The sequence below is a fragment of the Scleropages formosus genome, chromosome 17 (genome assembly GCF_900964775.1).
Source record: "Scleropages formosus chromosome 17, fSclFor1.1, whole genome shotgun sequence".
NCBI classification, from domain to species: Eukaryota; Metazoa; Chordata; class Actinopteri; order Osteoglossiformes; family Osteoglossidae; genus Scleropages; species Scleropages formosus.
This window is the reverse complement of record NC_041822.1, coordinates 10,855,194-10,999,372: the sequence shown is the minus strand read 5'-3', so window position 1 is coordinate 10,999,372 and position 144,179 is coordinate 10,855,194. Positions and strand designations below refer to the sequence as shown.

Below are 144,179 nucleotides of genomic sequence, written 5' to 3'. Positions count from 1 at the left end.
CATAGTTGCAAACATAATTTAGCAAAAATTATGTATAGTGCACATTTTGAAACTGCATATAATACACATAACACATGATGAACAGTATCTTTAGCACAACAAATGAAAGAAAAGAAAAGGAAAAAAAAAACACTCATCTCAACAAGACATGAAGTGCATCAAGCATATCGCCCGACAGAGGTGTATGATGTCAAAGGTGTTGCAATAACTATGTGAAGGATGTTTTAAAGTTTTAGGTACATGAAGGGAAGTGAGCACAGGTCTGGTAAATATGAGATGTGTGAAAGGCAGAGATGTGTGGTGTTGCCATATTGGCTGCAGGCAGACCATTGAACGTGAAATTTGCACATGTGAAACACGTGAGCATCAGGTGTGTGGTGGGCAGAAAGGCAGGTAGTTGGCCAGCATGTGGGCGTGGCACTAACTTTGACCCCACCCCTCTCCTCCGGGGTGGGGGTGTTCTTGTGTTCTCTGAGCCTACCTAATTTTTGCATGCATGCTCGGAGCCTCTCCTCAAGATTTGACACTCTGTTCTGTAGCTCCTCGTAGTCATAGGCTCCCATCTCCTCCTGAAGTTCGTTTAGAACTGACGTCAGATTCTGGACTTCCTCTTTAAACTGTAATACCAATTTGGCATCGGCCTTGTACTCCTCCAACACTGGTATCAATGGCCTAAGTTCCTCCATTTTCGCTTTTATTGCCTGAAAGGTTAAAATAAGCTCGGTTCAGTGTCATGCGTGCAAATTCCTGCCCCAACACCTGTCTTGCCCTGCTCTGACTGTCTCCCTACGGTGAGTGCAGGATGTGCCTGACACCATTCACAAAGTCAAGAGTACACATTACGTTACCCAACCTACAAGCAGTATGAAACAAGTCCTCGGTACACCAAAAACAATTGGGAAAGCTCTTTATTTTTCACCTTTTAAAATGCAACATCTGAGGGTTACATGCTTCATGTCACATACAACAAAGTTTTTTTAGTTTGTTTTTCTTTAGTAACCAAATATGCATTAACAAAACTAAATGAGAAATTATAATTAAAAAAAAAACAGAAAGAAAAGGACAAAAAACTATTCATGAAATGCGTCTACAGTAACATGCAGGAAGAGCACAGTGGTGAGCTGAGGGGGAGGGGGGGGGGAGGGCGTCCTTAGTGTTAAAGATGCCAATTTCAAATAAAGTGAATGATGCCAAAAATTCTGTGGCCCAGTTCAGGGTAACATTGGATAGAGCTGCCTCTTCAGTCTCAGCAGCATTGATAAAATTTCTTAAAGTTAGCCCTGCAAGCAAGAAAATGAGATACTGTTGAAGGATCTAGCTCACTAGCCTGTCTAAATACATACACAACAACAAGGGTCTCCACATTCTCAGAGATGCACACTGGGGCACACCATGACATAAACAGAAGCAGGATGGTTGGCCAAGGTTATTGGCATGCACAGGGGAAACAACACATCGAGCACAGGCTCAGCATCGCCGTCTGCATGTGCAAAACACTCGGCCGGTTCGACAAATCCAAACCCTCGGCTAGAAGGATTCAGGTTGGTGGCGGAAGCAAGAGCTCGGCTTCTAGTTGGGCTAAGGCCAAGAAGTGGTTCACACATGCCCACGAATGATATATAATGAAGCTTTGCCATGCCACTTTAACAACGAAGAGAAACATCCTACATCTTCAGCAGACAAGTAAAACCAAGAGCGTAGGCTATAATATATGCATATAATATATGCAAGAAATTACCTAAACTGAGTCGATTGCAAAGTTTAAGCCTGAAGGTAAAAGAAGGAAATGGCCAAGATGCAGAGAGCGTGGAAAAAGCACGACTTGCCCCGCTGCCCGAAAGGAACTGTTTGGCTTAACAAGGCCATTTATTCTAACGTGCGACTGATTAGTATTTGTACAATTGCACGTTGAGGGGAAGCGCTCTCGCAAACTCACTGTAAGATTTTCAGAATTCCAGATTCTTTTAAAGGGAGAAACAGTGACAGGGCTAAGCGCAAATTACGTGCAAGCGAAACTCTGAAAACGCCCCAGATTCCAGGCCGAGTTTCCCTCAATTTTCGCAATGCCCGGATTTAATGCAAGTCATAGGATGGTGCATCTTGCCCTTCCATGCCCTTGTGAAGGGGCGGCAGGGGTGGGTGGAACCCCAGCGCTAACAAAACCATCCCAGATTGCTTAAGGCATGGCAGAAACACAGTGAATCCTCTCATCTCAGGACACGTTTTCGCCATCCTTCTCTCCATTTTCCAAGTCTCTGTTGCACCGGGACTCTCGTAATTAAACAGCAGGTAGGAAAGAAGAACATTTATCAGAAGGCGCATTGCAAATATCCTTCTTTCTACTGTAAGTTCAAGCCATGCAGTAGCTGTGGGGGAACAGGGGGCTTTCTCTGCAGTTAACAGGTTGAAAGCCTGAGCAGTGGGCAGGTGCGGGGGGCTATGCAGGGGATAAGCCATCTTAAGCCAGGCTAGCTCATGCTCTCCAGCTGTCTGGGCCGGTGTTTGCACATGTATCTATCAGGACAGTGCTGGCACTGGGTGGAAGCGTACCTTATATTGCTTGGCAATGTTCTGCTTGTGGCTTTCCTCCACCTGTCGGAATTTGGACTCCAGACCTCGTAGCTGGTTTTCCATCTTCTCCACGTACTGCAGGTCCCTCTGGGTTCGCTGGTCCAGGACCTGGATGGACTGTGTCATGTTCTGGACCTGGCGTTTGGAGCGGGACACAGAGAATGGGTTTTAGAAAGGACCTGTTCTTTTGCCACTTCAGGAGTCTGAACAGTGATGGACTCAGTGTTGGACTTGAAGGATTCATTATTCCCGCTGATTTGCGGGTTATAAACGCATCGAGACTGAAAGTACCGCAAAGCGAAACAAACCCAGAAGTTTACACGCATTATTCATCAAATATTCTTTGTCCTCTTTCTATTTGCTTTTACGGACAAGCAGTATCAATACCTATATTTATTCGACCTTTGAATTTTTTAATCCAGAAAATCTAACATTTCTAACAAATCTAAAACACACCTAAAAGAATAATCTTTCTAAGTGTGTATCGCCCCGCGAACTCATAGATGACATAACTACCAGCAGCATTCCTGTATCTCGGTATTATTTCGTATCTACTTTGAAGTGCCCGCTCCGCATCATTTATGAATGTGGCGCACTGACCGGCGACACAGCAGAAAAACTCCCGCAGGGGCACAGGATTTAAAGCGACAGAAGTGAACTGGGGCTAAATATTGCACTTCCTGAAAGCGCTTGAGCTCAGCGCCTTGGATGGATCAGGTAACTCATAGGTAAGCCATAGGTAATACAGTCCCCCTTGCAGCTGCGAGTGTACGAATATAACCTGATATGAGTAATTTGTTACCTCTTTTTTTCCTGCGTTCACAGAGGAGAGCGAGAGATGCGAGGAGCACACTTGTCCTCCGATGCCCTATAATGGTGTCCTGTTGCAGCTGCAGCAGCAGAGGTTGACAACGCATTAACCTTGGCTGCCGTCTGCTGACGGAGAACGTGCCGCATGGGCCACCGGGGCACCGAGGTCGTCCGAGGCCTCAGTTTTAATCAAATAAGGAAATAAAAGAACCAGGGCTGCTACTGACACCGGCTCTGCGCCAGTGCTTATTTTCAGAAAAACCGAAAATTGCGTAAGCATCAGTAGCTATTTTTAGGATTTTTTTTCTTTTTTTTTTACTTCTGTACATACACGCCTTTTCACTTGCATAGCCAACAGTTTTGCAGATACAAAACCTTGATATTTTCTTGAGAAAACGTTGAACCTCAGGGGTTCCAATTCCACGATCTAAATGTGACGCTTTTGATTCACAAGTCCATTTTCCTCATCACTACGTTACCTGTTCTTCAGACCACTCTGAGGTCAACCCCAAGCCAGCCTGTGGCACAACGGTTAAGAAAATGTACTTGTGACTCAGAAGTTCTCGAAAAAATGCAAACTTTGTCCATAATTTTGTCCGCAACAGTGTGATTAGATAGCCCTTGATCTCATGTCCTAAGGCATTATTTCCCATCAGGGAAGGAGTGAAATAGCTGAGATTGGGTGTACCGAACAATTCTGGGCTGAGCTCATTTTACAAATATGTATGTAACAGACTAAGGGTCAGTATTACAGGGCGTTGCTCAGGACTGGATGTGCGGGCTATTTTGTGTTGCCGTGGTTACTTTCTCCAGCAGCTGCCTCAGCTGTTTGGTCCTTGCATCTCGTGAGCACATGGTCTGCTGGGGGGCCACCACGGTGCAGATACACCTCCCCTCGCTGTCCTGGGCTGAGCTGTACACTTGCCACGACTCCTCGGGGTTCGCTGGCAGCACCTGGGCAAACGGAGGAAGGGAGAGAGGGCCGAAGACAGAGACCATTGACGCGTCGAAGAAAAAGAAGCAAGAAAGAGAATGAAGGTCAAATATAGCTTGCAGAACACTCATCATCACAAATAAATACAGCTCAATTTCGGGAGCATTGTGGAAAGACTCTGTGTCCCCTGGCACTGTCTCTGCTATGTGTTCTAGCGCTTTCCGAACTGCAGCCCATTTTGCCCGTAATGAGGAACAGCACTTTAAAAGGTTTACATCACTTCTGCGAGATGATCACTTGCGATTACGTAAAAGGACATCTGGTCTGTTGAAACTTGACGTATCTTTGCGAAAAATCTCCCAGCAACCGAACAAACTGTCCCCTTTCGGGAAGCGACTGGTGCCAAATCTAATCAAAATTCAGACACGTCTTAGCAAATCTGCTGAAGCATCTACGCTGAATTATGACAATAAAAAACTCAGCTTCTATCCACATGTCACTTGAGCCTTCATGAAATGTAAAACGAATGATTTTAGAGTATTCAAGTTTCTTCTGTGTCTCAGAATTCTGAACGCACAGATGGATGTCCTGGCTCAATAAAACGTCCACGCACCGCTCCCATGGCCCCGTTAAGCCATTAACTATAGAACTACTTAGATCTATTAGGCAGAAACACAAGGGTCTGGATACAGTCAAATGCATAAAGTGCTTTTAAATGTCCTCAAGCAATGTTGTGTTAATTATTTATTCCACTGTGTGTTTCTGAGTGGCTCTGGAGTGTTTGTAATTGACGAAGCCAAAAGGATGGCCTCCTGTCCGTACTCCATCGGGAAAGCACATGGAGGGGTCGCATGTCCAGGCTGTCACTTTCACATCACAGCAAACAGCCCCCATGTGCTGCAGCTGTAAATTTGACTTTGCACACAAAACACAAATCGATGCTTTCTGCTTTCAGTGCATCACAAATGTGAACAGTCATCCAGCATGTTTGTTTTCTGTTAAACACAAAATACAATTTTTGACTAAATACCATTCAGCACCCCCTTCAATTTCTATTTACCTTCTTAAAATAAAAGCAGGCGTTCCAGCGGACATATCGGGTCATTAATGTGCATCATGATCATTTCGATGCTGCGCTTGTACGAAATTGACTTGATTTGTACATGTCGACTCAGAGAGGTGTATATAAATGTTCATGTTCTACCGAAGTACATCGAAGCTCTTCAAGAACTCAGAGTGAGACTGGAACACAAAAGTCCACAAATTTTACAGGGGATGAACTCTGGCTTCATCAACCCCCCCCCCCCCACAAAATATTTATTTAACTTAGCAATCAATAGGCAACATTGCACATAATACATCAACTTTACTAAAATTCAGACAAACAAGTGAAACATTTATTGGTGTCTTTTAATGTTAAAAAAAAAAAAAAAAAAAAAAAAAAAAAAAAAAATCAGACATCAGACAACTACTGGCTTTTTTAATTCTGAGATGGGTCTTCTTCATTCTTTATCTGCTTCTGTGGTGTCAGATTTGAAAACGTTCCCCGTATTTAAATTAAACTATTACGCAGCCACTGCAGGGAAGTAAAGACACGTGTATTTTTTCAGAGCCTATTTTTCCCCAAAATTTACATTTTTCATTGCTTTGTAGATGGGTGGAATTATAAATTGAACCGCTATAATGTTCACCTGTTCTAATAAATGGCCCTGAGAGTAGTACATTTATCATCTATTCACCATTATCCCAAGATGAACTACCATTATTTATTTAGTTACTTCTGACCACATTGGAGACATTGATCTTCAATTGTTCCCTTTTTAACACAGCCTGTGCTCCCCACAAACACACCTTTGTTATTGAAAGCACAGAATAAGTCTGTCATGGTATGCGGGACATCACTTTAACGTTATTGACACCGGGGTCCTAATTTCATGACACTTTCAAAGACTGCTTATCAAATCCCGGAGCACAGCTCTCCACCTCCTGAAGGATAGGGACGGACCGCCCTTGATCTGCTTTTCTACACACATCAGCAGTGTGGAGCATTTGCCCTCTCCGTACCCTTCTTACAACCCGGTGCACGTAACACGAGTGGCTTCGTCCAAATCACAGCCTGACCACTCACTCTCTGCTCTAACTGTCCTTGTGCATAAAGACAAATTAAACTAGCAAAGTGCATTTTCACTATCATCCTCGACTCACCTGATGTCTTTGTCCAAGGTGACTTGCAATGTTAGATAATGGCATTTACAATCATTTACCCATTTGTACAGTACGGAACTCTTACAGTATGAATTCAGATTAAATAGCTCGATCAGGCTACAGCTGTAGCAGGAGTGGGATTCAGACCAACAACCTTCAGATGACTGGATGATAACTCCAACAGGGACACTACCTGCTGCAACTTAAAAAATGCAACTACTATAGCCAGCAGGCTACAACTCCTGATAGGATACTACCACTAATAATAATAATAATAATAATAATGCGGTGTTTCTTATTATAATAAGAGGGACGCGTCACTCGACTCTCTCTCCCTCTCTCTCTCTCCTCCTTGCAACTGTGCCGCGCTACTCACTCCGGTGCTCCGGTCCGGGATGCCCCCGGGCGCCGCCGCCAATTTCGTGGTGTTGAGTCCCACCAAGGAGGGCAGCGTCTGCGACATCCAGTTGGTGATCATGGCCATGGTGCTGAGCACGACCCCGATCTTCAGCAAAGGCACCGACATGTCTGCGCGCTCCGCGTCTCGCGCCAGCCGTCCGTCATTCTACACGCTTCGGCGGGGAAGGCGCGCGGCGAGCCGCGTCGCCGGGGGAAGCGCGTGGCGGCGGCCGCGTGCGCCGAGCTCACGCGACCTCGCGGCGTACATGGCCGGTGAACGGACGCCGGAGGCTTCGAGACTTTTGGCTCTCTGTGCGTGACAGCGAGCTGGAACGGCCGCGGCGCGGTGTGAAGGACACGGAGACTGGAGCGCCGAGTGAGGAAGGCAGTTGCCCCCCACAACCACCACCCCCCCCCCCTCCGTCCACCGCCCTCCTCCTTCCCCGGTGGGATTCCGAGTCTTTTCTATTAGCGCGCGCCGAAGCCCTCGCCCCGCCCCTCCGCCTCGCGCACTCAGTGAGAGAGTGCGGGGAACGAGCGAGCGAGTGAATGACAGGTCGAGCAAGCGAGCGACGTCGGAGTGGATGCGAACCGCGTGTCTGTGTGTGTGTGTGTGTGTGAGTGAGAGAGAGATAGAGAGAGAGAGAGAGAGAGGAGTCGTGTGAGGGCAGAATCTCCTTTCGTGTCACACCCCAGAGCCTCTCTCGCGCCTCATCTGTTAAAAATGACACTTTATTGCCCCGAACCCCTCGCTCGTACCCTGGCTGGGCAGGAGGAGCGAGAGCACCGGTGCAGATGAGATGTGCCTTCCTTTCACGTTGAGCACATCGAGTGAGAGGCCGGCCGACAGCGTCCCGCAGCCCGGTACCGGTACCAAACCGGCTCCTTTTTGCTCCAGCGTTTGTTATCGCCCCTCCCGTTACTTTTAATAGTCAAATTATCATTCGTTTAAAATTTCTCATAGCAGAGAAGAGACTAATAACAATGTTCTTATTGTGTTACTTTGCGTAAATTTCGCTTTCAACTACATAACGAGACAGCAAAATATTATAACAGGATAATTATGTCTGTAGTGTATAGGGTTAGGGTTCTTCACTCCAATTTGCGCTGTCCTCGTGTAATTTCAATTTATGGGCCCGAAGAAACACTTTAACTTTCACCTGCGTTTGTACACACACGCACACACACACACACACACACGCACACACACACACACACACACACACACACACACACACACACACACACACACAGAACGACCGCCTGGCCTTCTATCACGGTGCACAAGCGAAGTACTCTACCGCCACCCTGCACCTGCATGAGGTATTACTACTATTTGGTGTAAGTTTACCTTACTATAAACACAGTAACACTGACATCACTTGTGGGGCACATTGCTGAGAGAAGTGTGTTTATGTTTTGTAGACAGGTAAATAAATAAGAGGGAAAAAAAAAGCAATAAAAGCCACATTGCTATGCAGAGATTTATAAAAAAAAAGTGACGTGTCCCATAAAATGCAACAGATACAGTGAAAGGAGCCGTTGAGTCCTCCCTCAGTAATACACACACATCTACTATACAAAGCAGAAACCAGCAGAAAACTGTGAAACAAATTCTTAAAAAATAACCAAATTCACTGCCCACCTTCTTTTACCAACACACCTCATGAGTTCATTTAATACATGCTTTTCAATACGTGTACATGAAAACTTAAGAGTGTCTCTTGGGAACAACGCAGCGGCTTGTATTTGTGTGTGTGTGAGAGTGAGAGAGAGAGAGAGAGAGAGCGAGAGAGAGAGAGAGAGAGAGAGAGAGAGAGAGAGAGAGAGCTCCACACAAAGCTCCTCCACCAGAAAGCCTAAATTAGGTCGCATCACATTACATATTCATCTGGAAGTTTGCTATCTCCCTTCCCCTGTCACCAAGCAGCTTGCTGTTTGATCACGGCACGGCGCAAGGGGAGAATCATTATTTGGATTTTTAAAGTTGCATATTGAAGATTTAATTTACTTGTTTGACATCGCTGAGATCTGGGGAAATTAAGGCCTTACTTCAACAACTTTTGGCGGCTGTGGGATTACATGACTTGAAGGCGTACTAAAGCAGCCGAAGTTTGAAAAAAATCTAAATCGGAAATTTCCAGATTACTTTTTTAAAAAAAAAAAAACACAGTTATGTCAGATGTTTATTATAACAAATAAAAGCTTTCTCGTGCTTACATTTACTCATTTAGCAGACGCTTCTTTTTCCCAAAAGTGACTTACAGCGTTAAGATATTTACAATTATTTACCCACTTATACAGCTGGGTATTTTACTGGAGCATTTTTTTCTTTTTTGGGTCAGTACTTTAATCCAAGACAGTACAACAGATGGTGATACTTGAACCTGCAACCTTGGGGTCCAAAGGCACCATTTATCTCCATTAGTCTAAGAAATGTAGACTGCTACCCCAAAAAGTGTTAGCTTTCACTGTCTATATCTTTCAGTCCATTGAACACTTCACACTACTTCCAGAATGGGGGAATTTTGCACTTTCCTCACATTTTAGACTATAAAAGGAAGGCCAGCTGCTGGAAAATGCTGTTTTTTTCTGTGAAAAGCCCCGTTTTTATTAGTGTCTTGTAGAGAGCAGGGTGAGACGGAAACTACTGCATTACCATGCTGTACAAAGTCTCAAACCTTGGTGTTACATAATTTATAATTTCCGCGCGGACATTTAACATGAGTGCTTGAGCTAATCAAAAAAGATATTAAGCATGACACTACTGGAGACAATGTGAGGCGTGAGGGACGAAAAATTAGCACCAAAAAAGCCTCTGTGCCCCTTCCCTCTAAAAGTCAGTTACTGTGGGAAATCATGTTAGAGTGCATCAGCTCAGAATGATTCATATCTGTTATATATGCAGATGCTTCCACTTTGTTTAATAAATGAAATCTGGAAATGTCAGTTTTTCAGAACTGTAAGCGCTCAGTATCGTTCTGTGTGATTATGGGATAAGGCTGCAAATACAATCACACCCTCACACTCATCCACCCTCACAGGGAGAACAAAAAGTGTGTGTGTGTGTGTGTGTGTGTGTGTGTGTGTGTGTGTGGGTGTCGCTGCTTGCCGTTCCGCCCTCTCTCGGAAGACGCAAGACACAAGGTACTCCTCCCAATTCGGACACTGTACGTAGCAGTCACGATAAATGCTTTTCACCGATTGTACACTCGCAAATTGGAACACTATAGGAATACAAATATCCGTTCTGCGCTGGGAGAGTGTTGGCACTAACGGCAGTGGATGAATAATGAGTTATGCTCCTGAGTGCTTTGTAGCCGGTCGAAAAAAGCAAAGTCCACAGTACATTTTAATGTTCCCCGCTTATGCCATTCTCTTGATATATTCATTAACGGCCAAAACAGATAATCTCAATGAATTCCCCTGGTGGGCCCTGCATTGTAATGAGGGAGATAATTGCTCGGCAGCCCACGGCAATGGCAGGAGTCTTGGCTCTTGTAATTGAGATAGTGATAGAGAGGTAGGTTCTTTTTTCTCTTTTTTGCTTTATTTGCTCTGACGATTTAGCTTGGGGGTCTCCATCTCTTATCATGTGCATCACCGGGGTTGCAAGTTATATTTGTTGTTTTTTTTTTTTTAAATTCTTTAAAAGTTAAATCTTGGTAAAGAAAGACTGAACTGGTAGATATCAGTAGGCTAGTAAATTCATTTGTAAGACATAATAATAATAATAATAATAATAATAATAATGTGCCCAAGCACTAAGCATGAGAGAGTTGTTTAACACCAAAGTATTTTGCACTTTGTTAAGCAATATGATGCTGCAGCAGAGTTTAGAGGCCATGTTTATGTTTTATACCATATGCCTCGTCCCGATTTTCATGTGAGACAATGTTGTTTCGCAGCCAATGAGACACAATCGGACAGGTGTTCACACACACTGGCAAGTCTGCATTTAATCATCTGAAAACATCCCCAAGTCCAGGAAACATGAGAAAAAAAAGTATGCAGAACTCTAGCAAAGAAACACAAATAACAAAAGCAGCTCACTTCTCCAACAACAGAGATGCTTTGTGTGGGGCTGCGAGACTAAGGCACGCAGGTAGCGGGAGCTCTCGTACATCTGAGACGCACTGTTGGATTATTAACCACACCTTACCCGTCTCCTCAAATCTGGGCGACTGCAGTCAGGCTTCAGCTGTCAGATGCAGTCGCTTTTGTAAGGTTTTCCCACACAAACTGAGTTAAATATCAAAACATATTCCATCATCATGAGCCACACCGAAAAAAAGCAAAATATATTAAATAAGCAAATAAATATCTGCCCTGAAGAACAATTGCAGAAAAGTAAAAAAAAAAAAAAAAACTAACCGAAAAAGCAAACTTCCACTAACTCCAGCTGCCATCTATTTTTGAAAGATCACATCCTCTGCCAGCAAATTCCCCATTAGCCACTTGATAACGACACATTCCGGTATTCCGCCTTCTCAAACACCCCTTACCCCAACACAAATTCACAATTAATCATCTAACCATTTTAACTGTATGACGAAGAGGTTCCTGCACACCAGGGAAATCACAGTATGGCTGCTGTTTTGCACATTTCCATTCCTTAAACGTGCAAAAACATTAACCTGCCAAACTTTTTATATACATAAAATGATGCAAAATAATGCAGCATGTAGTGCTGGTGTTTCATGGTGTCCTGGGCTGTGGGCGTGGAAAGGGGCTTGAATCCGACTTTGGGTGTGGATTTTGCATATTTTCCACGTATTCACGTGGGTTTCCTTCCTTCCTTCCTAAACGGACCGTAGTGTGTGTGTGTTGCTCTGCTATGTGGATGAGTGGACACTTGTAAGTAGCTTTGTATAGCATATCCAGCACTTTGAGTCACCTGGGAGAAAGGCATTAATTAAATACTAATTAACAGCAATATTTCTTCACTGTAACACCAAATCATGTTTATTGATTAGCCTAAATATAATTTACACCTCGCTCTTAACTTAATTAGGTACTCATGAGGTACACGATTTTCGAGATTTCTCTCCTTACCATCGGTTCCCCGAAGTCCATGGGGAAACACGTACCGATTTAGCCTGAAACAATCTTGAGCAGATCCATAGATCACCAAAACGACCTCAACAAACAGTTTACACTGCACCACAGCACTTGTTCACTCCTATGTCACGCCTATACGTTTTCAAAATCTGTAATTCAAAACAAGATACGGTCAGCAATGCTGGCAAAGAGCCCAGACTGCCTGCAGGCAAAACACTGGCGGTGGCACCGACAGCAAGGACCACCATTTACCGCGTGTCACTTCAATCCCGGGGAAGAGCCGGTAAGAAAAAGGTGGATCATTGCTCAGACTCTGCAAGCCAGCTTGTCCAAACATGCTGGTCTTTCAGAGTGATTCCCTTGTAAAACCTTCTTTTAACTTTACGAATGTGCGAAGATTTCACCGACAAAACACTCCTAACAGTCATGTCTTGTTTGAGCTACATCTCCTCTACAACAGTTTTGAATATTATTTACTTATTTATTTATTTATTATCGTTAATTCTCTCACCCTAGCTTCTTCGGTTTGCACGATATCTTCTGAAACATGCTATTCTACCGAGCGCTGATTTATTAGTTGTTGCCATTAACTTCTATCATGGACTGTCTTACAAGGCAACAATGTACATTAAAAATAATGGATAGCTGCAGTGTGTGGGGTGTGTGTGTGTGTGTGGTGTGCAGGCACCTTGAATGCCAAAGGATATGGCGTTAAATATTTCAAAAGCTCTCCAAAGACCCGCGCGCAACAGATAAAGCAGGGGTCTTTGGGGGGAGGCCTGAGAAGATCACAAATTAAAGCACTCACTGGCAGGGACACTATCTGACCACGTTTATGAAGGCCTCCTCCATCTGCAATACAGAGCAATTGGTGTTTAATTACTTCGGGAAACAAATCAATAGATCCCTGTTTAAGGGAATTAGTTGATAGATTTCTGACTTTGTTTCTTTTGTCCTCACTCTGCCCCTTCACAGCTCTCAGTAGATCATTCTTGTTTGTTTCAAAATGTATTACAGGCATTTTTTCACAGCCCACATGGTTTTATTGTACAAATGCTGCCTAGATACACGATGATTAGTATTATTAGTGAGGATACTTGGGTGAAAGATGTACAGGCTCTTTAAGAAAACACGGGTATGTTTGATCAATGAATTGTTTTTGACGTTCAAGGCTTCACTAGATCATTTATCTAACTTATCGTGCTTTTCAACTTTGTTTCCTCAAGGTATGTCTCTGTATGTTTGTGTGTATGGTATGTTACATTTTGTGTGCTGCTGCAACCAAACAAGATTTCCATCCGGGATTAATAAAATTCTATTAATTCATCCAACTATTCATCTGTAATCCATCCATCCATCCACCCTCCCATGATTTTTCATTCATTACTGATGTGGATTTTTTTTCTTATTCTGAACTTTGTTTTGTACCAAGTATAAAAGAAAATAAAATGAAAATTATAAAAACAATAAATGGCTAGTTTGGGTGTGTGGTAGCGCAGCGAGTTTGGCGAGGGCCTGCTCTCCAGTGGGTCTGGGGTTCAAGTCCTGGTTGGGGTGCCTTGCAATGGACTGGCGTCCTGTCCTGCGTGTGTCCCCTCCCCCTCCGGCCTCACGCCCTGTGTTGCCGGGTTAGGCTCCAGCTCGCCACAAGCCTGTGTGTGTGTGTGCGTGTGTAAATGGCTAGTTACTGGCTTTTCATCCATATGAAATATCATATTATGTGCAATACATCTGATACATGAACAGCCAAAGGATGCTGAAAACACAAAGTTATATTTTTTTTTGTACATAATCTGCAAATATAAAACGTATCCTGCCCTGCTGCTTTGATTATACTAAGATTCCAGTGTCCCCCCCATAGAATGGTTTTGTTTTCACTGGCTCTGATTTCCTTGTCCCACAAAGGCTATTGCACCAGATGTCCTTTCCTCTGTTCACTCTCAAAAATGTCTGGAAACTAAAATGTTTAGTTTTGCTCTCTCTTATCAGCCTCTGGGAGGGTATGGATGGTCTCAAGTTCACAGGCCACCAGCTGTACCAAATATCTATCTGCCTTGGGACAGTATCCAAAGATAGGATCTCATCCTTAAACCTGATCTAATCTTCAGATCCAGCTAAGTGTATCTAGCACAGTTCCAATATCCTGTTACCAACGCGTTGATCATCTGACCATTATTCCTGGCAAAATGTAATATGTACTCTCAACATATTATCGTTAATTTCTTTCATGGGCATTATTTGGAAGTCTATCCTGACCACCTTCCTTACAAAGATCAGTTTATTTCTCTAAATTGGAGGACTTGTCTCTGCTTTGAGAAAACTAAACTAAAATTCTTTGTGACTTCTTTGTGTAAAATATGTTGTATTAAATACATTCTAATCGTTTATTAATAGGTAATATGTAACATGAGATATTATATTTTATGCTTTCCAATACATGTGTAAATCAGGTACCCTTACATCTGTTTTCAGACTGAGTGGGAAAATATGCCCAAAACTCAAAAAACCTCCTTTTAAAGAAAGATGAACATTAACTTTTTGATAAGACTTTTTTTGTAAATGAATAATGGCATAGCCCACTAATGAACTGCAAATGAACAACACAAAAATCCAGTTAAAGCTTTTCGGAATGAAAAAAGTTAGGGCTATCCTTAATTTAAGCTGCAAGTTGGTATTATGAGCATAGTGGCCATTCGTTGTCGGAATGAAAATACTGAATCACATGGACTTTATTGGCAATATAGGAGTGAAGGGGAGTTTTGTGCAAGAACAAATGTAATACTAGGTCACAAGGCGTCTGCATTTCATGGTTATATTAGTTCCCATGTTGGACTGGAACATCCAATATATCTGTTATTTTATTAGTTGAGAAGATCAATGTTGATAAAGGTATACAGAAGTACAGCCCATTCTCTCAGACTCAGGTACTGCTGGAAGTGTAATTTAGAGCGCAAACGCTGACTGCTGCTACGCCTTGAATTAACTTGACTGACAATAACCGGGGAAATTATGACGCTCATACTGTACTCGCGCCATTAAGACATGATCAAACTTCTGTCCACCTGGAGGTGAAAAAGCTGTAAACTTTTAACTGTTTCAAACCGTTTTGTACACAAATGGAGCAGTTCATGCGTACGGGTCCCATCCATTGTTCTGCGTAGTCTTTTTGGTTCAAGAGCTGAAGCGCGAATCGATGTGTTTGTCCGTCAGCGGGCGAATAAACTCCACCTGTATTGTACTGTACTGCATTGTACTGTACTGTATTGCACTGTACTGTACTGTCCTTGGCTCCACCGGTCGCTACAAATGTCGCCGAACCCCCCCGCGCTCGTCTGCTTCATCCCCGCCGTGTCCTTGCGACTAAGTATCATTTACAGCCGCAGTTTCACAGAGCGCGAACCTTCTCTGTCTGTATCGTATGTTCAATGAATACACGAGTGGACCGAGTGACACTTGTACGTGTTTATCCCACCTGTCCCATGTGGCGACACCGGTATTGTGGCCACATCGCGCCTCTCTCTCTCTCTCTGTCTCTCCCTCTCACAGTCACTCACAGTCACACGCGCGCGCGCGCGCGCACACTGTGAGAAGCACACACACATGCACACAAAAGACGGTAACCGCTACAGTACCCAAATGGTTACCCATTCAAGCAGACGCATCAGTGAAAATGGGTTTAATTCACGGGAGAAAGGGACTTTTAATGAAGCCCCGCTGTAAGTGATCAGTTGCAGCATCTCATCTGATCTGCCGTCGTTCGGACGCCTGATTTCGGTGTTCATCGGTGTTAATTAACTTACAACTAATTGGTACAGGCTGTCACACTTTGGGTCACTTGCCTTCAAGTCGGTTACAGTGTATCCTGCGTCGAACTTACGGGCAGCAATGAGCACATGATCATCATCTCAGATAACATCAGAATTCTTATCGAACGGTTATGCGAACCGAAGACCTCCTTACACACAGACACACACACACGCAAAGCCAGACACGGTTCTTTCGGGAACAAGTTGTCGCTCTGTGGCCACACACACACACGGCGGCGGGGCGCGAGCTCGAGCGACAGGCAGCGGACTCAGTCACTGCGGAGCGCGAGCCGCCCGCTACGCAAAAGCCAAGGCGCCGGAGCGCCCGTTCACCGGGACTTAACCCCAACCCTCCGTCCCGTCCGCCGAGCGGCGATCCAGCAAATTACCGGGTGCGGTTTAACGGTTATTAACCCCTGCGTGGCCGGCGCGAGGCGAGGCGCCGAGGGTCACTACACTACTAGCAGCAGCGAGCGCCGCCGAGCGCGGCTCCGTCTGTCTCTCTCTCTGTGTCGGGGGGAGAAAATGGCGTTGGGAAACCTACTTGGGTGAGTTCTGTGCCCATCAACACGAGGAGGGTGAGACTCAGGAGCTTGCTTGCGGGCTGCATCTCTTGCCTCCGATGCGTGGACCAGCGCAGTCACATGCAGATCGTCTTGCCTGCCCTCTCTCTCGGCGGTCTCCGACTCCGAGTCTGGTCCGGCGCAGACCCCAGGTCTCGAGTCGTAGCAGTCCTCGAACCGCAGCCTTTCAGCGCCCAAAGAAAAGCGAGCAGGCAGTGTGGCTTGCGGAGCTGTCACTTTGCATATTTATCGCATCCCTCCCAGTTTCTCGGCGCCGGAGACCCTTTTCTCCCGCTCTGCTCTAATAAGTGCCGCTTCGTCTGCCGGACATCTGCATGAGAGAGGACGACCGCAGTGAGACCACTGGGGGGGGGAGCGAGACGAATACGCCGCTTTTGTCAGAAGTTTGCTTCTCACTGAGGGAGGAAGACGCGCCAACGAGAGCGAAAGGTTCGGCAGCGCAGCGGCTAGCCACGGTGCTGAAACCGGATGTGACGTCAGCGGCGCGTGGGAAATTCAAGCTGAAAAGAGAGAGAGGCGGGCAGATGAAACTGGGGGTGGGGGCAAAGGAGGAGGTTCGAAAATTAGTTTTGCATTTTCAGTGGCAAGTGCCATGTTTTGTAATTGATCGAAGCGTTCTACATCTATAAAGATAATGTAAAAAACGTAAAATAAAAATCACGTGTGTCTTTGCATTGCGGCCGCTTCGAAAGTACCAGTGCGCACTGCTACCGCCAGGGTTGCTATGGCGACGAACCGCATTTATGATTAGTCTCTCGCGCTGCTGCTTTGTTAAAACATGATGAAACACTTAAACTTGTAATACCGGCGTATTTTTTGCAAACTGCAGTTTAACATCAACGGGTTAAAATGTACAAAGACATAAAATCAAATGATAGTTTTATACTTCACTTTGCAACAGCACTGACTATAATCAATATGTTTAATTATAACTCTGTATCCATTCGGGCTTAAGTTTTACTATTACTTGGTTTTCAGTTTGAGGCCACGTGTGCCATACCTCCTGCCTAGTATTACAGGTGAGGAAATGAATTTTTCCATGCACTGTAGTGTAGAAGACCTTACACTCATAAGTCTAAAATGGAGGTTTAAATGAAAATATAAGATTATAATAGATTTTATAATACTGAAAACGAGGTGTTGAAATCAATATCATACAATCAAATGACTGACTATGGAGTTTATCTATGGCATTAAATGGCACTAAAATTTTACCCCATTAAAGTTGACACAGAGCAGAGATGGTGAGTCTGTTCTAGTTTTTTCAGTCGTCAAAATTTGTTTCACGCTCCTTGCTTTTGACCTGCAAATTATTTGTTATTTTGCATTAGACCATCCTCCGAGACTCTGTCTCTGCGCAGAGTCCCACAGAGCCCCTGTAATTAGGCCACCATTCTCTTGTAGAGCACAGACAGCGGGGGGGTCCTGCTCATGAGGATTTGAGGCTGGAAGAGCTTCTTCTCCCAGCTTCAGGGCTGTCAGGACTCTTCAAAACTTTCCTAGTCAATTGGCATGGAAGGAAACGGGGGTTCGGTTAGGCATTTGGACGGCTGATTGATGGACAGGTTTCTGTGCCTTGGCTGCGAAAAGGGTGTTTTACTGTGTGCTGAAATGGCACTATGATGATGTGGCTGTCAGGCCGCATTGCATGGAGAGAATACCTGTCTCTCTGTTTTCATTGTAGAGAGAAGGTTGAGAATGAGAAGGTTAGACCTGTCTAATATTGCTGGCAGTTGCATAATTCTGTTTTTGACAGTAACATATTGGGGAAAGAATAAAAATTATATTTATATATACACACACACATTTATTTATTATTTTTCCTCACTCTGTTTACAGCTGCTACAGTCTCTGGTGTTTCTCTAAAAATATTTCAGTTGATGGTTTGAATGTCGTACATTATTTGTAAAAAAAATATTTTGGGAATCAGATTTTGCTTCAGATTAATTGCATATTAATTTGCAGAAATAAAAAGCAAAGTTTTCAGTTGGGGGTCTAACCTGGCCACTCTATGGTTGTGTGTTTATTTTTTAGCTTTTACCCTTGTATTTTAAACACGCTGCTTCCGATACGTCTTACAGCATTAACCACACTGAATCCTATTACTACCAAAAATCTACCAAACATTTCTCCCGGTGGCCATAAACTGCTACTGTGAAGTGTCTTATTAGAAACCTCAGATAAAATTAAATCTGGTGATTTATATTATAAAGCAGCATCAAATCAGCTAATTAACTTGACACACTTTGGGATAATAAATATCACTACAGGCTATTTAAATGTAGATTTGTATATGTACATATCTTAACTAATTTCAGAGCTGACATGTTAACGTCTATGTGTCTGTGTATCATTAGTACAGGACAACATTACTTAGAGTAATACCTGCCACAAAATTGACGTGACTACAATATGTGACAGGTTCTCCAGACTGCTTATCAACGTGAAGTGGCTTCATGCTCATTCATCACAAACACAATGAACGTTCTTGGTCGATGAAATTGCACGGATATGCATTCCAAAATCCGCATTTACCAAACTATTCTGATCCAGCTGTAGAGGCTTTTGGTTTGTTGCTATGGTAACTTTTCAACAGAGGTTAGAGGCCAGACACCTAAAGTCTTTTTAAACATTCATACGCGCCATCTGAGGTTTTTTTGCAGTCGGGACCTGACTGTCAGATCCTCTGGAGACTCTGTTAATTGAAGAAGTTGACAATTCACTTAATCACTGGCATTTTAAGATATATGAATATGTATTTATGAAGCAATGAGATATACACACTCGCATGCAGGCACAAATATTTCTGTTTTAATTACTCACACTGGGACTAGGAGACAATTTTTAAGATGATATTAAACATAAGAAAAAAACAAAATTTTTTTGGTTGTGGTCTCTTTCAAGTTGCAGATATATTAATGTATGGTATTATATATGCTTATCAGACAGTGTTGCCTGATGCATTTTATCATGATCATAAAAAGACAAAATACACTTATTATGTGAAAAGTGCGGGTACCATCTTGGAGAGTCGATAGGACTTTGATGCAGGGAATGTGTTTGTAAGCGGTGCTGATTTTCATTCTTTTGTTGAGTTTTTTATACTGAAACACTGTAAAGATGACTACTTAGCAAAGATACCTGGTCTATACTTATGTACCTTCACATTATAGACACCCACTGAATAGCAGCAGCACATATTTAGTACACCGGCTTCAAATAAAATATATGTTCAAATATGCTGGCTCATAAGCATAGCCAGAGTGGTCAGAGTGTGCTATGCCCGTGTGAAGAACCTTAATGTGAACACATTAGGTCACAGAGGTATGTGAAATGCATTGCCATGTGCATGAATTGATCACTTAATAGGATGTATATTGAGAAATTTCTTCTCAACGCTTCATTTTGAGACACCCCAGCATTACCCATCCATGCACTTAGGATAGCTGTAAAACCTGAGCGAGAAGAATGATGAGCAAACACTAAAATGAAGTAATGGCCTGAACTCATTATTTAAATGGAGCTTGATATGTTTACTGTCTCTTTGTCATTGTGATTGAATGGGGATTTTAAATTCCAAGCTCTGCAAAAACCTGCAATAATCAAGTTCTTGCTTTGTAATTTGCTCTGCACATCAATGATGTTTCCTAATCACAGTGGAGCACAAAGTCGATGGACTCTATTTAATCTGAAACCCATGAACCCCACACCCTGATCTGGCCAAGTTTAATTCATGCGCTGTTTTACAGCTGTAATTACAATGCTCGCTGTAGGGTAAAGTGTGGTAGAGCACTGCTGTCTGACTTTTCTTGGACGTTCTTTCTGGGCAGGAAAAGCAGTTAAGAACCACTAGTGCATTCATGTACAAAAAAAAGGAAATAATGTCATATTTATATATCTACTAGTGCTTTGAAATATATATTTTGTTCTGGATACCTGACGGCTAAGGGTAAACTTAAATTTTTAAAACACAAAGAATATGTACTGGCCAAAATGGCAGATCATTCAATGTCTTTTTCAAGGGAATGGACATGTGGTAGGAAAGTTCTTACAGTTTAACAACCTCTGGCACTGCTCGTGTCAAGAAATAATTGCTGCTCTTTTGTGTGTTCGGATTAAGGACCTGAGTCAATGATGTCTTGACTTGGCCGTCAGTTCCTGCTTAGCGGGACAAAAATGAATATTACCATTTGCCTGCAGTATCTTTTTCTGGTCCATTGCAGTCTCTGTGACGGTGAAGAGTAAAGCGCAACATCTCTGCATCTGCAGTGTCATCAGATATCTGTCCAGTACAGATACTGGAGCTTTTTAGTATGTGCTGGCAATGTACAATCTAAAGCATTTACCATTCTGAAGTAAATCGCCCTCTACAGAGACACGACCACTGAGCTGGAAGGGATATTTGGCTTTACAGCTGAGAGCACATGTCAAATTGTCTCTCAGTAAATGTCTCATAACACAGGGATGGGTAGTGGCTATCTTGTGTTTCCAATCATTTACCGTCTCCTGGAGCAGATGTTGCCATGTGCCTTCTTTCCCTCTGCCTGTCCAGAGTCTGCAGTGACACTTTTTAATGCAATATTGCACAGATGCAGAAAACGGAGTGTGTGAGGGTTTTTGCACGTTGTCCATTCGTTGCTGCATGGTATGTGGGTGTGCTCCGCAAAATGTGATATCTCTCCTCCATTTGCTGTGGATGGAACTGTAACTCCCTGGTGCCGCCTATTGTGGTCTGAATAGTGATCCCTAAAGATAAAACGAAAATGGGATCGTCACGTTGTCTCCGTACCATTCAGCTGCATGCTGTGAACGGTTATGACAAAGGCTTCCTCCGTTTTGCCGCTCATCACTGGATCATCATTGTTTAATAGTAAGGTGAAAATGGACAGTGCATTAGTGTTCCAGGATCTTGTCTCCATCTTAATGGAAATCTGAGCAGGGGGCAGAAGGGATGGGGATGGGGGAGGTGGGATGAGCGGGCGCAATGCTTTCAGAGTCCATTTGTAATATGGTCTGGAGTTCATGGCACATTTGGAAAGCAAGCATTTCACCGTCTGAAATGTCTGTCACAGAAAGTCATGGGAGAAACGAGAGATTCTCCAACTGCCAGTGACAACTCCATAAAAAGCTATTTTAAACTGCAGGCTGGGTCAGCCAGGCGAGTGCCTGTCCATTGAGTGCATCCTAATGTGACAGTTATTTTCCTTTTATTTCTTAGCTAATGCATTACCTCATCTTGGGCCAGTGTCTAGAGCAATGCCTCTCTTCTCCAGTCGAGCATTCCCCTTTTCAGATCTCACTTACTCTTCTTAATGCTGAAGTCAATGAGCAGAAGAAAACAAAGGATGAATAAAAGTCAAAAAGCCCTCCGAAAGCAAGACAGCCCTCTGCTGCGGTTTAGAGGGGATTAATGAAGAACTGATGGCAATTTAAACTTTCGGTCTGAATTGAAATGGCAATGAATAACTGAATAATAACTATGAGGGCCCTGCTAATTCAAGACAAGAGTCCAGCCACAACACGTCCATCAGCAGATCAGGGTTGCTTAAAGTGGATTGGGAATTTACCTGTGGATATAGGCTGGCGCCACAGGGGGAAGCAGGGATTATCCTTTTGGACCACTGAGAATCATTCCTAACCTTCATATCGGATAAGAAGAGCTGAACAGTTTTGTTTTGCCATACTTTCCTGGGTCTTAAATAGAGCGAGAAAAGGGAATAACAACTGGGCTCAAAGGCAGAGCACAAACAGGTGGGCTCATGTTTAAACCAAATGCACCTTTGCTTCGCCACAGTGCAAATCTCTTTGGAACTTGAGCATACGCTACATGAATAAATGTAAATGTATGCTGTGTACTTTTTTGTTCCTTGTTTCTGCACTGACTTCCGCAAAATCTGCATGATCCCCTTGACTTTTAAGGTTTCCTTTATACAAAGGCTCGGTGTGTGTTGGTGCTTGCGTTCATTACAGCAGAGAAGGGAGAGAGGAAAGGCGAGAGGAAGAGAGAGATGGAGAGAAAGCCTCCTCTGAAAGAACTTGGCTGTACAACGAATAAACACTACTGGGTGTTCATGGGGGTGCGAGAGACCATGTGTCAACTTGGTCCTGCATGCACCATCCATTGCCAGCTGGTCTGCTGTGGGAAGTGGCTTCCCTTTTTTCTTAAGCTACTTAAGTAAGTTTTGAAAGTTTGTGGCTGGTGAGCCTCTTGGAGACCAGGAAGGCTCTTCTCATAATATAATGGGGGCTGGAAGTACAGAAGATAGCATGTCCAAAGGTATGTAGCCAAAATCAGGAGGACAAACAGATGGCCCACCTGTTCTGGTTGGCAGTATCTGATCACAGATTAGTTACATTATGTAGCGCTGAATAATATTTCTCCATATAAAATAAATAAACAATCATTGCATAGGGAGAGTTTGCAGGTATTTAATGCTATTGTTTGGTTGCTTAACTAATGGTTCTGTCCAAAGCAACTTCAAGTTTCTACAGTGTTACTGGTACAATGGAGATGAAGTACCTTTCTCAAGGGTATTGAAGCAGGACACATCCTCATATTTGAAACAATAACGTTCAGGTGACATATCCATGTTCTTAAATGACACTCTGATGACACATACTCATGAATATCTGGTTCATGTAGCAGCAGCTCTGTCTGCTGCTGCTTCTTCCACTGATTCAGACAACACATGTGAAAAACATACACAGTTCCAGCAGATCGACTGGGTCCTACTCTCCGGTGGGTCTGGGGTTCAAGTCCCGCTTGGGGTGTCTTGTGATGGACTGGCGTCCCGTCCTGGGTGTGTCCCCTCCCCCTCCAGCCCTGTGTTGCCGGGTTAGGCTCTGGTTCGCCGCGACCCCGCTTAGGACAAGCGGTTTCAGACAGTGTGTGTGTGTGTCTCAGGTGAAGTTAAATGTAAACTTCTGAAATGTCAATATTTTAAAGTTCTCGGTTTTTAGCAAAGGTAGATGCTAGAGGGAGAAATGTGAACAACTTGAAATACAATTAGAGTTTACTTACAGCTGTATAAACTGGCAAGGCTGTAATATGTGTAACATGGTCTGACTTCAAAAGTTAATCTTCATAAGCAATACAAACTACAGTTTGTGCAGACTCCACCAATTTGAAAGACCTAATGAAGAAATAAACATGGGGTCTCTTGTAATTAGAAACAATAAATGCAGTGAAATGTGCCATGAGAATATCATTATCTTCGCTTGAATGGCTGCAATAGCCACATTTTGCTGAATAAAACACTAAAACATATTTTCCATTAATTGCTGTCTCACTGCAATAAAGGTTTTGTTTGTACATAAGAAATTATACACATAACTGTAACTGCTGCTGGATACCTTGTGTGAAGAGAAAGACCGTGAAACTGATACAGCAATACTCTGTTCTCGAACAGTGAAGGAGAACAGCAGCTGCGATTTATAACAGGGTTCCTCATGAATGAAAGTGTGCAAAATTCAGGTTAAAACATAAATTAATATTTTTGCAGATACTATACTTTGTAACTGGGATTTCTGAAGATTCTTAAAGTAACTTTTTTTGCGTACTCGTTTGGAATGATTTCACATGCAAACAAGTCTGGTTAATAAGCCATATGCTTTACATGTGCCTTGCTCCTGGTAATAATCCATATTGTTCACTGCAGTTGGCTTCAGAGCTATGCTCAAAATGGCATTGTGCAGGGATGCAGCAATGATCTCAATGCAAATCAGCTCCTTTGGCTCTCATTTAGAAAGGTCAGACCAGCTTTTAGAAATGCTCCACTGTGCAGCATTGACCTTTGCACTTTTAAAGGAATAATATCACTTCCTTAGCCCAGACCAAAAGGAGGGACTTGTGGGCTGAGCAGGTTGGGGACGGCATTGTGTTCAGAAGTGGAACTGAGGGTAATGATGCATCCCGTTCTAATCCTTCATACTATCTAGCAAGGCTGTAGCAAGAAGGCAGCAGACCACCACCTGCTGTTATTTCTTCATCCAGGTTGTCTGCTTAAAAGTGTGGTTTTATATTTCTTGCACCCCTCAGCATTGGCAATACTCAATACTCAACGCAAAGACTCAAGTAACAAAGTACAGATTTGTCTTATATACCTTGAATGTTCCTGTAAATGTGCAAATGTTGAAGTTCAATAAAATGGTCTTGTTGAAAAATTAATTATGAATAACTGTCCATTACAGGGTCTTGGACAGTGTCAGAAAGCTGCAGCACCCAAAGGAAACCCATGCAAACTCTACACTGACTAAGCTGGATTTGAGCCTGCATGCGAACCTATGGCCAAAGAACTGGAAGACACAGTTGCTGTCGGCTTTGTCACAGTGTCACCCTGCCAAAATATTTTTAAGGTTTATATAACATTCTTTGATTCAAACCATGAACAGTTTGCCAAGGTTGCATGTGTGTTTGGCCCTTCTGTGATGGAAATGTTCAGGCAGAGAAATTCACTGCACCCATCCGCTGAGATGCTCATCAAAAAGAGCCATAAGCAAACCATTTTCCCCCATCTCGCTCTCATTGTTGCACATTGACTGATTCCATCAAGGCAAGATTGGTCTCATACAATCTATTGATCTCCATAAATTGACAGAATGAAACAGCGAGGTTAGCAGAGACCCTGCCTGAAGATCCTTTCATAAGTCTCTGCCTTGACACTAATATTGCACTGCGAGATAATTTTTTTTTAGACATTATCACACTTTAATTAAAAAATTTGAAAATTACATCATGTTTTTGGCTATTTTCTACTCACCTAAATTCCCTTTCACAAACAAAAAATGTTTTTTTTTTTTTTTTTTCCATCTATGCCACTGAATACCTTATTTGCATGATACTGGTAATGGCAAAGCAGACCTTTTCAGATGCTCCCAGAGTGCTCTGCTGCCACACAAAATTGTGTGTCTGCAATTCCATTAAAAAAGAAAAGAGGAGAAAACATCTGAAATGCAAATTCCACCCAGAAGGGGAGAAAAATCATGAAGAGGCCATTTTCAATCAAGGTGATATTTGTCTTCCCATAGCTGTAATTTTCCTCACTGAATACCTCATTACACAATCATTAGACCCTGATTTCCTGGACATTGTGCTGTGTGAAACACCCAGGCGGTGCTTTATGCCGTGCTTTTCCATAATGAAAATCCCGGAAAGTCGCTTCCCTTTCTTTTTCTCCATCCAGCACCACCACACTACCCAAACTGTTCCCCCGTCTGACTCCCTACACAGCAAATGAGAGAAAGAAATGCTGATGTTCCTCGGCATCAAGGTCGATTTTCTCGCATGTCCAATTGTCTTTGTACCTAGTTGTGCTGCTATGCATGTTTCTGCCTGGTTGTCGTTATGTGGTAGCCAAACAGATCTGTTGTCCTCCATCTGTTTTCTGCAGCAAGGCGCCAAGTACAAATAGCATTAAAATGAACCATTTTAAAAATTAAGGTGACCAGTTAATGACACAAGTATGTGCGAGGTTGGTATATGGCCATTTTCAGGTTAAAAAAAAAAAATCAGCATGAACTTCACTTTGTTTGCTGGGTAGATTCTTCAAAAGTGTCAGATATAGCTATACATTTCACTGTCAGCTGATGACTGCATGGAGAAATACAGCCTGCTCCTGTTCTGAAATAAATATAAGGAATATAACAAAATAAGAAATTTTAATTAAATTTAGAATAAATTCACACACACATTTTCAGACCCACTTGTCCCACACAGGGTCATGGGGAACCAGAGCCTACCCGGTAACACAGGGCATAAGGCCAGAGAGGGAGGGGACACACCCAGAATAGCACAGCAGTCCATCGCAAGGCACCCCAAGTGGGACTTGAACCCCAGACCCACCAGGGAGCAGGACTGTGGTCCAACCCACTGCGCCACCGCACCCCTGGAATAAATTCCTTAACTGGAAAATGTTTGGTTTTTTAGAAAACTCATTAAAAAAAAATGCTACATAGGGACGTGGTGTATTTCTTATGTGCACTGTGTGAGAGGCTGCACAAAAACAAACAAAAAACAAAATGAAATTACAGGGGGGTGTTTGCATCTTGTTATTTTGTTGCTTTTTCAGCTTTACTGTTTATAAAGATGGACACTATACAATGTGATTAAGAATGATAGCAAAAAGATTTCTATTGAAATTATAAGGCCAGTGAAACCAGTTTAAATCTAACACTACCACTTCATAGTTCATATAAACAAATTAAATATGTTGCTTGCCACCAGGGAGGTGTGGTGGTGTGGTGTTGCCCATGCCCGCTGTGTGGTGGACCTGGAGTTCGGCCCTGCTTGGGGTGCCTTGCAATGGACTGGCGTCCCATCCTGGGTGTGTCCCTTCCCCCTCCTGCCTTGCGTCCTGTGTTTTCGGGATAGGCTCCGGCTCGCCGCGGCCCCGCTCAGGACAAGTGATTGTAGACACTGATTTGTTGGTTGACTTGCCACGGGGTCTTTTTGAGACATATAAGTATTGACTGATGAAGAGGCATTACTCTGGCAAGTGGATTTGATGGAGATACGCAAGCGTAATTTCTTTTTTGTCTTTGTGTCCGTGTTGTATGTGCAAGTTTGTGAAGTTAAGGTGAGAAATATAATTTATAATGATTGGCAGCATTTATTACCTTTGTTGCTGTAAGAGAAAGCAGCTGTGTTTGTCATACTCTCCTGAGGGTTCATTTCCTGGCTAGCACTCAGCCTCTGAGCAGGCAGTAGCTGCTTAGGTGCATCTTATATACAGTACATACATTCATAGACAGTTTCATTATCTTTGAAACAGTATCAAATGGCAGAATAGAATTGTAAAAATTGTTCAGTGGCATTTGGACCATAAGCTATTTTCGCTTATTTTTTGTTATTAGGAACTTTTACGTGTGGTGACAGAAATTCTAGACAGTGTTGTAGATTTGTAAAGGTGAAACATTTTACTTTTAGAACTAAGTATTCATAATAAAGTGAACAGGCAATTGTAGTCCATGGTGCCTATTCCATAATACAGCGGAATTAGCATGCATTCTAACACTTCGGAAGCTGTACGAACATTCAGGGCCGTCTTTTGCCATAACAATAACTGCTCAGCTCCTGACGGTCTGTTATCAGAAGGCTTATAAATCACAGCAGGAGAGGATGCCATCTGTGCTGTCATTGCATAAGCATGAACTGGTGCTTTTGACAATTAATTGCAAAAAAGTGTCACACGCTGAATCATAAGACAGCACTCGGATGCGGTGAATAGCTGTGAAACAATGGAAGCTGAACTGACATCAGAAAATCACGGGAAGGGCAATATAGACAAGCCAGAGAGAGTGGCCTGCTTCTTAATACCACTTGTTATTATTCCCCATAATTAGAGACCACATCTGATCAACTGTGTTGAATGAACACGTACTAAACTAGTAAGTACCCCCCACCAACAACAAGCAAAGCTCCTAAGTGTCTACTAATTTGAGGTTTATGAGCAACAACCTTCCATAGTTGATATTAGTGTTGTTATCACAAGGGATGCGTTGGCACAGGAGGTTTGGCCTGTGCCTGCCATCTGGTGGGTCTGGGGTTTGAGTCCCGCTTGGGGTGCCTTGCGATGGACTGGTGTCCCGTCCTGGGTGTGTCCTCCCCCCTCAAGCCCTGCATCCTGTGGTGCCAGGCTAGGCTCCGGCTCACCGGGACCCCCCTCAGGACATGCAGCTTCAGCCAATGTGTTTGTTGTTATCTTTTATTTAGTTTATAATATATGCATATTTTAATTGCTACATTTCTCCTTTCTGAGGCCCCTCATTAATATATCACAACAGGTATCTGAAATCAGTTGGATGACAGCAATCCTCCAGGTGCATGGAAATGTCTGGAAAGCTACAGTTCTATGTTCTTTGAAGAAGAATATCTGGTAGTAGTTGAAACAAACATTAAAACACCAATCACCCGTGTTTGATCGTGAGATTTTGTGCTTCATGCTGTGGAAATAGAGGTGTTTGTGTAAGTTGTAAATAAACTTGATGTGCTAATGCTAAATGTATCTTTTGAACTAATAGAAAGCATATGAGACATGGGGTTCTGCAAGGCAATTAAACAGCTTCTGCAAAATATCTTTCTGAGGGGTTGATGGGTTGTAAGCAAATTTGTATTTGCTGTAAACTGAAGATATTTTGGTTTGGTATATATAAAACACAGAAGGCTTCCTTTTCTTTAGTTGAGCTGGGACAGCCAGTTGACACCGTAAATCTTTTCAATCAGAATGCAACCTTAAATACTCTGCATTCACATTCTGAAACAGACTGCTTTTTCTTCTAGGGTTAATAGTTCTAGAGTTAACAGTACACTGGAATAAATTCTAGATTCACCTAAGAGTAGGTGCATAAATTTGGTCTTTTGTTGAAATTCTTCCCAAGCAGTCCTATAGAATAGTCAGGTGTCAATGATCACTCAAAGGACAGGTGACCTCAGGACCTCTAAAGTAGTGTTTAAATGCATGAATCTCACACAGATTGTCTGTCATGTATCATAGCAACATTGTCTCTTATTCCCAGCATAAACTGTGACATACTTCTGCTTCTACAGCAGGAATGCTTTTCTAATTTTTCCAATCCTTCAAACTGAATTATGCAACAGAGAGAAAAAAAAAAAAGAAATCTGAAACTGGAAAGTATCAAGTTGTAATGTTTTGCATTTATTTTTATTTTATTGGGGAAGACAAACATCACACCCCGCTCTAACTTGTACGATAGCTGTACTGTATGGCCTTCCATCATAGTACAGTAGTCTCAGTGAATACATGAAGTGTACAAACTCACATTGCTATCCCTTGGTGAAATTTATTCTCTATTGCTGTATTTTTTGTGCTTGCAGGTCATCTGATTTGAAAGTTTCTTCTTCCCTTTACCAGTACACCCTCAATCCGTTGTTCAGTTCAACTTTACTGGTTGCCAGCCCCCCACTTGGCCTTGCAGATCAGTGACCACATCCTCGCGTCTTCCAAGACCCCAATGTCTTTCGTGAGTTGCTGTGCAGCAATCAGACATCCAGGAGGTTCTCTTCTCACCTCTTCTGCCTATTTGCCTCAAGAGAGCAGCTGGGACATAACATCCCTTGAAACTCAGAGGAGTGGCTTTGGAGGCATTTCATTAAACTGCTGTTCCACAGTGTCTTGGCTGCCTATGTCTTTCCATATGTCTGACTCACTGGCATTGCCTTGTATTGAGAATGCTGAACAAATGCTACAGGAAATATATTTCTGTTTTCTGGCTGCACATCTGGGCCACAGCTCATCAAGCTGTTAGCTTGGAATAAAGCCACAGATTTCTCTTGGGCCCCTGTGGGTCTGTACACTCCCAACCACCTGAATGGCACTGCACTCCAAACCGTGATCCTATCCACTTTCTTCTCCTCGCTACATCCCTCCGTCTGCCTTCCCATTGGTTCCAGTCCATCAGCAACCATGGCTGTGAATAAAGGGGCACCATGGCATCTGTACTCTCTCTAACACAAACAGTACGGGAATAGGGAAAATAAAGGACCTCCAGCGTCATTACCGGTGCATAAATTCAAAAAAGATATCATCTCAAGAGCTAACAAAGTGATTCACAAAAAGGAATAGTGGAGGTCAAATGAGAGCGAGCACATAGTAAGCAAGGTGAATTAATATAGCGAGCAATGACACAAGATTATGAACAAGAATTGAAAGACTGAACCACTGAATCATATTTGTTTACATGATAAATTAACTTGTTAAACCTAAGAATTAAACTGGCAGCAAACTTTCCTTTGAAGACACGTTTTAATGTTTTAAGATGTGATAGTACATAAATTCAATTTGACACTAAATGTTTGACTTCTCACATTTAAATGTGTTGTACACAATATAAAGTCAACTAAAGTTTGAACATTTTACATATTTGATTTTGCATTATATTTTATATTTTAGAATGATTAACTTAATGTTTTAGAGTACTAAATCCATAAAAAATTCTACTCGGAAGGTAGTACTTACATTTACTACAACCAAGGGAAAACAGCTGAGTTGGGACAATGCCTGTATGCAAACCACACCACAGAAAATAATGTGTTATGATCAGTTACAGAAACTTGTGGAATTCGATTTTCAGCAGACAAGTTAGAACAAATTTATAGATGAGAGTTCATAGTTTGGACATTGAAAGCATAAATGTATGTTTTGTACCTCTTTAGGCTTTATTCATACTATTCATGCCATATTTATTCATATTTATTCATACTATTCTGTATATACAGTTAAAAAATATATTTGTAACACAGATGCATGAATTATATTATCCAACTATCTTACATTATATGTGTGCTGACAAACATGCATTTTCTGCATTTTCATGCAAGGAAACCAAGGACAAAGCTGGGGTGTAAAAATCAGGGACAAGATGAAGTATTTATAAGTGAATGACTTTGTAGTTTTGGCAGTTTTAGTCATATCACTTTTAGCAAGTGAAGACTTGTGTATAATTGTGTCTTTATAATGAGCCAATTAATTTCTTAAGTCAGAGGAAATGGTCAGAGGAAAATGGATTGGTATATTAGTTTCTATCTGAAGTATCATTTTTCTCATAATATCCATTCTTCTTTTGAAATGCATTCTTCTATAGTGGCGGCAGCATGGTGGTGTAGTGGGTTTGGCCGGTGCCTGTTGTGTGGCAGCTGTGGAGTTTGTGTCCTGCTTGGGGTGCCTTGCAGTGAACTGCGTCCTGTCCAGCATGTGTCCCCTCGAAAGTACAATTGGTCATTCCCAGCTGATGATTATGATGATGATTGTTGTTGTTTTTTGATGTTATTATTATTATTATCATCATCAACATCATTTAAAATAGCTGCATGTTTTATATTTATTTACCTTAAGGCAATCTGCAGAAGCAAAAATGTTTTTGGCTGTAGGTGACACAAAAATGCAGAAATACATTATTTTGATGAATAGATAACACGGAAGAAGACAGGCAAGCAATACATTCGTAGTTTGCTTACACAATGAGAAGGCGCAGTACACAAAGAAAATCACTGCAGATGTAAAGACAGATAGTGCTTCCTGAAAACGGTGGTTTACTGTCTCTTCCACTGCTTACTAGTCTGCACAGACATGCAATCTTCTCATGTTTATATGGATGTGACGCAGGGCCATGCTTTGAAAGATGGAGTTGTGCTTTGTGTTCATTTTTATTAATCAGTCCTGGGCTGCTTGGTGATGGTGGCTCCAAAGCACGATGAGAGTCGGCCGGTTTATTTCCTCCGAGGTTTTCTCCTCAGTGTGCTGAACTGAGTTATTTTAGAGGATGGAATTGACTGCGGGAGCCAATGATCCTTGCCTGAGTATGCTGGGCAAGAAAACTGCAGGGGACCAAAGACATTGGGGGTGGTATCTGCTGTTTGGTTCACTCAACACTTACAACAATTTTCCCAAGAGCTTCATTCTTGTTTACCCCACTGTGTTCATGCACTGAGCTTTCTACACAAACTGTTGATAAAGAGGATGGAGCATGATCTGCTGTCCGCAAATACACTCTTCAGTAAACTTTATCACATTGCATTAAGAGAAGTCAAAATGAAACGTCTGTCTCCATCTAATAAGAATTCACAGATGTGAGGAAAAATGATCTGTTCGTCAGACTGGACAAGGCTAAGATTCCAACATTTCTAAAAATTACAAATCAGAAAATAAAGACATCTATTTCAACTGCAGCATCACAATATCTGGATATAATTTAAAAAGTGAATATTTCCTTTCTCAGAAATATTTTCAATGTTTCTGAATGTTCTTTCAAAGCAAAAACAAGGTAGAAGCAATTCGCATTTGGTACAAATTCTTGGAATATGTTACTGTAGAGTCTGTCAAGGTATATCAAACAGGCAAAACTCAAACAGTTATTAGAATTCTCATTGTAATGCTCACCCCCCAGTATCTCAACTCCTGTGTCATTCTGCTGCACAAAACATAATCCAAGAGTGATGAGCCAGCCTGTCACTCACTGATTATTGGCTTTTCACATCTGCCAGTGTACATTTTCTTGGATGCCAGGGAAGATTTGAGTCAGCGTCAGGGCCCAGGTGGAGAAAAATCTCCTTAATCTGGCAGGATGCGTGTCCTATCCAAGAGTCATCAGTGGGAATAGCAAACTGATTGGAGAAATGTTTGGCTGATATTATGGCATTAAATGTGGGCTTTGAGAGAGTGTGCTCCAGTTTCTCCAGTTTGCCTGGCATCAGGTGTTCCCTCAGATGGGGTTGCCCTCTATAAATCTCATAGCGCTTTCTCTCTAAGCCCCTTTCATTTAAATTTTCATTGAGAGTCTGAAAATGCAAAGAGAAGATTTTTAATAAAAGGGATGTAAGGCATTAGTTGAAATTGGGAAAAGAAGGAAACAGCTCTGGCTTTCTTTTTTACAGACTTGTATGTGCAGTGTTTATAGAAAATGGGAATTTTAACAAAGTGTGTACAAAAGGAAATTAAGCAAAAATGTCAGTCTTCAACAACGAAGCCATTCGGTAGTAAGTCAAGACCTTAGTTAAACAAACCTCATTCACAACTGTTATCAAATACATCCACTCCATTGCTGGTTGTATTATGACTAAAATTTACTTTTCAAGTATATATCCAATCCAGTACATTACCGTAATAAATGTTGGTTGAAATAAGCATAACATTCTGCCGTCTGTTTATTACCATGCCAATTCAATTAATAATGCAGGAGACCTGCTCAATGCCTATATCCTGTATTATCACCATATTGCATATTAACAGGTTGCCGGAATTTGTTTGTTGTAGAAAGTGACTTTTTCGACATTCAGTTCAATTTCATGATGTGTGAAATGGATGAGATAGGTATATTCCAGACAGTACAAATCTTTATTTCAAGCAGGAATTTTAAAGAGCCTCAACAGAAAATATTGTGTGCCATATGTTGTGTTTCACAGAGTCCATTGCAGTGTGATGCATTTGTATATGCATATACAATAACTTAGAAGTGAAGGTGAGTGTTTATTAATTTGCTTTCCCCTTGATTTCCACGTTGGCTTAATTAACACTTTTAAAATCTTTGGTGTGAAGTTATGAATTAGTCATTTTTTAAAATAAGATGTTCAGATGGTGTACCATGAGGGGGAATCCCTGTGGTGATCTGCTTATAATGCCAGCCTGTCCACAGTAACACTTGGTTTCAAATTAAATTAAATGTTTTCAGTAAATTTCTAGAGTTTGAACTGCTGAAAAGTTTTGTGAAGAAAGCTGCATGATGGGAGCTTCCGTATGCTCAGAATGAAAAAGAATACCTGCCGCTATTGTACTAGTTTAGGAAGAGTGAAAAAGAAGGTTGAACAGCCCTTCTAGCTTTAAGATGTGTGTGTCCCTATCAAAACTGCAAGAGTCTCACTACAGTTCAGTTTCAATAGTGAATGTGTGTACCAGTTGAACATTTCTTATGAGCAAATAAATAAATAAAATTAAAAGAGATGCATGTTCTGTGTATGCAGCCAAAGAGGAAGTTGACTGGACAGCCACAAAAAAGCCAACCGTTCTTTACTCTGCTGTAAATTTGTTTATACTGGTGCCACCAAAACTTGAGTTATCGGCAAAAACGTGTATATTGTAATAAACATCAAAGTGCTTGAGATGTAACCCACACACACACAGTCTGAACTGCTGGTCCCATACAGGATTGTGGGGAGCCGGAGCTTAACCCGGCAACACAGGGCGTGAGGCTGAAGGGGGAGGGGACACACCCAGGACAGGACTCCAGTCCATTGCAAGGCACCCCAAGTGGGATTCGAACTCCAGACCCACTGGAGGGCAGGACCCGGTCTGCGCCACCGCGCCCCCCTTGAGATATAACCCATGGATTTCAATATGCAGAATACCTGCTGTTGAGTCTTTGGCACACGAGGGCTAGAGATGTGTCAGTGTGGTTCAGTTTTCCACTGATTTGACTGAAGGTCTCATCTCCTTCTCACCCAGAAGTGGAGGTAACACTGAAAGCTCCTGGAAGTTTAGAAAAAGGAGCCACCTACCTAGACAATATGTGCTCTGTTGAAAATATAAGAGGGAGTGCTTGGACAAATCAGGCAAAGTAAACATCAGCTCCTTGGGTTAAGGAACCAAGAAAGGTCCTGTACAATGGATGGGCAGATTCAGCATCAGCATAAGGTGAGACATTTGATAATGAAAGCTTTTCAGATCTAACATTACAACTGCTCACAAAATCGTGTGTATGTGTGGTGGAGTTTTTTTTGGGGGGGTGCCTTTAGTGAATATTAACAGAATTTCCAGTGTATGGAAATGAATCTGACCAGGTGCGCTTCCTCACGAATGTAGTGTGCAAATCCACATTTCCCTATAGCTCCTACAATTAAGTGGTTGTACTGATTTGTGTAATGGGGGATATTATTTTCTTCACATAGGTAAGATGAAAACATCTCCTCCTAATGGATGGGAAGTAAAATATGTTCCATGGAAAGGAAGAAACATGCCCAGATATAAATAAAAATAGCTCTTATATATGAGTCTGTTGTTAACACTCAAGCAGTTAACTTTGGAGACTCATAAAACATTTATTCCTAATTTCATTGCCCTTCTCTCTCAGAATCTATTAAATCCTTTTATTTAATTCAAGACTTTGCACATCACATGAGGTTTAAAAGAATGGCTTTTGACTTTCTGCTCTCAACTAATAGGTTTTAGAGGTTTTCTCGAAATCAGGGCCTTCACTGTGCTTAGGCTCACCTGTTTAACATTTACCACTGTGATTTTGTAGCAAAACGAGAAAGCGCAAGTCCTATGAATTAGTTAGATGAGCATGAGTGTTATGTACATTTTTTCTGTGGATGGAGTTGGTGGGGGGTGGAAGGATTCAGGAATAGAAACTGACTCTGGTGGAAACAAAATTAGAAACATTTTTGTACGGAAACTTGAGCAAGAACAAAGGTATCGGCTATCTAAAGCTCAACTCGGGTCTTTGTGCACCGAACGGTGTCTGTGTGCACTCGAACGAACAGTGTACTGTATGTGTGCACGCTACAGTAAACCCACAGAAATTTATTCGCCAATTATTCTTGCATTGTGTACCACATTTGAGCAATGACAAACCAGTTTCCTGTGTGGATTTGTACTTTTTTGCCTAAAATAAATTGTTGCTGGCACACTAGCATGGTGCATCTTTGTATATGAAGTGTCTCAGTTCCATTTTGTACAATATCTGTGATCCCTCAAGCAATCTTTAAGATATGCTCCTGTTCCGGGCTACACAAAAACGCTGCTTAATACAAAACAAGAAGTCACATGTGATGGATCGATTATTATGCCTGTTCTTTGATGCCAGGTGGGACTGGTAACATACCAGTTGGAGCCACCTCTTTGGATCCAAAGGGTGTAGCTTTGAATCCCACCTACTGCTTCAGTAACCCAAGCAAGGTACTTACCATAAACACACACACATTTTCAGAACCGCTTGTCCCATACGGGGTCACGGGGAACCGGAGCCTACCCGGTAACACAGGGCGTAAGGCCGGAGGGGGAGGGGACACACCCAGGACGGGACGCCAGTCCGTCGCAAGGCACCCCAAGCGGGACTTGAACCCCAGACCCACCGGAGAGCAGGACTGTGGTCCAACCCACTGCGCCACCGCGCCACCGCGCCCCCTTTTACCATAAACTGCTCTAGTTAAGTTACCCAGCTCTATAAATAGATAAATCTCATTCAAAACCAAGTCCAGAATGTCATAACTGATCCAAACACTTTTAAATCCATGCTTTAGATGACCGTGTTCACATAACACATTTGCTTGTTAGTTTTTTCTCATTTCCCCTTTCCTCCTTTCTCTAGTCAGAATTTATTGCACTATTAATTTCTATTTTTCTTTTGTTATTTCAATTCCTCTTGGTTTCCTCTAGGTGATCCTGTTTCCTTCCACAGTCCACAGACATGTTTCACATGAACTGTTTACTTTAAATTGCCTATCATGTGTATGTGTGAGTGTGAGCGAATCTTAAAATTGTGTGATTGCCCTGCAAAAGACGAGTGTATCATTCAGAGTGTGGCCTATTTCACTTTAATTACACTGCCAGGATAGACTCTTGACCTTTTTTTCTGTCCTAACATTCTCAGTTATATTTGGACAAGGAACCTGCAGCTAACATGAAATTAATGTATACATGTACAACCCATCTCAGAAATTTGAATTGTAAATTAATTTTTTATGAGCATATGCTGAAAATTTCAGCTCAATGTCTAAAATCCATTAGAAGCCATGAAACTGGAAAATCCTTATTAACATGAAAACTCTTTAAATCATTCTTTTCTATTCAACTCTGAATCCATTTTTCTCCTCTAACCATAAGGGCAACGATTTTCTTCATGTAAAATTCCCCCCAATACACAAACAAGGAGAAAGGGATTGGAGTGGATTATGTTATCATATCTTGCTAATAGCAGTCAAATAACAACAAACTGGATGTACAATATTTGAAAGCTAGAAGCAAGTCCTGCTGGACGGCATGGACATCATGGCACTGTCCAGTTGGCATGTTACGAATGCTTATAGAGTTAAGGAATTAAAATTCTTTCATAGCCACTACGTAGAGTGATTTATTGATTTTTTTTTTTAAATTAAATTTGCTAAAATATAGGCACTGCAGAACAAATAAACAAACAAAAAACTGCAACCAAGATGATGAAGTGATTTCAGTAAAATGTTTTGTAGGTCTTCCCAGATGTTAAACATTTAAATAGCTATAGTGAGTATGTAAGAATAAAGAAACAGCATTGTTGCTGATTTAGTATTCTCAAATATGAATTTTATACACATATTATGATTTGATCTGGTGTTTAGAAGAATATTTCTAAATTTTGGAGATAAATGCTTAGGTGTTGCAAAAAAAAAAAACTGAATGAAGACTAATTCAATTTTTCAGTAACAAAGAAATAAAATTTTAGATACTGAGAGTAATATCAGTTCCATGCAATATATTTTTTTCTTTTTCAGTTTTCTCTTTTGTTTTTATCTTATTTAAAGTCTAAGTGTGGAAGGTGTAAATGGTAGCCAGAGTCCCCCTGGCCAGGGTGTTTTGTAAGGAAATAATAACTAATCTGTCCCTATGAATTAAGTCAACAAAAATGTCAGTGCGTAAATCCCCTTAGGAAACATCATTTTTGCATTGAGCTTTATGTGAAGCAGTTTTTGTACCTTATACTTGGAGGTATTCTTGGAGTGTTCTAGGTATTTCCAGCTACATCATTCTTTCAATTTTTCAAGGGGAATATTCATTTCCAGGACTGTCTCTCCAAGACACTTCCACCACACAAAAGATGTTTGAGTCTATTTTTGGGCACATGTACTTTGAGCAGCCCATTCTCTCAGGTAACGTTGCTCTTTGCTTTGATTTATTTCCATCCCTGGTATGAAATGATCGCCCTACTTCTGGAGAGGGTGATATGGAATGGAGGCCTATGAAATCAGTTTTCAGAGGCTGCAGTTAGAACAGTGTTTTAAGGCCTACACACCGTCTTGTACTCTGAAATATCGTCCCAAATCTAATACAAGTTTGCAGTTTACCTAATGCAAAATTATACTCAATTCATATACTACATTCAACTTTTTAAAAGGAAAATTTAATATTTTTTATCACTACTACGAATTACCCTTGTACCTCACAAGAGAAACACTTCAGTTACACATTTTCAAATATACAAACATTACCGAGTTTGATTATTTATTTTTAATTGCAATTTCTTCACTGTCCTGTTTTCTGAAATTTATCTTTTCCAGAGCAAAAATGGCCAGCATTTCTACTTGCTGGTATGTACCAAAATACAGACAGATGATTTATTGATTAGGAGTTAGTGAAAGAAAGTGTCTTTATATGTAAATTATTTGAACTTTACTTTCAATGTAGCTGAAAGTTCATGAAAAGTCTTGCAAAGTTTTTAAAAGTACAAAAATATATTTACTAAAAATATTTATGGGGGCTCGCTGCAAATAACTCAAGGGACATCTCTTTTATTAAGCGTTTATTGACTGAGTGGATGATAAAGTTGAAAGCAGCCTGTAGGTGAGAAGCACTGAACATCTTTATATGAGGCTAATAGCCCTGAATGGGACATTGCGGAGATGGCACATTTTTATTTTCAATGATTTTAAACAAGTTTACATTTTAATGTGCTTTTAAAGCTATTAAAAGTAATAAAATAAAAGTGCTACACTATGATGTATTTGCATCACGTCACGGGTGTACCCTTTTTATCGCCCTGCTCTCAGGATAGCCTGCCCAGACGCTGACAATGCTCTGGACAAGCAGTTTCTTATGATGGATGGATAGAAGTGTTGCAGAATGTTTCTTAATTTCTTGAAGCCTTGCCTGAGGTTTTTACAGAACCTCACCAGTTTAGAAACATGACATACATGTATTGGACAGCTTTTATTAGTTGAAACATGGTAAAAGTGTTTTTGAGTTATAAACAAAACAAATCGCAAACGTACTTCTGGTTGTAATTGTGTTTTTTCGTAGGCTGACGACCCAGTGTAACTTGGAAATCAAATTTTATATACAATTACCAGACAGGTGGATGGAAATGGAATTAAACTGAATTGTCAGTTAATCCTGCTATTCAAAGTGTGAATATAAAAGTATTGAATAGTAATACAGCCAATGTTCTGGGAGAAGAGTGCTGCTAGAAACAGCCAGATAGCAGCAGTGAGCCAACAAAAACAGTGCCGGCTTTGCTAAGGAGTGGAATCCACTAAAGAGTCAATGAACTTGCAACTGTGCAGCCATGAATAAAGTGCATTAATAAGGAAATTATCAAGAGACAAAATTTTTTAGTAGTAGAAGAAATAATAAAGCTCTTGAAAATGTCTATTTTAGTCATGGCTGAAGATTACACATCAGCATATCCTTATAACAGCATGTCAAAAACAAATAATTATTTTATGATTGGGTTCTGCAGCAACTGGACAACCATCTCCAGAAGAGAAGGAACCGTTAACCTGGGGGCTTTAAAAGATGATAGTAGTCAAATAACAACAAACTGAGTCTAGCCACAGCATCGTTCAAATTATTATCCACAGGCTTTCACCATTTAGCACGAGCACCTCCTTCTGAAGATCTCAGCCATCTGGTGCGGGGGTGGAGATGCCTAGAGAGGCTGTGAGGGAGAAATCACACCTCGCTCCATCAGCACACTCTCAGGTGATGGTGTCATCACACACCAGAAAAGCAGGAACTGAAATCTTTCTGCACTGCACTGATGCTGGGAATGATAAACACCCCATAGCCTCCACAAATACTCAGACTCAGATTTCAATTATCTACTGCAGCGTATGCTCTGCTGCTTCCACTATACCTTACATTTCTAAATTACTTGGCATTTATCACCCTGTATGGAACAACAGAGTTATAATGCCACATAATGACATTGATAATAGAGCATTAATATTTTATGAAAGTTCTCACAAAGTATAGCACGGAAATCTAAATTATTTACTTGTGTGTAAAGAGGTTTTGAATGAAAAAAAAAGACAGTCTTTGACTTATCTGTTGTTTTTAATGTTTAGATTGTGCTCTTAAAGGGAATAGGATGTACATCTTATCTGCAGCTTCTTGCTAACTGAAGCTGTTGTCCTCAGCAAAAAGTTGACCCTACGCTGACCTTGGCAGCTCTTTGGAGCTGTTAATCTCTGTTAAATACTAACATAATCTGAATAATTATCAAAGCAAAAAAATCCTAATATCATACAGTACTGAAGATAAACTAGATTTTTTTTTAAAGACAGATGGAAATTTCTAGATTTACATAATGCATTCAAAAGCACTTTCAAATTGCAACCACAATGTTTTATGATATTATCAACTGATATTATCAATCACAGGGCAAGATTTACAACATTTACAACGGATTTAATGGACAGATCTATAAAATTATTCCAAAATTTATGAGTTCTCAAAGTTTTTATGGTAAAGTGTGATCAAATTGAAGTACTTAGTATGAACTAATGCAGCGCAGGGCCAAAATATGTAAAATCAAGGACTCATTCATCTTAAAGTCCTAAGGTTGTTTTAATTACTCCAAAAAGTACCAGATGTTTGCCCTTTGGGTGGAGACAGTGTTTTTAAATTAAAATTTCATTTCATTTTCTTCTCATATATTTTCATACATCATATGAACCCCATCACATCTAAAGTCAATTTAAGTAGAGATTTAAAACATTTTTGGGAAACTGATAAATTTAATTTCCATCTGTGTTAGATTGCAGAATCCCAATACATTATAGTAATTATTTCATCTGTATTTTTTAATATTAATTTTCTGACACTATGAATGGTCACTTTTTCGGGTTTGTTCTTTATTATTCCTTATTTCTCCCTGTTGTATGTATCTGTGTCCTTCATCATCCACTTGTCTTACGCAAGGTCACAGTGGTCCAGAGTCTATACCTGTACAAACTGATTTTGCCAGCTGACCATGGAGGAGGGAAAGGAAAACCATCAAACATGGCACTGGTTTGCTTTGAATACTGCATTTTAGACTTTGGGAGTTTATTAGATATGACATGTACAGTGAATTTGTGTATTTCAAGTGTGTGAGGGAGGGGGGCGCGGTGGCACAGTAGGTTGGACTGGGTCTTGCTCTCCAGTGGGGCTGGGGTTCAAGTTCCACTTGGGGTGCCTTGTGATGGACTGGAATCCCATCCTGGGTGTGTCTCCTCCCTCTCCAGCCTTATGCCCTCCTCTGCCAGGTTAGGCTCCAGCTCCCTGTAACCCTGTATGGGACAAGCGGCTCAGATGATGTGACGTGTGATGGAAGTTTTCTGAGTACTCAGCTAACATGTAGTAGCTGTCTCTTATTTGGTGGCTATCTACCATGTTTCCTCATGATTTACTTACTGTCCGTGATGGGTGGTGCATTCTGCAGTTAAGCATTGTTAAGCAGTTTAAACTTCTTTGCATGTATACCTTTTACAGTTGGCTTATGTTTTTAAACATAGTTGGTCTTTTTATTTAAATAACCTGGCCTATATACCAGTAGTTTTTGTTGTTTTCTTTGTGGGGTAATAAATCTTGTAATGTTCAGAATTTTTAATAATCTGCTGTTAAGTTTATCCGAAACCTCAATGCAATAGAATACCGGTTAACATTAAATCTTTATTTAAGGCTGTGTGAGTTCTAGGGAAGAAGGGGATCAGAACTATTGGTGGAGACTTAGCTTGTAGAACTACAGTCTGCTGTTTTTCTCTGCCTGTTGCTCCAGGGGAAGAACTCTAGAAGTAATCTTACTTTGGACAGAAGGGACTTAAATAGGGGAGTCATGGCAACTTGATGTTTGTTAGCTATCACCAAGTGGGTTATCAGGCATGCATGTTTGGACAGTCCTCTTTGTGTGTGTGGTGTCTGCAGGTGTGCAGTGTTTACATGTTGTGTCGTTGTATCTGTGTGTGCATGCTTTATTTGTGTGTGTCTGTTTATATGCCACACTGACTTACTCCTACCCTCTATGGAGAAACTAAAATGGCAAGAAAACTCTAACACTGACATTTAGAGTAAACTGAGCAGATGGTTATGAGAAATTCTGAACATAAATCAAACAATGCTTTTCAGTAACATGAAATACTGTATCTTATAATTGATTTAAGGAAACTGGATATGTACCTTTGATTTATACTGTAGGGCATTATCTTATAAATGTTTCCTTCTTGCAGTACAGAATATAGTTTTAAGATAAAACTGAAACACCAGTGGGGGTGTGGTGGCATGGTGGTGTGGCATGGCGGGCTTGGCTGGGTCCTGCTCTGTGGTGGGTGTGGGGTTTGAGTCCTGCTTGGGGTGCCTTGTGATGGCCCGGTGTGCCGCCCTGGCTGTGTTCCCTCCCCCTCCAGCCTTACATCCTGTGTTGCCCGGTTAAGCTTCGGCTTGCTGCGACCCCGCTCGGAACAAGTGGTTTCAACCACCGTGTGTGTGAAATTCCAGGTATTCTCGGTTTTGAAGGAGCGCTATTGGACTTACTCAACACCTGATCGTTTCAAAAGTATCTTTGCCAGTCAAGGTGAACCTTCTACAGGGTGAGTTAAAGATGTGACACTAAGAGGACACGCAGGAGGAGCAACCAATAAATCAAATCTATTTCATATGAACCATGTTTACCTCTGATTGATCTATTGTGCAGAACTGAAACATCTGACAGTATTTCAAAAAGTAAACTTGGAAAACCATATTTTAAAATGTCTGACATTTTAACCTGTAAGAATTCTGTCAGCTTTATAAAGACACAAAATTCATTTGCCAGTCGTTGTCTTTGTTGTAGTTATTTGTTGTATGCCATCCTTTCACGATTCTTAATATCTTTCCAAGACAATTACACCTTTACATACCTTAACAGACTTCAAAGTTCATTATATAAATTCAAAATATTAAAAATAAAGAACCAAAAGGCAGTGTCATCTGAAGTCAAAAAACTGACATTGGCCTTTAGCTGCATTTCAATGAAAACTATGTTACCAAACTTAAATAAAGTTGATGAAGACTGGGAGCAGATCTAATGATGAGAGGAAGTTCACACCACCGGTTTGGAGAGTATTGGTGGGGTAGAGGCACAGAGAGACAGTAGCCTGAAGCAGAATGGAGGTTTTGTGGATAATGGTACAAAAAGATGAGTGAATGGACATAATGAGAAGCAGAACCATGCAGAGAGCTATGTCAATACTAAAGTCTTGAACTGGATCATCCACTAGTAGGAAATCAGTGAAGAGACTAGAGTAGAGGATCAGTGTGATGCTAGCAAAGAAGAGAAAACATCAGATGGGCAGCAGCCTTCTAGATGAGGTGGAGGGGATAGATTACACATTTGGAATTTGGAGCTTGGAAATTTGGGCACGAAGAAGAAACATGACCGGTCATTGAAGAAATGTGATTTGTTCTGGAAAGAGTATCATCCAGAAATTCACTGAGGTTCCTCATGGTGGAGGAATGCTCCAAAGTAGTTCTTGAAGTGTGGTTTGTTTTTAGCACAAAGCAGACAGAGAATATTAGATTTTGAAAGAATGAGTTTAAGCTGATGATCAATCTTCTTACAGGAGACAGGTAAATGGATATCTGGTTCAAAATCAGGGACCTGAAAGAAGGAACTGAAAGGAATATCTAGCATTTATAACCACAGAGAGTTTAGAGATTACAGAGATTATTTAGAACTTTGATAAAGTTTTATGCAGCTACTAGTTTGATTAACATTGGTTCATATGGTGGAAAGAAACAAAATGACTGTACTTAATCATACGTCTACATCTATGTCTTTCCTTCTGCTAATGCAATGCACACATTGTATTTTTGATGAGATGTACGTCACTTTAGAAAAAAGTGTCTGCTAAATGGATAAATGTAATGTAAATAGAGAAGACAAGAGGGTCCCTAAGGACCAGATGTAAAAGGAAAATGGGACAGGTCCCAGAACTGAACCTTGAGGCATGGCTGTTAATAGTTTCACAACTGAAGAAAGAAAAGTATTTTCTGAGTCACAGATGGACTGGTCAGACAAGTAGAATTTAAATCAATCACTTAACCTGCAGTTTCAAGATCACGGGCAGAAGAGCAAAGTAGAGCTGAGTTAAGAACATCAAAAGCTGATATAAATGTTTCTAAAGGGTAATGAATTCTGAAACCGTGTGCAATCTACCAAGCAACGGCTGATAACTGTATTTCCACCATTTTTTATTTTTCTATTTATTTATTTTTATTTAAACCAGAGAAAAAGTATGACTATTGTTAATGAAATTTATGAAGTCAAAATCATAAAGTTTTGTTTTTGCTATGCAGACACTGGGCAAGTATGGCTTCTGGATGGACAGAGGGCATCTGCCTGGGGTATCCCACAGAAACCAGCTGTTTATGCAGATCACAGAGGACTATTATCCAGTCAGTTCATCTACAGCCCAAGATCAAGTGCTGAAGACTAAAAAAAGCCAAATGTCAAAAGGTATATATAGAAATGTGGCAGGTGAAGGTTGGATTAAAAGACAAAGGGTTTCAAATCGTCACTGTGTCTGTCAGCTGAAGTAGAGGAATTATTGCTGGGGGCCATGAAGTCAGGTCTTAGGTTGCTTCACCCACAGTCGAGCTGTGCCAGGTCGACCGTGGCCAATAGCCTGCTGAGAGGGCCATCTGGCTCCTGCACTGGCAGGAGACCAAGACAACCTTGCACACGGGCGTCCCCCGGACATCCTCATTCTGCCAACACTGAACAACTAGAGAGCAGGCTCTGGGATAGAGTCCTGTTATCGTATCATCAGTTTGAACTAATTGTCACATTTAAAAACTGCTAAATACTTAGCCTCACTCAGCTGTAGTAGTTACATTTGGCCCACTGACTTTGCATGGCTCTTGTAGTGGGCTGATCGCGCCTTGGAAAACAAACAAGTCATAAGGCTGCCCACTGAATGTCTTGTGTTGCCCTGCAATATGGCTTGGCTTATGTATAAATCTGCATGCCTATGCCATGGCTGACAGGATGTGCGGAACATCAATAGCCTTTTTGCCCAATAAAAAAAAAATTTAAAAATTTAGTATGCAGAGTTCCCATTAACTATCTCTGCATGGATCGTGACCATCTAATTCCCCTTCCCTCTTAGCATTTCCTTATAACATGGCTTGAGCACAAAAGACATTATGGTATGACTTCTACAGCAACATTTATTGCAATAAGATTTTAGAAATAATAATTTTAGTTAATCTCAAGTGAAAGTGTCCACATTGTAAAACCAGAAATGGACCCTTTTTTAGAGGAATTCTAATGCACGGAAGTGCCTGTACAGAAAGAACAGCACACATAGTGTGGAGTAGCAGGTGCTTCTCTGGAGTGATGATAATGACCAAGAAGACAACACAGCTCCATCTGTCACCAGCCGGGTGAAGAGCAGTGGCCATTGGGGTGATGACATAAGCAAACCTGGCATCCATCAACCATGTGACTGCAGCGAGAAGCCTGTGTTAAAGTGTTGCAACACTAGCCTCATCTTCGACTCAACACTTAGGTAGACCAGATCTGACTGTCATTGATGAAGTAAAAGAGAAAGAATACATTCGATGAGAGAAAAACAAAATTATGGAAAATGCATTATTGAAAAAATTAAAAGGGAGGAACAAGTTAAAGGGCAAGGACTTAAAATAATAATGAGAAAACCTAATAATGATTGATGCTTTGAACATTTCCCTGTATGAGATACAGTGCTCAACTCTAATCTGAATTTATTTCTTTAAATGTGGCATCCCAGTTGGTAGCATTAGCTGGTCTTATACAAAAGAAAACATCCATCGTATAATAAATACAATGTGTTCAACAGAAAGAACAAATTATATTCCTCTTTACTGGATCTGGTTGGTTTTGGGGAGGTCCCTGTAATACACATGGTTTGCTCTTTTCATATCCTTATTTAGGTAATGATAGCATGCATACAGTTCACTGCATTCATGCACTTAACTGTATCCCTGGCAGAACTGTTTGCATGTGATGCGCACACACACACACACACACACACACACACACACACACACACACACACACACACACAAACAATGTACATAGCCACTTGTCCCGGTGAACCAGAGCCTAACCCAGCAACACAGGGTGCAAGGCTGAAGGGGGAGGGGACACACCCAGGACAGGATGCCAGTCCACCACAAAGAATGCCAAACAGGACTCGAACCCCAGACCCACCACATAGCAGGCCCCGGCCAAACCTGCTGCGCTGCTGCACCCCCCTGCGATGAATACTTCTGTTAATATTTGAAGCCAGGTCAGTATAAAACATGTTGTCCTTGGTTAATTTATCTCTTTTCAAAATGCTTATCAGTTTTTTTTGTTTTTGCCGCATTAGTATGGAAATGAGGAGTGAATCCATATAAAAGACCATATACAATATACAGTAACATACAGTAGCTCTAGGGGGCAGTATAAGTCAGTGGAACATCATGAGCATGGGACTGAAGCAAAAGCGGAGAAATGCTGCATACAGGACTGGTTGAGATCATGATTTTAAAACACCTCACCGATGAGTACAACATGTAATATGAAGCGAGAAATGCTTAATCTGCTCTCAAGTCAATATATTGACTTCTAAACATTTAGTTTTTGTTGTAGTTAAATATTTGTATTTTACCCACACTATTAAGCATTTTCAGGGTAAATGTTCACAGAGTGGATCTGGTGTAGTCGTTATGCCATGGGTTTCAGGTAACAGTTGAATAGGAATGCAGTTTTCCAGGTTTTCTCGTGTAAATTTAAAAGAGCACTGCAAGAGGACACTCATATTTCTGATTAGTTATGTTATAAATCCTTCCGGCTATCAGCTAAGGAGATCTGAAGGTTGCAGGTTCAAGCCCCACTAAGCAGTTATAGCAAGCCTGAATTGCTCCAATAAAATACCCAGCTGTATAACAGAGTCAAAATACCCTTAAGTGCTTTGCATAAAAGCATCAACTAGGCAACAATAAATAACCATGGTATAAGCATTCTACATTTCAACAACAACAGAAAATCTTATGGATTCATGCATACAGATAGGTTTTAATGCTTCAAAAGGCATACAAGTTGCACACCTCAGTGGAGTAGAAAGGCACAGTAAACTTGAATTTATTGACAGAAGAACAACAAAATCTATCATTTCTTACACAGGTTTCACAATATTTAAAAACAAACATACAAATACCTTTATAGGCAAGACAGATTGAAAAGCATTTCGGATGGTTTACAAAAAATACAAAAAAAAGGTTTGTCTACAACAATAATTAAATCAGGCCCATTGCACCAAAAATCCATATTCTATAGATGTATGCATCTTTTTAACAGAAATGGTTCAAGTCAAATCTCAATAATAAAATGCAAACAATTATTTCAGATGCAGGAGAGTGAAAGTGAGGTGAAACTCAGTGGAAGGTGCAGAGACAGCGCAGAGAGAAATGTTTGGTATGGACATTTAAAAGGCAACTCTGGCAAGGCTGAGTAATGCATCAATTGTAAATAATGGCATCTGGAAAAGCTCCACAACAGGCTTTTGATTTTCCCTGGCTCCATGAATGGTCTACATGACTCGTGATTCCAGTCATGTCAGCGGTGTAAAAACAAGGTTGTTTACACCTTTCACCGAATATAAAAAAGAACTAAACCGCAGAAAGGAAATTTCCAAACAGCAAGAGATGTAAACCAGCCTTTTTAAAAATGCACATCTCACACGTGTTCTTGTTGCCTTCAAGTATCTCAAACAGAAAGTAAACAAAGGCAGAAAACGGAAAGGCGATGTGAGGGATTTCTGTTAAGTTCACTAAAGCTAAGCTGTTTTCCATCGAAACGCTTTGGAACTGTAAAGAAGCTGACTGACACCGGCGACAGAGAGTGAGACAGCTACGTTAGAAGGACTTGTACCGAGGCTCATCATGAAAAGGTACATTATTGTACACATCCTGCCCACCAAAATCCAATCAAAAGCACATCATGAGCCCATTTCAAAAAGCATTGCAATTCCCAAAAGCATTTATATAAATTAAATACTCAGCACATTCATTGATCAATTACAATCTGTTATTATCACAACCCTAATACTGCAGTTCTGACAAATGTTATTACTTTTGATCATACAGGCTTAAAATACTGATCCTACATATGAACATAGTGAGGACATGCACAGCAAAGCAACCTTGCTACAAATGTTTTTTTTTTTTTTTTTTTTTTTTACTCAAGATGTCAGGAGCTAAATGAATCATTGGGACATTAGGAATTGGACATCATCAGTGTTGTACTTTACATTTCAAAAAATGTGTAAAATACGTAGCACCACAGATGGTAGCAAAGTAGCACCTACATTATTGTGTTCTGTAATAATGCTAAATTTCTCCCACGTATCATGCCTTATTGCATATATTAAAGGTCTGAAAAGGGGATTGTCTTTACCCTAAAAATATGCAGCAATACCGCAGCAAGTTTGCATCAGGCATTTTACAGAGGGCCACAGGCACAAAGGAAGAAGTTGTAGTAAACATTTTGTTTGTAAATCAATGCTCAGATGATGGCACTATGTGCATTTTTTATCCTTTATTATAATTTAATTTTTAAATTACAAAAAGATGTGCTTCACACCTGCAGCAATACAGCTGTCCCCAGTTTTCCTAACAACCAATTGCTCAGCTGTCTCCATCGTGGTCTTTTGATGAAAATCATCTCCATCATTACCATATAAAGGTCACATGCATGTTTTGAAGCCATAATTATTAAACATTACAAGAAAAAATATACAAAACTTACTTACAAATGCGCACACACACTGACATACTCACACAAAAAATATATATATATATATTTATATATAAGCACCATTCTGAGGAATGGGTAAACAATATGCACAAAAGGAAGCTTCAAGACTTAAAAAGAGGAAAGGGGAAAAATAAGACAATAGCCATTTTAGGACAAGGCCATTGTTTCTCCCACCTTCTCGTGTGTAATGTTCCAAAAAGGACTTCTACGGGCCATTTTGACAATATTATGTAAGCTACATTGAAGTTGGCTTTTGGGGAAATGAAAACTGGTGTGGGGAGGTGGGCAAGGATGGGAAGTGGGGTATACATGAAGGTGCAGAGCAGTAGCGAATGTTTTACTTGTCCATTTTTAAAGCCTGGATGTAACAGAGAAGATACACTGAGGTTCCAAGGTTGATCTTTCTACTCAATTCTTTTTTCCTTGCTTTGAGTTGTTATTTTGTTTTTTGGAGGCAGAATGGTACAACATATGGTGACTACCTTTTTTTTCTTTTTTTTTGTAATGTTTTGTTCGTTAGTAAATGAGTGACATCTTTCATCCCAGGAAGCAGACAGGTCCCACGTCGAAGCCAAACTTCTGCGAGGTTTCGCCAAAGTCACTAAACATAATGTCAACGAAAGGCACTTGTTCCACCTTTGGTGTGTTGAGCTCCAGAACAGTTTTTTCATAGCCTTTCTTTGACTAGAGAAGAGAAACAAAGGTTATAGTCTTACAGTGCCTTACTGTGGTAAACACTGCAGTGTTCTGTGCTCTACTGAGGACACCGTGAGTCGATGTTGGCTGTCCTTCTTAGTTCTTACTCAGCTATATGCAAATATCCTGCAATCCCACCAAAATAAAATTTGAGACATTTTCATGGCTTAATTCATCCCTCACGTAACTTACCTGAAGGAAATCACAGACCTGAAGAAGGGCAGAGTCTTGCCCATAATGGCACGAGTATCACTATTCTGCTGGTTCAGAGTAAAAATACTTCTGCCAAGGTAACATTCCTTTGGAAATGGGACCACCTATTTCCAGTTTTTGGCAAAAGGTACTTCCCTTCAGACTCAGAAGGCAAAGAGCTCTGTACCATTCTGAATGGCAACTCACCGCACAGCCATCCACCACGGCACGGATGTAAGGGTTGTTGTCGTGGGACATCTCCTCATCATTGGAGCCCAGGAAGCGGATGGCTTTGTCATAGCTGTCCAGCTCTGAGTCATACCAGGCCACCGACTGGTAGCAGTTGTAGGTCAAGTTCTGGCGGGCTGATGCACTGAGCAGTCGCAGGAAGGTCATCTGCACCACACCAATTGGGCTACCCTCGGAGTCCACGTAGGAGAGCTGCTCAACAACACACAAGAGGTAATGGGCTAGGCAAGACACGTACCTTGTCGTTAAATGTAACATTAACTGTGGAAAAGTCGGTAGCGATCAGAGGATTTGACTTTGAAAGTGACTTCAACTGAGGCACTCTTTCATTGTTTGTTTTTTTTCAGTCAGGGTGTTCAAGGGTTATTGATGTCTAAGCTGAGCTGGAGGACATTAGACTACTGTGCTGTACATCAAAAAAAAATCTATCCAGTAAGAACTGTTCTTCTGAATCGTACAAGGTGATCAATGTCAAAAAAAATATGCTACTTTTCTCATTCCTCTGTATATTAAAACATTTTAGGCGATCTTGAGATAGACGCAGAAGATACTGCGTTTGTCCCATTTTTCACTGCAAGTCCAAAGGCTTAAGTATCAAAGGAGCATTTTCGTTTAATAGTTTGGCATGGTCATTATTCGTATTCTGATCCAAGTCTGAGTGAAAATCAAACTGAACCCCATTCCTTAGATCACAGATCTGAGATACATCGGGTTGGCAGGAAAACTTAGGTCATTGTATGTCAAACTTCTGTCAAATGTCATTCTCAGAACCTGTTATTGTTTTTGCTGCAGATACGAAATAATCAAACCATGAAAGGTGTACACTAAGATGCTTTGATGAATGGCAAAAAATGCATGCAGTATCTATTATTATATCAGAGAGTAGAACAGAGGGGTTTTGTGCTGAATGGAGTAAATTACACTCCAGATACAGATATAGGCTCTTTAAGAATAAGATGAACTCCCCTATTCAGCCAAAGTTTCTCATTTTTAGTCTGGAAACTTAACTACAATATGTGAGAAAAAAAAAAATCTGCATATGATTTAAATCACATTGCATTATAGTGTAGTGACAGAGCACAATGCCAGTAAAAGCTGTGGTCCCAGAGTTACTATTAGAGCTCCCCATAGAGTGCCTTGCTCCCTGGATGTATCACTAATAGAATGAGTGACCAGATTCTAAATTAAATGAGACTGGACTATTAGACAAGATGTGCTATTTGTGACAATCAGGTGTTCCCAACGTGGGGCAGGCCATTATCTCCCAGGAGAGCGTCTGAAACGCTGCCCCTTCTTACCCAAGAACCAGGTACAATTTGATGCTCCTTACCAATCCCATCTCTTCCACGAGGAATCTTCTTTCAGACAAACAGGACTGACTCATTATAAAGCGCATGCAGTGCAGATGATTCTCATAAAGAGAGTAAAAGGCGAAAACCCAGACTGAACCACACTGGACTGACCAAGGACCAGACATACCGTACAATGCTACATCACTGATAAGAGCATTATTGCACGGTTGTCTGCAATTCTGTGAAAACTAACAAAATAGGAGAAATAACTAAAATTATTCAAAGTGAACGTGTTATATAACACAATTTGCCTATACAAATTGTTATGTAAGACAATTTGCCTATAAATAAAATGAAAGCAATACACGTGTATTTGTACATAAATTCAGCTGAGTGTTACATTTTCAGAGAGTAGGGAATGGTATAGCTGAGAGTTCTCAATCTCAGTTCTTGTTCACATGTGGTCATTTTGTTTGAGTCACAGTGAATTGTGAGCAACTAAACTCAGGTAATGCGATGACTCAAACAAGTATCCAAAGGACATGTGCCCAGAAAGATTCTGACTGTGAGCCTCTTGGGCAGTAATCTAATGCCTGTCCAATGTGCTAAAGTGCTAAAAGGTTCTCCAGAATAAGCGCAAGATCTACCCCAGTGACATTAGCACATGGGTTGGATCTCCAAGCTCTGTGTGCAAGCTTTCCCAGCTCTGCCTACACCAGCCCAAAGTGGATTCAGCATGAAATGACCCTTGACAACATTACCTCTCCATTGCAGGTACAGCTGCAAGTCAAGTGTGGCTGAGGACCCTGCAGTCCTTGAGCTGTGACTGAGTGCAAATAATACATCAGTGCTATACAGTATTACCTCACTGTGACACCATGCATGCTAAATCTGCTGCACCCAAACATACAAGTCTTCAACATGGAATCGCTTTAGTCCACATCTAGTGAAGTCTTGCCAAGAATGACCAGTGAATGCAAACATTTCTTGTTATCAGGCTAGTTGTTCTTGTTTCCAATGTGTTCATTCTCTGTGATGATGTATTCAGTCCCTCAGTCACATTAGTACTAGCAAGAGAAAAGGTACGTACTTCACACCCAGGTCACACTTCCCATTATGAAATATGAGTACAAAATGTGAACAGCACAATATTTTCACCATCATTTTGGCTTCACATATGCATATATTAGATTGCAGGCACTGTTTCAAAGTGTCAGATATTATAGTGTTTAGGGCTGTATTAGATAAACTGTGCCAGACTTGCTTATTTTCATTTAATTTGATATATTTTGACAAAGGGGGTGCGGTGGCGCAGTGGGTTGGACCGCAGTCCTCCTCTCCGGTGGGTCTGGGGTTCGAGTCCCGCTTGGGGTGCCTTGTGATGGACTGGCGTCCCGTCCTGGGTGTGTCCCCTTCCCCCTCCGGCCTTACGCCCTGTGTTGCCGGGTAGGCTCCGGTTCCCCGTGACCCCGTATGGGACGAGCGGTTCTGAAAATGTGTGTGTGTGTGTGTATTTTGACAAAAGACTCTATAGTTTGATATTAAATTTTACCAACAAGAGTTTGATCTGCAGTCAGTTTTGAATGTTTTGAATGCATAACTACTCAGTAAAGAGATAGGAGCTTTGTCATATAGGGAAGTGGACTTGTGTGATTTGTCCGTATTTTTCCACAAGCGAAAGCAACACCGTCTCCGTCAAACTAGGATCGCGCTCCAGTGGGAGAAGTAAGCTTCAGCAGCATGCAGAAGTTAGCATGCAACTTACCAGAGAACCTCGCTTGTAATGACTATACCAAGTGCCTGGGGTGTCTTTGGGCCAACGGGCCATTTTACTCTGTAAAATATGAGAGCAGGTAAGGAAGCAGTTCATCTTACCAGTTTACCACGTTTGAATTCACTGAACCAGGACCCAGGGATCTCCTTTGCCCATGAAGTGAGTCTAGCCTATCATGTGGGGTAGGACAGAAAGGGAGAAATGCAAGTTAAAAAAGGAAAAAACAGATGCGTTGGGGGAAGGCTGGGAAAGGGTGAAGACCTTCTCTGAAGACATCAGAATAATCCTGAAGACTAAAAAACTAGACAAGATCAGCAAAAACTTTTACACAAATTACTGTAAAAGTGGAATGATCTAAACACTTATGTGCATCTTCTTCAGTCCAGTCAATACAATTTTACTTAACAATGGATATCCATTTTGCAGAAACACTTTTTAATCCTGTTGACCAAAACATTCAGGGCTATCAAAGGCTTTGGTGATGGTCTATTAGTATCACAAGAGAACAAGCAACATCCAAAGATTATCTTTGATATGCTGATGCCTGTGCTCCAAAAGTTCATGTTATACAGAGCTAAACCTGGCTTAAATCACAAATTATAGCCAAAGAAATGCCCAGTGGGGCAGCTGTGTGCTCCATTGCAGAACAGCCCTCTTTGCCCAGTGCGTTTATGATTCAGTCAGATATAATTAAATGCAGCTGTCTTTAGAGCCAATCAAAATACCACGACCCACTCATTTTAACAGAGCCATGCACTCTGTAATAGTCTTTACTCGTAGGATCTGAGCAGAATAAATTCACAATAAGTGTTCTTTGACATACTCTTTGGAAACAATGAGACTTTTAATAGATACTTTCAGGTGTTTATTCATTTTGTATTGGTGTTTCCAAAAACAGAAAAAAAAGAAATTCTCGTTTGTCTGGCCGAGCAATGGACAATCGATCCAAACTCCAGCTGGTGCTTTTCCACGCATTGTTGGACGAGCTGTGATAATAATCCATGTAAGTGAAATCAAAATAAAGAGTGCATTTTAACATTAAATATATGCATATCAGTACATTACCAAATCTAAGGATTTGGAAAGGAAGTAAATAGGATGATGTAAGCATTGCAAAGAGCCACTAATGGAAGTCTTTCCCTTCTGTAGTACAAGGGCCTTTCTGTGAAGAGTGGGAAAACTTACCCCTTCAGACTTCTTGTCCGGGTAGATACAGGTCTCGCCTCCAGCAGTGAAGTTACAGTACACCTTAAAGGAGTCCCTTGAGCAACCTTGGTTGGGGTCAATCCAGTATTCACCTGAAATGATAAAACCCCATAATACTTTCATATAACACACTAACGCATGCAGCAAGTTAGTAGCAGAGTCCAAACATCCAAAAATCTTTGAACATATGACATTTTTCAAATGGAAAGGTAATTATTCTCTATACTAAAATAGATATTTTGGGCTCCCAGTGACAACATACTTAATGTTGACAATGGGTAAGACAATTTATCTGCATGTAATCAGATTCCCACCATCAGGGAAGTCAGGGTGGCACAGTTGAAGGTCCTTGCAGGTTCGAGCAGGGTTGTTCTGGGTGCCCAATGGGTGCTTCATCTGCTCAATCTCAAGCTTGAGGGAATTGAGGGAGCCAAAGATCTCCTCCATGCCATCATCATAGTCCTTGTAGCTTGCATCCAAATTAGCATCATCCATCAGCTGGCTGGCATCAATGTTTCTCCTGCTCCGCTTAGGGCTGGAATGAATTGGTAGCGGGTGGATGACATCACCTGGGGGACCCTGTAGGTAATAGGATACACCAATGAGGTTTGAAAAGGACGTTTGTAAAGCACACACCATACTGGCACAGAGCAATGTACCTGAACTGGATAATCAGCCACAGAATTGGCTACTAAAGGGTAAGAAAAGTTGCGCAAAAAGTGACAACTTACTGGAGGGCCTGGGGGTCCAGGAACACCTGTCTCACCCTTTGGACCAGTTTGACCCTGTAACCCAAGGGACAAGCAAGGGTTTTAGGGCAAATATGCTACTTATGAGACTATCAGCCATTCAATGAAATACATTACACTGGAATTTTTTTTCTGGAATTATTGAATTAGCTGGTACTTACAGATGAGCCCTTTGTGCCTTTTACACCTTGAGGACCCTAGGAATACAGCAGAAATTTTTACCCGGTGATGATGATGAGATCCCTGACCTACACTGGTACTAGCTTGAAAACAGCAGCCATTCATCAAATGTAACACTCTCAATTAAGTGAAATGGAAAAATGCGCAGCTGGACTGCTGTCAGGTAGAATTCACATTTAGGACACATAATGACCAGTGGAAGGAAATGACTGCAGGAGGTGGGGCTGTTCTCTTAATAGTAACATAAATCAGCATGGAAGCCTTATGTCAGCGGCACACAGACAGAGATTAATGTGGGTAAGGAAAACCTCTGACATCTCCTCCGAATCCATCCTGAAAGTTGTCTTACCGGCAGTCCTGGGGGTCCAGGGGGGCCGATGGGACCAGAGGGACCAGGAATACCCTGGTGAGAAGCAAAAGTCAAGTTAGACATTGCAAATCTCACACATAGTATAAATTAATTAATATCCTACATCTTAAATTATCTGAGAGAAATTAATAATATTCTTTCATTATTAAGATTCTCTTTGCTCATGGGTAGAACTGCAATGTCTCGGTCAGGGTTTAAATGTACACTCTTCCTAAGTGGCTTAACTACTACTGCGTAAGGCCAGTTTAATTAATGTTTACCAAGTCTGGACATGGAAAACAGCACTAAAGCAAACGAATATTTTGGAATTGCAGTTTACTTACATTATCGCCTTTGGGACCTGCAGGCCCTTGAGGACCTGGAAGACCTCTGTCACCCTTCTCTCCCTGCTCTCCTGGAGGTCCAATCAACCCTATCAGCCCAGGGTGGCCCTGCAGAGAACAGAGTCCACAAAACAGTATCATTAAACACTTTACCATATATAGCTTTCGGTACTCACCACAAAACAGTTTCCTTGTATACTGTCAAACTGGATGTTGGGTCAGTTGCATCGAGAGTAAGACTAATCCTTGACTGAAACAGATTTTAAATGAACAATGACTGCTAACTTTAATTTCATATAAGACTCGGCTTGTACACTGTTCTATAATGTTTAATGATAGTAGCATAAGATTTTTATTTGATTTAATACTGAACTGCTGTGCGTGTTCACATCTTTCATGAATTTCTGGAAATATTCAACACTTTTTACCTTTTCACCTTTAACACCTCTATCACCTTTCAGGCCTGGTAATCCAGGTGGACCCTAGTAAGGACAATTAAGAGGTTGAATTGGAAAAGTTGTAAAATATGATTGCCAACTCATCAAGTGAAACTTGTAAAACCAAGTTTAGGCCATACCATGGGTCCAGGAGGCCCGTTTGGCCCCGGAGAACCAGGAAGACCTTGTTCACCCTGAATAGGAAACATAAAAGTTTAATATCTTAACATAGAAATAAGTTTTTCTTAGTTTACTAATGGAGCAAATAATTTTGCTTACAACTGGGCCTGGGATTCCCCTGAGGCCTTCAGAACCAGGCTTGCCAGGAGCTCCTTGAGGGCCCACTGGTCCTGTCTTGCCTTGAGGACCTTCCAGACCTGGCTCACCCTGTGAAGCATTAAACAAATGTTATCACAAAGAAATGTTTTAAACAGCAATATTTTTAAAATAACAGTAGTATGAGTAGTATGCCTAGGTGAGATTCTTTTACCTTGGCTCCTTTTTCACCCTGTCTTCCCTCTGGTCCAGAAGGCCCTGGAGGGCCCTAAAGAAAGAAACACAAAGGTAAAAGAGAGAGCAGTAAAACGAAAAGAAAGACCAATTTCCCATACTTTAGAAAATGCAACTTACTCTCTTCCCAGGTGGGCCAGAAGGACCAGGTTCTCCAGTAGGTCCCGGAGAACCCTACAAGAAGGTGTATTGAAACATTAAACAACTTCCTTCAATTAAATACACTTGGCAAAAAATAACCAGTAATTATGTTAGGACACAATAGGGTAACTAACAGGTTGACCAGCTTCTCCATCATCTCCCTTGTCACCAGGTGGGCCATCCAGACCCTGAAAGTATAATAAAAAACAGGTGTTTAACAGAATATATATTATCTGAGCAAGTATTCCTGATTTTCTGTATAGTGTGGTCAGAAGATCTTGCTTTGCTGCTGCTCCAACTTGAAAAGAAATTCAAACAATGAAATCTGATTAACTGGATGACAACTTACAGGTTGCCCAGGCTCTCCAGGAGGACCAGGATCACCAGGGAAACCACTTGGACCCTGAAAAAAGATAGGATCATTTTATTGTTATAGTTAGTTTTCAGATTCTTATGGTTTTTGACCCTAACCTGAATATAAAAGTATTAATTCTAAACTTTACTTTCATAGGCTTAAACTACCTTACAGTGTATATAAAGTACCATAAGCCAGCCATATGCAAAGCTTTTTTAAATAGTTAAATCATGATTTAGTGTTTTACGACAGTGCTCACAGGGCTGCCCTTGGGACCATCATCTCCAGGAGGACCTTTTGGACCTGGAGGACCAGCAGCACCAGGTGGCCCAGCTTCGCCCTTTTCTCCCCGCTCACCTTTAGGACCCTGAAGAATCAGAATCAGAATCAGAATCAGAATCAGAACGAGCTTTATTGCCAAGTATGTTCGCACATACAAGGAATTTGTCTTGGTGACAGGAACTACCACAGCACAGACAGAATGACAGTGACAAGACAGGTGAGAAGATAGAGTATGTGAGCAAGGGATAAAAAATATTTAAAAATATAAAGTACCCAATATACAAAAATAGTCACTAGATACAAATGCAAGGGAGTGTGAGTAAGAGATATGTGATAAATAGTTATAAATATAAATATAAATAGCATTATGTATTGCACGGTTTACTCTCTAGGGGAGAGATTTAGGTGTTCATGAGGTAGATGGCCTGAGGAAAGAAACTTTTCTTATGCCTGTTCATAAGACAACTCAAACTGCATTTTTTCTTATAAAAGCAGGCATAACGTTCATTAGGAAGTTCATGGTCATTAGAGATCACACACTCAAAAATATTCACACATGCTGTCACGTGTCTTCATATAATGCTGGAGAACATTCCAGCTGTGTTTGTAGGGTAGTAGAGTCTTGTTTGACATACCGGGCCACCTGCATCTCCTGGAAGCCCTGGCTCTCCAGTTTCGCCAGATTCTCCCTGAAGGTAAACAGATATGGAGAGACGTGCAATAAATACAAAGGATCAAATGGCATAAAAGTGTTTGTAATTTTTAAGTTTTTGGACATTTAGAGAGCTCTTGAAGTCCTTTTCACAATTTTTCAAACTGCATGGGAACTGCCTATCATTTGTGAAGGACTGGAGAGGATTGGCAAAAACTGCTGCCAAGGCAGTGTCCACATCTCTGTGATAAGGAAACATGTATATGCTCTACTTATGCAGCAACTATCCTGACTAGGGAGACAATCTCACCCATGAATGGTCTGCCACCTAGTAAAAATCTGTTCAGGCTAAGCCTTTAAATCCAGGCTTAAAACTCATTTGACAAACAGTGCATGTATTGTTCGATTGCTGGTTTAAATATACTTCAAGCATTTGTGTTTGTTAGAGGTGCAACATCAAATTACTCTAGTGTAAGGGTAGTCATGTTATTAAAGATATTTATATGGTTTTTGCATGTTTGAGGATGGCCATGGCAGGACAATGTCAGGACAGACTAACACACCGGTACACAATGTCCTCATCACTAATCCTTCATTTAAACCTATCCCTTCCAGCAGAACTGTATACAACTCTGAGAATGATACCAGAAAGAGCCCGTTTCTACCAATGAGAATCCACTTCCCAGACTTTCCCCATGTCAAGCCCAAAAACATCACGTCTTACCAGCGAGTGTTTCTGTAAGTACTATGAGCAAAAACACACTTTGCATGTACCTTGAAACTGTCCTCAGTCCTGCTCCTTGAAAGAACCTTGTTTATCACAATTATTTCAATAATAGAGTTAACAGATCTCGTTTATTTCGACAGTTTGATAACCGGGTGACAGGAGTTGTATTGCTAGGAATCAGGAGTTGTGTTGCTGGATTAACTGCACAAATGTTCAGTTGTACTGTCTACTATTCCTTTGTGAAGACTGCATGTAAGACAAGCAGAATGGCCATGTAATGGGCAAACATACCATTGCAAAGAGTTAAGACTGTTGTATATTTTGCAGTAGGTATGGGGCAGATGTTAGTATAGTAGTTAGGTGTTGCCTTTGGTTGCAGGTTCAAACCCCATCTCCATTATTGAAAATCAATCAACCAACCAATTTCTAGAGCCGCTTGTCCCGAGCGGGGTCACAGTAAGCAGGAGCCTATGCCAGAAACACTGGGTGCAAGGCCGAAGGGGTGGGGGGGCACACTCTGGACAGGATGCCAGGCCATTACAGGTTATTGAAAACAGCAGTAGCAATTTTCCCTGTTACAAATTCAAAAAGAGATCCAGTAGCACTGCCAGTACTTCAGCCTTTTACACAGCCAATAAATGCTATTCGCAGCACCATTCTTTTTTTTTTTTTACATTAGCTGCTTGCAATCTGTTGAGGAAAAAACTGCTAAATCAGCTTGAATCAAGTGAAATGGAATGATTTATGTGATAAACAGAAGTGATCTGCGGATGGTGGGTCTGTTGAGAATACATGGGCTTCAGATAATTCCATCAGGAGCTAATCATACATTCACAGAGAAAGGCATGCTGACACGGGTACACAGTAAGACCAGTGTAAGTCAATAAGCACCATCTTGGGCAGCTCTTGTACAATAAAATGTTGTCACTATTTACAGTTGACTCCAATCAAAAAGAATAAAGGGGGAAAATAATTAATATAGGCATCAATAATTTTGATATTTAAATTTCATTACACACATCATCATCTGAAACTGCTTGTCCCATGCAGGGTCACGGGGAGCTGGAATAAGGCTGAAGGGGGAGGGGACATACCCAGGACGGGAAGCCAGTCCATCGCAAGGTACCCCAAGCGGGACTCACCGAACCCCAGACTCACCGGAGAGCAAGACCTGGCGAAACCCATTGCATCACCGTGCCCCCGCACTTATATTTCATTAGTGTATTTCTAAACTTTCATCACCATGCTTCAATAATAACCTGTGCCTTACAATTGCATTGTACTTCAATTTTTAATACATAACAGCATAAGCATAGCAACACTGAAAATTGAACTGTAAGAATGTTCTGGAAATTTTAAGTACACCTGTTTAGCAATATATTGGGCGTTAATCATGTCTGGTCATTTATATTTACATTTATTCACTTACCAAATCCTTTTCTCTAAGATGATGTACGTCTCAGAGAACAACAAAAAAAGTGCATGCCATCAGCAGAATGAGAGATCTGGATGCAGACACGTGATTCTTGAGTATAGGCCATTTGTCATGTACCACCATATGAACCAGTATGCACTTCAAGAGAAGGTGTACATAGGCTTTCCATTATTAAACAAATGATTATACAGTCACATGGTTCCAATCAAAAGCATGTTAAAAGAAATAGTGGCAATCAAACCTTTTCTCCCACAGCGCCTGGGTTCCCAATGCCACCAGGGGGGCCCTGAGGACCATCTGCACCTGGAGGTCCTGATGGTCCTCTGGGGCCAGGAGGACCAGGGGGACCCTGAAAGAAATGTGCAAACATAAAGTAAGCGATAAAAACACCTTCAAGAAACATAACTGAATATTTACGATTAGGAAATAAAAACAGTTAAAAAATAAAGTTATTACCATTTGACCAACATCTCCAGTTTCACCCTTTTCACCAGGTGGGCCTGGAAGTCCCTGCATTAGAAATGTAAACATTAATACCTCAAACCCTAATGAAATGTGAATAAAATGAACCACTTTAATTTTAGCTGTACTCTTAGTTTAAAGATAATTCCTACTTGTACTGATACTCTTTGTGCAACTCTTCACAGACTAAAGAATTCAGTATATCTGCTGATATATAGCAGTTATACTCTGGTTAATGGCATTCATTCTTTCATAAGAAAAATATTCTTGTGCACACAGCAGTTTTAGCACAAGCAACAGCAATCGCTGTGTGTTCATACCTGGAGCCCAACTGGTCCAGGAGGACCAGGGAATCCTCTAGGTCCTTCATCCCCTTTCTGCCCAAAGAGACCCTGCTGTCCTCTGGGTCCAGGCTCACCGTCAGCACCCTGACACCATCACATCCATAGGTTAGATGCAGTCAAAAACCTTCTTAAGGAGGACCTTAGTCACAAGTGAAAAATGTTCCGGGATTTTACTTTATCAACAATAATGAAATGTGAAGGAGACCTTCTGTAAAAGACAGAGGAGGAAGAGCACTTTTAGCCCTAACAGACTTGTTTTTTCTATCAGGGATTAATAAGGTTTAATCATAGTTGGTCCAAGGACACATAAAAGACAGGACTCCATTAAATTCACTTACAGGAGGACCAGGCTGTCCAATTGGGCCTTGTGGACCAGTAGGACCAGGTGGACCCTAGAAGAATAAAACAACATGAATTTATGGTCTTATGTTAAGAATATGAGCTCTTTAATTGCAATACATCTCCTCGAATATGTATATAATTATCAGGCGCAATCATATTGATTAGCAACAAGGAAATGACTCACATGTTCTCCTTTGTCTCCCTTGCTTCCCTTCTGTCCTGGCTCACCAACCTCACCCTGGTAAAGAAGGGGAGAAAACAGAAATTCAGTAACACTCATAAATTATAGATTGCACCCTGAGTCACTTGCTCCAGCTTCAATATGTGCTCACTGAAACCCTGGCTTTCACTGGCCAAACTTCATTTTACATGTACCTTGTATGTACTTTGAATGTGTCCTGCGTGTGTCCTGCTCCTCTGTGCCAGGAGATTACTATTGCAGGGGTATGTGACTGGCAGCAATTTACCCTTTTGTTATTTCTAGAACATAACACTGTATCATATCCATGCCATTCACATATGTATATACACACACACACATTTTCAGAACCGCTCGTCCCATACGGGGTCACGGGGAACCGGAGCCTACCCGGTAACACAGGGCGTAATATATATATATATATATATATATATATATAATTTAAATGCACAAATAATGTCCATGTGTGTTTTAAATAAAGGGTAGTTTTATATATCTTCCATACAGGTGTCTTTGAATTATACTCCTGTCAATCCTGCACTAAATTAAATTCAACAGACGTTCATGAATAATTATATCTTAATCATAAATGCAAATTCTTCAATGCTCCAAGTGCTTTTTAATAGTGAATAAGTCATTAGTCAAGCAAGGGCAAATTAGTTTTCAGAGGGTGAAGGATTAATATCTCATAAGTGTCTTTAAAAACCTACATTATTAAGTAAAATGACCTGTCAGGGCTCACAAATCACAATGGATGTGAAAGTGCCCTAAGTTCAAAGCCAAGCTGTCAAATTATCCTTATTGACTGGTTCACTGGTTCCCATTTCTGTTGACAATTTATCCATTTTTCCATTTGTAACAGAAGATTTCGGACCAAATGAAAGGTCAAACTGACATTGTACAAATTTGTTAAAGCACCAGGTGATTTGGTGGAACCCTTAGTCTGTGATAGTTAACCCATCTGCAGTATGTCTTACCTTATCACCATCCTCCCCAGGAGGACCTACTGGACCAGCAGGACCTGGAAGTCCGACTGGACCCTGAATACCATCTCTTCCAGCAGGACCTTGAGGACCTTTCTCACCCTGGAAAATATGACCCAAAAGCATAGGTCGACAAGGAACACTATACCTTTGCACAGAGTCACAACAACAAGTAATTAGTCAGTCCTACCGGAGAACCCTTTTCTCCAGCAGGACCCGGGGAACCCTGAGGGCCTGGACGTCCTGGTAGTCCAGTAGGTCCAGCTGCTCCGGCTGGACCTCGCTCACCAGGAGAGCCCTGAAGACGGAGAAACAAGATGACTCACGAAAAACGAGTGCAATGGCAGTACCCTTGCACCAAGTGGCACACCCATTTAGCATTCAAACCTGTGGGTTCATTATGGATTTTTTTTTACTATACAAGTATTTTTTACTGTACAAATCTTTTTCACTTTTTTTACATGGCAAAGCATGTACAATTCTCAAGCTACATTTTTAACCATTGAAAATTCAGAAAAATACATCAGTGACGTCATCTGACAATGCAAAGTCAATTGTAGTAAAGTGTCTAAACCACAGTATAACACAGAGAATCAAGTCACCACTTGAAGAGGATTATATTTCCCCAGTTAGAATGTATCCACATATTTTGTTCTGTCCAAACCATGTGAAATGTATACAGACTTGATCAAAAACCTTCTTGAAGCTGCATTAAGAATATTCTGCAAGCAGTCAATGCAAAACAACGAGAGAGAATGATTCAGCAAGCGCATGCTAATGATACAGCTCTTAATTTAATAATCAACATGTGATTGGAAATGGCAGCTTATCATTTTAAACACAACAGGGAGCACGTAACACTTTGTCTTAATTGAATCAGTTTCTTAACTTCCCTCTTTAATGTAGTAATAATACGCTTTCAGTTTCAACCTTTATGAGCCCTCACGAGGAAAGTTCTAACAAAGGTATAATAACTGCTATCCCATGAGAGAACAATTATTTCTCTGCAGTGATAACTCCTCGTACATCCTTTAAAATGATCCTTCCATTTATGTGTGTGTTACATAAAATATGCGGCTAATTATACCACAAAGATTCCCAAAAAAACTGCATTTTTACAGTCATATATCGCTGATACTATAAAATGAAATCAGCATAAGAATATTTTCAGAGACTGCTAGGGTTTGTACTTAGTCGGGAATGATTTCTGTTTCAAGCCGCAGCCTGACCTTTTCCAGAAAAGATGCTTTTGAAAACAAAAAGCTTTAATTGCATCTTACAGCAGGTCCAGGTGGTCCACTGGGTCCTTCGTTTCCTTTCAGACCAGGAGCTCCCTGTCCAAAAGAACACCTTCATTTTAGCTGAGCATTTGAGTGCTTTGTCCTGGATATGCTTTGCAATCATCAATTTTGAATGAACTTCCAAGTTTTGTTTATTTCCTTGTTTTATTTATTAGTCTGTTTTATTAAAAGGTAGGACAGGTTGTTCCATATATTTATCTTTTCGCTTTGCTTTAGATAAAATGAAAACTGAAATCAGAAGCTGAGGATAAATTTAGACAGCGGTACTCACTACTGGGCCAGGAAGGCCTCTCTCTCCAGTGAACCCTCTCAAACCCGGTGGTCCGTCTTTACCTGCTGGTCCAGCAGGACCGGGGTCACCCTGTGGAAGTAGAGAAAGCTCTGTTTGTAAACATCCGTGATATTGCTACCTTCTATCATAATCAGAGGAGTAAAAAGAATGTAAACTTGGACACTGAAGTACATCTGCTGAAAGCTCTGACATCCTTCAGCGTGCTCACCTTGGACCCTTCTTTTCCCGCAGCTCCAGGGAGGCCCTGTTCTCCTGGGGGTCCAGGTTGTCCTGGATGACCTCGCTCCCCCATTGGTCCAGTTTCACCTGTGGGGCCCTGAGAAAAAAATTATATGGAAAATGTTTTTTCATCAATGCGCTTTCAATTTCATTGCAAGACCAGCCTGCCAAGCGCCCACTGCATCAGAATCAACTTCCTTGTTGTCCTGGACAAATAAAGCTCAAATGTGCTGGGAGGTACTTTGCTGTTTAACTGTCAAAGAAGACGAATACATTTTTTTAAAGATATCCATCTTTTGGCCTGATTTGTTCATGCAGGAAGAAGAAACACTGGATGTAAAGAATAAGATGCTATTGACATTTGAAAACTTGTGCTACACTAATGGGATACCACTGGGGTGCTTCATCCCAGCATCACCAAAGTGGTTTGAAGGGCTGGAATAAGGAATGGTGTCAGCGGCAGGGGGCCTGGGGTCAGATTCCTGAGAGCAGACCAAACTATACAAGAATTCTTATGTTTCAACACATTCCATTTAAGACAAATTTGGAACATGATGTTCCATGCGGTCATTTTATAATGTGGGAAAATGAGTAACAGAAGTTAAAGCTAAACTCTCACCTTACAGACCAGTGTAGTTCATTGTTACTATTACAGGGTATCTTCCCACAGAATAGTAACGTAATGGTAGATATGAGGCAAAGATCCTTAAGGGGTCCCACTCTTCCACCATCACTCTTGCTGGGAGCAAAAGGGACCAGGGCTGCAGCGCTCGCTTTATGTAATGACCTGGATTAGCATTTGGGAAAGCTCTCCTGTGGAAGCGGCTGCTGACTAGGCATGCATAATGGATGAAATGTAGAGCAGCAATATCTGTGATAATAAATAAGGGTCCGTCTGCAAGTTGAGCCAGAAGAAAAATGTGCCACACAATGGCCTCCTGTCGGCGTTACAAACACATCCAAATTTCCTAATGGCTGCCACCTTCATCCAGGCAATAAAAATATACTGAAAATATTTAAACAAGATTTGGGGCAAATGGCAACAGGGTGTATGATAAAACAAATGTGTTCTGCTTTCTTAAAAGTTTGTGAGCAAATCATACAACAGAGCTATTAAACCATGCAGTAAAAAAAGTAAAAACAAAAGCAATCCACAATTTATTGCTCTGTTTTGGGAACACTGGCCTTTTTTCTTAAGCTAGTTAATTGGATACAATATTTTACTATTCTGTGTAGTGCATACAGCCTAATAATAAACAAATCAATCTGTATAATTCCTGTCCATCTTTGCGTCTTTTATTTTTCAATATACTTTTGGTATTGCCATGTTCATTTTTTATTTTATTCATCTATTACTTGTAACTATTGTTTATCTCTGGAAAATGCCTCCCTATTAATTCTGTTAAGTAAAGATTAAGGTATGGAAGTAATTATACAAGCATACAAAGCACTACCATTTCAACACACCTGAGGTCCAACCACACCTGGTGGCCCTGGAGGTCCAGTTTTGCCTTGAAAGCCCTGTAGGGGGAAAATAAAATTGAACTCTTTAGTGACGGAGGAGCTGTCAGAAGTGAGGGAACACTGAAGTACATCAGGTGTCAGGAAGTGGAGGATAGAAACACACAATCTCTTATGTGAACAGGCCCCCCACTCATTAGTGATGACCAACTGTAAGCAGTACAATTAAAGTTGGATCGCTTACAGTTTCACCTCTCTGCCCAGGGTGTCCAGGCAGCCCGTCTTTTCCAGATGGTCCCTACAACACAGGTTATGCGAATGAATACCTTCCTACATAGATACTTAGCAGGTAAGAATAACAGTCTGTGACAGACAATGACTTAAAATTAAATTGAATCCAAGGTAAGAAGAAAGACCGAAGTACATTAAAGCAACATTTCATATTCATAGATCTCATACTCACTGGGGGACCCTTGGGTCCTGGAAACCCTGTTGGGCCTTGAGGTCCCGGCAGGCCCTGAGACACAAACCAAAGTCATCAGTAAAGAGACGAATAACAGTCAAAACCACCTCAACTTTCAGGCTAACTTTAAAAACAAAGAAAATCAGTAACCAACTGGGGTGATATGGATTTTGTCTTCGTACCCTTTCACCTGGCGGTCCAGGGGGTCCGTCAGTTCCTGAGTTACCCTTTCATTAGAAGAAAAGGAAGAAAAGATGCCATTAATTACAGTCATTGAGAGAAGAGTGGAATGCAGCAGCACAGAAGGTGCGGTCTGATGGTATGTAAGTCACCTTTGGCCCTGACTTCCCGGTGGGACCTCTTGGACCTCTCTCTCCTCGAGGACCCTGGCAAACAGAGAGGGAAAGTTGAGTGAGTAGAAGGTCCATCATGGGAGCAGTGGTCTAGAGAGTTTTGTTTTCTACAGAGGCTCAAAAGGCACGTTGTGGTCTGTTCCTCTTCGAAAAATAAGTTTTACACATGTGGCAAAACAAGGCTTTAAGATTAACAAAAGGGAAAACTCACAGTTGGCCCTCTCTGCCCTCGTGGGCCTGGCTTTCCAGCAGTTCCCTGAGGAAAGGAATAGGAGAATTAAAAAGTGTACACGCTCCGACACCTCTGGTCAAACCTGCTATGAGTGTGAAAGATTAAAGATTGACCAACACGGCAAATCCATATTTCACCACAGGTGCCCCTCGACCGTAGAATTAAACCAAGCACAGACAGGTCATCAAAACACAGCTACGCTGTGGATCAGAGCACATCCAATAATTCCTTGGTGACTCCAAGGAAACCTAAGTGAATTGGGCAAACTCAGTGTGTTTACTGAGATGTCTCACGTTAGCTTGGTGCCCACTGCCCAGCCACCCTCAGTACCTGGGCAAACTTAATCAGCGTACCTATATTTATCTAAGAACAAAGTATTTCTCTGCAGGAATGGGAAAGGCAATGCATCACCAGACACTGGAAGGTGAAGGTATATTTTATATTTAGTATTTTTTCTTTAATAAATGAGGCTTCTAGCTCATATATAAAAAATGAGCAAAGGGAGGCAGATAAAACCAGCCACTTTGTAAATGTAAGAACAGTGTTACTTAAATGGAAGATATCCCCTCGTGTGGCTTTTGGGTAGTTGTTACATTTCCATACATGAACTAAGCAGATTCTTCTCTCCAAGAGACATGCAGTGATTATTATTGAGTATTTAGCTGACACCTTTGTCCAAAGTCATTTACACCGCTCCATGCATTACACTAAATTACCTACAATCATTCACCCTTATATACCCTAGGACAATGTAACATGTTTACATTTATTCATTTAGTTGATGCTTTTCTTCAGTGTGAATTTTAATGTTAGGTTATTTTTACTGGGGTAATTAAGAGATATGTTGCTCAAGGCTAATATAGCAGATAGCAGGATTAGAAAATGGATCCTTCAAATGCATGGCAACAATTCGAACCACTATGGTAACTACTGCAGTCACATACTCACTAATACAGTCAGAGAACATAGAAACTCCACAGAGATACTTTTGAACCACACTCTGAAGCCAAAGCTGGTGCAATGGTTAAAGCTCTGGCTTTGGTAGTAGCAGGTTTGAATTCCACCTCCGAGTGATTTTCTCAAGCGTTAAAAAAAAGATAAGTAAAAAAGATATGCAACTTAGTAAGTCACCTTGGAGAATAAATGAATAAATGTGAGCTGCCACTTAATTATATTTCATGATATTTCTTTGCTTCCATGCAAAGAATGAAGTAATTATGACATTCGGTCAGGCTGCAACAGACACGCAAGCAAGAATTTCATTGTGCGTTGCACACCTATGTTACGTACACGAGACAAAGAACTTGACTCAGTTAGAAAGGTTTCAGGTCACAAAGGGCACATTCTCAGAGAACGGCATTGACCAATGACTTCATCAAACACTGCACACAACAGTGACTTCCTACACACAAACGTGTTGGATAAATGCAATGAGGACAAAGGATTTTCTGCATGAATTATCAAGCGTCTCAATGGGGCAAAGCTATTATTAAAAACACATATTTGGCTAAGGGAGGGAGCAACACAACCCACAACCCATTAAATTAGGCTCTTTTAAATTATCAGAAAAATCCAATCACCTCCCACCCTCTCTTTCAGAATGACTACAGAGAGGGATAATCTTCACCAACTCTTTTGCTCGTACTCATCGAGATTCTTTGTAAAATAGGAAAGCTCTACGTACCCGAGTTCCTTTTTCTCCACTGGCTCCTTGAAATCCCTGGAATCCCTGAGACCCCTGTGGAGCAAGAGAAGGGAATAAGCAAAAGAAGATACTCCCATGCACTTCAAAGTTGGGCAGCTGACGGAACCCGTGTGGCCCATTGTACTGACACGCACTGGACACGTAACCACATGAGAAAAAGCTGACTAGCTTTGATCAGGCTGATTTAAATATGACCTAGAGTAGTATCAAACAGGCAGCTGAAAAAGAAAGGCTGAAACACTCATGAAGGTGCCCCTGCCATGTTTCATCAGTGGCTTTCAAAGGCACTTGTCCCAGGGCTCGCACCCGTAGATTGTCGCTAATGATGTTGGCGAACGCCTGTCAAAGATGAGTTTGCTTCTAGTAGTCAAAGACTTACCTTTGGACCTTGTCTTCCAGGGTATCCTGGCAGCCCTGGAACCCCAAGCTTTCCCTAAAAGAAGAAATATGAATAAGAGGAGAGGAGAGGAGAGGAGAAACTCATTACAGTGTCAGCTCATTTGAGATACATTCAGGACTTCATGCTGTACTAATATTTAGCTTATTGATCCTGTGGAATGTTTCGTACAAAGTCAACAGTTTTCATGGTTTTCAAAGCACTTTAATAATTCTTTAACTGGAGTTCCATTTATTAGGATGCAGGTCGCTCAGTAGGCAAACAGGTATTTCTACCAAGCCAATTGTTCATTGCTTAATTTGGATCCTTTGGCATCTTAAAATGACAACAGTTTTGTGTCATTGGAATCTTATTCAGGTTAATTTGTGAGGGAGATTTGGTCTAAAGCAGTCTTTCTCTCTCCCAGATGCAATCATTTGTTCTTACGCTCCAGTTCTGAGAATCCCTTGGAGGAAGGCAATAGTTTGAGACTTTGAGCCTGCTTCTGTGCAGCAGAAGAATACCAAAGATGCTTTCCTCTTTGTTTTAATCACTTCAAAACAGAAATGTTCCTTTTGTGGAATAATACATAAAATCCTTGGTGAAAAATTCCTGCCTTTTCACCAGTCGGGCCTGCTGGGCCAGGATCCCCAGGAAGGCCTAAACGACCTTTTGGACCCTCAGGACCATCTTCACCTCTTGGGCCAGAAGATCCCAGTTCACCCTGTATAGAGCAAAAACAGAGCCAGATTAGTGAAACAAAGAATCAACTGTGACTGCTTTGGTTCCCACAGAGCTCACCGTTTCAAACAATAAAATATCACCCTCGATGAAAGCTTTTCACTTTATCCCTTTGAAATGTTTATGTTTATGTACTTTTTATCTTCTCATCCATTCGTGCCTGCTCAGTACAAGTTCTGTTTAGAGCCAATCACAAAGTTGCAAACAGAAATTGGATAAAGCAATTTGCACAACTGATGGCACCACTGGGTAACTTACAGCCTGCTTTATTGGATCTGTCTCAAAATTCATTCATGTTCTTTTGATTTTATAAGTTGGTGCCAGTACCACTCATGCAGTGCTGGAAGAAACTTGTCAGTAGTCCGTCACTACGGCAACACTGCATCACTGATAAACCACCCCTTCCCACGCCTTGGAAGAAGGTTTAGGAATGTATCCCAGTACGATCAAAAGTATCCAAGGTAATATTTAAACAGTTTAACTTTTTAATATTTAAAAAGTTTAAACATTATTGCAGATATTTTTTACTCACCCTCATACATGGCAGGGTAAGTGCATTAATCAGTCAATAATAGTAAGCTAAAAAGAATCACCTCATGCAACATACCAGTATCACGTGGTAGCCAGTCTTAGAAATCACTGACTGTACCATGTATGATTTTTTTTTTTTAACACATGTTTCCAACAGAACACAGCTATAACAGCTGAGACTGGTGCCTTGATTATTAAGATTCAGACAGGTTGACATGTTTCTCCTCTCCTGGCCACTGTGAGATTGCTAATCGGAGAGCACACATTTCCTGATTATAGCAGTGAGAGGAACAGGACTCAGACAGTACTTAAAAGGCTGTTCTCAGTGACACCTCAGACTTTACTGCTAATTGAATTCCTAATTAGAATTTGCTAATGGAGGTTCCTGAGTTCCATTTTCCTCTGCGGATTTAGAGCACTGTCATCTTCTTCAGGGAGGATCTGACTTTGAGCAGGAGGCCTGTCAGCAATAATTGGAAATGGAGGGGGGGGCACATAGGCACCTTGTTTTAAAGTAAATGGCACCAGGATGGTTTGTGTTTGCTTTCACCCGCCCATCACACTACAGCTTGGTATCATGTGATGCCAGGCAGAAAGAGGGAGATCAATGCACCTTCGATTGACGAGTTGGCGGCAGGAGCTCGGAAGCGCTAAGGACGCCATCAATGCCCATACGGACAAACACTGGACTTGTTCATGGAATTAATTGCTCTGAACTCATCTCAAGATTTGTAAAGACATATTATGGGATGCACAATAGACCTCTACAATAGATCTTCTTTGCTTCCAGGTTTGAGGTGTGACTGAAAACTAATACATACTTTTTTTTTTTTTAATCTCAGCTGTGTCTTCAATTTCCAGGTTCATGAAAAATTTATGACAAACCTATTTACGAGTGTTCGCTGCATGTTTGCGTGGGAATTTCCTGCAATAAGGTTAAAAAATATAAGGATGTGTAGAACAGCTTACTCTGTCGCCCTTGATACCCATATCCCCCTTGAATCCAGGGAATCCATCTTCTCCCTGAGAGAGAAATCAATCAAAACAGAATCAGAACAGAGGGGAAGAGTGAGCTTGGATAAAGCAGGACACACCTCTTTCCTTAGGACTTCTGTGCAGATATAAACGGTATATCCCAAAACACGTGACAGCGAGAAGAGAGAAATTGGGCTAATTAATCTAGAGAAGGCATACAGAGTAAGGAACAGCCATCTAATTCACTAGGGCAAACCAGAGAGGCTTCAGCTCTGTCTTTGGCAATCAGGATGTAATTTATCAAGACCCAGAAAGCACACCACATAATGTTCCAAAAAATAATTATATTCAAAAATATCCTTTACTATTGTAACACTGCTGTACACCTTTGGGTATGAAAGGTACAATGTTTATGATGATGAAATGAAAATAAGAAAAATTGACATTCTCCCCACCTTTTCCCCTTTGTTTCCTTTCAGCCCACGAACACCATCAGCTCCCTAAAGGGGGAAAAAAAAAAAAAAACTGTGTTATCCATTTCAATGCAATAAGAAAATTTAAAGTTAAATGCACAGCTTAACATGTAAACAAGGTATTACACAGAAAGCTTCACTTGGGCTGTAGTGGAAGCCAAAGCACCAAAGACACTGCATTACTGTCCCCCAGTGGTTCATTACAGCCCTACATCCTCTTCAGGTTTCCTACCCTCTGCCTGTCTTGCTGCGGATACTGGAACTTGCATAAGGCTGCATTAAAGGGCTGCATGAGTTTTAGCAGTAAAAGAGTACTAATATGAGTGCATCCACCCCAGGCCCCACTGCTGGCTGTGCAAACCATAGGTATATGTCAGCAGATACAATCGTTAAATATTCAACAATTCTACAAAGGATGCTACATACAGTTATGTAGTTTGTACTAAATATTTTACGAGTGCTGCGCTTGTTGAGCCCCCAAAATTGTACTCGAGATTTTTCAGCTCACCGCAGCAAGGCATTTATTTTAAAATCTCAAAAAAAAAAAAAAAACAAACACTTTATTCTTCAGCAAAACTGCCATAATCAATGAATACCTTTAATAAAAAAATCTATAAAAACCTTCCAATTCTATCTGTACTGCACACAGTGGGTGATCTCCACAGTCACCATGTACGCACCAGTGCTGGAGGGGGTCGCAGCAGGAAGGATGAATGCATTTTCTATAAAAACTATCACCCTTCCCAGCCCTCTCGAGATCAGCTCGTATTCACCACCTTACAGAAATCCACGTTGTGATGCAGCATCTATCGAGGAGCAGAACTCACCTTCACACCTCTGGGCCCAGGATATCCAATTGGTCCTTGTGGACCACTGGGACCCTGCAATCAAAATGTGCAACATGCAATAAATGTACGATAAACGGGATACGTTTACTATGTGAGGAGTTGCTTCTCCGGTACAATCAGAAGAAGGAATTACCATGTTTCCTTTTTCACCAGCTGGTCCTTCTTTTCCAGGATGTCCCTGTGATTGAGCGATAACACAGATATCATTATAACTCATTGCAGCTCTCTGCAAAATACATCCCATACCACTCTTTGTAACAGCAATCATTGCTACAGTGCAAATGAGCAATTAAAATAAACACTGCTGGTCTACAGAGGCTGTGAGGGATGGACAAGCCCAGTGTCATATGGTTTCCATGTTTTAACAGCATGAAGCTTTGGAAAAGAAGTCACATGGAGGACACTGACCGCCACATATCGCTGCTATAGGCAGAGATATCACAGGCGTGGTAGGATGGGGAGAGTCTCTTTAGCCAATAAACTTCATCATAACAGTAAGCAGAGCAATCAGTCCACTGGGCAGATGGAGTCACTTTGAGGCTGATGAAGTCATTTTAGTGACTGTAATTTTTGCATAATGCAAACTCATTCCATGTCACCTTCAGAAGTGGGCTGTCTCTGTCGCTGATCAGCCTGTTTAAACTGTAGGTGATTTTCCTACATAGATGCAAGTAGATGATCTCTACTTGGGACAGCATCACATAAGCCCTGGCATGTTTGCTATCTTTCATACACAGCACAAGTTTCCATGACAGCAGAATCTGGACTCACCGGTGGCCCGTCAGCTCCTGGGACACCTGGCAACCCTGGTTTCCCGGTGGGACCCTGCAAGAAAAAATACGTCAGCCTCTACATACAGGCCAGAACATGGTTCTACCTTAGCAAAGCACAGGTATGGTGTGAAAGTAGGGGAGTGAGGACCAGGCAGTGTTACTAAACAAATCTGCTTCAACGGAAATCTAATCACAATTCTCCCCATTTTTCCAAATCGACTCAAATTCCAGGTGTTACATGAAGAAAGCAAGAGTAAATCTAAAATGCTTTTAGAGAGACCTGTACGAAGGAGCCTATCGAATCAGCACTAGCAGCTGTACAATGGAACTTCACAAGGACACTTCCATGACGCCTCCATGCTTATGTCCTACAGTGCAACAACTCATCAATCTAACCACAAAGAAGGTTTACAACTTTGTCTTAATTTTAATGATGACGTCTTTTTGCAGAGCAATTATTTGATTTACTAGTTTATCAGTTTTTCTTTTTCTTTTTTTTCCTTCTCCTGAGCGGGGTTGCGGCGACCTGGAGTCTAACCTGGCAACACAGGGAGCAAGGGGACACACCCAGGATGGGATCGTCAGTCCATCGCAAGGCACCCCAAGGCGGACTCAAACCCCAGACCCACCACAGGGCGGGACCCAGCCAAGCCCGCTGCCCCCCCCCCCCACCCACCGCTGGATTATTTAAATACATTTATGTATAGTAAGGCATTAAGTTCTGCTTATATATTAATTCTAAATAAAAAATAAAATACAGATGATGAAGCAAAACATCAATGCGAACCTTTATTTTTTAAAAACAGCACATATACAGTAAATGCACCCTTCCTGCTTTTGACTGCAAGAGTTTTATTTTATGGTAAATACTGAAATTTTGGCACTTTTGAAAGCTGAAAAGCAGTCCTGCAAAATCGCTTTTCCCTGGACTAAGTTTGAACTCATCATGGAACTGTCTGGATCAATATTTTAGCAGGAAAAGCAAATGTGGCATCGAGCTGAATTACATGATCGATGTGCTGTGTTTTATGGTCAGGCACAAATCCTGGGCAGAGACTTTTGCCCAAGCCACAACTCAGGTACATTAGTATGAGATTTCTTTTAGGAGCATCCTAGCAAACACTACTAGAAATAGTGCTGCAAAGAGATTTTGGTAGGTAGCGCAATACACACTGGCTTACCTTCTCTCCAGGGGGGCCAATGGGTCCTTGAGGTCCTGGAAGACCCTGTAAAGATAAGAGAAGACAAGATTAAAAGGCCTGACAGTGAAGTTCCTTGAGAGCAGAGCTTGGTGGGTAACGATATTCGATAAAAGTGCCACCAGCTGAGAAGAACAGCTTCAGTTGCATGATGAAATCATCACTATTCCAGAGCAAGAACATTCTCAAGGGTATTCATTGCTGTGAAAACTAGTTGGTCTCAGTAAGACTATCAGTCTCTGCTGTCATAAGCCATGGTTTCCTCGTAGAAGAGCAATAGAGAAGCTGACGTCCGCCATTCGGCTGACTGGGTACGGACCAGCCTACCACTCACCTGCGCACCGGGGTTTCCTTGCTGTCCTGGGGGACCAGGCTCACCTTGCGGCCCCTGCAGAAGAGTGAAGAAGTGATCTACCAAACTTCTGCACACAATGAATGCTGATTCCCTACCTGCTACCATACATGCACTCACTGGTGTGTCTACAAATCAGCTTGAAAAGATACCATAACTGGGTGGCACACTGGCACAGAGGGTAGCACTGGTGCAGTCTGGGTTGACTTTGCATGTTTTCCTGTATTTGAGCGGGACAGACATGTTTCTTTGTCGAACTGGTGAGACTAACTTGCACTCGGTGTGTGAATGCATAACTTCAATTGCTCTGGACGAATAAGTTAAGTGCCACGGTATCTTAATAATACTTACTGCGTTCAACAAATATACCCTAATGGCCTAATTTTTCATACATTATATTGGCTTTCCAAGCACTGGAAAAAACAAGCAAAGTAAGTATTTATCTCTTCTGTTCTGCAGTACACACTACTGCTTTTTGGAACAATTTCTCGTCCTGCATTTTTCCACTGTGTTGGAGGGTCAAAACAAGACAAGCGCTTGGGGCAGTGCCACTTTAATTGTCTACAACCAAGACTGAAGAAGGTAACCACAGGCCATTTGTGAATTGTGAGATAGCTGTGTCTGCTAACAGCCCACTCTAACCGCCGGCCTAGGCCCAAGCAAGAGGAGCCAAAGCGTCTCACTCAAGGTAATTGAAAATCGATTCTTTGCGAGTTTGGGAAGAGGATAGTGGTGATGGATCCCCTACTCCTACCATCATCCCCACAAACACAGAGCACCTCTCTCCCTCCTGAAGGGGCAAACCTCAAGAGATGTCACCATTATATCTGAAAGGTTCTTATTAGCAAGAAGAGCTTTCAAGAACATAATAGTGGAAGAGGTTGCAAGGTGCTGTACTGATGAAGGCACCCATAGAAAAATATAGCTCTGATTTGATTTAACATATCATTACTCGTAGAGGTTATTAAATGGTGCACCCAGAAAAAAGCTTCCCTTTGTCTGCCTGCCTGTGTGCTACATTTCAAAGAATCATTTTTAAGACTCATACTCACAATGTTTCCCTTGGGTCCGGGGTAGCCGTCCATTCCAGTCACACCCTGAAATGAAACACCAAATCTATATTAGCTTTTTGGTGTACATTAACAAAGACATATTGAATGCTGATGTGACTTCAGAGAAGCACCTTAAAGCAAGGCTTCATGATCAATGGCTTAATAAAGCAACTATGTGAATTATATTTATGCTCCATAGTGAGAAACAAATTCTTCAGTATGTCAACTTCTTAGAGCACACGCGCACAAGGCATATTTCAGATCCCACTGACTGCACAAATACATCTACAGCGATGTGAGTCTCACACCTACCGGCGAACCAGGAGGTCCTGGGGGTCCTTTTGGTCCAAGCAAACCACGAGGGCCCTACAGAGAGAGGGCCAGTAAGTGGAACACCTCATCTGATGTGTTAATGTAACACAGGGAGAACATCTGTGGTTTCTCATGGGTTCTGCTGCAGGAACAATGTCTTATTCCTGCTGAAATGGTTATAGTGGAGCCAGAGACAAGTACACTGAGGAGGTGGACACATTGTCAAGGTACGTTTCAAGTAGGGTAGAAAGCTTAAAGCAAACCAAAGGGAATATTAATATCCGAGGTAAATTAAATAACTAAATTAAATACTGATATTTTATTTAAATACTGCTAGAAGGTATTTTATATATGCATATATATAAACACTAACAAATTTCAGCAGCTTAATGTAAGAATACTTCTGCAGGATGTTAACTGGTAACTGCAACATTAACGGAACAGCTAAAACATGTAGAAGGAAATGAGTATAACTGATGATACCCTTAAAAGCAATGGATAAATGATAAAAAGTGGAACACACAAAATATAGCAATAAAAGTAGACAAGTTGAGAAAGTTCCATATAAAAGCACATTCTTAATAAAAAATATATTATTATTAAAGGAAAATTAGGAATGTGAGTTAGAAAGGCCAATCAGTTCCAAAGCCATATGAGAGAAGTTCGAGGATGAAAACAAAGTTTTCAGCATTAGTGTGCGCTGCCCCTTGGAGCGCAAATATCTGAAGTTACGTTCTACATGGCTGTTTAGCTGAGCACTAGATAAATGTATAAAAGAGCCATATGGACTGAATATTCTTCTCTGGTGACTGACTCGACTCTTATGTGTCCGTGCAGCTGCAGTCACGGTGGACTGGGTGCATGCAGTACATCCCCCTCCCAGTGCTAAGAGTACCTGCACAGCGTAGCCCCCAGCCCCCATCCCTGCTTACGCTGCAGTTTCCCCTCAACTGCTGCACCACTCAGACTCCGGGCAAAATGAGTGTTACTGCAGAGTAGGCAGCCATGTTGAACGACTCCTCCAGGGGCAGGGAGAACACACACTCCTGGGGTTTTTTCCCACACATGACTTTCAGAAGGATTGGCTCTAAGGTGGTAGTGTTTGCTGTTGCCAGGGTTCCGATGCCCTCGCTTGGCCCATCACCTTGGGTATCTTGTTACCGGTAGGTGTAGTTGTACTCTTGTAGGCAACTGCATATAGAACTGTCTGTGCACACTCAAATCATACCTACACACTTGTCCAGAAGGAACACTATAGGAGTGAATTTGGATCGTTTGTTAGTATCGGTCAAGAACGCTAGATTGTCTGGTGTGACTCATCGCCACTGGAATGGGTCTGCATAACTAAGAAGCGTGCCATTAACTGTGGCAAAGCAGAGAACCAACAAAGCATTTGTGGCGTTACGTTGATCTTAGGAAATGAGACTTACTGGTTCACCAGGCAGTCCCCTTGGTCCAATCTCACCATCATCGCCCTGTCAATCAGAAATTCACTGTCAACCTGCAGTGCCCAAGCACATAAAGCTTCCTTTTTGTCTGTAAGGGTTGCCCACACACACACAAAATAGCAGTGACCTAGGCAGTATGAGGACACTAATATACATCATTACCAGATGCAAAGCAGAAACGTATCCAGTAGTTACAGTAAGAGTTGAAATTATGTATTTCTTGGAATAACTCACTGAACTTTTATGCAGAACTTCTTTCCCAGATTTTTGACCTCAGTTTAAAATTGTTTCCAATTGTAAATAACATCTGGCTATCCGTGAAGTCCTCCACCTCCCACCAGTCCAGATGCTTAAACTGCCAGGACTTTCTAGACTTTCTATACTTGTGTGTGATCAGTGGTTTATAGCCACTGATACTGATTGTTTATTCACAAAAGTTGCTACGGTGAGGAGAGGGGGATGGGGAGGGATTGAGGACAAAGAGGTCATCTTACCCTCTCACCATCTTCTCCAGGTGGTCCAGGAGGTCCTGATGGTCCTGACTCACCCTGAACAAAGCATGCAAAAAACAAACACACAGACACAGATGCAGAAACGCACAGAAAGAAATTGATCAGATCACTGCCGTACGACCACACATGCATGTCCACCTGCACAGCCAGGCAAATGCGCACGTTCACACACATGCACATATATAGACAGATACCTATTTGCGATATAAGTACATATAAACCCACACCAGAGGCACAACTTACACCACAACAAAGACCTAACTGTTGAGTATTTTTTTTTTCAAAGGGCTAGAGTTGAAGAAAACCAAAGGGGAAAAAAAAAAAAAAAAACCCTGTCTGAGCTGTGCTTTTCTTTCCTAATACCTTCCCACAAAATCAGTTCCACATGGGCCTGAAGCAGCTATGGCTCAGAGCCGTGCAGGGAACACTATGCAGGATCACGTTCCTGTCTCACACCGGCAGTCTGCCCCGTGGCGTGACTCACCGACTCAAAAATCCTTCATTCTCAACGACATGCCGGACCTTACACTGTCAATAAGTGAAATATTCCCCTCACCATAACCGTCTGAATCCAGCTTCACTGGTGAATGTAAAACCTCTCACCAACACAGATTCCATACCTCATGGTCAAATAGCCACATCAGCCAGAATACACACACACACACACATTTTCAGAACCGCTTGTCCCATATGGGGTCACGGGGAACCGGAGCCTACCCGGCAACACAGGGCGTAAGGCTGGAGGGGGAGGGGACACACCCAGGACGGGACGCCAGTCCGTCACAAGGCACCCCAAGTGGGACTTGAACCCCAGACCCACCGGAGAGCAGGACTGTGGTCCAACCCACTGCGCCACCGCACCCCCTCAGCCAGAATATTAAGCAGAAAAAAACAAGCAAAAAGTTGCCTCTCAGACAATGAAGAGAAATTCAGCACTTCTTTCTGCCAGACTTCTCTGCACAAGAGTCATAACCTCTTCGAAGTCTGTCGATAATACCAATCAGACAAACGAAATCCAAAGTAGGACAAGCACTTATTTTGGTACACACACTGAAGAAGAAAGAAGCCCAAGAAACTTCTGAGGTCCATCTTGTTGATTTGTTTTGTTTTATTCATCACAACCTTGAGCAGTGATTTCCAAAATAACATTTACGGAAAGCAAATTTTAAGCAGATTATTTTCAGCCAGGCCATCTTCCTGGCCCTGATTACCAAGGTGTGACCAAAGTTATAAATTTACTGCAATTGAATGCTATTTGCTATTTTTTAAGTCTAGATGGAGCTGTAAACTAGCAAGATTGTGCCGCATTTCCTTCACACATCTCATCCTGATGAAAACCTTGCCGCAACACACCCTTCCAACTAAACGTTTTACCAGAGTATACATGCTAGGCAACGGTCAAATATTTTATTCCCAGTAATACTTTCATATCATAATAAAAAACTGTATTTAAAAGCCAAGAATTGTGTTTCAGAGGATATCTGGCAAGTGGATATGCCATGTTTCATAACTTCCTTAGGACTAAAATTACTGGAACAAAGCAACAAGATAAGCAAATTGGAAGCCTAAGTTCTACAAACAACATTTCTCCTAATAGTTTTTAAATTATCAAAGTATTCTATATTTAAAATTTAAATAAAAACATCCACAACACTTACTCTGTGTCCTTTCTCCCCAGGGAGTCCAGCAAGTCCATCAAAGCCCCTGTCGCCCTGTTAGAGAACGATAAGAGGAGAGGAATGTCAGGTGTTATGACCAGACTTGCATCATGCAAGGAACCTGAAGCATGGGCCTGTCTTCAAGCCCAGAGCCAAAAGAAAGTCTCGGGGGGGGCGAAAGAGAAGATGTGTTAGCTGACCCCTAAGACATTTCCAGTGGAGACCTGTGATAAAGTCTTGATTCATAGGGAGTTTTGCTAAGATTGAATCATGTTGGAACTTGCAACCGCTCTAACGGGCAAGACCACTGTCTCGCTGTATCTATGTGCAGAAAGACAAGGCAATTAAGAGCTTTGCACCTTTGGTCCAGTCTGTCCCGGCATGCCTCTGGCTCCATCTGCCCCTGAACGGCCCTGGATACATGAACAAAAACAGAACATCAGCTCCATGCAAATCTGAAGTGCTCCACAAAGCACAACACAGGAAACCTCTCAGTCACACATTCCTTGCAATTTTACTTGACAAAGCACCCAGCGACACACTTGAATGTAATAATAAATAGTAAAAAAGGAATGCGATTGTGACAGTTACATTCAAAGATTCTTTTTAACTCAGTATTTTACGTAAAACTTCTAGGCCACTGCATCTCATCTCTTACTTTAGACTATGTTCCAGTGGCAGGTGTAGAGCTGATCGTTGAGTTTTTGATGTATTCTACCGCTATTAGAAGCGCTGTCAACAGCCCATATGATTCAGAAATCCAATGCATTATGTCAGTGTGCTGGATTTGACCTTGCTAAGGTCGAGGATTTAACAGACAGAAAACTGATATTGTGTTTGCTGCTTCCCAAAGAAGTGCAGAGCTTGTTCTGGGACACAAACCACTTGGCATGAATGCCCTAGGGCATGTCCTTTCCTCTCTCAACCAATTTTTGATTATAAGCTAAGAAGCAGGCTTTGCACACAATTCATGAAAGGAAACAAGTCTCTGAATCATGCAAAAGCTGAATGGGATATGGAGGTGTCGCACATGAATTCATTATTCTTTTCACAGTGCTTCACGTACTTATCTCTTTTAGAGAATACAAAACTTTCAACAGCAACAAAATAGAAGCAGATCTATTTAGGGAACATCTATTAGGGCAACTGTTTGCATTAAATGAAGAAGGATAATATTTTCGCTATTGAGATTTTGTCTTCATTTATGCAAATAACCTCAATTTATATGTATTGCATGTAAATCACCTCAATTTATATGCAGCAGAGGTTGTGTTGAAAGTGAGGCCACAAATACCAGTGTAGTTTATTCATGGAGGACATTAACACAATTATTTTATTATTTTAGCAGTTGGTACGTCCCTGGAATACCCATGAAAAAAAAACAGTCACCCAGAAAGACTGCTGTGAATCACTTTACGACATCAGGTCAGTGATGCAGCTGCTTAGCAAGGACATGAGCAGTTTGCAAAGATAAACCTTATCAATTCAAAGAGCACAACTGGAAGTGAAAATGCCCTTGTGCACAGAAATCAGCCAAATCAGTTAAAACTCAGCTGACCCGTTAGGCCACCGTTGAGAATGCCAACAGCATATGCTACATGTATGATACATGCACAAATAATACTAATGCTAGATGTGCCATAACTGCCTACATCACAGTTTAATATAACATTTTTGCTCTTTTCATCATCATTCTACCCCCCCCCAGTCAATTCATTTACTGGTATCCAGGTAATTGCAGTTTGGTGAACCATCTCCTCACTCTTCTGTCCATGTTCTCTGTCCAATCAGGGAGAAATCTTTCTGTAGGTGGTGCTCCCACCACTCTCATCTCTGCATGTGCAACACTTTTTTATGTTGCGCAAAAATAGTGGCGCATGAAGCTGACTCACCCGTCGCCCTGGTTTTCCAACTGGTCCCGGAGAGCCCATCGGACCGCGAGGTCCCTGCCGAGAACAGGACACGCTGTAATGGTGCTGCGCGGCAAGATGCCACACCAGTGTAACTAGGGGCAGCTAAGATGACATGCTGTGAAACACGCGTCCAGGTGTCTTCAGGAAAGACACTTATTTCTGAGACACTGAGTCAGTATGCTAAAAAGGACATTGTTGCTACTCCAGCCTTTCCAAACTTATATGCTAGAAGTCAGTGATGAGTGGGCAACCTTGTTATCTCAGTGCCTGGGGTGTCAACAGGAAACCTTTTGTAGGAGAGCACCGTAAGGCACTACAAACAAAACAGATGGCGAGCCTTCACTTTGAAAACCCACAGGAAAACAGGTAAAATATGGCCTTCGTTCACATCTTTTACCTGTGGACCGATATCTCCAGCTTCACCTTTCAGTCCAGAAACACCTGGGGGACCCTGGGAAAACAAAGCAAAGCAGCATTGTGCAAGAGTATGTAGCAGTCCTTTTCTTAATTCACATTATTCTACTGATGCTGAATAGTGCCACACAAGTGAGACCCGAAACATCTCGAAATATCATGCTCTCACATGCAATCGAGCAACCTTTAGGTGGCTTTCTTCACTTCTTACTGCTGATGTTCATGAGTTGACCCATGTTATTTCAATGTAGTAAAATGAGAAAAGCTCAAACGTTCCTTATAGGAATGCGAGTCAGGAAACCTCTGGTACGTAATGGTTATTCTTGCTGCAGAACGTATACAGTTTGAGAAGTGTCACTTACCAGAGGCCCTGGTCTTCCAGTAAGACCCATCGGGCCCGTGGGACCGCGCATAGCCAGCTGCGAGGGAAAAGAGACTTGTTAGCTGGAAGCGTCTCTCTGCAAGTCAAACAGAACCTCAGATTCTCTCCTTCAGGGTTGCCATTCGCTTTGGACAAGAACAATGTCTCTGCATGACTGTAGTTCCAAAAATCAGCTTTTCTTTACATATGTTAGCATATATGCCCTCTTTGAGCTTCCTCTGTCCATTTCTAAAGGCTCATCTCTGCGTGGAGCCAACATCTTATGTGTGTCTGTTACAAATCTGTGTCTTTGTGACTTACAATGTCTGTGCCTCTTTGTGCACAGCTGCAGTACTTGGAGGTTTGTGTGTACACATGTGTATTTTTGCTGTGTGACCATACAGCATGAGTCAAAAGACTGAGTAAACCTGAGCAACAGCTGTACGGAATGAACTGGACAGAAGAGTAAGAGGAAAGCAACACGCAAGTATCCTGCGTATGTCTCAGGCTATTGTAGCCGAAGAGCTGGGAAGACACGTGAGCTGGTTTCCCGGTCAAATTTATTGACTGAATGTCTTGTGAAGAAAAACTGGTTTCCAGCAGGTATACTCGAACCTTTCACTGGCACCGCACGCACGCTCTTATCCGTGCTGTTATCGTATGTCACCGTATCGGCAAATGTATCTGGGTACCACTGTGTTTGCAAAGTTGATTTGCGTGTTTGTTGGTGTGTGGCCGTATTTACAAGCACATCTACGTGTGTGTGAGTGTGAGGATGTGAGTGCATTTGTCACCACATCGTATGTGCCTTTGCAGAGCCCTGGACAGGGTACTCACCCTGGCTTGCTGCATGAGGGCTTGCATCTGTGATTCCTGTGCTGAGACAGCGGGTCCCTTCTGACCGGAGTCCCCGCCTGCGCTGAACCGGAACTGTCAGACAGAGGAGCCGGAGAGGGGCTTACACGCAAGCAAGAGATGACAGTCAAAAAAGGATAAAAGGAACTCACTCCAGGGGAAAAAAAGCTAAGGCTCTGTTTTGTTTTCTTTTTTCTTCTAAGAAACAACACACAAGTGCTTATGGTGTGATTTCCCCTTCCACATTTGTATGGCTTCTCATCCATCGGACATGGCATCATCTCCGGTCCTCTGCCACCTTTTCGTTTCATCTGTTGGCTTGTTGTACTGGCTCTGATTTGAACTAACCTGGCTGCAGATGAAAAAGCTGCTAGAGACAATAAGAGGAACCTGTCATCTTTTGGAGTCATATGCCTCCAGTATATTGTTTTAATTAAAGAGCAGTGCCTTAGCGACGTCATTGCAGCTCCCAGTCGTGGCAGACATGAGACTGAAGATTACAGTCTAAAAGTTGATCTCCAAATCTGCAAGCATATATAGATGGATCCTGACCCAGAAGCTAAGCTGTGCTGCGTTCCTGTGATAAAAGGAAGAGACACAACCCAAAGAGCATCACTGCTACACTTCATCTCTGTATCGGTATCACTGCTGCGGTGGGCCTCTGCGTACACACCACTTCTACTCACGGTGTGTGGTGCCGCCTGCTGGCTACATCCACACAGTACATTAAATGTCCTCACTAATATAAGGGCTTTGGGGGCATTGTATTCAAAATTGGTGAAAAAAAAAGACTGTTAGAGAGAGCTTTCACCAGGGTGAAAGGACTGGTCAGGACACCTTGATCCCATGCAAACTAAGAAACAAATAGATAAAGGAAGCCTTTCAGATTCTAACTATCTTGTCACACTTTCTGAAGCTCATCAACCCTCTTTGCATCTTTTCTAACCGCACTGCTTTGTTTCCTTTTTGGTTTTCAGCTGACTGCACGCAAGCCCAGATTGGTCCAGCAACCTCACTCTGCGCTGCAATTGCCCCCATCTAGCCGGCGTGCCCCAGTATCCTCTGCTGATCCCGCCATCACAGAGGCAATGTGAAGGCAGTTCACATGAGACACAGGGCACATGAACATCAAAATCATTTACTGCTCTGCTGAACTTGTTTTTTTTCTTCTCTGGAATAGAGAGCGTGTGGCACATTTCATTACAGCTTATGACACTGCATGTTCAGCTGCCAAACACACCGAAAAAATAAATAAATTTGCACCTCTGGGGAGCTGGGCTGGTGCTGGAATTACATCAGTCACACGAGCAGAAAGTGGATTCTGTTCATAAACCTCGGCTACAGGCTTTTGCAGATTAGCCAAACATTTAGTTCTGACCGTAGACCATAAATGATCATAGCACAAAGTGTGTTGACTGGCAAAAACTGCAACTGGCTGGCAGGTAAGCATCTGACTGAATCAAAACTGATCACAAAGGTACAACAGATGTGCTTCCATTTAATTACATTTTTCATTCAGGTGTTCCCGCTTTTTCATCACAGGCTTCTTCTCGATCAAGGACTCCGAATGACCTCGACACACACCACGTGGACACAAGTCGCTGACAGCGAAACATCGAAATAGATCAAAATGAGCATCCAAAGTTTCCAGCATGCGACTCATTTCCATGTAAATGTGCTCAGTTTCATCATCAAACAAACACAATGGTGACCCCTGGCAAACACCATTTGCACTACAGATGGTGATATTTACTTGTGGGAGTTGCCGAGAATGCCTTTTAGAAATCGCTGAGACATTATGAGGAACAAACACAGAAGGACGTGCCTTGACATCACTGATGTCCTTCTGCGGTGTGCTTGGAACCAGCGCCGAGTGTTTGAGAGGCACGTACTGTACGTCTCTGGTGAGCCCCCACCTGTCAGCCTGGCCTGGCAGTAAAAACCCCACAGCAAGAAGCACTTCAAGAGCAACAGAATATCCTCTCTTCCCAACTTGATCACAAACTAGTCCCAACTGAGCCAGCGCGCTCCTGACTGACAGGCATTTACTCAGTCCCACCAAGAGCCATGCTTACATTTACTCAGCTGACACTTTGCTCCAAAGCGATTTACACAGTTAAGCTACTTACAATTATCAACCCATTTAATAAGCTGGGTAGTTTTTACTAGTGCGACTCAGAGTAAGTACCTTGACCAAGGGCCCTACAGCAGGAGGGGGATTCATACTTCTGAGTCCAAAGGCAGCAGGACTAACCACTACGGCCCCTGCTGCTCCTTGGGACATCCCATCAATTCCTGTCGCTCAAGAGCAAGAGCAATGCTCGTCGAATCAAATCGTGTGAGAAGAGCAAGAAGAAATAAAATTCCGGAGAATTTCCTCGTAAGCTCCGGACTCAAACTTGGCAGGACCCCCGTAGTATTTTACACTCAGGGGAGCAAGGGGTGAGAGGTGATCATGTGGGAGTTCCAGACTACTGAAACTTTACCCATCCATTATTTCGTCTCATGTTTTCTTTCCTTCTGAAACACGCACTTTTGAAACATGACTGCAGGATAAGAAGGAATTCTGTAAAATTAACCAGGCGTTGCATTCCCAAGCCACGTGGTAAATTAATAAAACGCTGAAATGAGTTCTACAGCAGCCCCTGGCTCCAACGGAGGCGCATGTAATGTGGGCTAACAGTGTCCATTTATCACTTTCTCACACGGGAAGCGCAGCCTACCCGGTTACGAAAATGTCAGCGTGACATCGGACAACTGCTGTGAGCCCCAGAGATAGCATAATGTGTCATACGCATCTCTGCACAGATTCCACCGCCCTTGCAAGTGGACTTCAGTTACTCTTCACAAACAGCAGGTGGAAGCATTTTGCAGGATTACCGGACGCGAAAGCATTGAGGAAACTCCCTAAATTCTGTGAACAAATTGCTTCGCTGAACTGTCCGGGACCAAAGACGCCTGTCAGTGTGCTAACATCAATTTAAGCATTAAGGACAAGGAGATCTAAACACACAGTGAGGATGGCAACTGCATACAGGACAATATTTCTGAGAAACGATAAACACGGGCCCAAGTGTCATTTTCCAAAACACATTTAATTACGTACAACTCTATAAAAGCCAAGCAGACTATTGGGAGAAATACATATGTTTATGCTTCAAAGACTTATTTTTCCCAGGCGTCAGAGAAAGACAATAAACAAGGCACTTTTGCTACGGTATGTATTTACTTACAGGCAGCATCAAAACCGTCCCGGGAGGTCCTGGCAGACCATCAGCACCGGGAAGGCCTGGGCGCCCATGGGGGCCCTGTGAAAAGGCAAAAGCATTCACACATGTTATGATTCAGGAAGGCTTGGTCTGGTCACATGCAGAGAAAAAGAAAAAAAAAAAAAAAAAACCTTATAACTGTATTGCTGCAACATAAATGAATAAATAAATGAAAATAAGTGATCCTTTTGGCATTTCTAGATCTGAAGTAGACAGAGTCAAACAACGGTGCTGAGCATTCCTCTTAAAACAAGACTGTCTTCACTGACAAAATGAGAATGACTTGCTCTATATCACTGGCAAAGCATAAGCCTTGTCTCAGTAGAGATTACGGACAATAAGGATAAACTTCTCTTCAACAAATGGTCACTGACAGAAGGGGGTCGAGCCTCTCTCTCCATAACGATCACTGGAAATGTAAATGAGCTTCTCCCTCTAGTCACCACGGACACCAGAACGAGGCTCTCTCTTCCTAATTGTAACTGACACTGAGAATAAACTTCTTCTCACCTGATGATCCCTGACCGTGGAAAGAGCTTTCCTCTCCACTGTGATGACTAACACGATGAGAGTGAGGCTCAATCTTCACCATGATCACGAACACAATGAAAATGTGCCTGACCATGATAATTAATAGTGAAAATGAGATTCCCTCATTTCCTCCTCACCATGACCGCTATTACCTCTGTCTCCATAATGACAAATAATAAAGGAAGGATAAGCTGATCTCTTTATCATGCATCAGTTGGTTCAGGCCCCAGGGTCTTCTCCCCGTCCGAGTAAAGAGGGGTGATTAAGAGGGTTACGATGCAGACAGGAAGCAAAAAATCCACCAGAAAGGGAGACGTCATTAAGAAAACCATACCAGGCCAGAAGAGTTCAATCAGTGTAAAAAAACTGTTGTGTGTGACAACTCTGAGAGTACAGAAACACAAACGTATGTCCTAATTCAGGCAGTATGCTGGAAACCCTTAGGGTATGCTTTGGAAATCAACAGAAGGTTCTCTGGGCCATATGAACTATTTGGACACTATGAGGAATTTTGCTATAACTTTCCTTTGCAGTTGACCTCCACGTTATATCAAGGCTGTACTTACCCTCTCTCCAGGTTCTCCAGCAGGGCCAGGGGAGCCAGCAGGACCAGTCGGGCCGGGCAGACCCTGCAGATGACATCACAACTAATTTCACACAAATGGAGTTCATGAGTTGGTGTCAGCATTTTTGAGCCACACATTACAAATCAACTCTAATCCTTTTCTCTGTTCATTTTTAATGCTGCTTATGGCAGGTGAGTAAGGTCTTATTTCATTTTTTGCAACACCTCGGGGGTCAAACACCACACAAGAAAGAGCATGTTATACTATAAGCATACAAGTGCCTCTCCTCAGATCCCAAGGGGATGCCTGCTCTCACTTCATTGTGTTACACCTTCTGCCACTCGACTGGATCATTGATGGAAATGTCTATGCCAAAATAAAAGGAAATTTGCCTCACTAGGCACATGCAAAGTACAGTCTGCCCTCCAAATTCATGTAAGTTTCATGTTCGCGAATTTGATTATTCGCGAGTTGGTCTTCAATAATTAAACGGGAATTTTTTTTGGATTTTTGCAACCTGGCAGAAGACGGTCGCAGGCTAGAAAATGTAAACATTCAGCAATTCGTAAAAGCTCATAATATGTGCGTTATTATTCTACTGTATTTTTATTCCGCATTACTATGAATGCAGTACTGTACACAGTACAAAAAATTATTAGAAAAAGATATTTTTTGAGGGGGGGTGCGGTGGCGCAGTGGGTTGGACCACAGTCCTGCTCTCCGGTGGGTCTGGGGTTCGAGTCCCGCTTGGGGTGCCTTGCGACGGACTGGCGTCCCGTCCTGGGTGTGTCCCCTCCCCCTCCAGCCTTACGCCCTGAGTTGCCGGGTTAGGCGCCGGTTCCCCGTGACCCCGTATGGGACAAGCGGTTCTGAGAATGTGTGTGTGTGTATTTTTTGAGTTTTGCTGCCTAATGCAAAAAAACTGCAGATGACACACACAGCAAAGCTTAAACAAAACTGTGTTTGTTTCGCAGCGATCGAAGTGGCTGTTTCATCTCGCGTTTCTCACAGCAGTTTGCAGTGAATTTTGTGCAAGAAACTTTCAACTGTAGCCATGGGTCCAAAGCGTAGTGCTCCTAAAGCTTCAGGAAGTGATGCTAAGAGACAGGAAAAAGTGAAGACCCTAGAAGAAAAGGCTGAATTGTTGGATTTGGGAATTTTCGGATTCGTGAGGGGGCTGTGCCCCAGCCCCTTGGGAATATCGAGGGTCGACTGTAATTGCAGAGTAACTGTGGAGAGATATTAGTCATCAACTATTTCACTCTCTGCGTAGAAAAAAGTTGTTAACCGTCTTATTTTCAGTTAAAGAACAAGCCAAAAAGGTTCAGCTACCTTTTCAACATTTTTATATTTTATTGGAGACACAGAGAGAAAAGAGTGACAACAGCTGTATGCAAATTTGCCTTCTTACAGTACATTCCAGGGAAAACATAAAGGAAGGGAAAATATAAAAGAGGGACAGAGAGCAGAAACTTACAGCAGGGCCTTCAGGACCAGGAGGACCTTCGACAAGCATTCCCTGCAACACATCCAAACAAGTGCTGTTTAGACACATCAGAAAGGTGATTCATGTGCCTCTGGGGAGGGATAAGGTGGAAGAGCAAATGATCAGATTACTGTCTTTGATAGGTAGAAAAAGGGCCCCCACAAGCAACAGCAATCGTTTAGGTGACCTCGGGGCAGGCCCATCACTCCTGGCGCCACAGCGACAGCACTTCCCTTTGTTTTATTCTGCCTGCAGTCCTATTCCAACTGGCCGGGAGTCAGGTTCTACTCATCTCGTGGCTCTGGAGCTGATGTTCCAACCTGGCTGTGTGGTGGCTGTCACAAAACTCTATGCTTGCTCAGGGGGTGTGTCATTTGTGCGTACGGCTTCGGCTGGTAAAATGGTTCGTGAAGAACCGAATCGGTGCAGTCCAACTAGGTGCAGGAAATTAGCACTAAATCATCCTTTGAAAAATGTAAAACAGTAAAACCGTATGATCTTTTAGGTGAAATCACCTGGTAAATAAATAAATACATATACTGCAATTGTTATAATAATTCTTCTGGCATGTGATGAAATTGGAAAGACAGACAATAATGGCTCCAAGCGTTCCAGACAGACATTTACAATGATGTGGCCGTTCATAACAACAAACAAAGCAACTGTCTAACTGTCCCGTTTCATATGTGTGTGGTCTCTGGGCACTTTCTGTTGTGTAAATCTACCACTAAGTCAACAGGGCAGAACCTTTCAACTGCGAAGGAAAATCAAAGAAAGCAGTAATAAAAAATTAATGGCTGCATGTACAAAATAGGTCTGATGAATTAAAACTGCTGATAGACGAATGTTAGAGCTCAGTTAGAGTAGTTCTGTCTGGGATCACATCCTCAGAGACATCACATGCTGAGCAAGGTATACCAGCTCTACAAGATTGTTTCTCTAGCAACTGGTCACATATTTGGCCAATCTACATTCTACAGTTTCAAATCCTGGAAAACAACACTTGTGCCCAATCTTAACAGCTGGCCTTTCTCTGTATTTATTATATTGCTCTTTTCTCTCTTTGGCCAGGAAGGATGTTTCAAAATCCAGCAATGAGGCAATCTGACAAATCGTTTCAAGCATCAGCATAGCCAGAGATGATGTCAGCTACAATTAAACAGTTTGTGCCTGCGTGTGTGTGTGTGTGTGTGTGTGTGTGTGTGTGTGTGTGTGTGTGTGTGTGTGTGTGTGTGTGTTCAAGGAAATAATGCTCACAGGCTCAATGATAGCAGGCTCTCCCTTCTGTCCCTTTTCTCCCCTAAAACCGTCAACCTGCAAAAAAAATGGAGAAATTGTCATTTTTATGTTGTTCCTTTGTAACCTACTCAAACTCCCTTCTTCAGAGATGTTCATGTTGGGTGCAGCTGATAGAAAAGAATTACAGCAGCTGCCATCAGAGGTTCCAATCCAGCCTCCAGCTGTAGTAGCCTTGAGCAAAGTACTTACTGTAAATTGTTCCAGTAGAACTGCCCAGCTGTATAAGTGGGTAAATAATTGCAGGTAACTCAACACTGCAAGCTACTTAGGAAAAAGGTGTCATCTTAAATGAGTTAATATACGGTAGCTACACAGAAAGAAGATCAAGAAAATAGGACTAAACACATGAAGTCAAAAAAATGCAAAAAGCTAGGGCCGTACCTCTCCAAAATATTCATCCTTCTCAGCAGGTAGCAACTTTTCCTCCGGGTCAGCGTAATCCGGGTAAACATCGTAAATCCCTTTTATGTCTGTGTCATCGTAGTCTGTAATGGATTCCTCCTTGAAGCCATATAGGTCTGTATAATCTGCTTCACCAGCAGCACCATGATCACCCCCGGTGCTTGTAGAACTTCCACCAGCACCAGCGGCTCCACCAGCCTCACGAGATGCCCCACCCACACTGCTTGCTGATCCTCCACTGACAACCGATCCACTGCCTGAGCTGGATGAACTGCTTGAGGAGCTGTTTGAGGAAGAGCTGCTTCCACCCCGAGAGCTTCCGTCATTGTAGTCCTCTTTGTCATAGTGGTAATAATACTCTTGGCCGTAAACGTCGCCGTAGCTATCAGTCTGCAAAGAGACACAGGCAGCTCCACTGTTGAAGTCAGTTCTTACTATAAATGTAACTGGAAAAAATGTGTGTAACTATTTCTTGTAACTTTCAGAAGTAGCTAAAAACCTTGAATATGTTACACAGTGGACAGTAATATCCAGAACGTTCACAAGTAGTAAACCTAGTCAATAGCGACATTGCATCCAAAAAAAAGTTTTGTCAATAAATGTTATGCTCCAAATATATAGTAATTTATTTTAAAGGCTTGCACACGTAAAAAGTGACAGAAAACGATGATTATTATATCACTTACCTCCGTACTATTCGATGTGGCAGTGACGGATGCGCGACCATCGTCTGTGCTGATCTTTTCCAGGTCGGCTTTGTTTCCGAGTCCCAGGTCCACATTGCCTCCGAGCGCCACATCAACCTTGCCTTCGAGCCCCAGGTCCACGCTGATACCTGTTCCTGTACTATGTTCCAAACTCCCTCTGATGGTGACTGTCTTGTCTGGGGATTTCGTAGACTCATCGTAGTAATGTTCATAGTAAGCTTCACTGTCATACTTCCCTTCATCAGGGATGTTATCATAAGAGTCTTCTGAGGTGCCCTCCCTCACCACAGTCCTGGTCCTTGCTGTAGACACCACCTGACACAAACAACATCAGAATATCCCACAGAATACAAAATTATTTCAAGCAGTATGATTTTTTGCCTCTTTCTCTCTTTGCATTGATATTGAGTAAGACAATTCTGGCCTGGTGTTGGCTGGAGACCCCAAGGATGGAAAAGAAAACAACAATACATTGTTTGGTTATGGCAGTACTCTTAGATTTATTAAAAAACAATGAACACAGAGACAGTGATTACAGAAAGAAGTGTGTAGACAGGAGATAGAGGAGAAAAGTGCAAAAATCCAGACCTTTTCTTCCTTGGTTATTGGCCCTGCTGCCTTGTCGATGGTGGGGGTAGGCTCAAATTCATTTTCATCTATGTACTCATACTCAGGGTAATTGTAGTAACTGTCATCCTCAGTGCCCTGAGCCCAGGAGAAGAAGCAAATAATCACATGTATCAAGCTGTATAATGCAATTATATTTTTCCCTTCTTTTCTGAGAGGTAAAAATAACTAAGATAAATCAATTATTTTTGTATCATGTAATGAAGTAAAGTTTATAGTGGGACTGTTATTGTAGACCATTAAAGAGTCTCATTTACCATTTGTTCAAACTAGTTCCAAAACACTTCAACAGCTGTTTTTGCAACCAGTTCAAAAACGGCTAAAGAAGACTTTTCCTTTTCTCTGTGATACTGACTAAATATAATTTTGTTCCAGAATTTTCTGTATGTCTTTAGTTGTCATTATGTCTTGCCAAATTTGTTATAACATTGCCAAATTATAGAACATTTCATTCAAAAGTCAAATAAATGATATTGAACAAGTATCTCTGCATAATCAAAAGACCTTGGTTCAAATGCCCACTCCCACTGTAGTACCCTTGAGCAAGGTACTGATACAGTAATTGATACAGTAAAAATTGCAATCGTATGTACATGGGTTAATGATTGAATGTAACATAGTATTCAAACCTAACACTGGGAGCAGATTACAGAAAGGCGTAAATGAGTAAACGATAATACTTAAAGTCGATTTCAACAAATTAGGGAGCCGAATGACTTTACTGCTGTCAAACATTATGCATCTGATAACAGAGCCAGCTGACAACAACAGACTTTAATCCATTTTCTTTCAAAACCAAGGCGTGAATTTAGAAGCTGTATGTTGAAAATTTGCATTAGTCTTCCAGCTCCTCCATTTCTGTCTCACAAAAGCTCAGATGTTCTTTTGCCATCCAGCTGTACTCAATCTTAGCATAATTACACTGACCAGTCCCTGTGAGGCCAGCACAAGTTCCTGTGAAAAGTGTGTATCTGACATTGAGCGCAGCAGTGGAATGAAAAGGAGTCTGTGGAGAAAACTGATTCCACTACAGACATTTTCTGCTAACCCCACACATTTTCATTCTTGAACCACAGAAACGAAATCTGAACAGGGTCTCTTTCGGACTGAATTATTCCTACTTCACTGTCCTACACCAGACAATTTCGAAAGTGGTCCTAACTTCAGAGAAAAAAATCTGCCTAAAGATGGCTTTACATGATGGAATTTACATATAACTTGTGTTGCTTGCAATTATATTGTATGAGGAATGAACCCCACATGCGATTGACAGACTATTTGGATTCAACAAACGCTATCAGTTGAAAGTTTTTTTTTGACACTTGCTGGAATCTAGTTGCTTTTAAATATGGGGCATTTAGTGAACACAGGTCAGCTCTTCTCCAGCAATTCCTGGAGACAAAGAGTCCCTTCACGTTGACTTTTCCCAAGTGCTCCAACAAGTATTGTCCAAGTGTACTCAAACGTTTCACTTTGACTGTATTTGGAACATTTTGGGAGCAAGTCAGCTTTATGCCCAAAATTTCCAGGAACCCCGACTCGACATAAAGATACTTACACGTCTGCTCAAGCATTGACTTTTCATTTGCTTAATGGGCAGACCACCTTGTGAGGTACTTACATAAACATCTGGGTTTGGGTCTTGGTTCTGGTGTGCATCTGGGACAGGAACCTCACAGTCAGGGCTGTAGTGCTCACAGTAATCATAGGCCGCCCGGTGATCAGTAGCAATCATCAGCTGTTGAATATCTCCCTATGTATGGGAAAAGCACCAACACACTTAAAAGCGTCAAAGATCAGCTTGCCTCAGCCAGTGACGTCCCTCTGAATTATATATTCTAGTCTGCAGCACTTGGATAAACACCCTTGCTATCTATACCGGTAATAGCGACTTCATCCCAGCTCAGTCAGTATAAACTGATATTATGACATTAAAGCAAATCCAAATGCTTGGCACTGATATCTGTAGCTAGGATAAAGAACCCTGAGCCCAACAAATTTCACAGGATCAGAGAAATTCTCTGATTCAGAGAAAAAGATAAAACAACATTTGCTCAGTGAAACAATTCATAACATATGAGGAAATTTGAGCTGTACATTTCACAGGGCACACTCTGTTATTCACAGAGTGTTCCATCCAGAAAGAAAACAGGATCATTCTGCAAAAGGGGCAAACATCAGGCACAGTAGAAAAACAAGTTCTCTTATAATTCACAAGAACCCAAATCCAGCACTACACAATGTAACACATCGATTTCACCCAGCCTCATGCATTTGAATAATTTACAAGAACATTTTTACTCGAGATGCAGAACTTTGAAACTTTAACTTCTGCTGAAAAGAATGATGTATGGTTTCCATCGAGTGGCAGTTAAGAGGTCAAGTTGACTAGCGCATGAGTAAACAGTTGAAGGAGAACATGCAGAAATCCGTCCACATCCACATTCTCCAAAACAAAGCAGCTGCGGGAAGAAAAAGCTGTGGGCAAGACACGGCTGGAAAATACCAAATTCCAGCTTTCTAAATGCTATTAATTCTTTACATCCAAGAACAACAAATCAAAAGATGGCAAGCATTGACAAACACATACACACACACACAAGACCACATGTCCACACACACACACACTCAGACACACATATAAAAGCTTATACACATACACATAGCATCTACAGTTTAAGCCTTGGTTTTGAATCATCTGTAGCTTTACTTTCATGCTTTCAACCAAGAATTCAACATGAAGTATCTCAGCCAACTTACTTATTACCATAGTAAAACCGAATGGATATATTTAAAAAAATTAATACGTTTATTAAATTCAGCTGTAAAGCAGTTCACCCTTGTAAATACAAATCACAAATGAGCCAGCTGTTCCTCTAACAAACACTACAACTCTGCAGTGAAATGTTTGCTTTTTTATACATATTTGCAAGAACGCACACATAATATAAATGCTGTCTTTTCTCCTTCTAAGTGAAGAAACAAAAAAAAATGTTTTTTTATCTTTCTTGTTTATAACTTGCACACAGTAGAAAGATGACTGTGCGGTCTGGAAATGCAATTACACTGCTTTTCACACTGCACTTCTTTCACAAGGGAATGTACGGAACAATCTGTCCAGAGACATGCTTTCCGGTCTCTGGTATTTCTTGGCCGGTGCATCATGCAAACCAAACGGCAGCATCACCAAGCCAGACACACAGGATCAGGGGAAAAAATTAAGAGACCACTTCGGGGCATCTCAGCAAACCACCATGGAGAACTGGAAAATGGTAGCATTGTGCATATTCAGAGAGAGACAAAGCCAAAATTTTAGCTGAACTCATGCGTTGGGGGCCAATGGCACAGAAGGTAGGATATCACACACAGCGTCTATAACCACTTGTCCCAAGCGGGGTCATGGCCAACCGGAGCCTAGTCCGGCAAGACAGGGTGCAGGGCCGAGGGTGGGGGGAGCACAGCCCCAATGGGACGCCAGTCCACCACAAGGAACCCTAAACAAGACTCGAGCCCCAGACCCATCACAGAGGGGGCACTGGCCAAACCCGCCGCGCCACCATGCCCCCCTCTCGGGGGATATCATTCAAAGATATCTCACACGTTTCTCACGTAGGACCTGAGCACATGGATCCAGCAAGGACAATGAACCACAGTAGGTTCACCTTCTGTTCTTGTATTATCACGAATTTTGTTTCTTTAAAAAAATGTGAGACAGTCATAAATAATGACAAAAACACACACAACACACATTTTCCATTAATTTACTGTCTTTTGTGTATTCTGCTCAGAACAAGTTTACTTGACTGTTATCCCACAGTTTCCTGACGGGTGCCAACAAAAGCAAACTCCCACAACTCATCATCCACAGCATAATGAAACCCTAAACCCAGTAGCAAGTTGTTTGTTCCCCAAAGCTCGTTCCCAACAAAACTAATAAAGGATGGGCTTTATTTCACAATTAATGTTTACTGGAATTGCTGTATAATTAACTAAAGAGAACCCATTATTTATTGATTGATTTTACAACTGTGGCTTCACGGATTTTAGTGGGATAATCTAAATGCATTCATATTTAAGTCATGCTTAACACCTTTTCCTTCTAGGGAACTACAGACGACAAGGAATTGGGGCAGTAGGAACACACACACACACACACACATTTTCAGAACTGCTTGTCCCACACAGGGTCGCGGAGCCTACCCGGCAACACAGGGCATAAGGCCGGAGGGGGAGGGGACACACCCAGGACAGGACGCTAGTCCACCGCAGGGCACCCCAAGCGGGACTCGAACCCCAGACCCACCGGAGAGCAGGACCTGGTCCAACCCACTGCACCACCCCGCCCCCTGGGCGGTAGGAATATTGCTGGTTAAACCTAAAGCTTTCTGATTTCAGATATGACCTCCTGTAGGACCCTAGATCAAGTTACTTACACTAACATTTTCCTTACCTGATCACTTTAAGAAATTTTCTGTTTCTTTTTCCAAAGTTCCCAACCTAGCCTAGACAGGTAATTTAGGTGTACAACATGACCCACAAGCCTTGAGGTGAACAGGCTGCAACAAATGAATGTTCCACATTACTCTAACGTAATACTCTTATTTTATTTTTACTGGTAACAAAGTAGTATATAGCAGGCTACTTATGTGAAAAAAGCAATATTAAAACTCAATTTTCTGAAAGTTTTTGCAGAACTTCTCTGTCTCTCATGTGCCAGAACAATTATAGTTTAACTCACGTTGCATGCTAATAAAATAACCCTGGCCCATAACATAGTTTCACAACTCTTTATTGATTTGTGGCAAAACGCTACAGAAAATGGATGTACAAAAGGGTGGAGAAACCAGTTAAATCCTGATAGTTAAATAATATCTTGGCATGTTCACTTCAAACATACTGTGGAAATGTGGGGCAGTTGGAAATGGAGTGGTTAGAGCTGCTGTCTTTGGACTCTAGATGTCGTACCCTTGAGCAAGGTACTTGTCCTAAATTACTCTCGTAAATATTACCCAGTTGTCTAAATGGGTAAATAATTGTAGGTACAATTGTGGATGGCTGGTAGAGCAGTGTTAGCGCTTCCGTGTTTGGACCCAAAGATGCAAGTTTGACTCTCACCTCTGGCTGTAGTACCGCTGAGCAAGGTACTTACCCTAAAATTGCTCCAGTAAAATTACCCAGCTGAACAAATGGGCAAATAATTGTAGGTAGATTATCACTGCAAGCTGCTTTGGAGAAAAGCATCAGGAAACTAAGTGTGGGGGGTGCAGTGGCGCAGCGGCGCAGCAGGTTTGACTGGGTCCTGCTCACTGGTGGATCTAGGGTTCAAGTCCTGCCTGGGATGCCTTGTGAGGGAGTGATGTCCTGTCCTGGGTGTGTCCCCTGGCCCCATACCCTGTGCTGCCGGGTTAGGCTCTGGCTTGCTGTGGCCTCCGTCAATGTGTGTGTAAGCATCCGTTTAAGTAACTTAACATTGCAAGTTGCTTCAGAGAAAGTTGTCAGCTAAATTAATTAATTAATTAATTTTATGAGTAGACTGAAATTAAGTTTGGTGTTAAAGTGAACATTTACTTGTGTAAAAAACACACACACACACACACACACACACACACTGAACCTCCTGTCCCATACGGGGTCACGGGGAACTGGAGCCTACCCGGCAACACAGGGCGCAAGGCCAGATGGGGAGAGGACACACCCAGGACGAGACGCCAGGCCGTCACAAGGCACCCCAAGCGGGACTCAAACCCCAGACCCACTGGAGAGCAGGACCCGGTCCAACCCACTGCGCCATCGCATCCCCCTTGTGTAAAACCCATCCACTGATAACTTCTTGTTCCACTACAGGGCTGCAGTTGTCAGAGGCGTCTATTCCAGAAGTGAAGAGCATGAGCCAAGGTACACCGTGGATGGTGCATCAGTCCATCACAAGGGAATCACAAACACAAACCGAGACACGGAGGGTAATCTATAGTCGCTGATTCCAAAGATATACCTCGTCGAACAATGGGAGGAAACAGAGCACCCAGAGGACACCCAAATCAGCATGCACAGACTGAGCTGGGTTCAAACCCTTACCTGACCACACACACAGCCCAGGAGCTGCAAGGCACCATTATTTCTCCAATGTAAACTACACTCAGCTAATATCCTTTTCTAGCTCACGGCTGTGGCATGTAAAACACTGTACCATGGTAATAAATCTGTCAGTTCTTACAATAAAGCATGGGCAATTTTCATGCCTTGTTCAACTTTCTGTATTGCTTCTGTTTTTAATTTTGTTTCCGTTCCGGTTGTGCTCATTTTCTTACCTGCCCTGCTAGCCCTATCACGTAGCAGGTAACGCTAACATTGGTGCATTTGGTAGAGCCTTTTCTCTAACGTGACATACAACTCAGAGTATACAAAGAGAACAGGAAAGACAAAATCACCCAGAAGAAATGTCTCAGTGGTATAAACAACAGCACTGGCGATGGGGTTAGCTGGGACTGTGGGTGTACTAGTGAATGACAGTACATTCCAGCGAAAGCTACCTATGAAAACATGGAAATTACGAATCTTGCTTAATCCAAAAATATAACACACATCCAGATTCTTGAAAAGTCTTTTTATACTGAAATCATTTATTATCCAGGACTTTAAAAAAAGTTCTGTGCGCACACACCTTTGCCCACAACACTGTGTCCAATACTGTGTCCACTGTGTCCAACACTACCAGCTTTGATTCTTCCCATTAAGTACACAAACAATTCAAGTATGTTCTGGCTGCTTACTCTTTCCAGTCTACCACCACATACCAAGAATTTCCATATTCATCATTTGAACCCCAACATGACTATATATAATGACTCACATGAATATTCCAATCCACTGCAATTTCACACAATGCTGAAGCACCTTTTGGAAAACCTCCACAAACAAGCCTCTTTGCAATTTTTACTTTTATCCCTTTTATACCTTTGAAACGTATTATAATACAAGCACTAAGTCTTAACGCAATCAATGTGAGGCGTATAGGTGTACAAGCCCTTTATTCTGCTCCACCATGGTGTTTCGGACAATCTTATTTTAACTGCTAAGGTGAATGCATTTGTTCAAAATGTGCCAAAATCGAACTACCTTCCACTGATGATCCAGTGCTTTTAGGAAATCCCATGCAGCAAACACACAAACCACACCGTAGAAGCACAAAATCCAGATGGGAACAGCATCCCCACAGGATACCCGTCAACAGTGTCTGGGTATCTGCTTTTAGCAAGGACCCAGTATAGAGCTTCCTCCCGATGTCCTCTCCCTCGGTCATCCGCTTGAAACAAAACAGGAGGCCTTTGAGAATTTGCAGCGAAACACAGGGGGATGGGGAGATGAAAGAGCTTATTGTCTCATCATGGCTGTTTGTCATGTCTTGGGTGGTGAGTCAGCGGCCCGTGATGTAGCAGTCTCTCTCAGGCCCCAACCCAGCACCCAGAGACTGTTTTTATTACCGGTGTCCTACTTTCCAGTCCTTTGCACTTACTGTGAGATCAGACATAGGCAGAGGGATGCTTTAAAATGTCCCAAAGACAGCATGTCTTTCACGTCTCGAGACTTTACCATCATGTGTCAGTGAGGTGTTCTAAAAGGTCAAGCCCAAACATAACATTCTTCACCATATTTTCCAAGTGTGAGGTCAATTTTACATCCAGTGCTGCCTTGCCTCAGATGCCCCATCCTACACCCAACATGGATTTGCATTTGCTAACTATCCCACGCAGTCCAAACTCCTGAACTTCAACAAAGGCCTACAACTAATCATGACAGTGTAAACCTATATGTATATTTATTATTGCATTAATATAACATAATAAATAATTTTACAATTATGTTATTGTGGCCTTCTACACACATTCATAAGGGCAGATATGCTCATGACAAGTCATGAAAACTCAAAGAAACATTCATAACTGTTTAATAAACAAAAGTTCTGTTCAGCTATGTGTGAGTAGTCAATGTTGTGTTATGCTTGCCATATAGGATTATATTTCACATTAATTCAAAGGTCATGTAAACAACAAATTATGTGACATGCTTAAGTTTTGTGAAATACAAAAATCATACGAAAGCCAATACAGTGATCAATGTGTCATGTCATTCACCACAAGTGCTCATTCCAAGCCAGAGCCTTAACTGGCAACACAGGGGGGAAGGGACACACCAAGGATAGGATGCCAGGCCATCGCGAGGCACCCCAAGCAGGGCTCGAACCCTAGACCCACCCCACAGTGGGCACCGGCCAAACCCACTGCACCACCACACCCTTTGAGGGATAAGTTAAAGTTAATATGTTATGTTTGTTACATAATGATTTATTAAGTTGGAGGTTACAGTTCTGGAAACTTAAAATCATTAATTATCCCAATTTTTTTTTCTGTAATAAATATGGACAAAATCTCATGTCACATAATCTTCAGGCTGTGGAGCAGACCTCTCCAAACTTGCAGTCTAGAGCTTCTCTCCCATAATCCCTAAGTAAAACAGGATTGCTTTGTCTCTTCCCCCTCAGGAAATTCATCTAGCATTCCAGATGTCTTGTCAAGCCCCAGAAGACAAGAACACCTGTATTTGTGGGGGCCGTGGCAATCTTCCGGACAGGAACACATGTGAGGGCTCTGGCGGCGTGCTGGCAGCCAAGACACCCATCATGGACTCCCTAACAGTCCCAGCTCTGCTGAGCCACAGACTCTAAGATGTACCACACTAAAGACTTCCAGGAGCAGGCCTTCTCTTAAGCCCAGGAGAAGCTCTGACTTTCTGTCTCTCCAGTTTGCTCAGCGATAACATGATCTTGATGCCTCTCGGCATAGAGAATGCACACAGATTGTATGAGGTTTTCCTCCTCAGGATATTTTTTAGTGGCTAGCCAACGCCCTTTTCCAAAGCAACTCACATAGTTCACATTTTTGCTCATTATCCATTTACACAGCTGGCTGCTTCCAGAGCCAATTCAAGTTAACCTTTTTCAAGAAAATGACAGCAGAGGTGTCTCTAATTGGTCTTAACTATTACATGCAATAACATGGTGAGCTCAACAGAAACACTTATCACTGAAATCCATAATAGCACATATAAATTCAGGTATTCTCTTATAATTAGGGACTTAAAATGAAAGCCCTTTTTTCATTTAGCTGATATTTTCTCCAGTGCAACATAAATAAAGGTATTTATAGTGAATTACCCATAGATACAGCTGCATAAGCGGGTTTGGCCTGTGCCTGCTATCTGGTGGGTATGGGGTTCGAATCTCGCTTGGGGTGCATTGTGACAGACTGGCATCCTGTCCTGGGTGTGCCCCTCCAGCCTTTCACCCTGTGTTGCCAGGTTAAGCTCCAGCTTGCTATGACCCCACTTGGGACAAGCAGCTTCAGCCAGTGTGTGTACAGCTGTGTATATTATATGTGAGTCATTTTCAGGGTAAGTTCCTTACTCAAGGGTAGCATAGTTTTATGAAGAAAAGAAAAAATGTAGAGCTGTTTTGATTTACATGCATGGGACAAAGTAAGATGTCATTAGTTGCTCCAAAGGCTGATAAATAAATAAAGTCATTAAAATCTCAATGTCAAAATAGGAAAAGTGGGCAAAACAGAACAAGACTGCGAGCGAAGTTCCACAGCATGCTTGTCTGGACATGAGGCTGGGGTACATGGATGGAATAAGGAGAGCCCGCCCCATCTCCATCTGCATTGGAAGGTACATCTGCACTCAGATGGAGGCTGAGAGGCACACAAAGCTGAATGGTGGATCAGCAAGCTGGTGTGGTTCATTTTGTGTGTGTGTGTGTGGGATCTGTTCAGGATTTTCCCTTGAGTCATTTGGCCATGGTCCCAGACAAAACACATCCCCTTCTACACACATGCAGATATGTGCTCTTTCTTCACCCCCGAATTCTGCAGTACCAATCAAACATTAGACAAAAAGCTGAAGATATACTGTGGGCAGTTCAACAGAGAACGTAAGAAGGCAAGAGAAACCAGAAGAGAGATTATCTTAACTTTCACAGTAAGGAGCTGCTTAATGTAAGACTACTGTTGGAGTCTGGAGTTTTTCACCCAAACTTGGGCACTGCCAAGGAAAGATGAGCATAGTGCACTTGTGCCATGTGCTGAGCTCGTCCTTTCCCAGGCTGCACTCCCCTATTAGGAACATTCTGCACAGTACCATGTGTTACAGCAACCAGTCCAAGCATTGCATCAGTGTCTGGTGTATGTGTGTCTGTGTGTGTGTGCGTTGGCGATGAAGGACCCTCACTCTTTCCAGCACTCCAACCAAGATTTTGCTCACCTCTACCTCTCTTGCCTTCAGGGAAAGCTGGCCACAATATCTCTCAGCTGCAAGCTGTCAAGTTCCCTTGTAAGCATGGCCAATGAACTTGTACACTTTTTCAGTCCTCAACACAAGTTCCACTAGTTCACTTTTCATCTGCGAAAACACCATTATACAAGACATTTAATATCACTTTTTGTCTTCTTTTAAGTCCATGCACTGAGCAGAGTTCACACCATCAACCCTTATTTTCAAATAGGCCCTAAATTTGGAAAAGCCACGTGACTCTGACAACTAGAAGTTAGCAACCACTGCAAAAATGTTACAAAACCTTAACGCCTTTCTTTCCAGTACCTTGATCAAACTGACATTTTTCCGAAGCTCAACTGGCTATGTGATGCACTGATGGATGTATGAAACACTGCTGACATTGTGGGCTGAACAGCAGAACACATCTGGAAGACATTCACTGTTTATTGCAGCCCTATGGTAACTTATTATGGGAGGGGTCGACAAGCAGAGAAAAATTCTGTAGTCATGTGTCTTGAAGAAGAGCTGTTTTTGATCTAATTAAAAGTGCCTTTGTTGACTGCATTTCAAGTATTTGTTACATATTTTTCATGTGAAATACCAAATCTTACTTAACTCATTGAGTTATTCACCAGACCATTTCACTGAACATATGTCACAGTTTAATGTCTTACAGCATAGATGTCCAATCTTTTTTGACAAAGGGCGACAGTCATTATTAAAAACTGATCTGAAGGCAGCACGTGAAAATCACAGATCGTGATGAACTGAACATTACATGCCTAAATGTCTTTATGTTTAGTTAGGTGTACCGGGCAGCACGGTGGCACAGTGAATAGTGCTGGTGTCTCACAGCACCTGGGTGGTGCAAGAAAACGTGGGTTTAATCCCCGCTCAGTCTGTGTGGAGTTTGCATGTTCTCCCCGTGTTTGTGTGGGTTTCCTCTGGGGGCTCTAGTTTCCTCCCACAGTCCAAAGACATGCTGTTCAGGTTCCCCCATAGTCTGTGAGTGACGGACAGAGTGTGTTCCACTGATGTATGGATGAGTGACCCATTGTAAGTAGTGTATCTAGCAGTTTAAGTCACCCTGGTGAATAAGGTGTATGGGCTCATAACACTATATAGAGTTCATTGGAAGTCGCTTTGGAGAAAAGTGTCTGCTAAATGAATAAATGTATTGTGCGTCTAACTGCAAGTATACTATCAAGTGATTCAACAAAATGTATATTATTTTTAGTAAGTAGAGCATATACTAATAACTTTACAAATGTTCTTGGATGCCACAATATATGAAGTGACAGGCTGCATGCACCCCCCTGGCCACACATTGGGCACTTCTGTCTTAAGCTATTATACAGGTACTCAGATGCACAAAGCATTTTGGATCAAGTACTGTATTAAATGGTACAAAGGCTGGGTCCTCCTGAAATTTGAAGGAGCAACCTTAGAATAATGTAATTGCGGTTAAGAATCTGGCTGTCAGATAGGTCAAAAGTAAGGTTACTACTAAATTTAAGAATAAACCAAAGATCTGCTGTTCATTACAGAGGCAAAATATCTCACAATTTTTCTTCATGCTCAATTCAGGTAGATCACGCCAATAACTAATATTTGGTTTTCAGTTCCTTGGGATACAGGAAGATTTTCAAAGACTGAAAAAGAAAACTGGATATGGTTGGTAGATGAGAGGGTACCTATAATGCTTTCTACAATCCATTTCCAATAAGGGCCGTTATTATATTAAGCAACTGTCCTTCAATCTATGTTAGATACCACAAACAGAATTTTTTTTTTTAACATTATTTCCACCTGCTGGATGGGCACTAAATTACTCCGAATTTTTAGATATATTACTTAAAATGAAGTGACCATCTAGAAACCAGTTAAGCACACTCACATACACACACTATCAGTAACTTTTAGAGTCACTAGTACACCCGAAAAACATGTCTTTGGACTGCTGAGAACTACTGTCTTTAGGCTGTTGACTGTTGAATTCAGATGATCTGACTGTAGACACTCAAGGACACATGCAGTTCTAAATAATCTGCTCAACATATACATGCCACACAAAAAACACTGCTATACTAATCTATTACAAACCATAACAGTGCCAATATTATTTTCTTCACAAAATAGTAAAAAGGTGGTATAATAAATGGCAAAGTAATTAACATGGTAACAACATGCAGGGAAGAAGACACACCCCAGAATCCATGTCCAGGAGTGATAAATGTAACGAGGATTAACCACAAGCATCTCTGGTTCTCCATGTCATAAGCCAAACCATTACAGCACTTTGGAGCTCCAAAACAACATGTTTCCTTGGAACACATCATGGCAGTTTGCCCAACATTACAACTCATAATTCGATTCACATACGACAAAGGTATTATTTAAAATTTAGAAACACTAGATAAAAGCAGTACTGCATTATGTTTTTTCTCCCTTATATTATCAGCACCCTTTGATAGCATCTTTATTATTTTCATATCAAATTCTCTCACTTCAAACTCTTTAATAACTCCAAAATCCATCCTCTATATCCATAAATCTTCCAAACAACAACCACGAGAGTGTCATGAGTCATGATAAAACAACGAGTCAGGTTTATCTCTTCTTGTCCGACACTCTGGTTTAACTGGCCTCGACTGTGGACTTCATCTAAGGCCCCCACAGAACTTCAGAAGGAATCATCAACTCCACAAGACAGAGGAAGGAGACAATGGAGAACCTAATACGGAAACTATGTGGCATATTCTCCCATATCACCAAGCTTCCAGCATGCAGCTGCTCAGCAGAGAGTAAAAGCTGAGCCTTTCCAGAGTGAGTCTGTGTGTCTCCCCCGACAATGACTCACCTTAAAAGTCAACTCCCACCAACGTTCTTCACTAAAGAATCTGTCTGCCTACCCAAACTTTCCAAGCTATGGCTGAAAAAACCAAGACCTTATAAAAAGCTGCTGGTAGCATTGGCTTGAATTGGGGAAGTTGTTTGAGAGAAGCCATAAAGATCAATAAATGAGAAGTAAAATAGGTATTTTTTGCATATAAACTCCAGAAAATGCTGCAGGCTCAGAAGGAGCTCTCTAACGGTCAGCTGAATGACTCAGTAAAAAAAGCCTAAGGTGATGAACACAAAGTGGACTTTGGTGGTAAAAATGTAGATCACTTGAGGCAAACCATCAAACATAAAAACACATTATTAAAGAGAGTATTTTGGTCCTGACTCCAGCAGCTTGATTGTTTTATGACCCCATACAATAAAACCATCAAGTTTCGAAACAGCTGTGGCTAATGACACCTGCTGTGTTGGTGCCTATAAGTACCAATTGCTTGGCTGGCATTCTGACTTCACAATAGAGGTAGAAAAAAAAAATCATTCTGTGGACAGGGTCTCAGTACATAAGGAATTCATTTTGTCATTTGTTTATTGTTGGACAGTGACCGCAGAGATATATCTCTATGTTTTGTTTTAAAAAAAATTTAAAGATATATAAGAAATTGTAAATTCAAGTCAAAAGTTCAGCCTGAAAAATACAGGTCACCCAGAAAGCTGCTACTGAATTATTCTTAACTTTAAATTATGAAAGCAAAAGCTTTCAACAAAAGTAGTAAACCAGATGATTCATTAAATTGAAAAATACTAGTGCTTATAAATCTGCACATTTTTCTTTCAGTTTTAAACGTGTCATAATATCATTTTCATTAAGTCGTCTTCTTGGCTTGACCACTGGTTTTGGAACACTCAAGGTTCCATGCCATTATAGCTAGAAAAATAGATGTAAATGTTACATAATGTTGACATTATTCCAAGGGGTAATTTTTATATGTGAAACATAGAGGTTTAATAAATATTACAGTGATCCCTTAAATTCGGATAGACCCTACTGTGTATAGTCCATGCAGGCAAAAGATGAGCAGCAGTTACAGTTTAGGCCTAAAAGCCAGGTCAAGAAATTGAGCCACTTGCTTTGTAAGTAAGTGCATACTAACAAATTTCATCAAGGTCCCTGATCTTATGTTAACAGTAACTAAACGCTATGGAAGCCAGAGGCACTCTCACTCTTCTTGAATGAATTATTTTAAAAGGTGCAGTCGCCCAGCTCTAGGTCTCAGGAGGACACTGGTGCCACACTGTGTGCTTTGAGTCAAAATTCACTCCTTTTGGTCTCCTTTGGCAACAACGAAGCAACAATGCCGTTTACTCAGGGGACCTCTCAGATGTGTTTGCTTCTAACAGAGGACGGGGAAGAAAGGTCCTCTACGCTGCAATATCTTTAGGCTGGGAGAAGCCACATGGTACACCTGTTGCCGTGGGCAGTTGATCACACATTTAAACCATCCTTGTGGATGAACAGAGTTTTCTACAATGTGCCTCAACGTGTTTGAGAAATCTTGTTATATATGTAAACCCAGAATGTGGCAGGATATGAACTCATATGTAGACATATAGTGAGGGCTACATCTTGGAGATAGCTCAAACAGTAGGTACAGGCAGACTAAAGAAATCACATCTCTATCTCCTCTGGATGGTTCTAGCAATTACTGTCTGACTTACAAACCAAATGGTACCAACTCAAGCCCTTTTTCTGCCAGAAATATCAAATTCATTTTAAACATGAGAAATAAGTGCAAGAATAAATCACCTGTACAGCTTGGCACATGACTAACAAGAAGGTTTATGGGGCAGGATTCTTTGAACCATACAAAAAACAGATAATGAGCTTACCTCAAATACTTCTTCATCAAGGATCCTGGTTCCAAAAACTACAATGCCTTTGGTGTCAATGGTGGGATGTGGGCTTCTGCTTAGGGTCTTGGTTGTCTTTTTTTTACAGTCCAGTATCAGGGTGATAGTCTGTTTGTGTACACTAAAAGCTACGCGATGCCACCTAACAATGGAAGCCGGAAGTTTTGGCACAGGTTTACCAAACAAGACATGTAAAACATGAGAGGTAAAACACAGCTACAGTTAAGGACAGTTAAGAAATTTCAAGTTTAAAAATGCCTAGAGACAAAACACAAAGCATAAGAAATGTTACGTGTCCGAAACATTTTGTACAGGTACGAAAATGAGTATTCTTAGAATTTTAGGCTGACAAGTCTAGAAACAAACCAGCACCTCCACCTATAATTTTTTTTCTGTGTAAACAGACATTCAATCATCACATTTAATTGCTAGAATACAGGAACCGAACATGAGAGAAGAAAAGCAATAGCGGGATCTACGAGTTTGGAAGCTGGCTTACTTACTTTCCATCAGCCAGATTGACACCTGTGAAAAGAGGATAATCTTCCGGCCCAGGTTTGCCCATGTGGTCCTCGTACAGGAAGACAGGTGAGCGTCCGACTTCTACTCCCACCTGCTGAATGCCCTGCTCATTGTAGATGGACAGCAGGAAGGACTGACTGCCTTTCTTTGGCTTTACTGTCATCAAGATGGAGAAATCCTCAGGAAATGCACCCACTGGAGGACAAGGAGAGGTTTTAAATGAAAAAGTTTTATTCATTTCAGTTTCATCCTGTAGCGGTAGACAGCCCTTTCTGAGTAAATAGCATAGAATGCATTGTGAATACATTGACTCCCACTTACGTTCCATCTTTTTCAGCATATTAAGAGATGTGCTGAGAATTGCCATTTAAAACAACTAACGCATTACATTGCTTTACAGATAGTTGTGTCATATTCAATCCAACATCAGAGACATGATCAGCAAGGATTAACATAGGTCACAAAAAACAGGGATAACTGAATTTCTTTTTTTTTTTTTTTTTTCATTGAGGATTTCAAAGGGCAAGTTTTGCAAGAGTGCTGTCTACAAATAGTTGCAAGAACAACAAAGCCACACAAAAGTTCTCTCCAATTTTCCAGCGTCTGAGTATGGCTAAGGACTTTCCACTGAGACAGCAGGTTCCGCCCTTTAAAAATATATTAACGAAAGGAAGGTGCAATCCCTCTAACAGACTCATTGGAGCTTTGGTTTGTAAGGCATTCTGTGGAAAATGTCCACAGGCTTACTTCAGCAGTCTGTAATATTTTTATTATTCCACAGCCTGTATTTGGATGGTACTCAAACTCATGAGAGTACATACTAAAATTTCAAACAAATACAATAACCGCAATCATCAGCCATAAAAATGTGATTTTTAGACTGTTTATAACACAATTCTGCAGATTGCTGACAGAAACATATTAATATTGTAAATGTAAATATTAATTTAGTAAACACCACGTTGATGAAGGGATATATAAAATTCTAAATATTGTCTAGATACGATAAAATAAATGGATTCTGCATGAGTAAACAATTTCCTTAAAAGGTTTCCATTCAAAAAATTATATTCCTCTTAACTTAAAGACAGTATTTTTATACAATAGGACAGAGAACAGCATAACCTGGTGAAAGGCATATATTATACATTTTTCGTGGAAGAATGATATTTTTGACAGATACCTAAACCATATGGCATATAAAACAGCAGAGCACAAACTGTTTTGAACTTTCATGCATATGAAGTTGTGAAGAGTTGTGTAGAGGAACACAAATGCTCTTTCTTTTTACCCTTTGACCCAACAAAATCCTTTTGTGTGGTCTGACTTCCTCTGTTAGCTAATTATTCATGTCTCCCTTTGGCACCCTGGGTAATTAGCAGAGGGAATTGTGGGATATCCCCAACCGACTGGAAAAATGGGAGGTGAAAATAAGGCTGGGCTTGGCTCCACTGCGGTTATAGGGTGAAGAATGTAGGAGTCTAGAGAACACGTTTAGGACCACAGAGTTCCACAACCTACCAGCCAGTCACAAGGTTCCCAAGACTCATAACCAACATAAGGCAATGGGATAGAGCAAGGGGGGCATCACACGTCAGGAGTTATGCAGCTGAGCAGACAAGGGGGAGCGATGGAGAGAAGCATAGAAGGAGGTTGAGTCCCAGAGAAAGTACTGGTCTTTTCATTAGCTTTTAGTTTTCAAAATATTTTATTTTTTCTTGGAAAAATTTATTTTCATTAAGCTGACAAACCAATACACACACACACATTTTCAGAACCGCTTGTCCCATACAGGGTCGCGGGGAACCGGAGCCTACCCGGTAACACAGGGCGTAAGGCCGGAGGGGGAGGGGACGCCAGTCCGCCGCAAGGCACCCCAAGCGGAACTCGAACCCCAGACCCACCAGAGATCAGGACTGCGGCCCAACCCACTGCGCCACCGCGCCCCCGCGCCCCCCCACAAACTAATACGTAAAATGCAAAATGCCTAAGAGCAGCTCCTTCGTTTCCAATAAATTTATCTATTCAAAATTTCTGGAATTCTTGAGTTAATTTTTTTTGAAGAAATATACTGAGCAAAGCATGGAGCACTTCTATAAAATATCCATGTTTTTTCAACAGATTGTATATAATCATCAATGAACTTGTGCTTAAAATTCACTCTCCTATCTGCTTCCACTCTTCAGTGCCTCAGGTGACCTATGATCTATCTTTGTCAGAAAGAATGAAATTGCATGTATAAATAAATGAAACCTTGGAGTATTTTGATGGGTTAAGATTTATCTGGTTGGCTAAGAGTGCTGCCTGTTCTTGAGATGCTGGCAATGGCAATAAAAGGCTGGGTTTTAAATGTCAGACACTGCACTCTGGACACCCACTGCCATTATTGCAGATGTTATCAGAAAGCCTCTATGGAATGTGAGACTCCCATTATACTATGATAATTGCTCTTGTCAGTATTTTCCTGCTGCAAGCCTGTGTTTTTATGCCTCCGCTGTTCTCGCCCAGGTAACCAGCAAATTGATATGGGATTCAATTTACTTTGGCAATGTGATGTTCCAATGAGCCCTTGAAATTTCAAAAGCAATAATCTGCCATTTGACCAGTAAAATATTGTAAGAATACCTATAATGAATGAATAAACATCTGAACCAATAATCCTTTTCAGTAATGTTGCATTGCAAAAGTAAAGTAGTAGTGATCTGCGATCAATATAAAAACTGCAGAATGCTTGAAAGAATTATTTTCACACTGGGGAAATGTCTGCAGAAGCCAGGAGTTGTCCAGAAGATCCAGATGACCCTGGAAACTGCTCCACACCTCCTCTCTGAGGCCTTGTTTTTTCAGCCTGAGTGAACTAACAGCAGTCTTAAGTGATAATATCCAACACCATGTTTTTTTCCCCAGTTTTGGACTTGTTTGTTCATGTAAAGAAGTGAAGAAGAAGGAATCCCTGTGTTCCAGTTTGAATGAGAGTGAGAGTCTATTTGGGGTCTCACTTTGTACCGTCTCTGTTAGCACTTCTTGCCATCTGTATAAACAGCGGCCTTTTCAAATATATGACTCCAAGGCTTCACTGAACCTCTTAACTGTAACTAGTGGTATAGAGAATTCGCCACGTAAGACATCTCCAGTTTCACCGAACCAGTATTCTTTGGAAATCTTTACGTGCGTACAGCATCTGCTTTAGCACATCTACCATTCACCCATTAAACACAGAAGGGAGATAAGCATAATAAGCACAATTCTACAAGCTCACGATCACATTTAAGACATAACGATCTAATTTTCGACATTTCTATAAGGTTTTAACCTTAATACAAGGGAGTAAAACTTTTCACTTTGATAAATTGCCTTCTCTGTGCAAATTTCTCTTAAAGGCTTTCTGTGGGAAATAATGACCCGTCTGGTTCAAGGAGTTCAAGTGATTTTCAGTGATTTTTTTCTTTTTTGTGCACTCAGCTTAGCTCAGTTTTTCCTCTCCTACACGTTTTTTACGGAGCACGCAACAGCAGCCGTTGGCAGCTCTCCATCACAGACTCCACAAAAGCACAGACATGTGCCTCTTTCCCTACAGACACACGTGGGGCCACGTGAGTGGATTCCGGTGTCTGTCAGCTCCGTGGCGCATCAGGGGATTTGGAAAAAAACAACTATATGACAACAGTTAATTAGCCTGAAAAGCCATTTTGATTCCCCTCCTGTCTTCTTAATTAGATGGGCCGAGTTTGAAGTTTTGGGGTATGCCACATCTTCCGGACATTGCCCAGTTACTGCTGACCAAATCCAACTAACTTAACCTAATCTAACATGACCAAAGTTGATCTGATTGGTATGCTACACCAACACAGTTTTCTGTAGTAACCCCCCCAGACCGATTCATCTAAAGTAATCTTGTCATGCCGTGGAAGCAGTGTGGGACTTCTGTGACGGGCTGAATAACTAAGCACTCGACATGTCTATCTTTTTAAACAAGGTTGCCAGCTATACTGTTAACAGACATTTAGTTGTAAACTATACAACTACTATATATATTTGCATCACTTTGAGACATTCTGTTCAAAATCCTCTGGAAACTTTTGGCCACTGCAGCTGGGTTTATAGCTATGTCTAACAACTTGGCCAAATGTTCTGAAAGTAAACTCTTAAGTAACACAGTTATATATGAATTCATTTATAGATAGATAGATAGATAGATTTCTGCTGTGAAGGCTCTATTTTCTAGCAACTTAGGCATTTTGTCTCCATGGAGTAAAATAGCAAAAGGAAGGGGATCTCACCAGTAATTACAACCAGAGGGTTGGACAAGCCTATTACTGAGTAGCACAAAGAAGAAAATAATAAACTTGAATGATCTCACTCTGTGCTCATGGAGCACATTAAGTGAAAATTTTTTCTAATTATTAACCGAAAGTAGATCCCCTACCTACAATATGGTGAACTGGACAGAAGTGCAGAATTAAAATGACTGACAAAGACTGAGGCCCAAGAAGGCAGCAGGGATGATGTGTGGTACAGCTGGTAAATAGCAGCAGTCCCTCTGAAGGGGGTGGCACCTCATTTATAAACCCATTTACAAGTTGCATGGCATTTGTGAGGTTTGCAATCTCATTATGGTTGAAGGAATGAATGCCAAGGGTATGCAGCTTTAAAGGAATTGTGAAGAGAGGGATCAAGCCCTTGTCAGCTTGTATAACATAAAGCATTTGGATCACATTACCCGCTGCCTTTGACTGTCTCTTCAAGTCCGCGGCCTACTGCTTCAGCGCTGATTTAGGTAACCAGAGCTCACTTCATGAAGCAAGACAGAGGGCTGGGAGACATAGTGGGGGTGCTGCAAGGGGAAAAAACCCTGGATGGAAGAGCTTTTGTGTAGAGTTGAAAGAAAGAGTCTCAACTGAGTCTAAAATAATGGGCTGCTCTGGGGGTAAGCTACTGCCAATATAGTATGATTTCTAGATACCCCTTTTTCTTTTTTTACATACCTGTTAGATGCTTACCATATTCCTGTAAAACACTTGCAAATTGCACAAGTAATCTTTTGTCTCCTCCTGGCCTGGCATCCAGATTTAGTGGTCTCTCATCTCTTAAGAGAAAACTCTTCATTTTTAAACATACTTTATGTCTTGAAACACAAGTCTCATATGTGCTCTTTCAATGTTTGGTTTTCATTCTTATTTGTTTTTTTTTTTTTTTTTTTTAAAAAAGCAAACACAGAACGTCATGTTGAAAGAAGAAAAAACATTAAATTTCAATGCTGATTGTTGCAGCAAATAATTGTAAGTGACGAAAAATTTAACTGAAATGAATAACAGACAGACTGGTTGGTTGGTTGGTTGGTTGGTTGGTTGGCTGATTCATTCTACCAGGTAAGTGTGAGAAAATGAAAAGCTGATGTCAGCGTGGTAGCACATCACCTGCATTTTGACCTCGTAAAAGGCATACTTATTCAGTCTGGCACATACACATCAACCAAGAAACACATTTACAAATAATTAAATATGAATGCCATTTTTTCAGAGGACATAATTAAATATTGTTCTTGTATTAGAACAAGGCACAGCCTCCGTGGTCTCAACTGTCTCATAAACATGAGTATAGTCATAAATCTGGCTACAATATCAGAATGGGAAAGAAGGAGTAAGTGAGGGAATGGGAGAAATTACAAAATGCAATATGAGCTGGTCCTTCCACTCCCAGATTGCTTTGTAAAATCCTTTTCATATAATTCACAACAACTGTGTTCTACTTCACCTCTAAATGCTGGAGAGTGGCAATATTTGTAATGCTTTTACCAAAAAACATAAAGACAAGTATGGTTTTTACATAACACAAATGCACAGGTGTGTTACGTATAAATCTCCTACAGCTTTTCGGTTTTGTTGAAACACAAACAGCTTGATCAGAAGTTGATATATATTTCCATCACTTTGACACATTCTGTTCAAAATCCTCCGGAAACTTTTGGGCACTGCAGTAGCTGTATCATTTAAAAAAATCAGTGCATTCATAAATGATGCCTTAAAAGAAAAAGGTTCTTTTTCTACATGAACAAATTCATTTCAACAATTATACTGTAACTTATTTATTTGTTTCAATTCACTTAACAAAGAAATGTGTGTGGTTGTTAATATTACCAGATTTTACACTTAAGGGATGAAACAAAATACTAAAATCTACAGTTCCTTGCAGCTGAACGTGCAATCTGTTCATTACATGTGGTGAAGGAGTGCATTGAAATGATTCCAAGCCCAGAAGTACAGTGCAACATATCCATTTTTTCTTTTACGGTAATTAAAAAAAGAGCTGAACATTGACCATGTTAAATTAAAAATTATAACCCCCTTTGTACTGAGGTAGATACTGTATTAAGTATATAGATGTCAAATCACTACAGGCATGCAAGAATATTGAAGAGCTATTCTCTATGTTGCATGAGCAATGCCCTTGAAAAAACAGCTTGATTCTGTGCTTCAGATACATGCAACACATTGTGCATATATTTCACTTCAAATACTACAATGGAGAATGTTCTTATATCATCACACAATGTTATCCTGGAATAAGCTGCTGAGTTGAGCATTAGATTAATGACTGAAGACTCATAGCAGAGGTGGAGCAGACCTTAAAAGTGAACACAATGCTGAAAGGGTTGTGTATAATGTATTACCTTCCAAAGGATTTTGAGAACTTACCAGGGTAAAGTTGTTTGGTGGGTGCACTGAGCTGAGCCTCTTTGGATACTCTATAGGCCACATCTGGTCCTTTGGAGGACTTCCTTTGTGCACAAAAACCTGTTGTTTTTGTTACACCTTCAGGTAAACTGTGAAAATCTAATATCTTCAAGAGATCTGCAGGTTCCGCTGTAAGAGGAGAGAAGAAAGATATGAGAAATGTATCATTTTAACATGCAGGTCAACTAAATCAAATTACATAATGTATCTGTCACTTGTATTCATTATTCTACATCTGAACCTTTAGAATCCACCTATAGGCTCATAGAATTTCTTTCAGACCCTGACACTTATAAAATCAAGATGCATGCTTTCTTCCTCCTCCTCCTCCTCCTCCAATTAATGATTCGTTGTAAAATTCTTTAAGGCTCTTAGATGCTTCTGTGATGGCACAGATTCTCCAGTTATTAGTGTTTTCTCAGGCTTTCAGCTTCTGTACAGGCTTCATTCAGGACTACTGGTCACCAATGAGTTACCTGTGCTGCTTCAGCCAGAGAGGAGACTTCTGTAGTGTTGGGGTACTCCCACATGGCCAACCAACACCACCACTGACCTCCCAATGGCACATCACATAGTCACAGCCACAGGGGTACAATTAACTTTGCCTACAACAGGGCCTCTGGGTTCCCGTGGGGTTCGACCGTATCATCCTGTGACATGTGGTTTTTCTCAGACCTACACTTTGGCAGATGGGTGACAAAACAGCCTGCCAGCAACGAGCCTCATAAAACAAAGCATAGCCTTTTCCATAGCGGACCTGTCCCTTCAGTATGTGGAAGGAACACCCTCATCACACTGCAAGAAGGGACTGGCAAAAAGGGTGAGAGAAGAACAAAAAACTGCGGCGTATTTTTTAAACCTCATTTTCCTCTCCAGATTGCATTTTTGAAATTCTTTGTGCATTGCGGTGCAACTGGAAAGGCATTTGCTGGGATCCTAAAAGAGCAGCTGTTTGAACCAAACACAAGTAGCCTGGATCAAGTATCGCAATAAGACCACACACAGAAGACAGACAAGCTTTCAACACTACCCTCACCACCTCCCCACTCTTTACCCCTCTGAACCAGCGTGTGCATCCTAAGGGAGTATAAGCACCCTTGAATTTTTGCGCTTTCACCACCTCCCAATAAATTCCAGTCTCAAAGTCATTAAAAGACTCAGCCATGTTAATGTCAGCATAATTAAAAGAGCACAGGCTGGGCAAATCCTCACTGAATGAGCGCACCAGTCAACAGCACTCATTACACATTATATCTAAAATGAACTACACCTGGCCTCTGGTATTTAAATATTTGTTCTACAAATTGTCTGTTTTACAAAACACTCATTCATATACTGTATGTTTTTTTATTTTTCTTCTCATTAAAAGACATTTTTTGAACTTGCAAAGAAAATCCTAGCAAGTTTAGCTGGTCGAAGATTCCTTGTTCACAGACTAGTACACACATTAGCTGTGAAATAGAACTCTACACGTTTCCCTTATTGTTTATTGCTCATAATATTAATCTTGCTTACTCAATTTACACCATAAAAATTGATTAAAGGGTAAACAAGCAGTTGTTAGACCTAATCTAACCACATCTAATAACAAGTTCAGTGTTGTTTATGACAAAACACAAATAGTGAGGCACTTTATCATTATTGTTGGACTTTTAGTGATTGCTGGTTTTTAAATTTTATTAATGCATTCTCAGGCTATGAAAGGATTTTTCAGAATGAACAGCAATTCATGGGTGGGCAACTGTAAAAACCAGATATAATCCGTAGAGTAAACAACAGTACTCCACGAAGAACTCCCAGTTCCGATAATGGCTCCTGATAAGTGATCTGTCCCAGATGTCATAAAAATACATCAAAGTACACAAAAAGATTTCACAAAATGGTTTCAATAAATGTTGTTGAACATTTACAATCCCTTTCAGAATGAAAGTGAGAGAACAGGCCAAAGAATGTGCAACATCTTCATTGATTGTAATTTTTCACCTACCCATCCATTTCTGAGTATGAGATTCATTTATATGTTTAGCTGATACTTTTCTCCAAAGCAACTCACAATGTTAAGCTACTTACCCATTTATACAGCTGGGCAATTTGAGTGGAGCATTTCTTTAAGCTAAAAACCTTGCTTGAGGGTGCAATAGCTCAAGGGGGGATTTGAACAAGTGACCTTTGGGTCCAAAGAGAGTAGCTCTTACTACTACACTACAAGATGTCCCTTTTGCTACCTAAATAATGTAGATTCTACACAACTGCTGCAGCAAGAGTTGTTTGGAGAGCCGTGTTGAGGGCGGCTGAGTGTCCTTAACGAAGGCTCACCAAGGAATACATTATTACACTACTGCAATTTATTTTGCCCTAACAGAGTCCGCAAGCCCTAACTAGCTTAAGTCTAACAGACTTCTTAAATTCTAATTTCTTTCAGTCTGAACTATGGCACACAACTGCATAAGTGTGGCATACGGCTTAGCTGAGGCTGAGATTTTCCTATGGTTCCAAGTTGTCTGCACTGAGGTAAGATTGAGGGATTACAGTGATCAGCAGCACATACAAATAACACTACAGATAAGGAAAATCACAAGAAATACTTTTTTAAAAAAAATATTAGAGACTGATCATAAAGGAGCTTTAGGTTACATAAAATCCAAGGATAAGAAAAGCACAGTTTTTCATTCTTCCTCACTGAAAAACCTATAAGATGGAGAATTACATAACTATGTATTGCACAAACAATCGGTCAGATAGATCTACACCCACTTAATTGTACACTAATATACAAAACAAACCTTTGACTCTTAGCTGTCGTAGTTATTGAAATGTTTGCAGACAGAAATGGTGGCCGGAGTGCCGTTAAATATAGGTCAGTAAGGTGGCCAGTTTGAAAAGAAGCAGCTGTCTTTTGTCAAACAATTCCCTACGTTCCCACAGATGTACGGGTGTGACTTGTATCGAGCCAAAACCGTAATCCTGATTTCAAGCCTTCACTTCCCCTCACCACATGGGGCACCACACAGCTGTAAAAATTTCAGGTCAGAATCTTCACAAGTGCTTTCCTTGCTTTCACACCAACTTCCAACACCAAAATGCAGACTCCACATGGAAACTGGGGGAAGACTAGAATGCACATTGGCAGTAAGGCTGAAACCAGTGACATATGGCATTGTTTGTTTAGCCAACATAACAGTTGTTTATAATGCTTTAATTGTGTCTTGTTATATCAGCTGGACTGCGCAAAGAAAACATCCTGTGCATCTTCATCACTTACCACTGCCGCTATCATCTAAACGAACTGAGGACTGTCAATTCCATATTTGCATGTGTATTATATTCTTTCCATGTCAATTGCTTTAAAGCTACAGGAATCTGACTGAAGGCCAATACATTGTCTATTACCACAAAGGACAAAATACCTAAAAAAGAAAAAAAAAGAAGCTTCATTCAGACTAAATGACATTAATTGGAGATAATTCTATAGTTTTTTCTAGGACTACTTAACACCTGCAAAGCAGAATTGGACACAACATTGCTCTTTTATGCTCGCTATGCTTCCTTTCCTTGGAAAAATTAACTGAGATCAGCTTTCACCTAAAAACTCCATACCCCCTTTGTAGTACTTGCACCCAATTTTAGTGTACCTCCAACATTTTGAAGCCATTTCATCAGTTACTTATTTGCCCTGCTGAGAAGCAGCTGTCTTGATTTGTGTGCTGCCTTTCGGCTGCGCTGATTTGCCTGGATTAAATGCCTGTTTCATACAAACTGACCACATGTTCTGGGGCAAGAAACTTTGCTGACAGATCCATAATATGGTGACAACAGTAGACAACAGAGATGATTGCCTGATACAGAAGATTCTAGTAAGTATCTTTCAGGTGAAGCACTTTAGCAATCTTACTATTACTCAACACAAAATGCGAATAAAAAAGCTGCGTGTGTCTGGGTAATACCAGGATGGAGCAGCAATACCAGAGTAGGACGAATTGGACAGACAAATGTAATTAAAGCAACCCACAAACGTGTTACATCTTTGGAAAGTGCCACAGAAGAGCTGGGAGGAATGACTGATGATTTCCTGCTGAAACTTGCAAACCAAATGCCTCCTGAAAAATCCAGGATCTTCAAGGGTTTAAAAACTTTTGACTGGTACTATAAACATTAGAACATTAGGAAAGGAGATGAACACCCAAAAGGAGATCACCTCTCATTACCGTCCTGTTGACCTCTCCTACTTTTGCTGTGTCTGTCTGTCTCTCTCCTTCTACCCCCTACCCAGAGGCAGCAGGACCGCTTGGTGTTGCTATTGCCCAGTGGAGCGCAGGAGGTCGTCAGAAAACTTTGATCAGCCCCCTTATTGCCAGATGCCTGTCTTCTCCCAGCTTAGATAACTATCCTAGTTATTCTGTGCCCAGCAGGGGGATGTGTGAATCAGAGAGGCGGAAAGAATCCTGTATCCGCTCCTGGGCTTGAGGTGCCCTGCCGCCCTGCTGGTGTTGGGAAGGACCCACTGAGTGCCAAAGCAGGGCAATGAGGAGGAACAAGGGCAATTTAGTTCACCAGCTTTAGTTCAGGCAGTTGGGGTTTCTCAAGAGGGAGCTCATCATCCTCCAGAGACCATTGAAATTCATGACCATATCTGCAGTACAGACTGTTTAAAGATCCATGACTGGTCACAGTTGTATCAAAACTGCTGTTGAACCAAAATTTTCTTGCTGTTCTGAAAGCTTCAAGAGGCAAGAGAACAGATTATGATTAACTACACATTTCTAGTTCAGTTAAATCGCTGCCATTACATGTAAGATGAACACAGGTTTAAGCAGCTGTTCTGTCTTAAAAAACAAACTTATCTTATAAACTGGGATTAGTGGTCATTTTGTTTCCTCTGGCAATGAACACCAAACGAAATGCCTTCTCAAAAAAGAAAACGTTTGAGCAAAGTAAATTTAGCAACTCATTTCTCTATACTAAGTCAACCACTTTTAATATTTAATAAGTAAACAGAAAGTTGTATATAAAACATGTTATCAAAGCATTAAATAGAATGTAAATTTCATCAGTCTCCTTTAATACACCTCATCCTGGAGTTTAACATTTTTGGCCCTTCGGAGAAAAGCAGTCGTGTGCATCGTGGGAACTGCATTTAAATGAAGGCTGCAGCTGCAAAATTTGGTAATTTACACCAGTTAGTAGGACTTATGAATACAGAAACTAGCTGTCATTGTTTGAAGCTTATCCATTTTTACAGCCTATATCACAGGAAAAAGCAGTTTTGCATGTAAATATTAAAATTGGCACTCTGAATCTGATAATAGTGGTAGATTTTTTTTAGGTGTATGGAGGTTTCATCACTGGGATATCTAGCAGAGACAGTCTAAGACTAACATAGTACTTCGTGTCAACATTATAGAACTCAACAGAGTGGGAGGACAGATTCTCACACACACACACACAGTGGCTGAAACCACTTATTCCAAGCAGGGTCACTGCGAACCGGATCCCAGCCCGGCAATGCAGGCCTAAAGGGGACACACCCAGGACGGAATGCCAGTCAACTGCAAGGCACCCCAATCAGGACTTGAACCCCAGACCAACCAGAGAGCAGGACCCAGCCAAGGCCACCGTGCCACCACACCTTCACAGGGGTGGGGCTGATTCAATACTTACGAAAAAACAAGCACCATTTATTTTGTCTAACACTGAGACGGCTTCTTACTGTTGTCTTTAAAAAAAGGTTTCATTCTGAAATTTTTGAATATAGTTAATTTACTAAAAACACACTGGAACATTTAATAAAACTGGAGGAAACAGCAGTGGGCTTTAAACCAGATAAGGATTTACCTAACAAAGTTTCAGTTCTAGCTGCTTTAATCACCATGACATATGGCATTGTTTAATACTGCCACGAAATCTAGAAATACAATTACTTATTTCACTGTCACTGTTCTCCAGAGCAACTTACAATGCTAGATTTGTATAGTAAGTCATTTGTTGCACGCATTTTTACAGCAGAGTATTATTACTGTGTCAGTTTAGGGTAAGTACCTTGAGTAATTAGAACAGGTGGTAGGATTCAAACCTGTATTCTTCCAAAAGAAGGCAACTGCTCTAACTATGAAATACAAATATAGTTAAAACCATTCATCTGGGTCATAACATCTCATCGAAATGTTTAATTTGTTATGAAAAAAACGCATATTTGTTACGTTCATAATATAAAACACTACATGAAGATAAAACCCTAGGGCACGTATAGTTTTGAACATTAGCATTGCATATGTGTGATGGGATTTCACATCAAGGTTTTCATACACGTCCCTGACTTTATTTATGATATTTTAGGTCTTGGCAAATGAATCGCCAGGTGCCATATATCCCTTGTGAAAGTCATGGGGCATAATGTATATAGCAGATTACTTCTTTTCACACCCACCAACAGACTCATCTACTACTCCTTTCTCGAAGCATCCAGGGTAGACACAGATATTATGGTCACGTTATGCAGTATAGAAAGAGCAAGCAGACCATCTGAAATGGGCAATCAGGATGCTAGCGGAACAGATTCCCCTTTTAACAACATGCAGTCCAGCTGAGTTGAGGCCAAAAGCCACCTTTTATGCTTGTCTTATGAGACACTGACAAGCTGAATGAAACAGGTCTGCCATGGCACTGCTTTGTGGAGATGAGCCTCAACTATATTTCAGATTACACCTGGCACAATGTTCTTCCTTTGTCACAACGAGGGCTCACATCTAGCAGGGCTTTTGGGCCATATGGCAGAGCTTGCTGGGGTGTGTGCTGCACTTCTGGAATATCATCTGGTCTGGAAGCCACAGCGGAGCAGTACATCCTGTCCATATGAAGGAAACTAGCAGAGCCAAGAGCGAACGTCCATTAGGGAATAAAGTGTGTGTTCTAAAGGTGCAGCTGCGTAGTTTCTAAACTGTTAGCTTCAAAGGTGCAGCACACACACCGCCACCGTAATTAATATGATCCACCACCCTGTCCAAATGCAAAGGGCTCCTTAAATTCTTATTGAGACAGAACAACATATTTTAAGTGCTAGCTCACTTAACATGACAGAGCTATGGAAACGCTTCTCACTAATACATTGCATATGTTGTCCTTTCAAAACAAACGGCTCACAGCTCAGATATTGCTTGCAGCTGATACGATCCGCGTCAAAAAACTGTAAAATTAACATGTAAGAAAGTAAAAAATCAGAAAAGGTTTCTGAGGGTGGAAACGAGCTGTCTCGCAGTTATTAGCCGCTACACAGGAGATGTAAACATTGCCTTTGATCCGAAGCCTTGTAATCCCTTATAGTTCTTCCCCTAAAATGAACAAGGGCCTGTAGGAAAACCCATCTGCTTTCAATACGGCCAAAGTGCTGAAACAAAAACTGCGTATGAGTGCGCATAAAAGCTTTTTGCACCATTATGCAATAGCAAACTTGCGTTTAATTTTGTTTATTTTGATCCAGGGAAACAAACGATGGTGTTACAGGTCCTGGCATCCCCCTGGCCCATCTGGAGCCTCCCCAAAGCTAAGGAGTAAGCCTGATGGTCCGTTCGCCCTTCCCCTCCTTTTTATTCGTCATGTTTCAACCGGAGGCCTGGCTTTGCTGCCAGCTTTAATTACTAATTACTCGTTCTCACCCACAGCTGTAGGGGGCGCTCCAACTTGGATTTCCATCCAATGAGGCCCGAGTTCGGATGGGACCCTGGCAGCCTCGGCCAGGCCAAGACAATGTCGTTTCGAAAACACTGCTTTGGATCTGATGTCCCTCTCAGAGCCTGAAACAGTTTTGATTTGGCCCTGATGAGTCTCCTCCAAGCCAGCTGCTCTGGAAATGCTCGTCTCTGTGTGATTCCGCTTACATTTCTAGGTGGGGCTGATTCGTCTCTTTATTAACACTGTATGGAGCACCACATGTCCTCATTGCAAGACAATTCCAGACATAACGTGAACATGACTTCTCTAGCAGATGTAGTGTCCACACCCGCACTTGAAAAGTGTGCCGTCTCTTCCTTTTCTGCATAAACATACTGTGACTGTTACTCAGCGCAACTGTCTACCATGAGATTAATTTGGACTGAAAAATATTATTAAAACACCACTGTTAGAATGAATATATACTGACCGGATGAACGACCTGAGAGAGCACACACACGCTGTCTGAAACCACTTGTCCTGAACGGGGCCATGGCAAACTGGAGCCTAACCCGGCAACACGGGGCATAAGGCTGGAGGAGAGGGGACACACCCAGGACGGGACGCCAGTCCATCACAAGGCACCCCAAGCACGGCTTGAACCCCAGACCTACTAGAGAGAAGGGCCTGGCCAAACCCACTGTACCACCACAACCCCTTACCTCAGAGACCTTCTGTAGATATTACCATAGTAAGACAAATCATGATGTTTTCCTTTTCTGCAGAAGTTCCACGGAATAAGGAAAAAGCCACATAGATAAACAGTGAGCAGCAGTTAACAAGTTCACAGCTAAAGTACCACAGTGGGTCAGCCACTGTCTGGACCTTGAACCGCTCGCTGGGATGTAAACATTTAGCCACATGCTTCCCTGCTCTCACCTCCCCCTTCCCTCCTCAAATGCCAGGAAAGAGAGCAGAATTTTAATTTCATTTGGGCTAAGTGCCAGGGCTCTCGTACCCCAGTCTGCCCGCCTCACAGACACCCCCAAACGGCACAGTTCAGCACCGTGGTTCTGGAGCCTACTGGACTGGGGGACGGGGGGGACAAATCGCCCGAATTAGAAGGTTACACAGGACAAGGATTAACATTCTTCTTTGCTTCTTTTCCATTTTTTATGCCTGCTTTGTTTCTTTGGCACATACTTGACCCCGTGCTGAGGACAAAGAGCAATTAGCACACAAATTGACTGGTTGTCAGGGGTCTTGCAACGAGGGCACTGAAAAAAGTCTTTTTTCCACCCAGCCATATTCCCCGACAAAGGCAAAAGTACTATGGTCATTCGCACTTTTTACCACAACCCTTGCCAGTCCCTGTCAGTTCATAGTATGGAACTGAGTCCAGTAGGACTACAGTGAATATGATACACACCTGTGTACCTCTTAACAGTGCTCAGCACATTATTTATTAACGCACTTATTTTCCTTAGTATATTTTATTGTATATTTATTTTATTTTGTAAATGTGTAATTTATGCCAGGGCGGTGCGGTGGCGCAATGGGTTGGACCGGGTCCTGCTCTCCGGTGGGTCTGGGGTTTGAGTCCTGCTTGGAGTGCCTTGCGATGGACTGGCGTCCCGTCCTGGGTGTGTCCCCTCCCCCTCTAGCCTTATGCCCCAAGTTGCTGGGTTAGGCTCTGGTTCCCTGTGACCCTGTATGGGACCAGTGGTTCAGAAAGTGTGTGTGTAATTTATGCCTTATGTCTTTATAATTTACGTCATAAGCTGCTGGGAGGATTCACAGAGTAAGAATTTCACTGTGTGGTGTAAGAGACTGTCTACTGTACATATGACAATAAACTCTTGAATCTTGAATATCATCTTATAGACCTATGTCATCACTTAACATGGATTACGTGATTTCAGAAACTCAAACTATATATTTGACTTGTGCCATTGGATACATTAGACTGAATTCAGACATACAGGTGCCTGTATTGGGAAGTATTTACGAGGACTGCCACACGTTCCTTTGTTTTATACTTTCATACTCGTCTTTTAGTTATGAGGACTGCCAAACACTCATCTATATCATCTCTCCTTCCTCTCAGTCCTGGACATAAGGAAACGTGGCTCGTATCATGTGCCCGGCCTGGACTCTCACGCTGTACTCATTATTTCTGCCACATTAAGGCCACTGTCTGCTGAACAAGTGAGCGAACAGTCTGTGTGTGCCAGACTTCCCAAAAAGTGTTTCTCCTGCCCTTTCTAGAAGCATCCACACACACACACACACACACACACACACACACACAGAGGCATACACGCACATACTGCTTTGTCCCAAAACCTTTCAAGCTCCGCTTTGCTACTGGCTTATTCATATAATACATCTGAATAAATTGTAGGTTATAGAATAGGAATTGTGATACACACACACACACATTTTCAGAACCACTTGTCCCAGATGGGGTCACGGGGAACCAGAGCCTACCCGGCAACACCGGGCGTAAGGGGACACACCCAAGATGGGACGCCAGTCCATCACAAGGCACCCCAAGCGGGACTTGAACCCCAGACCCACTGGAGAGCAGGACCCAGTCCAACCCACTGCGCCACCGCACCCCTGGAATTGTGATATTGAAAGTAAATAAGAAACAGTCCTGAAAAAATGTTTATGCATTAAAACTGTTACAGCTGGAGACTCCATGTTTTCATTTTACGTTTCATTTTATGTTTGCAAGTTAAAAAAGCGATAACAGATAGAAATAAATTAATTTTCAGTATCATTTCAAGTCTAATTATCGTAATTTATTATTGCATTTATGTCTAATACACAGGAGTTACACAGTGTTATGTCTGGAGTTCTTGCCAAATGGTAATCCAGAGTTTGACAAGAGGAGTGTCTCCCTGTGTCTGTGTGGAGTTCTTTCAGAAGCTCTGGTTTCCTCCCACAGACCAATAACAAGCAGTTCAGGTGAACTGGACACTCTGAATTCCCAGTTTTGTGTGTGTGTGTGTGTGTGTGTGTGTGTGTGTGTGTGTGTGTGTGTGTGTGTGTGTGTGTGGTGTCCTGTCCTCGATGTACACACCAGCCTTGTGCGCATTGATTCCGGAATAGGCTCCACGCCGCTGTGACCCTAACCAGGACTAGCAGTTATTGAAGGTAAAGTGACAAGAGTGATTTGCATTATAAAAACAGCTGGTAGTTAAAATAAAAAGCACTTATAAATTTTGCTGATTTGACTTTTTATTTACAAACGCCGGTTTATTTTTTTGCTGTCTGATGTCATCCATAATCCAGCAGAGCACGCAAAATCAACTTTTACAGATTAGTTCACAAGCAGCTTTAAAAAATTACTGAATATAATTTGCTGTGAAAGGCTGCTGATTTTGTGAGCTTTATTATCACCAACAGCAGGAGGAGTAGAGATCTACGAACCCACTTTCACCAACCTGAAAATCCCCGGTAGGTTTTCACAGACTGCTTTGTATCTGCTAAAGGCACAGACTTGCATTCTAGTAAATGGTGCACCTGCTTTCGCATCTGAATTTATTAAAAGGTAGTTTATTTCTTCCTGCTGTTCAGTGCATGAAGTTCATCTGGTAATGCTGATAATGTATTATCTCCTCCATCCTGATTTCTGTTTATATTATGAGTTCAGCCCTTCTAATTCTATAAAGAGTGTCAAATATCTTTTCTTCTGTAATTTCTGTATGGTGAGCATGACAAGGCAAGTGGAAGGAGGAATAAATCTCTGTCACAGGCTAAATGGAAAAACTGAGAGAAGCACCAAGGGTGCTGTTTTTAATAGTTAGCCAACTGTAAAAGATCAGCAATAAGGCCACTCACTCACTTTCTCCTTCCCTCTCACATGCAGTGAAATGCACTTTCTCTCAGGTTGTTTTTTTTTTCTTTTATTCTCCTCCTTTCCCTTCCACCCTCCTCCCCAAATGAGCACCAGGGCACACAAAGCCTTAGCATTAAAACATCTGCAGCTGCTTTAAATAGCTGGCACACACATGTGCTGTCTGAAGGTTAAATACTCCAAAGGTTCTTGAGTAATATCTGGCCCATCTGCGGCATCCTGACACCTTGGCAGTGCAGAACCATGATTTAGATTACCAGAGTGCCTAAAAGCCAAGATCACCGAGAAGACACCTGGCATCGGGGCGTAACTTCAGCGTCCGCAACTTGCTTTGAGTCTCCACCTCTCCTCGCTCCTCATTCTATGTGGAGGATTCTGCCAACTCTAATTGGAACATCTGATGCCCATTACGGCCGGCGGCTCCTATGCATTGCTTCGGTATTTTCGTAACCTTCAGATTCTTCTGGCTGAGGACCCCAAAACCTGCAGGGAAGACTTGAAAGACAATGCCAACGAGTGGTTTTCAACACAGTGAGATGCACAGTGTCCAAGCTGCTGGAGTCTGTCAGCACTCGGCTTGTGCGCACACCAAACATAAATGGCATCCAGAGCTCAGCTCCATCAGCAGCCTTGTACGTATGACACCGTTTCATATTACAAGTAACCAAATCACTGAACACAATGAGATGTTTTGCATATCAGGGCTGAACTAAGTATTGTCAAACTGTATATGAAGAAAAACAAGAGGTTAAAGAAACCTTCTGTGCAATGAAGAAACGCCTCCTCCCGGGAGCCGAAAAATACAGAACCAGTTCATGGTGATTTGCTCAGAGGCTGCGTTTCCACAGGAAATCCGCGTGTTTCTCTTTTCCTTTCCTTGGGTTCACTTTAATAAGGCAATATAATTTAGCATAGAAAGCCAAGCACAACAATCCAGGAGAGATTTCATGTTTTCTTAGTACACACTGGAGCATATCACTGTTTTAGTGGAAACAATAAAAGACTTCAGATGAAAGGTACCCTTTGTTAAATAACTCAAAGTACTCCTTCAATAGTGGCTCGCAAAAAAATACTGTATTTATTTCTGTACTTCAGCATAAATATATGCAACAGTTAGTGTTTATAACGAAAAATTTAGCTTGATGTAGATGTGGGTCCTGCGAAATATTGGCATCAGCATCGGCACTTTTTGTGAGCTAAAAGTTCGATGTACCGCTTTATGTAATGTCCACATAACTCTCGATGCTTCATATTTCTCAGGTCTGATTTAATCCAGCACATCAGTTATTTTCAGCAGTACCTCAATAATAACAACAAATATGAAGATTCATTAATCTTTTATCTCAAAGTGTTTTTCTACTGGGTGGTGCAGTGGCGCAGTGGGCTTGGCTGGGTCCTGCTCTCTGGTGGGTCTGGGTGCCTGGCTTAGGGTGCCTTGCGATGGACTGGCATCCCATCCTGGGTGTGTCCCCTCCCCCTCCAGCTTTGCGCCCTGTGTAGCCAGGTTAGGCTCTGGTTCACTGTGACCCTGCTCGGAACAAGTGGTTTCACACTGTGTGCGTGTGTTTGTGTTTTTTTCTCCATGTGTCTGTAGTAGTGAAAGAAAGGAATGAACAAACTGTTGGCTAATCCTCTCTGCACAGCTAAGGGGATAAATATAGTGTCACAACCTAAAGTAGCTGAAAATGAACCACATTATTCAGTCGAAAAGGTTAAAGTCCTAATTCATAAACTGCGTGAAACAGGTTAGGCAATATGTAGGTTGAATTTCATTATGGTGAGAAACACAAGAAGGAAACAGAGCTTTCTTGTCACAGCCATAAAACCACATTTAATAGGAATTTAATAGTAATAGCGATTTATTTTTACAAAACATGGAATTCAAGACATTATCTTGACAAAGCACAAATAAATGAGCTGTTGTACTATAATTATTATATTATTATATACAGTAAATCTGTGATGTGAAATATGTCTTTTCTCAGTACATCAAACTCTACCTCCCAGCTCTCCTGCCTCTTGCTTCTGGATGCAGTTGTTCTTGTTTCTTCGCCTAGCAGACGCTTTCATTAAAAGCATTTCAAATGATACTTTTTACATTTACATTTGTTATTTACAGCAGTTATAGCTAAGTACTATTCTCACAAATAAAACAGGTTTTTCAGTCCTGGAATCCGAACCTTGAAATCTCCGGTCAAGTTTGGTTCGTTCACCACTGTGATAAACACAAAAAGTGTCAAAGGCTTCCTTTGACTATGGAGTTTTTTCTGTTTTCAACGGACACTGTCCTGTTGTACTGCTTTTTACACAGCATCCCATTAAGAGTCTCTCTGAGAACATCAGGCATATGCAGTCTCACTGTCATGGACAAAACCAATGAACAGTTCCTGAGTAACTGTCTTCAAATCAAGGGCGACACACGAGTGTGTTCTGGCTTAGAAGAGGAATGGCTCCAGTTTTCTCATCCACTCTTAAGATAATAAAGTGGTTTAACATCAGCGCTGAGCTAGCAGACTACGACCTCAGCCCTGCTTTCACATTGCCCGAAGGAACGTCTGCAATCGTCTCACTAATAAGTAAAAATAGAAACGTTCCAACAAAAATGTGGTTTTCAGAGAAGTTCAAAGGCCACGCTATGCAATCCTTCATTCGCCTTCAAAAATGCTTGCGCTCTAATATTCCTTTCTTCTGGATGGAACTGGAGATGGAAAGACTGATTCACTGCTTACTGTGTGTCTCTCTCACAATGGGACACTCTCAATACTATGGTGCCCTACCTTTCCTAGTACCAGTACTCCATAGCATTTCTTCTAGGCTCTGGGGATCTCAAGTCTTGACATCTTCCCATACAGAAAGTATTACTATTAAACAGGGGAAGTGTGGAGGCACAACAAGTACCACTAATGTCTCCTTTCTCCTCCTTAATTCACTCCTGGCTGTGCATTCTGATGTGGGTTCGAATCCGGCTCAGTCTGTATGGAGGTGTATGTGTTCACGTGGGTTTCCGCCGAGTGATTCCGTTTCTCCCCACAGTCCGAAGATGTGTTTCAGGTGAATCGTTGAATCAAATTACCAGTAGTATAAGTGCAGTGTAGTGACTGAGTGTGTTGCACTGCTCTGACGGACAAATGGGGATATAGTCCAGTGGCAGAGCACATCATTCACATGTATGAGGCCTTAGGTTTGATCCCTGGCATCTCTACGTTCCTTTCAGTGGACATGGCGGCAAGGTAAAGATAGAGCTCCTGCCTCATGGTGCCTGGGTGCTGATACAAAATGTAAGTTTGATCACCATTCTGCATGGAGTTTGCATGTTCTCCCTGTGTTCATATGGTTTTCCTTCCAAAGATGTGTGTGTGTGTGTCTTCTGTTCCAGTAGCTTGAGTAAGTGTCCCCACAGAGATTAATGAAGGATTACTGTTGCTATTATAAATGGGTGAACAATTGTAGGGTGTCTAGTGTAGTGTTAGTACTGTAAGTCACTTTGGGTAAAGGATAAATACTACACAGAACTAATTGCATGTTGTTTTGCACGAATAAATATAGGTCTAAAGCTAGGAAGGAAGTGCTTTTTTCTTTTTATGGTGCTGGATAGTCATATGTTATCTTGGTTATATTGGCACCTCAGGATCACATCACAGCCTATGTAACATCTTAGATTTAAACCACACACACACACACACACACACACACACACACATTGTCTAAACCGCTTGCCCCATTCGGGGTCGCAGTCTGTCGCAAGGCACCCCAAGCAGGACTCAAACCCCAGACCCACCGGAAAGCAGGACCCAGTCCAACCCACCGTGCCACTGCCCCCCTAGATTTAAACTAACAGGGACTATTTCTTTTTAAAATAATCCATTTTGGTTAATGCAGATTCACCAAACATTGTACCCTTAGACATGCCACATTCAACAGGTCATAATACCCAAACAGAGGATAAGGCCAAAATACACATAGAAACACACTCCTCACCTGTCATTAATGCAGCAGGTGTCACAGATCTCATCAGTTTCCTGCCATTTGCTGATCAATACATATGTTTTAGTGATTGTGGCCCATCCTGAGTAATACTGGGTCAGTGCCAAAAAAGCCTTAATTATTAAACACATTGTTTGAAGTGACTCAGGTGTTCAAGTAACTCAACGTTTAAAATGAAATATGCACCCAAAAAATAGGATAAATAAAATTGGCATACAAACGCAACTACGTCAAATTTCATTCTTAGACCGCAGTCCATATGGCCTATCAGGCAATTAAATTTCAGCATATAAATTACAGGGAAATGCCAACAGTCAAAAGACGGCCTTCAAAAGTTGCCATTAATAGTAGTTAACGGCAAAACCAAAAATTAATGGAAAGTGCATGTAAAGTCTCGAGAGCCTAATCTTATTTCATCATGGAAAATGAGCAAACCTAACCATTTCTAAAGTCCATAGTGAGCAGGCATTAGTCTTTCCTCCATAAAATGTGCAACATACTGTGTATACTGAGTGTTCCTGAAGCTGGTTGCTTTCAAACTTGTTTGTTAATTTCAATCTGTCTCTGTGAGAATCACACACGTTTATTTAGACCCTGGGTCACTGTCAACATTGTGACCAAACACTAAATGCTCCACAGACAACTTCACCAAACTGGCACATTCTGCGGGATATACAACATGCCAGAAACCAAACACAATGTGTCTTGGAATTTGGGACTACAATTTCACACTTTTTCACCTCTTGCATTGAACACGGTGACACACTTGCAATGAGAAAGGGTGTCAGTCATTAGTATGACCGCCTCGGAAGATCCCGTTAGAAAGGATGGCAGCACTTTCAAAGCATCACCCTATCAGGAATAATAAAAACCAAAGCTGTATATCATACCAAGACTTAACAAAAGAATCGTGAGAATATGCTTTTTTGGGCAAAGTCACTGAGAACAAGATAAGTCACAAGTACTAAGTAGTAGTCATAAATGCTTTGTAAAATAAAACACTTTGTCCTTGCTAAAACGCTTTCATTTCAACTTTCATAATGGACAGCGGGTTCGTACACTTCCTTTATTAACTGCACTCAGCGGAACAATCTGACGCATCTGACCAGCCTTTTGCATCATATGGACCTGAACCAGAGCAACAAGGCTATACTCTTCAAAGAGTATCCAGCACATAAAGGGTGGAAGGACACATGTAGGAGCTAAACTGCTTTTTCAAAAGTACACATTACATATATGATGCATACACAGAGTATACATATATATTATCTCAGGCCAATAATTTAACTGACTAAAGCGACAGAATAAAGACCGTCATTTGACGTATTATTATTCTTACTTGGTGACTCCAGTCCCAGAAGCCCGCACGTTGACCCTGTCTTTGATAATGCCACTATTGAGCGCTTGAAACCACGCGTGCACTCTGGGCTTCGTCGCATTTCTCCGCAGTGCGTCTCGCTCGGATTCTTTCCCCTGCGCCACGGAGATACTGACACAAAACCGTCCTTTCATTCAATCCCATCAGATGGAGCGCAGCTTTGGTTTCCCCACTGCGTTCTCCGCGTTAGGAGAGATGCAATGAGATATGGGCCCCTCTGGAGCAGTGAGGAGGTCGCGTTGCTGCCCAGCTGGCCGAGGCGCAGTGCAGTGACAGGAACACTCAGTGCCAGTCAACCTGGACCCCTCTGACTGGGCCTGAGCCAACAGAAACCTAACTATAATATATCAACACCCGTTGAGGCTGGTAATGACTACAAGCAGGTCTCCCGGTTTCCCACATGTGCCAGAAACACCACCGTGAAGTCACACTTGCCTAGTTCTACTGTTTCCCAACCTTGCCAGATATGTGTTAAAAGCTGAAATATTTCCAGTTACTGTTTTCTTCAAAGAGGATCACCCAGGTTATCTTTATTCAACATAATCTACGTTGAACTTTACAAATTACATATATATCAACTATATGTGCAGTGTACATGTGCACTCTATCATTTATGTACTGTTTTTATGATGTAAAATAGAACACACTGGAACAGCTTCTTTACGATGGAGTTATATTTCATTAAGATTAACCACTCAATTCCCTAACATATTAATACTGATTTTTAAAAGAGTTTAATTTTATACCTTAGAAAGTCACACAATAAAAGTGTTGAAATACTAAGACCACTGGCCTGGTTTCTTCAATTTCATATCCACTTAAATAAACAGTCCCCATCTGAAGAAACCACAGCATCCTCCAAACCCCTTATGACACCCACTGGCAAAACGAAAAGAATCTGCATCAAAGCTGTTTTTTACCTTTGACCATAACTATAATGTGTCACTGTCTACATTAGCAAGTCTTCATTAGGTCTGGAACTGATCATTTCAGAGTTTAACATTACAGTTTGGCCAAACTTACTATCTCTGCAGACAGCCTTGTTCCAGTGTTAAAACGTAGAGACCATCATTCGTTTGTAAAATCAATTAACTAAGCTTTGCATTTTCCCAGTCCTATTTGTACGAAAAACCCAATATATATTTTCATTTGAAACTAAATAGCATTTTATTTCTCATGCTCCACCAGAAGCGGAATAAAAGCGTCTGGAACTGATTTTTGTGGAATAAACAGACAGTATAGTGATGCATATCAGATCCAGATGTGTGCAAAGAAGGACGCAAAGCCAGAGGGGCAAGGAGACTGGCTGTAACCTCAACAATCTTTTTCCCCTGTTTAGAAAAAAAGAAAAAGAAAGATAGACCTCAGAAAGTTTAATCATTTAAGGACGTGCTTTCCTGTCACTCTTAGTGCTGTCAAAGACATTGAAAGTATCCACTCCCATTGAAGGCATTCCAGCAATGTTTTCCCAGTCTATCTGAGTGAAACAAATAATCTCGGAATTTTTCATGTCTGCACAGAATTAATGTTGGAAAAAGTTGCCGGTGTTTTTGGAATAGGGCTTCTTGTATTTAAACTCTACATGAAGAACTGTAAAAAAAAAAGATATTTATCCGTACTGTCTATCACATGCAGTTGAGGTTAAAAAGTTTTACTGTAGGTTTAGGAAGTATTCAGGAAGTATTCAGGCAATTTTCAGACATTGAAATAAAACAGGTCAATCTGTAGCTTAAACACACTGAAATATTTGGACATCGAAGGAGTTTACTTCTGCGTCTAAATTCCACTGTAAACTGCAGCCGCTGTAAATGGAGCAAACATCAGATGCAATTCCACTGAGAATAACAGAAAACAAACCTTTCGTGTATATTCTGAATAACATTTATGATGCTAGACGTCCGTCTAGTCCTCTGTAATACCTTTCCTGGATTTAGAATTAGAATCAAAGGAAAATCACAGATTCAGTAAGTTAATATGAATAAACTGTTCCACTTTGGAAAAATTTAAGAGCTTACATAAAATTCTCTCAAGCTGAAACCACCTCGGTCAGCCTGTACCATATCTTGGAGGTGAATGGGTTTCTGCTCTAATCACTGTGCACTTTTATCACATTCCTGACATTCCTCCCTGTAATAAGAACCATAATATCACTGATGCAGTCATGAATGAGCTCTAATGTTCTGCACGTGTTCACTTCAGATGTCTTCAAAACCTGTAGTTGAGCAGTGTTGAAAAACCTAGTCCTGGAAAGGGTTCCTTGTGATGTCAGAGATTCACTTAATAGGTGAAGAAAAGCAAACCAGGTGTCATTGCCAAAAGGCCTTTATTCTTGCTGTCCCCTTTATGGGTGAAAAAAGAGAAAGTTCCTCTTCTTGGCAACATCCAATTCACATGCTTGCCTCCCTCCCTTTAATTAGCGATCACTCATCCCAACCAGCCTGCATGCAGGGATGTCCCACCACTACATCCAGGGTTTCTATACAATTGTACTATTAACAGGAAGGGCAGACAATCAGTGCAAGCAATTCAGTCTAATACAAGCCAAAGCAGCCTTTGCCAGTTTAAATGTACTCGCAGAAGTCTGTGCTCATCACTCTTTATGAACCAGATAGGTACTGCCATTCTCTGTAAAACTTAAAAAACTTTCAGAGAAATTGCTTGTACAGTTCGATAATATTTAGAGCCAGGAGGTCACAGCAAAACTCGAGAAAACACTTGAGGCCCCTTAAATATTTTATTTAATAAGCACCGGCTGATTTAAAGGAATAAAAATGTTTGAACTTTCTTCCTTTGGTATTCCCTCCTTCAATTTTAAGTGGAATTAAGTGGAAAGCTGTTAAGCAGCAAACTTATATTTTTGTTGTTGGGCCAAAAAAGAGCACCAAGTTACAATACAATTGTACGCCACACAAAACGTGGTACAGTCAATAAATTCTACAACTGGCCTCGTTGTGACACTGTTGTGGTTGTGAACCATCAGTTACAGCTGTACAATGAAGCCAGTCTTATAATTTATCGACTGCAGCATGTTTTTTTTCTTTTTTTTTCCCCTGCAAAAAATTACACCCTATTAACAATCACAAAATCTTGGGAATGAACATTTTTCTACACGCGTATTTACACACTACCGACAGTTTGTCGGACCTTCTGTCGCACGGAAAGATATTTTCCTACTACAAAGCTAATTGTCAGATTACTTTCTTGCCACTTTCTTAGTTTACAGAAGTCCATTTCCCATGTCCACATAGGCTTTCAAAACCCCAAGATATTTGGCTAACTGAACATGTAGCTTGGAGTCTACAGAAGTCTTTCCTGCTCTATCCGCCTTTGAGTCTTCTCACAAGACCATCAAACCTGAATCCGAACAATAACTGTTTTCCCGCAAATCTTGCATTTCGAAATTAGAAAAATAAGTTTAAAAAAGGCTGTGTTCATCTTTAATGTAAATCTAAGACTTACACAAAGCATCTGGGTTTCCACATTGGGACAAGGGAATTCAGTAAAAAATAAGATGGTTCAGGCAGTGTAGAAAGGGTAGAGCAACCTGGAGTTCTTAAACATACAGTTTATTTTATAAAGCTAAATCAACTTCTCTCTACTCTTTGAAAAGTCATAAGTTAACTCATGTCTGGGTTCGTGTCCAATAATAATTCACACTGTCTTGCTTGCTTTATCCACTTCCTCTATGTAATGCTGGGAAGGCATAAAAATGAGATGCCGCAGAGTGACCACCAGCGTGTGCATTCTGCCCACAGAATACTTAACTTACCCACGTAACTGCCCATGTTGCCTTGGCACCGGCTGCAGGTACTGCCCTATGGTGAACCAGTACAAGCGGCACTTGCAGATTTAATTTTCTTTTCTAACAGTATGCTTTCTGAAGTCGCCATTGAAGGACAACATATTTGTCCATCTATAAGACAGCGAAGGCCGTTCTAGTTCATCTGCATTTATCTGCATATTTCACACATAAGCCACAATGAAAGTCATACGGGGCTCAGCAAGAGGACAGGGCTCTCAGAGGTTTGACATGGAGTCACTTGGATTCTTAAACCATTGAAACCAAGGGCTAAAATTTGAATGTATCACTTCAACTGTTATACTTCCAAAACGACGTCCTTAACAGAAACCACAAGGCACGTATATATGAATGTCTGCCCCAAGAAAATAAAAAGATTAATCATTACTAAGGGATTCAAATTTTGTTTCAGATATTGAATATATGAAATGAGAAAATATTTGGTATTTTAAAGCTTAGCAAAAAACTAAATATTTATTTAGACTTGACTAAATAAAACTCTACTCAATTAAAATGTCACGAAAGTTCAAAATCAATTAATGTTTATCACAGCATCACAGCAGAGGAAACAATGTCATGTCATCATTTTTATTCTAGCCTTGTGTCATGTTTAATTTCAGTGTTATAGACTGTGTCTTCATCATCATATGACAGAATGTAATTTACATAAATTACATTATCCCTTCTTACTGGGTGAGGTTTTCAGCAAAGCATCCCATGGTGGCTCAGGGGTACTTGAGGGAAAGATGAAAAGTAGTAGTATGTGAAAGTACCTGACTTGAAAGAATCAAGAGAGAGCAGTTTGAGGGATATTAAATTTTGCACGAAAGCTGCTAAAATGATGGTGTCCTATATTTTTTATACGATAATGCTAAACACACGACTCTTTAGAAAAATTATTTTCCAGCAGAGATTCGCTTAGCGTAATGAGCACATCGGATACAAAGATATATCTGTAAAATGAACAGACTTGCCCACTCCAGAATGGCCTTACAAAGGAAGCCAAAGCTGTGCATTAGAAACACTCTTGTTGACCTGTCGCTACCCTGCTTCTTCACAAAACGCAGAGTAACATGTAGCACATATTGGTTCTGGCCCTATCAGAGATGCAACCTTATATTCTGATGGCTTCCTGTTCGAATCCTGGAGTACAGTTGTTGATCAGTACTTACCCTGATTCGATACCGTAAGAATACACACACACACACACACACACACACACACAGTGTATCTAAGACCCTAAGTTGCCTTGGACAAAGGAATCATCAACTATATATAGGATAGTAACAATACAACTGTAGTGTAAGGAGTAAGAATCACATTTTTTGTAGAACTTCAGCACATTTGGCACAAGAAAGGTGTGGAGAGTCAGTACTATAGTACCGGTACCACAGGTGGCACAGGGTCTTCCCTCATGATGGAACCATCAGCACTGGTTTAAACACAAGACACTTAGTGTGACACATTTTAAACACTTAATAAGTTGTTTCTCCAACTGTCTACAGTCTTCTAGGGTGTTTAAAGCCCAAGTCCCCCAACCCCCCCAGCTGCAAGCGTACTATGGCAGCTCTTTTGTTAAGAGTGAACAATCCGTCTGAAGTTCTTTAGGAGAAAGTTACAACAGTTCCCACACTGCCACCTCTTCGGGAACCTGTGATCGCGACAACAATGGGAAATGCCTTCTTCTAAGTAGTGTATCTTTCATTGAGAAGTGGAGAATGTAGAGTAATGTTGGGGGGGGCGGGTGTCCCAAGATCCCTCCTAAGATGGAGAGGCACGAGACTGGTGAAGAGTAAGAGAAGTATGAGAAAAGGCACACGCTGATCCAACACAACAGCCTGCACACACAAGATCCACATTCAGTGACAATGAAAAAAAGTAGCAAGTAAAGAGGGAGATGAATCATCTGAGAAGTTTCCGGCCCGCTTACCTGAGCTGACATTCGAAGTGACACACAGAAGAACTACTGATAAAGTGATGTGCAGAGACGTTATCCACCGTTTTATTTTCCATCTTATATCGGTATCCATGGCCACCGAGTGCCGTCCACGGCAAGCGTTAAAAAGTACTGCTTTGTCTGTATAATAATGTATCGCAACGTGTGATCAGGCACAGCTCGTGCCCAAGATCCCAGAAGAGAGAAAAAAAAAGTAACCAAAAAAAAAAGGCTTATTTCATGCAGCCATAACTTAAATAAGTTTGCAGGCTGAGTTCCTCCAGGGACACTTCGTGGATGGGACACCCCTCCTGCGTTCGTTCTCCCAGCCCTCTGACTCCGTCTCTGCGCTTGTGCGCTGCCCTCTTCTGAGTCGGCGAGCGCAAGGGATGCACTCTCTCTCTCTCTCTCTCTCTCTCTCTCTCTCTACCTCTCTCTTTCTCTCTCTCCCTCTCTCTCGAAAAAAAGTTTTGAGGCAACTCCCTCGGACGGAAAGCGACCGAGTCGTGGCAGCCAATCAAAGCGCTTCGTTTCCACTCTGCACGTCTTCATTGGACGACGCCGGTCGACGCGAGCCGTTCACCGAAAGTTCTTCCATATGAAATCAGTGGCTTTTCTCGGTGCAGTTACGACGGAGCTGCTGCTGGTTGTTGCTCCCGTGGTCTGCAGCCACTGGTGCGAAAAAGGGTGCGGAACGTTTCCCACCTTGTGTTCAATTTAAGGAAAATGAAACAGACGAGGTCTTGTTCAGAAACTGTAGCAATTAATTGATTACATCGTGCAGGTGTCATGTAGAAACAATGCAACGAGACGTGACTATACACTTCAGACGCATGATACATATACGTCAATAGACCCTTCAAGATGAGAACGACAATTGCAGAAAAATTATTTTTTTCCTCATTATTAAAGAAGTTTATAAAAAATACTGTAATAGTAGGCTACACATCCTTTACAGAACAGTATATGCTTTCTACAAAGAGTGGAAGCATCAGTTTTGCCTTCTGCTACAACTGACTCGGTGTGATACCATAGTGCAGGTACATTGTCAGTATATCAGTAAATACATGACTTTACTGGAAGACTTTAGAAAACATAACTTTGCTCTTTGGCTTAAAATGTAAATTATTTAATATATGTTGTTTTGGGTACTGATGGGCAATAATATTTAATGCCACCCTTGGAAAATTCGAGGAAACTTAGGATATCCTGTGGGGAAAGTAACCCTGCTTTATGTCATTCTGCCATAAAACATTTTTCAGGTTCACATTAGCCTCTTAAATTGGTGGCCTCCTGTAGTCGCTATAGGGTTAGAGTGCCCAAATTACCTTATACACATTAAATTTTAAACAAAATCAATCGATAAGACGTTCATTAATATAATGTAGAAAACTGATATGTTCTGAAAAACTGCATTAACAGCAAGTCAGCTGTCTAACTTCCCGTGACTAGTTCAGTGGATCAGTGAAATCCAGACCTGAAATCTACTGTTTTGCACAATTTCATCACAAATGCTTTAATTACAAATACAAATACAAATTACCTTGCTAGCTGTAAATTTTGTTTCATGTTACAATAGACATGTTTCTGTACTTTAACATTCAATAGCATCTTTTTACCCTAAAAGAAATAAGTATCCAAAATGATACATCTCCAGGAACTCTGACCGTGAAATCTAAAAATAAATAATAAAACGATGAGTGTAAATAACTAACGAAGACAAGGAGAACATTTGGGCAGCCCCTATTTGAAAAAAAAATTTGTGCTCCCAGATTCACTGTTACTTGCTAGAACTGCACTCTTCAGCTTGAACTATGTTACCGTGTACCTCACTTTTTATCTGAATATGTTTTTCTCATGGGAAGCTGTATCTCATGGCACAGCAAGCATAAACCACAGCGTATAATGTATATCTTCTGGGTTGGCCAGATCTTTTGGAAGAGTCACAGAAAGACATCCCGGACTGGGGGCTGGGACAGGGGGAGGAGGAAGGAGTCCCAGGGAGAGGAATGCAGGGCTAGTGAAGGATCCAAGATGAAGGAATCTAGGGCTGCGTTTTGAGCACCAGCTTGAACACACACCCCCTGCTGAAGTATTTCAAAGAGGAAAGTAAATGAAACAATACCACTGACAAACCTGTTAGCAGCACAGCTTTTGTTTATGTTTACATTGTTGCTTAGCAAATCGGGATCATTCACAACAGCAGAATGTGGAAAATATAGTACCAATAGTGATGGCTGTTGACCTGTGGTTGTAGTTGAATCACAAACCGGAAAAACTATTCAGAATATTTACACATTATTTTCAACAGATTTCTTTATTTTCATCAAATAATTAGTTGAATGTCTAAATGTACTGTGATAGACTGGCATCCTATCCAGGGTGTAAAATCTCTCAGCCATGCACCCAATGCTTCCATCATAGGCTCCTGTTGACAGCAGCTCAGGACAAGGGATTATTGAAATTGGATGGATGGATGGATGGATGGATGGATGATGGATGGATGATGGATCGATGGATGGATCGATATTTTACTTTACTCTATTCTTTTCCTAGAAATTATTACGTCACATGCAGTACTTGCCTTTTAAGCCCAAGAAATGAAGCTGAAGTACAGTGCTCTTAGAAACTATTTAAAACAAAAAGCACAAGCACTCAAACAAGTAGCTGTACTGTCTAAAAAAAAGAAATGCAGCATGAATTCCAATGAAAATGACAATCTGGTAATGAATAAATCATCAGAACATTTATTATTTGTTGTTTGCCAGACACTTCTGTTTGGACCTTACAGTTCGCAGAAAAAGATTTTTGAGTTATGAAGATGTTTATATGCAAAATCCATTATCAACAACCCCTTCTCCCAACGAGCCGGAGCCTTATCCAGCAACACAGGGTGCAAGGCCAAAGGGGTAGGGAATACACCCAGGACGGGACACCAGTCCATCGCAAGATACCCCCAACAGGGCTCAAACCCAAGATCTACTACACTGTGTGCATGGGCTGAACCCACCATGTCACCATGCTCTATGGAAAATCCTCTACTCTAAATGGTAAAAGGCACTATGATAAAGGTAATGTATTTACATGACTACCCTGTCCTATCTGCTTACCTTTGAGTATATTTTGTGACCACTCTGTGTCAGTGTGAATTCCAAATGTGGCTGAAATTAGACCGTTATTTTGTAGTTGTTAACACAATCTGAGGGAGGCAATTTTTTGGATATTCCAGGCCATTCTATAGTGCTGATTTTAGTTCCACAGTAACTTGGAGTTCTGAATTCCAGTCACAGCGAAAAAGACAAATCTTGTGTAACTTGTTCTAAATGTTTGTCAGATTTTAGGTCACGGTTAAGATCTTCATAACCAAAAAACAACAAAAGGATGACTTGATATTTTTTTGTGATGTGTAAGTAAGCTACAGGGGGTGCAGTGGTGCAGTGGGTTGGACTGGGTTCTGCTCTCCAGTGGGTCTGGGGTTTGAGTCCCACTTGGGGTGCCTTGCGATGGACTGGCGTCCCGTCCTGGGTGTGTCCCCTCCAGCCTTACGCCCTGAGTTGCCGGGTTAGGCTCCGGTTCCCCGTGACCCTGTATGGGACAAGCGGTTCAGAAAATGTGTGTGTATGTATAAGTAAGCTTTGCAGCATGGGAAACCATTAAGGCTCTTCTAAAGTGAGTAAGTGTATTGAAGATGGTTTAGTTTTGTTAAAAATTTACATTTTGGGAGGCTGTCTTTTCAAACCAGCCAGCGAACATTCGGTTAACCATTGGCTAACCTCATACGTTGAAAACGACTTTATCAAAGACAAGATGAAACAAGACTATACAATATGTAAAGTATAAAATGCAGACAGTATGTCTACTTTTCTTGGCAGCACATTACAGCTGTGGAATTTACCATGTACAAGTTATTTTAGCTCAGGTTTTGCTTGTACTGATTATATTGTTAAGAAGAGGTCTTACAAGAACATTTAAGTGGGACTTGGACCTGGTGCTCCAACACAAATTGTTCAAAACTGAGTTCTGTTGAACCCAATCCCATGAACACAAAACTAAAATTATGATTTTGGACAGTCTACATCTGGCTTTTTGAAATATGGATATGATATTTGAAAAACATGAATAGTAACATTAAATACAATTGAGCTTTGTTTGTTTGCTCAAGTCCCTTCTGAAGAGGCATGTAATCTGACAATTATGGTAATTGCAAAGCAATGACACTGCAGATAGCTATGTAAAAAGTACTGGTTGTGAAATTGTTTGGATTCTGTGGGCTAAGTAAGCAGAGAAGCCCATTCCATTCTGTTCTGGTAATTTTATCCAAATCTATCACTCTCTTTTAATACCATTGGTATTATTTTAGCCGGAAAGGCAAAATGCAGATGAAAGTTCCATTTTTGCATGACAAGTAATTTCTGCTGTGACCAGTGGCCACTTTAATGTGGCAGTTCATGAGCCAGCCAACATTGACCACTGTACATGAGTAATTTTTCTCTAGGGATAGTTTCTCAGCTGTTCTACTTTCTCTATATCAATGCCAGAGTGTGCACATGTGTCGGGGAAATGAGAGAAAAAGGATTTTACTTTGAAGGCAAATACGTTGCACAAATTCCTGGCAAATTTCAATACTCCTAAAAGTATCAGAAAGAGAAGGAGTGGGCTTTTCACACACACAGGACAGCCATGCACTGGCAAAGGGGAAATTTAGAAAACACGGCTCAGTGCTCATCTGGCCGATGGCTCATCTCTTCTTTTCTGGGGACAGTTATGGCAGTAACAGCACACATAATTGGAGGACAGTGGATTTCATCCAAGGCCCTCAAGAGGTTGACAAAGTTAAAGCAGTTTATTTGGTGAACTTTTCCATATGACCATCCTACTTACTGCAGTTTCCAGAATTACAAAAGAGTGGTCTGGGGTTCGAGTCCCACTTGGGGTGCCTTGCGATGGACTGGCGTCCCATCCTGGGTGGGTCCCCTCCCCCTCTGGCCTTACGCCCTGTGTTGCCGGGTAGGCTCCGGTTCCCTGCGACCCCGTATGGGACAAGCAGTTCAGAAAATGTGTGTGTGTGTGTGTACGTTACCACTAATAACAGAATTATAATAAATCATCACAGCGTGTAGCAATAATCCTCACAAATTTCTGATCTTTCAATTCCTTCATTTTAACCAATCATGTTTGACTCCTACCTCTGTAATCTTTGTTCCACCATGTTGGCTGTTAGTGTTGTCTCGAGAGTAACTTTTCTTTACACACTTGAATTTTACAAGGCAAATTTGTGTGGCATACAGCTTCTATTCTTCATATATGCACCCTGCAGAATTACACATACTTTCTTCACAAATTCTTGTCACTGTAAATCTGTGTCACAGTAAAGGGCTTGTGTTTTATTGTATTATATTTTATTATATTTTACACACACAGTGTCTGAAACCACTTGTCCCAAGTGGGGTCGCAGTGAACTGGAGCCTCATCGGCAATAGAGGGCACAAGGCTAGAGGTGGAGAGGACATACCGAGGATGGGACGCCAGTCCATCGCAAGGCACCCCAAGTAGGACTTGAACCCCAGACCCCCCAGAAAGCAGGCACAGGCCAAACCCGCTGTGCCACTGCACCCCCCACATATTATATCATATTAATATTTTTTAAGTCTGCTAATATCACCTGTAGAGATGCCATACCCCAGCATACAATGACATTGAGGACTGCACCTTATACAATAGATTTGTGGAAGGTCTGCAGCAGTGATTTAAATTAAAGGCGACTGCACATACAGAACATACAGAACCTCGACATGGCAGGTCCACTCCAGTCTGCTGTCCAAGTGGACCCCCATGTACTTGTATGTCTACAGCACCTTCACTTTTGCTCCTTCAACGGTCACTGAACACAATAAACCTTTCCATCTCGTGAAGTCCAGTACCATCTACTTTGTTTTTTCAGTGTTTAATAACATTTAGTTTCATTTATACCACCAAATTCCCTTCCGTCCTTCACAAAGTGCGGTATACTCAGTTGCCATGACTGAGTAATGTGTACGTTTCTTGATGCGGTTTTGTTTTGAAAGGAGTTCAAGTCCTAATGAATGTTACACACTGCTGGTGCATGTAAGTAATGCAAATCATCACAATCTCAAAGTAAGAAAACTAATCTGGAAACTGCGAAAAGAACAGAATCAAACTCAGACAATTGTTGACTTGTGTTTTAATGTAATCCAGCATTTGGTCCTGGTAACACACTGAGTGGGATGCCATATAATGTTTCGAAACTGACACTTCAGAATTTTTTGAAACCCTTTTGGAATGGTACATGTATCACACTAAATGCAATAACAAAGTTACTGTGGACCACAAGAATTGCGCTGTTTCTAAATGGAAGGACCGATTAATCCACAAGACCAAAAATCTGAATTAACACTTAACAACAGACATCTTTTTGTAATAGCAGGCTTTTAAAAACCATTTGTCTTTATAAATCAAGCATTGCATCATTCAAAGAACTGGTAATTGAGGACTTATCATAAAAAGCAAAGAAGAGAAATGAAGCTTAGGTGCAGATCCTATTTATAGACTATTTAAGAACTTCTGACTGTAAAGGAAGTGAAAGCTGATGTGATTGTCTCCTTGCTGTTTTCCATTTAGCAGACTGAATCATACTTGAGGACTCCCTACGTTAACCCCACATTCCACAGCTTCAGTACTCCTATTTCCCATTCTGCCTTCAACCCAGTCTAAAAAGGAAAATAAAAATGCTATGGAACGCAGGCAACAGAATGCTTCCAGAGGACGGTGGGTTTAAATCATACACCCCTCCCCGCCCCGTTTCTTAGCATTCAGTCCCTTTTTCCAGCATATCCTCATTGCCGCAGTCTGCACGCCAGATGTCCCACAGTGCCAGAGCTGGACTTCCAACGAGGTGTTTGATCTTCCTGTAACAGGAGATACGCCTTGCCCCCCGTCTCTGAGGTTAGAGGTCAAAAGCAGCAACT

The 144,179-nt window shown here is 41.5% G+C and overlaps 2 protein-coding genes across 5 annotated transcripts in view; both read right to left on the bottom strand.

Annotated features, from left to right (window-relative positions):
* olfm1a (olfactomedin 1a) overlaps positions 1-16,844 on the bottom strand; it is a 23,862-nt gene extending 7,018 nt beyond the window's left edge. Inside the window, exons 1-4 of one of the 3 annotated variants that reach the window (XM_018759184.2) lie at positions 16,331-16,841; positions 4,186-4,335; positions 2,551-2,706; positions 482-701 (exon numbers count right to left, since the gene is read on the bottom strand). In XM_018759184.2, the coding sequence (XP_018614700.1) occupies positions 482-701; positions 2,551-2,706; positions 4,186-4,335; positions 16,331-16,396 (592 nt within the window). In that variant the 5' untranslated portion in view covers positions 16,397-16,841. Of the gene's footprint in view, positions 1-481; positions 702-890; positions 1,281-2,550; positions 2,707-4,185; positions 4,336-6,896; positions 7,362-16,330 lie in introns of those variants that run through there. The other 2 variants (XM_018759183.2, XM_018759185.2) reach the window with 2 other exon arrangements.
* A 30,043-nt stretch (positions 16,845-46,887) lies between these two features.
* LOC108938540 (collagen alpha-1(V) chain-like) lies at positions 46,888-137,658 on the bottom strand. Of its 2 annotated transcripts, none has more exons than XM_018759125.2 (66): positions 137,188-137,658; positions 114,549-114,716; positions 107,835-108,048; positions 107,311-107,473; positions 93,875-94,006; positions 92,215-92,331; positions 91,606-91,941; positions 90,899-91,309; positions 90,476-90,532; positions 89,210-89,251; positions 87,733-87,795; positions 86,600-86,674; positions 83,349-83,441; positions 82,513-82,569; positions 82,134-82,187; positions 81,716-81,769; positions 80,183-80,236; positions 79,824-79,877; positions 78,148-78,201; positions 77,636-77,680; positions 76,206-76,259; positions 75,894-75,938; positions 74,824-74,877; positions 74,472-74,516; positions 73,289-73,342; positions 72,651-72,695; positions 72,497-72,550; positions 71,652-71,696; positions 71,191-71,244; positions 69,566-69,673; positions 68,953-69,006; positions 68,553-68,606; positions 66,848-66,892; positions 66,616-66,669; positions 66,466-66,510; positions 66,284-66,337; positions 66,065-66,118; positions 65,827-65,880; positions 64,349-64,456; positions 64,120-64,209; positions 63,828-63,881; positions 62,738-62,845; positions 62,542-62,649; positions 61,550-61,603; positions 61,362-61,415; positions 61,000-61,107; positions 60,674-60,727; positions 60,459-60,566; positions 58,039-58,092; positions 57,381-57,488; positions 57,116-57,169; positions 56,901-56,954; positions 56,746-56,799; positions 56,606-56,659; positions 56,395-56,502; positions 56,256-56,309; positions 56,107-56,160; positions 55,679-55,786; positions 55,335-55,388; positions 54,967-55,002; positions 54,788-54,841; positions 54,371-54,635; positions 54,036-54,148; positions 52,952-53,020; positions 49,743-49,976; positions 46,888-49,331 (listed from the first exon to the last, which is right to left on the bottom strand). In XM_018759125.2, the coding sequence occupies exons 1-66, from the start codon at positions 137,285-137,287 to the stop codon at positions 49,185-49,187; spliced, it is 5,835 nt and encodes a 1,944-aa protein (XP_018614641.2). In that variant the 5' UTR covers positions 137,288-137,658; the 3' UTR covers positions 46,888-49,184. The 2 variants fall into 2 exon arrangements, with proteins under 2 accessions (XP_018614641.2, XP_029115367.1); XM_029259534.1 differs by lacking the exon at positions 52,952-53,020 and adding an exon at positions 52,842-52,910.
* Positions 137,659-144,179: the final 6,521 nt, after the last annotated feature.

What these genes read in the sequence shown, in the direction of transcription:
- LOC108938540 (XM_018759125.2), bottom strand. Translation starts at nt 137,287, where the DNA reads ATGGATACCGATATAAGATGGAAAATAAAACGGTGGATAACGTCTCTG. An exon ending in GTGGACCACCTGGACCTGCT is followed by an intron (nt 62,846 to 63,827) that starts GTAAGATGCAAT and finishes CTCCGTCTTCAG; the next exon opens with GGCTCTCCTGGTGAGCGAGG. An exon ending in AATTCAAACGTGGTAAACTG is followed by an intron (nt 49,977 to 52,951) that starts GTAAGATGAACT and finishes GTTGTTGAGCAG; the next exon opens with CTCTCCTACGTGGACTCCGA.